We start from the raw sequence: 132,758 nt of genomic DNA on the forward strand, positions 1-132,758 counted from the left end.
TCTTGTTTTAACATGGATGCTGAATGGAATGCACTAAGTAATATAACCACAGTCTAAACTATGTAACATGTAACTATCTGCAACTATGCAACTTGTATTAGCCTCAAGAGTATCCAGTGATACAGGTTATAAATTGTTCTTCCTCACCCTCTGATATAATAAGATGGTTTGACAAAGTTCAATATAGTCTTGCATGATTCTTTAAGAACAAAGAAGAATTGTGTTATACTTTTAGAGATCAAAGCATAATTTGAGGGAGTATAGACTTTAAGGATGATTAGTTTAGAAGAACAGATATTTACTACATTATATATATGTAACCTGAAAACGTCCTTGGGTGCAGCCTCTGAAGAGCACCTTGATATGTCAATGAACTGCAGTAGCCTCACTCCCCATTGACCTCATTTCTTTCTAGTTTTAACTTCCACACTGTAAAGGACTGGGTCTACAAGTTGGAGTTTCTGCACTCACGTTTCCTGCTTGATAAGCAGGAAGAAGCTATAGTCAAAGGGGCTTTTGCCCGGCTTTGGATGGTATACCAATTGCAGCCATACCTGTTTTAACCTTTTATATATACTGTAAGCCGCTGAGAGTCATTTTGATTGTGGCAAGGTAAAGTATGATTAATAAATACAGTGTGAGGTTAAGTGTCAAGTGTACTTACAAAGTCACAACGTTCTCATGCCTAATCCCTTCATTCACTAGTTACTTTTGTTTCAGCAACTGAACTAAGTTGCATCTGTTTACATAGAGCTTTTGCAATTTTTGATTGTGAGAAATTCAGCTCCTGAAAAGAATCAGGGAAAAATTAACTGATTGCAAAAACATTTCTGCAAGGAATATTATCTACCTTTCATTCTCATTGTGCACACTATACACAGTGAAATCAATGCATGTGTTTGGCTGATGAGTGTTATGCTAGATTCTTAACTCACATAGGTATAAATATTTGCGTTCCCAATCTTTCTCTCAATAAAGTTGTGGGATGATGTGAACCTCACCTGAATCTTGAGTTTAGAGTGAAGCAGGCTCTCAGAATGTCTCAGATACACTTCTTTCCATTACTCAAACGCTCTTCTGTAGATGAAGGGAAGAACTGAGATTGCAGGACAACTCGAGATATCAGCATTCATTACCAGCAAAACTGACAGGAAAGACTTCTAAAGCTTAGTTCTCCAAGATGATTTGTTTTTAAAGAGTCTTGACAGAACCAGCATTTTATAAAATGCTTAGGATGTGGCTTTAAAAGCTTACAGTTAGTGTATTATACATAACTTCCATTCTCAAGCAAAATATTATATTGCCAAGGAACTATTCTCCACCTGATCTACAATAAACAGGTTCCCATAAACTGTTTTCAGATATGCTTCTAAAGGCCATGTGTTTTTCTAAGGAGACAATAAATCAACATTTTTGACCTGGTACTTTCCAGAGCTGCAGTTTTTAATATTTATAACCTTTGGCCAAGTTGGCTGGGAATTCTGGCTCCTACACATCTGAATGGTTCCAGAGTTGAAGAAAGGTATTTTATCCAGCCTTCTTCGCATGGACTCAAGCTACTGTATATTGTCACCTACTACCACTATCTTACTCTAGTACAATGTGTAATAAATGAGCTTGAGAGCCTGAGTTCTCACATAGTATTTTGTGGCTCAACTAACAGAACATGAGTTCTCCAATGTTTCCCACTTTGCCTCCATAAAATAGGGAGGAATCACCAAACTTCTGACAGCTAAAGCCCTTACCCCACTCTTGCTTCAGAACTGCTATGCTGACAGTGGCAAATACATGAAGCTCTGGTAACAAGTGGCAAAGAGATGCAAAAAATTGGAAAATCTTTAAAATCTGCAATTTTAAGCATCTCATAAATTTCAGGAGGGAGATCATTCCAGATTGAAGCTACTGCCACTAAGAAGCTCCACCTGCTGAGTAACCAAAGAGAATAACTCTGGTTTCTGGCTCATGCAATCTTAGCACTCAGTCCTGTAACAGTCAAAGCAAACTATCAGGTCTATTTATTACCTATAGACCTCCCCTTTTAAATTAAAAAAAAATATATCCTGGGAAGATTCATATAATTTTCCTTCAGCTTAAATAATATCCAACTAAATTGGCTTAAGAACATTTCTGTTCATAAATCAGAATGTTTAAACTCAACCAGTGAGACTTGGATTAAGCTCTTGATGCTAAACAGTATCTAGCAGCTGATGATTCCAGAAAACCTTTTCCAGACATAGAAGAGTAACTGGGTAAGAGTTAGGGATGTAGAAAACATTATGCACACAGAACAGCTGTTTTGGGATGGTCTGTGCTCATGCCTGTTTTGGATCCTTTGGGCTGTTAAACCATGATCAGTCCAATGTGACTGTCTACCCTGGTTCAAATCAAAAGAGTTTTCCATTTTACGCCTATTCTAGTAAGATTGGATGGAGGGAGACAGCAAAAACAGCAATAAAAATTCTACATGCTGTGCCATGCTCCATTGCAAGACCCATGTATTGTTTATTGGCCAAATATGACCAAGACCAAGCAGATTACCTTTTGTACAATTGAGTAAGATTCATAGTGTTCATTCTTTAATTAAAAATTATTTAGTTTACAGGAAATTAATCTGCAACAGACCAATTTTTTCACACTATAAAGTCACACTTAATTCAATAATAAAATAACACTTTATTTGCAAAATAAAAATAATTACATAGCAATATAAATAAACTGACAGGTCCAAATAATCTATGTAAATCCCATGAGATATATTCCAGCTCAAACACTTGAATGTCAAAGTAGGCTACCAAAATTAACTACTGAAGCCAGAGGTTTGGTCAAGCTTAGACATAAATTGTGAAATCTGTTCTAATATTTGAAGTTTTATTTCCCTCTTTTTTCTACAAACATACTGAGAAGAAAAATGATTGAGAGCTTTAAACTCTGGCCTTAATTTATCTTAAGAACACACCTCACATTAAAGGCATAACTTTTGGAGTTAACATTATATATTGTGCAAGGCCTATTTCAAACTCACTCCTTCAGCTCAGACATAAATTTATGTTGAAGGCTCCTATGGGTTTAGAATAACACTCTTAAAATGCAAGACACAGCCAAGCCTTGATTCTTAATGTGGATGTAAAGCTATACAACAGAGAATGCAAGAGAATATTAACACTTCTTCTGTTACACCAAAATGTAATTTCACACATAAGCTCCATTTATACAGGCACAACAACTTACTGAGCACCAATTCCCAGCTTTTTTTTTGTTTAATTTGAACACATTAATGCTCAATTATGGCCAAAACAAAAGTACTCTCAAAGTGTAAGTACCACAGTAGCAAAGCGATACAAAGCAGGGTTATCACTGGTAATGAAATGTTTTGTAGACCAGACTATCCAACACTTTTAATGAAACAAAACTACAATTCTGTTTTTAAAAAAAGTACAAACAACAAAACAACATTGTTAACGATTTCCCCCAAGTTCACTGCAAATGCCCTTCTCGCTGAATTCGAAGCCGCTCTTTCTCCACTTGCAAGCGTTCTTTTTCAATTTGCAGCTTTTCTGATTCAAACTTCAGGAATTGCAGCCTCTCCTTCTCAAGCTGCAAACGCTCTTTTTCAATTTTCAGTTTTTCTGTTTCTAAATCCAAAGGTTGTAGGACAGGCTTTTCTGCCTGGTTTGCATCATTCTCCAGGATAGGTTTTTCACCATGCTGAGCTTCAAGCCTCAGTTTCTCCCGCTCAATTTGTAACCGCTCTTTTTCCAGCTGAAGCCTCTCATGTTCCAGGTCAATATGCCGCAACCGCTCTTTTTCAATCTGCAGACGCTCCTTCTCAATTTGCAACCGTTCCGCTTCAATATCCAGCCGTTGTTTCTCCAGCTCTAGCTTCTGCTTCTCCAAGCTAATCAGTAAATGGGAATCTTCATAAGCCAGCCTAGCTTGAGCAGAGCTTAGATTTCCAAATTCTTCAATATGGGTGAAATCAGGAAGGTCACTTTCCTTTTTGGAATCTGGCAAAACTGAGGACAGAATTTCCTCTTCTTCCTCAATAGGAAACTAAGGAAATTAATCAGAAATTTTAACCTTGTTTGAAGCTAAATAGACATATCCCTCAACTGTAAATAAAGTAGATCCATAATTTCCCACTTACAACCACAAATGTTTTTTAGATTAACATGGAAAAAGGGTTGATATAATCAAGAGCAGAAAGTAGATATTAAAAGCTCTTGCTCTAAAAATGTTTGCTTCCAGTACCTCATAACATCTTGTAAACAAAAATACATAACCTGTTCAGCCCTGCCTCCTCTGGTAACATCACAAACATTGAAGTCATTTTTTAGCATAAGCCCAGCCACATATAAAAGACCCATCTCTATTAGAACACTGAGCCCAGCTCTAAAATTTGATGGATGAAATATCCAATTAAAAATTAAGGTAAATACATTCTGACAGTACAATCCTAGACATGTCTACATAAATTAGGCAACTTTAAGAAATTCGCAAAAGAGAAAGAAGTTTGGACCTTTATAAAAGAAAAGTCAAGAGAATCATATTTATTCGGCAAGTGTCAGTTATTCACTTGGAAGGCAGAAAAGTAACAGCTGCTGGGTAACAAGGAATTCCTCTATTTAAGAGATTACAGTTGTTTATACAGACTGACATTGCTCACATAAAGAAACACATGCTGAAATAGGTATATATATTGAGGACCAGATCATTCTCTAATTAATACCAAAAGACTTAACTGATAGCAAACAAAGCAAAGGGACAAAATGCAAGCAGATTATAAGGCAACAGAACAAAGAGTCAAAGTATCTGTGAAACTGGCAATCTATACCAACAACAAATTCACCATTAATGCTATGACAAGCTGGATTTCAAACTGAAAGAATAATGGTTGGAAAACCAAAGTAGAAAAAGAAGCAATAAACAAAAAATATTGGGAAAGAAGTGCTAAGCTGTCAGTAAGTCTGGACATCCAGAGAATCCATGTTCTAGGTCATGCTAGCTCTCCTGGAAATGAAGTACTTGATTGATTTGCAAAAGAAATCACTAGAAAACTGTGATTTTAGCATTTTGTGATCAAAATACCTCAGGGAGTCTGGGGGCAGGTTAATTAATTAATTTCAGGTTAATTCGGCTTCTGTTAAATCTCCAAATATTTTATAATAAAAGATACAAATATTTGGCTTAAACAATGAAGAATTTCAATACTGTCGAAAGTTCAAGATAATTCATATATTTATGTGTATATAACCAGATCATCTCCTCCATTTTTCAAATCTGTATCCAAGAGTATTTACAACCTACTGATTATGTACAACTAGCAAATTTTAAAATGTTAAAAGTATATATGGAAAATATGCACTGTTTGCTTGAACAACAGCATATTCTTTCCTATTGACTGATTTGGGTTTTTTTGCATTAAAAAAAAAGATTTAGATTCAATGAGACTTAAGGCCAGATAAGAATATAAAGAATTGGACTTACAGTAGTTTCTTCTAGTTAAAAATGTACCCCAGATGTTTAATCTTGCTTTTAACCAAATGTCCCTGGGCTAAGGATTAAATGAGTGTGTGAATAAAGGTTGATAACTGCATAATATGTATTAATAACCCCTTATATATCCAGTCAAACTATTAGTAGAAACAGAATAATTAAGACAGCTTTCACATTAAACAGATTACAGATAAATTATCACTTAGGTTGTATAAGACATGTAACAGTTAAGCTAGGCAGGTTTACAGAATACACCTACTGTACTATAGAATTACTTACTTCAAAACTCTGTGGATCTTCCTCCTCCTCTTCTACTTTCACTTCAGTTAACGATCCTCCTGCTTCTCTGAAATCTGTGATATTTTGCCATTCAAAATTAGATTCATTTGGAAATCCTATTTTCTCATCAATATCTTCATTGAGAGAGTCATCCAGATCAGATGAAGGGAGGTGAAAGCCAGCTCCCACTAACTTTATATTAGTATTCAGTCGCTTTCGTTTCATAAGGGCTCTCCAATCAAGGTATCGCCTTTTGACTTCTGTCCCGGTCCTTTGCTCTCCTTCACCTACAGCATTCACACATTCTGCAATTTCTTCCCAAGCCTTCCGCTTCATCTCATTAATAGTTGTATTTAGCTGCTTGGAAAAAAGCACCTCTCTCCTTTTTCGGATTTCTTTAAGTAGTGTTTGAGTCTCCTGAACACTGAAATTGCTTTTTCTTTTCCTTTTTAGTTGTTTCATCTTTTCCAGCTTTCAATGTACTTCTTTCTGCAGTAAACGGGATTAGTGCTCAATCATCCTGGAATTCAATTTGTTTATGCATAGTAACAAGTTCCCCTTTCAACTTTTTAAATTTTTAATAGCAGTAACCAAGTATGCAGATACAGCATTTACTCAAAAGGAACTTAATTCTAAAATCAGAACCATTAAATAATTGTTATGAATTAAGAGATCCTTAATTTATCTGACAAAATGTATTTTTAAAAAGGGTATATAATACCAATACTTAATTTTACATGCGATTTTGAGTTTTTTCCCCAGAAGACCACCCCACACAAAAAAACTGTTTTTAAAAGTATTATGCTTACTAACATTTGCTATCAAGCTAGCAATTTTTGAAACAAGAATATTTTACTGAGTATCAGATGCTTCCTTTAAACATTGTTAGCAAACATAATTAAGAGTTGAAAATTCTTTCTTTTTTTTTACTTAGCTTAATACAGACAATTTTTAAAAAGTGGACATATTACTAACTTCAGAACCACTCCAATAAAACTGGATTGACAAAATTTTGGAAATAATGTGACTATCTGCTCTTAAAGTTACAAAACAGAATTTGTTCATTTGCTTGTAATTTATGAAGGCAAATTTATTGGACCAGTTGTTATTGCTTACTGTATATGTTAATATGACTCCAATAATTTAGTTTTCAGAATCACTTAAGTAATCATAGGAAGATTATAACCATAAGAAATCAAGTCAGGAAAAAATTCCATCAGCAAATAGGTAAAGTCTAACTAAACTTTTGAAATAACATAATGTTTTTGTTTTTGTTCTTAAAAGAAACTATAATTCTTTAATTCAATGACAATTAACCATTTTAACCCAGAAGCCAGATTTATTTAGCCTGTGAATTTAACCTAAGTGCCATTGGTCCTGCATTGGATTTGAGGATTTTTTAAAATACAAAAGGGTGCAGACCAGCAGAGGCTAAATGACCATCCTGATTTTTTCCCCCCTTACAAAACCATCTGGAAAAGCTTCACTGGGTTTCATTATTTTGTTCTGATAAATTTCAGCATCATAATCTTGGGACCATAATATATGGGCCTGGAGGGCCAATTTTCAGGTGTTATACTACACTTGGCTGTAAATCTCAACTCTCTTGACACTTAACCACCTTATTTAGAAATCAGCTTATTTGGCAGAAGACTCTCAGACACAACTTGGCTAGAACTATCTCCTTATTGTAAACCAGAATGAAGCCATATGCTCTCAGCATGCAGAAAACAAAGCCTATATATAGAACTATGCTCCAGGGTTTAAACTCTACATTTTTTCCTAATCTTTCCAAGATAGTAGATACTTAGCTGTTCTTTCAATAGCTTTGAAAAGCACCTGTTCTATGTTAAAATATTGGTTGTCTCTAGTGTTGACACTGCGGGTTCTTCCCTCATCAGCTTCGTTTTTTACAACTAAGACTGTGCATCACTGCTTTAAATGTAACTGTTATATATAAGTCTTAAAATTTCAATTTTCATAGCAAACAACAAAAATACTAGATAGGGTAGTACATACATAGGTTATACCCCAGTTTCAGGGTTGAACACAAATCTTTAAGCAAAAGTGGTGCCATTCATTCTCACATTTGGGCACTATTTCTGACAATGCAAACTAGAATAATGTTAAATCACATCAGTAATTCACATGGTTTTCAATCTGCATTATTTTCTCACACATAACTGCTGCTATGTCCTCTGGTTTAGATTATTTGAAAAGGGGATTATGGAGATAAATCTTTTAATGTATAGTTTAAATTCAGATAATGGAGAGTATACCATTGCTTTTATTCTTGGAAATCTTTGAACTTCTGAGAAGCATTATGTTGAACATTACTCAGTAAAGGATCACTGTGGGAAACCGTTTGGTGACCCAAAACATTACATTATGTGTGGGATGGATTAACACAAAGTGAGCAAGCCATATTATACACATGGGATTTCCCTATTCTTCTAAATTTGGTAAAGTCCTTTTGTCTAAAATGAAGACTATACTGTCAATTTTTAGCATCTGGCAATGTGATCAGAGTCACCCAGGGAGCCAAAACAAAAAGGGGTTCCAGAACCACATGTAGTCCTTGGACCTAAAGCTATCCGCACCAGACTAGATGATTTATTGGTCTGATTCTGAAGCTATTTTCTAAAGCTCTTTCATTCCACTTCCAAATGGCATACGTGACAATAGACCGATCTAAAATATACATGCTTAACATTACATTTGGGTGGTACCATATCCAATGGCCTCCTAAATACATACTCATTCTGGAAGCACCTGGAGGGGAAAAAAAAAGAACTAGGCATATATCCATTTTCTTTTTTTACCCTCCAAGCTGATGATTTTTATAGAAGAGGTATCAATTAATATAAATGGAGACAGGTGCTATTTTTAAATACAGAAATAAAACGTTTTCCAGAGTTTATTGAAATTTTTGAGAATCCCTCTCTAAATATTAACTTTTGCATGTTTTTCACCAAACATTACTGATTGCAAGAATCAAAGCAATCAAGATCTTATGATTTATGGGAACACTATTCTGATGGAGTTATTGTTATATTACTATTACTTATATTATACGCTTATGATTAAAATTTCAAAAATTAAATTTCAATTCTTTCTACATAAGGGTGTAGCTTATCTTATTTTATTTTTTCTTGCTTTCTTTTTAAAGCATGGTCTTAAATTTTATGAAAGTTACATGTACATTTTACATTTATGAAAGTAAAATGTAAAATGTACATTTTACATTTATGAAAGTAAAATGTACAAACTACAGCAAGCTACACAATGGACTGTTTGTACTATACTGTTTGGAACAAATAGTTGGTAAGTTAAGTATTTCCTTTTGGGAAAAAAATCATAATTGACTTATTAATACAAAATATTAACTAAGTTTTCAGATGTCACAGGTTTATTCTATAACACTGTGCCTGATTCTGAGCCACTGAAAATACATCTTTCACATTTTTCTATTCTCTCAAAATTATTTTGAAAAAACAAAATAAGCTGCTCTAGGCAATTCACTAGTTCTTCCACTTTTCATCCCATGACTACATCTGGGATGGTATAGGGAAGCCTTTCTTCACCCAGTCCATAATGGTGCCAACTCAAATCAGGCCACAGATTTAAAAAAAAAAGAACCAAACAGGAGACAAAAAGCAGGAAAATACAGCCTCCTTTGCAATTGTTAGACTCCCTGCAAAGATGCTGCTCCCCACTTGATCAGTGCATCCTGTCATTTGCCATCACCTCAGAGTACCTGAATGAGACATTAGTGTGGCATGACATGAAAACCTTCTTCCAAGACTTATGATTCTGTGTAAAGACTTCCTATGGATGTGTGCCACAGTATCTAAATTTCATCAGATATCCTTTGAAATATTACATTAATTTCAATAGCCATTTTTTTCAATGTTTGTGTTATGTTTTTCTGTCAAGAGTAGATAAAAGGTAGAACTGCATTTGCTGCTAGAACTCAGGATGATCTGTAGATTGGCATATATAGGCTAAAAGTTACTTAAAAGCTTCTGCTTCTTTCTTAGCCAAAAATATCTAACTTAACATGAAAAAGACTGGAACTGATAGATTTTAATGTAGAACAGCAGTACACACTGTTCAGTTTTGGTCCATACAAATTCCTAAATTCAGAATCTTTTAATTCTAAGTGTATGGTTTACACTATGCTTTGGCTAATGGATTTTAGGATTCCAGTCAAGATGAATATGAAACTAAAAGCTTAAAGACTGCTTACCTCTGCTTCGTCCTATTATTGCAAAATATCTGTAGATTGATTGCTACTTTTGACAGAGCATTCATGTATTATCAAAATGAAGAATAAAAACTGTTGCTACTGCTAATCTTCAAAGAATCCTTTTTTTTAAAAAAAGCTCTTGGAATCCTTATTTTATCTTCCCCTTTGATACCCGCATCAGTGTTTAACAACTAGCCACTTCACTATCTATTTCTTGTACAGCAATGGCTAATTTGGAATTAAATATTCTGTAAATATATTCAAAGATCATTTTCTGGAACACATTTTTACATTAGTGAATGTTATCTATCGTTGTTGTTTGCTGTTTTTCTTCTATTGGAAGATCCAATCATAACCTCCAGTTTGCTTAGATATATTAATACTCTTGAGCACTGCAAATATACTAACAATTTTTCTTCTACCTTCAATACAGCTATGATATAACTCAGAATAAGAGATGCAAATAAAAACTACAAATCCCTCGAGGAATTTATGGCGAAAAATATCTGCAGATCAATCTTGGATTCAATCACAGATTGCCCTAATCATATCTGAAATTGATCCAAATGCCTACAGGAAAAATCTAGAATCTAGATTTTTGGGGGGTTTAGACTATTTGAGAATGTTCAAGAAATTGAAATCTTTAAGTATCAATTGAAATCTCAATCAGATTTATTTCTAGAGTGGAGAGTGGTAGTAGAGTGTTATCTATATTACAGATATTCCTTATAAGGAATGCAAAGATAAGCAAAGGCCATAACCCCACACTGCTGTGAAAAAACACTCTACAGATGAACAGCACAACTATTTTATGCTAGAAAATGAAGGGAATAGTAATGATTTTTAAAAGAGAAAGGAGATGCATTCTTGTTCAAATGACTTAACTGCCCATAAATACTAATATCTTCTCAAATCATGAATCGTTAAGTCATGTTCAGCACACCCTAAACAACTGTGTTTAGTGTGATCTACACTTACAATTTGAAATACACTGATTAAGAAGTGAACCCACTAAACTCAAAGGTTGGATGCACACAGTTATAGCTTGGTCTATTTAATTTTGGCTTAAACGAGTTTGGTGAACGAAGCCATTAAAATTCCCAAGCCATAATTTAAAACTGAGGGCAATGTGAGCAGCTTATTTAACAAGCCATGGCTTAGGAAGACAAAAAAGATCGAGGAGCTTCTGGCTGAGTTTATCTGCTACCTTATTAGCAAACAACAGACCTTCGCTCCTTTTTAAGGGACGCAATGGTTCTGTCGTAACAGCCCTGTATTTTTATAAATACCTAACAGCAGAATAGAGTTGGTCAGAAATAGATCTGTTCAGCATCCCCCACCTTAAATGGCACAGTCCAGTCTACCGCCTGAGGACTGTGCCTGTTCTTCCCGCCTTTAGGCAGTCTGAGGGGGAAGCAAAGAGAGAGGGAAGGCGTCCACCCTCTCTCTTGAAGAGCGGATGGAAGCACTTCAGATCGGCGGGAAGGGAGCATTATCGTCCTCAGTGCTGATCAGGGAAGGGGGCACGCACCGGCCTCCCTCCATCCGGCGGACGAACGAGCGACTCCCCGGCGGGAATGTCGGAGGCTGACCCGGGGGCGGGAGAGAAGGGGAGCCCACTCGAAAAACAACGGCGAGCGGGCGAAGGGGAAACGCGCCACATAAACACCGAGCCAACAGCCACCCCGCTCCCCACAGGCCGACGCGGCTCCTCCCCTTCCTCCCTTTCTACCCTCCCTCAGTAGCGCAAAAGCTCCTCACCTGCGCGCAACGCTCCCCCTCCGAACGCCGGCCTTTTGACCCACCCCCCTGCCGCTGACGAGCTCACCCGTCACTCACCGGTCCACGCGGCGCTCCGATTGGGCCGAGACGCGCGCTCGTCTGCTCGCGCGCTCCCAACGGCCCCAACCGCCTCCCACTGGCCCGCCTCTTTCCTCAACTCGCGCAACTTTGCTCAGCGCTTCCCCCGCCTCCTTCTCCTTCCTCTACGCCTCTCCCAGCTCCTGCTTATTGGACGCGGCAGCTGCTTGTCACCCAGTGCGGCCGCTCTCATTGGCTGGGAAAGCCAGGAATGGGAGTCGTCCTCAGTGCCGCCCGCCAAAGACAGAAGCTGGTGAGATGAAGCTGAGTTTGTGCTGTCATTTCTCTTTTGTCGCCGGCGCCCGCGTGCATTTCGACTTTGGAAGAAGTTTGAGAGACCTGCCCTGAGGAAACCACTTATTCGCGTACCCGTACGCTGGCCTCATACACTTCAGCCTCTAAACCGTGGTTCACAAACCTCAAGGGCTAAGCCCAAACCTACCAAAGAGCGTTATGGCTTAGAGCCTTCTATGAGCCAAGAGGCCGTGTGCTTAGTGCACCATGCAACCCAGTTGCTTGTGAAGTACACCGCAAAGCAGCTCACTCTGCCTCTGAAGATGCCAGTACAGCTGCTGGCAGAACCTCAGAACAAAAGAAAACTAGATCATGGCCATTCAGCCTGAAAGCCTGTCACTGCACCAGTGCTTTGTTTGGTTTAATACCTGTCCTGGGTGCAGACACGTGCACAGAGGCTGAAATGGCCCTAGACACGCTTAAGAAGCTAGTTGCTTTTGCCCTTCCCTTCCCTGCACAAAGACTGGATGGACAGTGGGACAAGAACATCCTCTTTGCTTCCAAACAGCAGACTACTCTAGGGATTGCAGGCAGACCGTATGAAACACACAAGAAAATCCTTCAGCAGAAAGGCCAGGGTGCAGGACTCTTGCTGTTGTTCCTGCACAGCACTCCTTATTCGCTCTACTTAGCCTAACCAAGACAAACTGGATGCTGAAAAGGTGGCAGGTGGCTGGAAAGTGCAAGATGCCACTCTGCCTGCTAATTAGGTGTTGCTCAGGACACCTGGACCATGATTGCATTTTCCAAAGGGGGAAAAAAAAACTCCAGGGAATAGACTGCTCACCTGCTGCACCCTTGGTCAATTCAGCGGTGAGAACCATTTAATAAACCCTATACTGTAGTCCCAGTTGCCACCCCAAAATGCACAAGTTGTTATGCAGGAAGCTGCAGGAGTCCCAGGTAAGGAGTGCAGGGGTGCCACAGAGGGTGGGGAAGGCTTGGGAGTCCCAGCGCAGGACACAAGTGCAGAAGGGCTGGGGGATGGAGGGTGCAAGCACAGGAAGGCCAGGGGAATTTACTAGAGAGACTTGCAACCTTCCCTGCTGGCTTCTCTGTTGATTTTGCTTATGGGAAGCCGGCAGGAAAGGTTGCAAATGTTGGTCACATGACTATGGGACACTGCAACTGTCATAAGCATGATCCGGTTGCCAAACCCCTGAATCGTGATTACATGACAGTGGGGGCACTGCAACAGCTGGAACATCAAGGACCAGTTGTAAGTACCATTCGTTCAATGCTGTTGCAACTTTGGTCGCTGAACGAGTGGTCGGTAAGCAAGGGCTACCTGTAATGGAGAACGCAGAAGTGAAAGTGCAAGTTGCAGTTATGTGATGTCTCACTTAACGACCACAGTGATTTGCTTAATGACACAAGCAGAAGTGATATAAGTCTGGAGTGGTCACGTGATTTTTCACGTAGGGACTGCAGTGTTTAACAATGGAGTTGCTGGTCCCAATTGTGGTTGCTAAGCAAGAACTACCTGTACAGCATAACCATGCTTATTCAGAAATCTGCCTTGATGCCTTCTTTCTTCACTTTACAGTGCTAACGTAAGGGGTATGGACATAATTTTTCATTATCACACAAGCTCAGTACAACATATTGGGTCAAATGCTTAGTGCTTTTATTATGCAAAAGAATGTACATTCCAGTACTCTTACTGCCACTGCTGATATTCTTATCAATGATAGATTTCATAAAACACCAACATATTGAACTAAGATATCAGTGATGCAGGTTTAGTTGTTTTAAGAAAGGTACATAATGCAATGTGCTAAAAACTTATGACATAAACATATTGCCTTATTTTTAGATACTATACTGATAAAAATGTTGGTCATTTTCACACAATTTATACAAGAATTCTGAAATTTATGTTCCCAAAGTATCTATTTTTGCCTTTGTTGGCAACTTTGGAAAAAACATCATAAACATCTGAAAATTTGGTTCAGCTTCTCCATTGTCGATCTCTTATATTTTGTGCTTACTACAAAAGTAAATCAGCTTTAGCCCCATCCCAGTCAGTGAAAACTATTATAGTTTGTGTAGGAATTAAAGATTTTTTTTTGTAAAACATTTAACTACAGTGCATTTGTCAGGATACTTTGATGGAAACCATGACGGTTAACCACCTTTGTTTAAAAAATTGTTGTCACATCTGTTTCGACAACAGACACTTGTTTTTTTAAATGTCAGCTATTCAGGAGTTTAAAAATAGTATAATCCATTTTTTCTGTCATTTTCCTTTAAAAGATATTATTTGCTCAGATACTAGAGCTGCACTACAGACCTTGGTTGAATATTTCCATTTCATTTCCTGTTTATACTTGCTGTATGTAAAATAATATAATCTATTACATTTTAACATTGATATTGCTAGTAGATCATTCAAGAAACTCATAACTGATCATATGAAGTTATATATGTTAATGTTCATTACATTATGCCATATCTTTATTGATCATACAAGAATTGAATAATTGAAATATCTTATGGTTATATTTTCTTAGTGCAAATAAGATATTGACATGCAATAAATTAAAATATATTATAGACCTGCAACACCAATTTCTCCTGCACAGTATAATGCACCCTTATGCTTTTCTTTTTTGAGCTTTAATTCCACCGCTTCATGGCTACTGCTTTAAAGCTGGTGAAATTTTCAAAAGTGTTTTTTTGATGTCACGGAAAAAGAACAAACAACCCATATAAACTGTCCAAATTCCTGGGACCTACCTAATGTAACGCTCCTTATTATCACAATCTTATGGTTTCTATCTTGGTCCCTTAATTATTTTGTTGTGCATGATTCCTTGAAAGATGTTTTCTCAGGATTGGCACTTACTCAAGAGCATATTTAAGAACAGAGACTCCAAGAACAGATAATATTTCTTGTTTATATAATGTACTGATATAAGCCTACTTTTTTTCAGCACATGGAATAAACTATACATGAGCAGCATGGAGAATTGACCATCACTGGTCCATGTTATACAGACTATATAATTTGAGGAAGAATGGCCTAGCCTTTAGTATGAAGAAAATTCCACTGATTTAATCACTTTCCCCTAAAGAAATGAACCTTAATTTATGCTAATAAATTTACAATAAATGGCAATGATTTAGTGGAACTTTAGTAGTATTTGATAGTAATGAAAGAGAAAATATGCTGAAATTCAGTAATTACAATTGCTTTTATGAAATAATCCTTTCTGTCTTGATTATATTGAAAGTACAACTTATCAGTTGTCTACAGAAAAAGGCTCATAATAAATCAGTGTCCCTATTGCACCACCACAACTGAATGTTCTTCCTTCTTTAGATTTAAGATGAAAAATCCTTCAAATCAAGTGCATGCTCACCTTAGAATCAACTCTGGGAGGTTTCAAATTATGACTGTTGCCTCAGTAGGAAATTGCTGCAGAAGTAATGAATGTAAACAAAAAATAGAAAAAACAGAGGAGGGTATGAAATACATTAATAATTGTGACTTTGTTTGAAAAAAAATGCAGTTTTATAGCCTATAGAAAGGAAAAGTTAGCGTAACAGCAACAGCAGGTTATGTGATATATGAAAGACAACTCCTACTCTTGAATTTGCATGTTATAAATTGTAAGTTTTTCTCCCACTACTATTAAAATTATCAATCATTCATGTATATATATTACACACACACACATGTGCACACTCATACTGTAATACTGATTTGGTCATTATTTTTCTTGAAACTAATAATCTGAAATGTATTCAGGTTATAGATGCCATTTTAAATAAACTTGTAAAAATTGGGGACAATTACAAGTTCCCCACTGTAGTTTTTAAATTAGTTCAAAATTGTTTTTGAAACTGCCCTTAATATCAAAAGTAGCTAGCCACTAAGCAGAGCTTATCTAGAAAAGGAAGGAAGGAAGGAAGGAAGGAAGGAAGGAAGGAAGGAAGGAAGGAAGGAAGGAAGGAAGGAAGGAAGGAAGGAAGGAAGGAAGGAAACCACCCAGAGTCGCTGTGAGTCAGCTGGCATGTAATTTTAATAAATTGTTACTTTACTATTATTAAAGACAGACCATCCAAATTCAAAAGATGGGTCTTAACACATCAACTATGGTGCAATTTACCAATCCCTGTTCTATGAAAATGAAGAGGAAATCATGGTTTGGTAGATTGGGCCTTAATTAGTTGCTTTCAAACTAAAAATAAATACTGTACATATGGGAAATTAGGTACTTATTTATAATTTTTTGTCACATGGCTTTTGCAACCATGGATCCCTATATTTGTTAAACTGAATCACCTGACAATGGAACTCAGTAAGGGCTCTTGGCATAGGTGCAACTTCTTCCCATTCAGATCTACTGCTATGGTAGACCTGTACTTCATCAGTTATTTCATCAGGAGCATAATCTCCACCAAGAATGTATATTTTATCTTCTATTCCAACTGCCCCTGCATTAAAACCAGCACACTCAAAAGAGCCTTCTCCTTTCCAGACACAGGTCTCTGGACAAAAGCTATAAACTTTGTAAGTAGAAAGATCACAAATGTACAAAGTGCAGTTCACTGGAACAGCTTTGATTAAGGTTGCATGAAAGAACTGCCCAAATTCTGCTACTAACTCTGACCACTGATCTGTTGCAGCATTATATTTAAAGAAGCAATCAAGAGATGGATTAAAGGCATCTGTAATTTCAACTTCAGAACCAAGCACATAAATTATATTGTGACAGGCACTTGCTTCTGGGTAGTAGATGCCCCTTGGTAATGGACTCACAGATTTCCATTCTCTAGACAGAGGATTATATGCCTCAACATCCAAAAGGCTTTTGATATCCTGAGATGCCCTTGTCTTCCCTCCTATTACAAACAAATGATTTAAGGTCACAACAGATGTATGCATTGTCCTTGGCTTCTTCATAGCAGATACTAATGAGAAGCTATCATTTGCTGGGGAGTAACACCAAGTTTGATCTGTGGCATCATGAAATGTTTCAGCAATATGAAGTCTAATAGTCCGGAAACAGTTACCTTCACATCCACCAGTTATAAATATTTTTTCACCATAACTAGATAAACTTGATCCAGGTAGATCAAATATATGTATATGTGTCAGTTCTTTCCACTGATCAGTTTTAATATTATAGCAAAATGTATGTTGATGAACTCTATTTTCTTCAGTTTTGTGAACCAGTATGTATTTTTCTGTTGTTGATGGGCGAGGATCTGGGAAGAGCCCACTGAAACTCTGCACATTTTTAATCGCTTCATTGATTATTACTAAGCAATTAGTGCTTTTAAGTAACTGTTCCTCAGAGTGCAAAATATCCTGTAATGTCTTTTCAGGTAATTGATGTAACCTGATCTTTTTCATCAAATGAAGAAGATATTTATGCCTTGTTTCTAAGTCATGTTTTGTCCACCAAAAGACAGCTTTCAACACAGATTCTTCATCTGGAATGTTCAACTCATCAGCTTCTATACATTTTTGCAGTATCTCAAAATTCATTTCCAAGAAATCATTTGACTGGAGAACCAAATAAAAATGGTGCTGTGCATACTCAAGTGTATGCTCAAACAACTTGGTGGAGCCATAACTTTCGGAAATGGATAATAGTTGCAAACAGTTAACAAGATCAATATTCTTAATTAGAAAGTCACTGCAAGCTTTTGAAAGAAGTGAAACTTGAAGAAAAGAGGACAGCTGAAAGAACATTTCCACATTATCATTTGTTATCTCAGTTTTTCCAGTATAAGCATAATCTAGAAAAGCTTTCACTGCCTTGGGTGTTAAATTACTTATCGTAACACTCCCATCATCTCTTTCTTTCATGTTAACTTCAAACATGGCTCTGTAATTAAAATATAGAAGATTAACATGTTTTGTCATCACCAATATCCATACAATTTCAATCAGGAAAAAATATCTCAGAACTCAAATAAGATAAACAGTACCATTCTCAGTATACATACTTGCTGATATTTTATGTAGTATAAGCACCATGTTATCTTAACAATGAAGGCACAATCCTCCACAGGCATATGCGGGAAGTCCATTTGAATTCAATGGGGCTTCTAAATAGCCTGGTATAAGATTGCAGAAAATGAACAGATCATTTTAAAATGCCTGCCATTTTTCAGCTAACTGACTGAATTCTTGATTTCTACATAATTATGCAACTTCATTTAATTTTTAAAAGTCAATGTCAAAGAATTCTACATTTTGAATTGCATGGGCTGATTCTGTGGTTTTTAGCAAATTTTAAAAACATTCATGTGCATAGGAGCCAAGTTGGAAATAGAAATAGATTTACCTGAAAAAGTCACTACATGCTGCTAGTACACAACGATGGCAGGGGATTGCTTCATCTTTTACAAGTATTTTAAAGTCAAAAAATATGTTTTGAGCTCTGAAGCTTTGCAGTACGGTTAAGATTCTCTGACCATGATCTTCAGCCACCAAAGAGCTGATTCTCTTCTCATGAGCTGAAATTCCATTGCAAATTGGGGTGCTAATGGAATTATATTGGTTGTCCATGGCTTCTTTAATCTTTTACTGTTGAGAGACATATTACACATTACAAACTAACAAAATAATATAACACATTACAAATAAAAATATTACTATTTTCATAACAAATTACTGAGAATAAAAAAAGATTATTTCATGATTCTGATGTATAGAGGAGTGGCTGTCTATATGAATTAGTGTATTCGTATAATTAGTGTATTCATATTTTAAATAATTTCAGTTAAAGATGGAAAATCTAATTTCACTAGTAACCAGGCTTTGTCTATATTGTTAATCCAGGGATAAAATTATAGATGCAAAGAAGGGATTCCGTGCTGAAATTAAAATGTTTTTAACTTGAATGCCATAGCGAATTGCACTGTACCTCACTGATACTGAAATATCTGCATTGCTTTATGAGTTGCATGATTTTAAGCAGCCCTTACACATATACCAACAAACACATTGCTGTAAGGACAATAGCTAAAAAACATAATCCTATTTACTACTATTAAGAAGTAAACTCCATTGAATTCAGTGGGGTTCCTTTCAGGTTAGGATGAACAGGAATAGAACTTCAGTGTTTCTCTGCAAACAGCTAAATATCCGGAAAATCATCTCTACGGTCTGATTTTAGCTTCTTCATATATTTTCAGAACCAATATTGAGTTCTAAATATTAGATCTTTATGGCCTTTTCCCACTTCTTTGTGGCAGCATTCAAGCCCTATCCAAATCTAACCCAAGAATGACTGCCTCAGTGTAATGGTTCAGACAGTATTCAACCAAAATTCTGAACTGCTGAATAAACATACATGTTGCATGATTTAGCCCTTCCTGCAATTAAACAAATGTCTGTGGTTTATTTAGTATTAAATAACATGAACTTATGTAACATCCAAACCAGGTCACTATATTCTTTTGTGTCTGGATTTAGAGAGAGTTGCTGCTGATTTTCTCCAGATGGTGGCAGTTAAATAACCAATAAATTATCTATATCTTAATCTCAATACACTGGGAGTCTGGGGGAAGCTAAAAACATTCCATGCTACAGGAATGAGTAAAAACTGCAAGATGAGAGACTTAGAAAAATGGAAATGCACTGGTTTCTGTGGTTTTGTACTAAGTTGAGAGGAAAAAAATGGGACATAGATGTTTTAAAAAAGTAGGTTTACAAGTAAAATATTGACCAGATGCTCACAAAAATGATATGTTAGAAATTTAGAGAATTATGACTTGGTGCTCATGTTATATGATTTGTTCCCATTTGACTCCTCAAATCAGTAAAATTTGGCTTCTCATCTAAACCACAGATCATAGCTTGTTGCTCTTAAATAAAACAGCAATTACAAAATCAATAACCTTGATCTTCAATTCTGGATCATTGAAGCAAAAAACCAAGACGCTACGTTCAAACACATATACATATTAAACTTTAAATTCCTGGTAGCTTAGCTGTACCTATTCATAGGAAGAACCAAGTAGAGACAAAAATGTGGCCCTGAGTAAGTAATAATAAAAGTAGTCCTTGAATATTTCAGTTGTTCACTGAACCTTTCTCTTTGTACTAGATCTACGATTTTCATCATTATAGCAGAGTAAATATATATTAATAATATATTTAATGAAAGCAAAACTCTTTTTAAGTCTCGTTTATCAGGCAAAAGTCTTTTCATTAGTGAGCTATGGAAGCTATGGAAATGTACCAGAATCTAGCAGGACATATTGATACCTTTTGAGCTTCTTATTGGGACGTGCAGCTAAACAAATAAAAGCTATACCTTCTGTGCTGATGACTCATAGTTATTGCAGTAAAGTACTCTCTTGTGTGTTAAAAGCAAATAGCATAGGACTAAAAGCTTCCTTCATAAATAACTCAACTACAGAGCTGTTGGTCACTTGTTTCCAGAGTCACAAAATTTTGTTGATATCCTAAGATATGAATTCACAAAAGCAGGATTAATGTACTAGGCATAAGCAAGACACAGTATTTTGCATTTGAGAATTACTTTAAGAAACAGCACGATCTTGAAATCAAGCTGGTTCTTGGAGGCATTCTAGAGACAGAGAACTTCTACTCTGCAAGAAATGCTGCTTAATTGCAGAAGCCCACAGGGGTATGGTAATCCAATGAAACAAAACAAGGTAGAATTTACTCCCAAAATATTTGTGAATGGTCAAACAAACAAACAAGACTATTAGCTCTAGTGTCATGGACTGAAAGAGTGTCAATTCTAATTACTTGGGTACCACATACACACACACACAAAATAATAAATTTAAGACTTCTGCTATCCATTTTCCTAACCAAAGAAATACAGTGAAAGTTTAATTTAGTAGACCTTAATGCAGTTGACTGAATGCAATGGATAAATTTTATGATAGAACATATCATAAATCTAACAGAGCAGTCCCCCAAATTCCAGAAAAATCCATTGCAGGCAAATTTGTCTGGATGAGACTTTTTTTTTTTAACCCAGTATGTTTATATTATTGAACTAATTTATGTCATTCTTGTAATGATGACATGCCAATGATAAAATAACACAATTATACACTTGCGGATTTATGAGGTATTTGGGAGAACTCCATTCCCTGAATGGTCTATTTAATTAAATGCTACTCAATCCTTTGGGAGACTGTAGTTAACACTTGGGGTGGGTGCTGAGGATTATTCTTTACTTCTTTAAAAAAAAATAGTTTTATCTTGGGGCTTACACCCAGAATTACCACCTTCACCTGGCCCGCAATCCTAGATTCAACCAAAAAAGTACCATCTAACAGAACATGTTCATATTTTTTTCCTGCAATGTACCTATTACATTGTTTTCATCTGATCCCCAGCCTATACCTCAGGCATCCTTAAGTGGTTATTAGAGTGCCAACGTGATTTTTGCCATGAAAACACTTCACCAATAATTCCATAAGTGGCAGTGTTAATGAACCTCTAGGAGGTAGCTGCTATATGCCAATTTAAGCTGGTGGCCTCCTCCACTCTGGTACCTGAGCTACTGCTTTGAACAACAAGAAAGTCTGGTTCTTTCCCCTTCTACCTGCTAGGCCTATTCCAATCCTTCCTGGAAATCTAGCTTTAAAAGAGGGATCAGCCTAGCAGATGAGGTGATGGGTGGAGAGGCTGCAGGAGGGTAATGCCCAAAGCAATCTTCCTAAATCTGCTACCTTCAGATTTCTCAGGACTAAAACTCCAAGAATCCCCTGCACGCTGGGAATTCCGGAAATTATAATTCCAACACTTCAGGAAGGCACCAGATGGCGGGGGGGGGGTGCTGCAAGACTTTCTAGTTGATTTCCTACTTAATTCCTCTGGAAATAAAGCTAGGTTTGCACAACTCACAATAGCAACTTGTGATGTGATTGGCTCTTTTTGTGCGTGTGCGCCTTCAAGCCAATGCTGACTCCTAGCGACTGCCTGGGCAAGACTCCGCAGCGTTCTTGGCAAAATTTCGAAAGCGGTTTCGAGTTCCGTCTCCCGGTTTCTCGCCTAATACTTGTGGCTCATTATGTTGGCATAGCACAATATAGGGTCCTATAAAATTTCGTCTAATTTTACGTGGATCAGCATCACCTATGAAGCAGGCCTAAGAAGTGAAAGAATTCTTTCACACTGTAATCGAATCCTAAAAACGCACTCAAATCTTCTCCCTCCCCGGGCTGCATTTTTTTAACCGATTCCACTCTCCAGGGCACGCCCAGGTGGCGTATGTGCTTAGTAGTTGTTCTGCGCATGCTCAAGGGCGCGCGCATGCTCGATATGGCCCCTGATGCTTTACCTACAGGGTCGTTCTTTTCTTCGATCGATCCTATTCGGAAGAGAAGCGGCTGCTAGGCCGATACGAGCTCCACAAGCGTAGCATCTTTTGCGAGAATGAATTCGCTATAAACCAGAGAAGCCCCTCCCCCAGTCCTTTGTTCTTTGCTGTATCGCGTCACTTTTACCTACCTGCGCCCACCCCAGGAGCTGCAAGAACATCTGCTACATCCGCTGCATAAAACCCACCGTCGTTCGTCCATTGGCTTCCCTCCTGCCAGTCAAACAACTCTTGCATTGTGATTCGTGCCCGTACACGTCAATCCCTCCTTAAATCCCGCCTTCTCCCAAATCCGCAAAGAAAGCAATGCTATTGAGCGCAAGGTTGCATTTCCCTTTAGAGTTTATCCTCAGCAACCCCGTTAACTCTTCTGTGTCCTTCTTGCTAAAGCCTATCTTTCCCTGTTACAGGACGGTAGCACAATGCTGATCAGGAGTTCGCCATGGAAGCAGTTATCTTTCTATTTCTAACTCTATGCATGCAGATATCTTGGCTTGCGGCCAAGCGCTGGTTGGCTAGTTCCGTTCTCCAGGCGGCGGTACCCTACGCCCGATTGGTCGTCGCATTTTGCGTCTCCGCCCTCCCTCTCCGGCATCAGATTCAACAGTAGAGAAGGGGCTCGTGGTAAGTGGGAGCTCGCGCGTGGCACCTCCTCCCTTTCTTTTCCGCCCCCCGCGGCCCCCCCGCACGTTTCCGTGCAAGTAAGCCTGGTTGCGATTGGGGGGACCTCCTATGCGTCATTCTGAGCAGCCCGATGATTGGCTGCCTTAGTGTCCTGGGAAGAAGACTCCTTTACCTGCTCAGGTGTGGAGGACCTGTTATCCCCTCCCTCATCCAGCGCCTCTCATCCTTGTGCCACCAAATTGGCCAGGCCCCTTTTCTAAGCAACGCTAAGAGCAAATTAGAAGAGATCCTGTAGGACCCGGACTACCCCTGACATCTTGTTCTTCGAAGGGCCAACTTCGTAGGCACATTTCCCGCCTCGCATTATCTATCTGCTTACCTGTTTCTTTATACCAACATGGGTGTATTATTCCCCCATGTACGGTGACCATGCGTCCTAAATAAATAAAGGACACTTATTTATTTCAGACAGCTTTCCCTTAGATTTATTTAATTAATTATTTTCTTGGCGTTGCTCTTGAGTTTTACTTTGTAAAGCAAAGTTGTAAACAAAGCCATTATTTTTTTAATCCTTATGAACTTCTTTCAGATTTGCCCCTTTTCAGGTTTGTCCTTTATTTTTTCCAAGAAGATATGGTCCCTGTACCCCTATGACTCTTTTTCATTGCATTTGTATCCTTCTGGATACAAGTATTAAAGTATTTATTGCATTTGTATCCTTCTGGGATACAAATTCATGCGGTAATAATTTGTTTGCCTTTAAGCTTCTAAAACACTCACTGTGCAGTCTAATAAATAAGTAAATTTACTGTTGCAAGCACAGGTTTGCATTTGTGATAACCCTGTGAGGGAGGCTAGAATAAATCAAAGTAATAGCTGTACTCTCTGCGTTTAAGTCTTTGAATCCAGACCCAGACACTTCGAGAATTTGGTCAACTTTGCTTTTCTTTTTCAGGTGATTTGAACATGTATGTTTGACAGCATCACTTTTTACGGGATGTCCTTGGAGCGCCTCACCATGGAGAGTGTACGCTGGGCATTTTCATACCGTGCCTGGACCCCTTGCTGTGAGGAATGGTTGTTAGCCATGCGCCTTGTGCAGCCTGAAGAGAAAAAGCGCATTGAACAGTTTGCCTTTGGTCGGGATGCCAAAGCTGCTATGGTACACTATCTGTTTACTTACCCTTTTAAACATTCCCTTGCTTTGGAAATAGATTTTATAGGTGATAGGTGCATTGAGCATGTATGGTTTAAGATCCCTAATGTCCATAATCCAGTACTACAGTGGATGCCAAGCCACATGTCAATAGCCATTGCTCTTGCTGCATGAGAGGGAAACCTAGAAATTAAAGGCTTTCCCCATCAGCTTTTGTATGGCATCACCAACCATCTGGTACGTCTCCCCTGATTTCCCCTGGCCAGTACATAACATAGAAATTTTGACTGAAAGCTGCACTTCATATTTTTAGCAGTCAGAATCACACAATAAGAGAGGTTTGATAGTAGAGGAGTTGTTTGAAGTGGTATAGTATTCATTTAAGATTTAAGTGACTTACTTTGTAACATCTAATCTTCACTACAGCAAGCTGAGTCTCTATAAAAGCCTGAAATTATGCCATACAGATGGCGTTGAAGCTCTGGAGATAATATACGAGCTCGTTATGTATCAATATATTTTATTTCATAAAAGCAGGAAATGTAGAAGCCAATCATTCATTAGATAAATAAATCTGATTTAAAAATCCACTTTGATGTTATAGAGAAGTATGCATCTGGGCACATATCATAAATAGATTTTTCAACATAGTAAAAGTCAACCATTTGCTGACAAAGTAAGCATTTTATATTTCTCTTGCTCACATAAACTTCATCATTATGAACATAAGTTGATTTTAGTCAGTTAAACTGAAAAAAGCCAAATGCTTTCAAGTTCCATTGAAGTCCTAGTTCCTGCTTCTACTATTTCACTTTTTAAAATTAGTGTTCTGATAGTATCTGATTCCTACCAAAAAACAGTGGTTTCTTGCAGGGACAATCTTTTCTCTGTAAGGGTTTTTATCTCTAAAAACATTCTACAAGGGAATTAAACCTGCTTTCTGTGCCTCACAATCTTTCTCCACACTGAATCTGAAATGCAGAAAGATAGATAGTAATAGCAAGAAACACAGGAAAAATTTACATTGTCGTTTATGCCATGTCTAAACTAGAGCATCTGTATACTTATTATCAATTTCCTTTATTTTTCCTAAAAATATGGTACCCATCTGTTTGTTATTTATCACTACAGGTAGTCCTCGTTTAGCAACCAAAATTGGGACTGGCAACTCAGTTGTTCAGCGAAGTGGTTGCTAAATGAAACCACAACTGTATTTATGACCTTACTTCAGCTTTCCTTTGCTTTACAGACTTGCAAAGGTCGTAAATACAAGGATTGGTCATAAAGTTACTTTTTCATCACTGTCGTAACTTGAATTATCATTAAACAAGGCAGTCTCTAAATGAGGACTACTTGTATCTCACCCATCTGAACCCTTCTTACAAAAGAAATTAAAAGTTGAAACTGGTAGGCCAGTGATGTATATAAGAACCAAATGGTTTTAATATCAATAATTTATAAAATATTGCTCAATATTGAAATGAAGAACTTGAATACCAATAAGAAATATGGAAAACAGATTTAGGAATACATTTAGGAATGGAATAGCAGAACCGACTGTGGCTAAAAATTCTTTATAAAACTATTTGTCACAAACCAAAGGATTATCACTGGAAATCATTCTAAATAATATAGATTATCACATATTAGTAAAACTGTCTCTTCACATTGTTGGAGGGGATTCAGAATTAAACATATTTTCACTTATAATTTTGGGAAATATTGGGAAAAATGACTTAAGTTTCTGGTAATCAGGAATCAGGCAAAATTAGATTCATCTGTAGATAAGTAAAGTATATTTGTCAATTTCATAAATAAATATATTCCCAATGGATATAAAAATATGGGAAATGTATGAAAAGATCTACCAAAATGTTTAATTCAGTATATTGAGCCAGTACATATTATGAATTCATACCTTTCAAAATTTTAAAAAAAAATTAAGTCTCTAGTATTGTTTAAAGAGTAAAGTTCAAGTCTCTATTTTGCCATGAAACTTTCTGTATGATCTTGCTCTCTCAACCTAGCCTACTTCACAAGATTATTGTGGCAATAAGAGTAGAACAACCTCTTCTTAAGTTCCTTGGAAGAAGTGCAGAAATTGTAAAAATATATTGCAGTTGCAATATTTATCCATTGGTTTTGCTTTCTTTTAGAAGGGTAACTAAATTGTCATTTACTCCATAAGGGGTAGTCAGAATGTTCTTCAAGCAAATTTTAATGCATTTCTTTTACTTACATGGAACAGTTACATATTGTGAATTGTTTTGTTCATTTTAATTTGCAGGCTGGCCGTCTGATGATAAGAAAATTGATTGCGGAAAAGCTGAAGATTCCTTGGAACAAAATACAGTTACAAAGGACCTCAAAAGGCAAACCTGTCCTCGTAAATGCATTAAGCAGCACCCAGTCCAGTTTCAGCTTTAATGTTTCTCATCAAGGAAATTACACCGTACTTGCTGCTGAACCTGATTGTCAGGTTGGCATTGATATCATGAAGACTACCATGCCAGGTAATGGGTCATGATACACCTATGTCATACCTTAGGATGGAAATGAGAAGGTCTTTTGCCCGCTTAATAATTCTAAATTACACCATTCCAAAAAAAAAAAAAAATGATGATGCTAGTTATTGGTTCTGTTTTCACTTGACTGCATATTATTAGAACTGCTTAAATCTTAGGGTTAGAGCAGACAAATGGTCCCAAAAAATATGTAAACAAATCCATGGAAGCATGAAGAGGTGAGTAGTCCTTTAGGCAGGAAGAATAAGTGGTAGAAATAACCCTCACCTTCCTATACCATGGTGGTGGGGAAGCTTGCAAGGAGCATGCAGTTAACATATTTTTATTTATGTCATGTTTTTGTCATCCCAGTCCAGGCATACTCTAGTTGTCTTCCTCTTCCTAGCATTGTCCTGCAGATGCAAGGTCCGCTTTTCAGATCGATGCCATTTCACGCAGTCAAACACAGCAACTTGGTCCAACTGGGTGATCTTTATGTCGTCATCAGTTGTGTCCTGCCACCTTTGCTTTGGTCTTCTGCGTGGGCATTTGCCATTGGTGTTAAAGTGATAGGCAGTGCAGGCAACAGTGTGGGGTGCTATTCGTAGGACATGGCCATACCACTGTAGGCGTTTTCCCTGTATTTTCTCTGTTATTGGTGCAATGCCCATCTGCTGCCAGACTATATCATTGCTGATGTGGTCAAGAAGGGAGACACATAATGACCCATGGCATGTAGAGGGCATTCAGCACTTTTGGTGGTTGGCCAACATTCAGCGCTGTATAGTGCTACTGGGTGAATCATCATTCTATATACTTTTGATTTTAAGTGAATTGGCAGAGCACTCCATTTATCTCCTTCCACCACAGCCGTGTTGCATTCACCCTCACACACACTTCCCCATTAATGCCACCGTCAGTTTGCAGATGAGATCCTAAGTAACGGAAGGAGTTTGTCTTCACTAGATCTTCACCACTGACTAGATGGTGGAGGTGCTCAGGCTGGTCTCTAGATACTCAGTCTTCTTAATATTGAAGCACAAACCCAATTGGTTAAGATGATCGTTCCATGTCTGAACACAGCACTACAATTCTTCTCTGGTGGTAGCTGCGAGCAGGACATCTTCAGTATAGAGCAAGGCCCATGGGACACCGTGATGCTGATCTTGCACGATGGTATCCATGACAATGAACAGCAATGGCGATAATGCTGAACCTTGGTGCATGCCAACTTTCACAGGGAAGCTGTCAGAAAGGCCGGCAGCACATCTCACTCAGCTGCTGGACTCATTTTATGAGTAGCTTGGGTCTACCATGCTCATGTAGTGTGTACCATATCAGCTGATGCAGAATGCAGTCAAAAGCTTTTTCTAGGTCAAGGAAGGCCAGGTGTCATGACTTCTCTATGCTTTTCCATGAGCATGCGAGCCACAAAGATAGTGTTGGTGGTACTCAAGCCTTTGGCAAAACTGCACTGGTTGACACTGATTTCAACAGAGGTGCTGATGTCATGGAGGTGCTGATTGAGAATCCGCTCAAAAATTTTCACTATGTGCGACAGGAGGCAGATTGGTCAGTAGTTGGAACAGTCTGCCAGGTCGCCTTTATACTTGAAGAAGGGAACTGTAATGCTTGTAGCCCAGTCAGCAGGTGTGTGGCCAGAGGCCACAATAGCATTGAAGAAGTTAGTCAGCTAGTCAGCTGCTGTGCCACAAAGTTCTTTCAGCTTCTAGATGTCTACTGGTAGATTGTCCGGGCCAGGTACTTTCAGATTCTTCATGCCACTGATAGCTTTGGTAACTTCTTCAGGTGTAATGCACAGGACTGGGCCAGTGTTAGCCGAGCCATCGGAATTGGCGGGTATGGAAATTCAACATTAGAGATTTTGTCGAAGTGCTGCTGCCAGTGTTTCAGGATTTTAAGCTCATCCTACAGTTGCCATCCATTTTTATCCTTAATGCACATGTAGCATTCAATGTCTTTTGCCACCTTAGCACACATTTTCTCTAGTCAATAGATGCTTTTCTCACCTTCCTTTGTGTCCAGTTGTTCATATAAATCCTGGTAATGATTGGCTTTGGCCTTTGCGACAGCTTTCTTTGCCGCTCTTCTTGCAGTGATGTACTTTTAACAGTTTTCATTGGCCTTCTGCACATACCAGTTCTTGTAGGCCATCTCCTTTTCCCGTGCTTTCTGCTGCACTTGCTCTGTCCATAGCCACACTTGCTTGTCGATTCGATGACAACCTGGTCTCATAGTGCCTAGAGTTGTTCTCATAGTAGTGGTAACGGACTTGCAGAGAGCAGTCCATGTGGCATCAGTCGGGCCTGTGGTGATGATTGGAGGAAATATGATGCGGTTGATGATAGCCGCCTTGTGGTATCATAGCTTCCACCACTTGATTTTCTTGGACTCATTGTACTGCCTCCACTCTTTGCATGTTACTGATCTTCATATCAGCAATGATCATCTTGTGTTGCGGGGTGAGGCAATCAGATGGAATGACCTTTACGTCCATAATAGTGGGAAAGTCACATCAATCTGGTTACTGCAGTTGCCAGTGGCATAGGTGACCAAATGGCTGATGCGCTTTTTGAAAAACATGTTGGTGATGACGAGGTCATTTCCTTCGGAAAAGCCCAGGACTCACTGTCCATCATCATTTTGTGTACCATATCCATTGCTGCTGTGGCAATTGTAGCCTTCTTGCACACATCCATTGTGGTTGGATGGCTATGTTCAAGTATTTCTCACTACTATTCCTTGCCCTGCCTTAAGGAAGCAGCAATTGAAACAGTAGTTGATGGAATAGGTATGCTGCAATTAAATTTGATTTGGAGTCACAAGTATTTGAAAATAATTAAAACATACAAAAACCAAGTAGGTAAGCCATGGGCTTGGGTTTATTCATTTTAATTTGTGCTTTAATGTATTAAAATACACACACGCACATAAACATTCAGAATGCAGTGGCACGGGTAGTTATGTGTGTTCCTAGAAGAGCACATATTGCTCTTCTGCTTCACGAGTTGCATTGGCTGCCGGTTTGCTTCCGGGTCCAATTCAAGGTGCTGGTTTTGACCTTTAAAACCCTTCATGGCATGGCACCGGGTTATCTGAGGGACCGCCTCTCCCCGATCACATCAGCCCGTCCCGTTAGATCCGGCAGGAAAGGTATGCTACGCATTCCAGCAGCCAGGGACTTGCATTTGGTGGGTCCCAGGAGGTGGGCCTTCTCTGCCATGGCTCCTTCCTTGTGGAACATTCTCCTCCCTGAAGTTAGACTCGCCCCTTCCCTGGTGTCATTTAGGAAGTCCCTCAAGACCTGGTTGTGTCATCAGGCCTGCGGGTCTTTGGGAGCCGGAGACATTCTTAAATGGCTCCACTGTAATTGATATTCTGCTCTCTCCATGGGGTTTGTATATTTAAAATATAATTTTTAAAAAACATTGTGATAATGTTTATATTTTAATAATACTTTTTATCTTTTTATAATGCTTGTTTTTATCTTATCCACTTGTTATTTTATTTAATTGTTGTAAGCTGCCCAGAGTTGCTTTGCGTGAGATGGGCAGCTATATAAATGTGACCTATAAATAAATAAAAATAAGTAAACATTCTGCAAGGAGAAACAACATTATACTGTATATTGCATATAAGAAATCATTCAGCCTAATTTTTAGACAAAATAATATTCATTAGTCTTTCTATTACATCAATAAAGAGCCGTCTCATTAACTGAAAGCAAGCACATATCTTTCATTCAGAATTGTAACCTTAGAATAGTTATATCTATGTTTGATAAATCTATAATTTTTCATATAGTGGTATGTTCCAAGTTTTGGGTATATAATTCAAAAGTACATTCAAATTTTTAAACTGTATTGATCATTGTAATATGATTTTAACAAACTTACAGATATCAAATCAAAATAGGACACATGTCCCTTCATCCATTTCACCTGTCCAACATACTGAAGTTAATAGTCCTTTTAAACATTCTTAGGGGAATCCAGTAAACATAAAAAAAAATTCGTTGAATTAATTTCACTATAAGAATTTAGTGAAATATACTTTAAAGACCTCTAGCCATTTATTAATTAATACAAGGTATTATTATTATTATTCCTTATTCCAGAGTTTTTGAAAATAGTTAATATCTACCTTAGTGATTGTCCCAAGGCTTTGGAGTCTTGAGAAATGGCCAGACATTTAGCACACAGAAAACTCCTTGTGATTTTTTTTTCCTTTTATTTGTAACATAAGCAAGGTAAGAAACATTTTTTCAGCAATGGAGTTTCTATAAGCAAAGCAGCATTTAAACTAAGATGTTTAAAAAACTGTGTTGGCTGATTTGTCCCTCTATTCCATCTCCCTGCAGTTTTTATAATTAGCTGGCAATAAAACAGTAATTTATGTGTGTCTTTTCAAGCATTTCAGAGTTAACTATTTCTCTACTGGTGAAATACAGCTTCTGTCCTTTGTAGCTATTTCTGCAACCCTCCTCCCTTCTTAGAGTTAAGTAATGACATTATTTACCATTGGCTGGCCATCTCTTAGGCTGGCAAAAGAACTGCAGAAAGAAGACATGTCCCTCACTCCCTTCCTCTTTTTTTTTTTAATGTTTTTTTTTTATTTTTACAACAAACACAAAACAAACATAAACAAACAAAAACATAAAAAGGCATAAAAAAAGTATCTTCCATTTTATACCGTGTGTCAACCAGTTAAACTCGTTGGTGCCCCTTTCATAATCTTAAATTCTCATATCATCTATTCAAAATATACTTGTATACTTATCAATTAACAATTATTAATCATTCATAGCTAATCTATAAAATCATATATTACAAAAAATTTTAACTTTCAATAGGATTAGTAATACATTTCCATCTATCTATTATATGTGTATATATATAATAATTAATATCAAATTTCTATTATAAAATTTCCTATTCTATTACATTACTATAGTTGCTCATCTAATCATTAATAAAAGCAAATCCCGTGTCATATAAAATTACTTATCTTCTTACTCTAGTTTCAAATCTCAGTTTAACTCATCTCTGCACATTCCATAATTTTCAATAACTTCCTCCTGCATAAGTACTTTTTAATTTTTCCAATTCTTAAGAGTTACAGTTCTAACCAATATCAATTACAGTATCAATTACAGTTCTAACCAAGTTACAGTTCTAACCAAATTCTTCACTACATGTTATACAATTTTTAACTATATATCTCAGATTTATACTTTATTCCAGCGCTTGCATAATTTTGAGTTCACCCTTTTCATTCAATATCCCAAGATATCTAACTGTTCATCCCTTTTTCTATATTATTGGATAAGAGAAAGCAATAATAAATGTCCTTTTGAACATTCTGCTTTTGAAAGCTTCTGTCAGTTCCATCATTGTTGTATTCCCCTGATTTTTTTCTTTAAACATCTCCAGTAGTTTCTTTCAATATTGTTTTACTTCTTCTTTTGTGCATTCTCTTAGTACAATTTTCCATTATGATCTTGTATAATCTTTTCTCACCCTCAGTGCCAAGAACAAATCTGTCTCTCTTCATTTATCAGTTGATTAACCCTTTTAATTCTCAGTTTATAGGCCTCACAATAATTCTGTTTGATGTTTCTGATTTCTTGTACTATTTCTTCCTTTTCCAATGATCCCGGTTTATATTTAATTAAGTCCATTTTAGCTTTAATATCTTTTTTTCTTTTTTTTTTTTTTTTTGAGAATTTCTGCAGCTCTTCTTCCAATTTTTTATAGTCATCCTCAATAGTTTAAAGATCTTTTTCTGCATTGTGTTTCTCGTATAGTCTATTATCTTGATAAACCTTCATTGAATCAAAGGATTCTTTATCTTTGTTGTTGCCAAAAATAAGAGAAAAAAAGAAGCAAAAGGAGAAAAAAAGAAAAAAAAGGAAAAATAAAAAGAAAAGGAAAAGAAGGAAAAGGCTAAGCCTCTTTAAAAAAAAAATCCATCTGGGGGGGGAATAGAGAGCAAAGCAGAGCTTCTAGCAGAAAAAAGAGCTACTGCCACTAATCAAGACTCTTGTGACTAGCTCAAACTTTCCATCTTAATATTTTCATAATCGCTTTCAACTCCACTTTCTTGTTTATAGTTACGGATGGCACCTATATAAACATGCACATCCCACTATCTTTTTAGAAAGCACAGAGTCCTTGAGCGTGTCACAATAAAAAAAGAAAGCACTAAGTCGAGCCTCTAGATGGCAGTGCAACTTTCTTTCATTTACTTTCTCTTAACTCCACTTTCCCCATTTCAAAGTCAAAAAAATATAAATTTCTTATAACAATAAAGAAATCTTAGTAAAAAAAAAGGCTTAAAATAAAGAGTTATTGAATATTAAAAAGAGAAAGCCAATCCAGTTAAAAATATATTTTTTTAAAAGAAAAACATCTTATCAATTCCACTAAAAAGGGAAAGTTGAAAAGAAAAATTTTCTCCCCCTTCTTTTTTTTTTAATAGGGTTCAATCTCGCCGCTTAATCCACTTTTCTTCACTTTTAAAAATCTCTTTAAGTTACTTAAGGTGTTCTCTAAGAATAGTTGAATAGTAAAAGTCCATCTCACCCAGTTGACACCCCTCTCTTCCATCTTCCTTTGGAGCTGTCCCGGCTTTCGCAGCCATTTTTGGCTGCCTCTCCTCCGCCGGCTTCAAGAGCTTCTCCTGGGATCGATCTGGGACTTGCGGCGTCCCTGAGATCCGCGGGACGCGCCCTTTGCGTTCGCCATCTCTACGGGACGGCTTAGGTCCATCGGGACCGTCCGGGGGAGGAGATATCAGCTGCGATCCTGGGAGCCCAGGATCGCCCGCCGTATCGCCGCGACGCCAGCTCCGCCCCCCACTCCCTTCCTCTTTATGATCTTTGGGCCACTCTACATTTTAGTAATTTTAGGTCCACTCTGGAACAAACAAACCTTCAGCAGCTCCAAAGTTGCCTTGTCCAACATGGTTCATCAGCCATCTCTTCAAAGCTCCCACTCAAAATCTTAACAAACTCTTCTCATCCTGCAAGTTCCTCAGCCCCCTTTTATTTCCTCTCCCACTGTCCTGTGTGAAAGTTTCTGTCTATGTTAAAAACTTGTTCTTTGCTATTCTCCCAGTCTGCACTTATCAGAATAGAAGAACAAAATCTGGGTGATCACGTGAGATGGCAGACATTACTCATCTGCTTCATTCTATCTTTAATTGTTTATTAAACTTATTGTAGAGTTAGAATTAACCAAAGCATCTTCCAAGCAATATGTTTGTTAGTTCTTTTGAAAACTGAACAAATTAGGTGCAATTCTTGCAGAAGAAAGTTCCATAGCCATAAATTATGAACAAGAAGAATCTGTTTCTACTACACAGTATCAGATACATGAATAAATGTAAAGACTCACATCACCAGCATTAGACAGAAGGAAAATGGAAGGCAACTAAAAGAGTGGGAAAGCAAAAGGAATTGTCTAGGCATAATATAAGAAGAATAAGAGTTAAATTTAGATAGATCCAAGGACACCTGCATTAAAATTCTTCCACAGCCTTCAAACCTATTGAGTAATCTTGGGCCAGTTGCTTTCCTATACATAATTAAACTTGCAGGATTGTTGTGAGGGTAGTGTGTGGAAAGGAAGAATTGCATATGCTACTCTTTGAAGAAAAATAATAGATGTATTTGTATATGGCAAGACAGATGTTTTATAACACTGTTTCCAAATGACTTGGGAGTATAGCTCTAGTCATGCCAGGTGTTGAGAATCATAGCTGACACATCTGGAAAACAAAAGCCTGCCTTATAAAAACAGTATTTGGGGTAGCTGGTATCATCACAAGGAAAACCACATGGTGGTGCAATTGTTCTACCAAACACTTCTAATCTGGCAAAGAGAATAAGATTTCAAAATGCTAGTGCATATGCGTGATCCTGATTTTGGTACCAGACTCCTCAATACTTATGGCATAGACTCAAGCAAATGTGTTCAATTTCATTAAGTAGAATTGTTGTTCTATAAGGAGGAATGAGTAGTGATCTTTAATGCACAATTCCCAGGGATCCAAAGGGATCCAAATCTGCAGTTCCCAGATTCTCAGAATCTAGCCCTGCCAATCAAACTAGTATATAGTTTGATATGCCTATTCTATAGATTTTTCTTTAGAAATGAAGCCACTTGATTACATGCCCTTTTGGGTTATTGTTTTGTCTTCCCATGATTCCCCCTAATCCTGTTGTCAAAGGTTTCTATTTACTTACTTATTTTTTGCAAATCCTGCTTATTGTCAACAATCCTCAGTGTAATATGCTATACATACCATTAAATCATCTTTTGGATAGAAGGCAAGTGGATTGCATGTGTAGGGTGAGATCTGCAAAATGAGATATGAGTTCCGCCAAAATGTTTTCCCATACTGCAAAGCTTCCATTGGTTAAAAGCTAATTCATGAATAAGAAACCAGTAGCAATTTAAACACAAACAGCATTAATTTTAAAAACAAACAAAAAATTGTTCAGGCATCCATTTGTGACTGCAGGTTAATGCAGGAGGGAGAAGCAGCGCTTAAAGAAATCCACTATAATGGAATATTTTCATTAATCAATGGAGACCCTGTTCTACTTGTTTTTACAATCTCTGTGCCACAATGGAAAATCTTTGTATTTGTTTGCTTTTGATAGTAGTGCATCTGGAAAAGAGATCAACTTTAATGCTTAAACAGGTTTCTTTGTTATCCCAATAAGAATCCAAGAGGAACAGATGGCTTTCCATAGTGAGAAAGATCTTGTCCTAAGGCTTAAAATTCAAAAGATGCAGCACACAAGGAAATGGATCAGAAAGAACGAGGAAAAAAGTCTTCTTAATTTCAGGTAGCATGGTAGAATGGCCCTTTCTCAGCTAAACAAATAGTTTCACATAGGAAGACTTGGAATATTCTGATCTAGACTGTTTAGTGCTTTAAAAGTCATAAGAATAGTCATGTTCAATAACAGCAAAGACCTTTTTAATCCAACAGTCTATTTTCTACTATGGTCCATGAGATGCCTCTGAGAAGCACACCAAAGGGTTCTCCTTTCCAGTTATTCCCTAGTACTTGGTAATTCCAAGAGTTAGCAGTCAACATAAATTGAAATTTGGAACAAATAGATAATATTAATGAAGATGACAGAATATTGAAATTGCATGGCTGAATGAATATCCTCACAATACTATTTTGGACCAGTGAAAGACAACTGGAAACTTTAAGATATGCATCTGATTTGTCTTGATCTGTGAAGGTATCTCTAAAATATCAGATGACTTTAAGGGATACCCTCAGATGGTCTGTCTCTCCCTCTATCTACCTATTTCCACAAACTGGTTTTATACTTGTCAATTCTGCTTATGCAAATGTTTGCAATCTGGTTTAGCATATTCAGTAGTTTCTGTTCTTGTTTTTCTTCCAATAGAGTGTTGGGGATCATAAACTAATCTACTCACAGCTTGTACTGTAACATTGGGTTGTTTGAACCCAGCTAATAGCATTTACTCAATAAACAATAGTTAAACAATCCATTTCTCAGAATGATGTGTGAACTAGTCCCAGGGGGAAACAAATAACCATGCCATCGGACCATATTTGCATAGCTGATGGAAGTTGAAACCAATATACTTGGAGGCTATAAGGTTGCCTGTCACTGAGCAATGATTAAGCATTATTTAAGTCTCCATAATTTCATGAAAGTAAAGTTCATGCCTTACCCCTTTCCATCCTGTTGACATCAGTGGGAGTTAAAGTAGGGATATGAAAAATGGCCTGTTTTGAAGTTGGACTACTCTGAATGTTCCAGAAATAGTCTGACCTCAAAATGGGCCCATTTTCAAAGTGATGTGACCTTGGAATGGGATCAAGTACTTTGAACAGTCCATTTCAAGGGCAAAATATTTTGCCCACTCAGAATTTAAAGTATAGGTGGGATGTCTGATGTTCAGTATCACATTGTTTTATGCTTAAATAATAATTATTCAAGAAGACTTATTTGCATCTGCGTCTACATAATATATATTGCTGTCCTGATTAATAAGCTATAAAATGATGTCTGGGAAAAACTGATAACATGGAAAATCTTTCTGAATGAAGGAGGAGGGGTTTGTATAGCTTTTTTTTTTTGGCATACTGGTCTCTTATCTATCATGGACTAATAGGTTTGTTTTGTCCATGTTGATAGAATTAAAATATTTAACTTACTAAAAGTAAATTATTCTATTTCAGGTTTTTTTGGTTTCGTTTCATTTCGTTTCGTTTCGTTTCATTTCATTTCGTTTCATTTCTTTTCTTTTTTCCTTTCCTTTTGCAGTATTTTCCCAGCAATATATTTCACAGAGATGCAAGTCAAGTATGGTGAACACTTCTGTCTGGTGAAAAGTGGGAGGGGGGGGGAGATCTTTATATTGGTTTATGGAAATAGTTGCATTTGAATTATTTTCCATGAGTGGGAGTGCATACAATTTTTTTTTTTTTTTGAACTGTGAAGTGTGGCATGATTGAAGGCTTTGAACCAGTGCTCATTATTCTGATAGCACTGAATTGTGCTCCAGGTTTTATGTCTGCCATTGTAACTTAAAAGTGATGAACTCTTATCACAGCAAAGTCAAAATAATGTTTTTGAGATACTGTGTTTGTGGCTCTTGGAAAATACAGTGACGATCATATTGGATGTGATGTTGATTGCATATTTTTGTTACCTAAATTATTGTTGTGAGGATGCCTGTAAAACTATAGGGTTGTAGAATGGGTAATCTTAACCCAATTTCAAAAGCATTCAGCAAACAATTTACACCACTGTGATTTCCAGGCGTTACTCATGTAAAAAATAAAAGCCTTCATTTTCACATCCTTGATCCAAAGGTCATTGAGCAAGTGGGATTATAGCTCTCATTTCTAAATTCCTAGCCCTCTAACCGTTATTCCATGGGGTAGTTGAGAACCTTATTAATAATAAACAGGATTATTATTGGCAGGGTTTTTACATTTGAAGTAGTTGTGGGCTTTCTTGCCCATAGAGTAATACATTTTCAGCAGCATGGATCAAAGATCAGCTGAGCTAGTATTATTCAGGATGGGAATGCAGTTCAGGAAAGGAGATCTTGAGTTCTGGCTTGATATGTAAACAATAATGTTGCAGAGGGAAAAACAGCTAACCCTGAATTCCAGTGATAATAAATTGGATCAGAGAACCATCAGGATGCGTATTAATTGGATCTGCTGTGACTTATGGGAAGCATGGCTGTATATTGGTACATTAAAAGGTATGCAAATGCAAAACTGAAATGTTTTCTAAGTGCTTAAAAAAGAAGATAATATCAACATTTTTGGTTTTTAGATTTATTTCTAAAATTTGTCTCTAGAACCTACTTATACATACATTTATAATGTTACTGAAAGAATTCATGTTATTTTCCCTGTTCCTTACATATTTGTCTACCTTTTCTTTTCACTAATATTGTCATCTGTCCTGGGCTTATTCTATCCTTTGTCAGGGGAAATAAATTAAAATAAGTTAAATCTAATTTTACAGTTGCTGACACAAAGCAGAACTGTCTGCTTTCTGAAATTAACACTCTAGAAAGAAAGTGGGGTTTGAATATGATTCATTCAATAGGAACTGAGGATGAAGATTTCAGTAACCAATTAGAACTCTTCCAGCCACATCTTATATAGATCTTATTGCAATGTCATGTTTCTAAGCAAGCATTAAAAAAAAAAAGTGCATTAAAGCATTGGTCAGCCATCCCCAACCATTTGCCTTCCAGTTTATTGATACTGATTACGAATGATAGTATTTACAGTCCAACATTACTATAATGCCCCAGTTTGGGGAAGTCTGATTTATGAAATATCTTGAATGATTTTGGGAAATAATGTATTTCACTTATTACTTACCTTAATCAATTAAAAGCCCAGAAAAACAACCCCCATTGCTGTTCTCCTTGAGGAAGAATTACAAATTGTCACTTTCAAGTACAAACTTAGGTTTTATGACCCAGTAGCTTTTCTTAATTTAAAAATCTATTTCTAATGGAGCAATATAATTAATGAGTTTTTCATTTCTAATAAGAGATTTTGCAACATGAACACTGAAAAATAGAAGGTAATGTTTCCAAATGCCATTTTATTAATAAGGGCTTTACATCTTTATTTTCTTGACCCAAAGGTATCTCTTAGGTTTCAAAACCTAAGAAATTAAAATGTCAATAGAAGAGAATATATGTAGCTCAAGGTTGACTTGTGAAGTCCGTGGGGTTCTCTGAGCTTGGTTGTTTTCTTGCAGACGTTTTGTTACCCGGCTAGGTAATGTCTTCACTCCCTTCTAGCACTAACCCCAAGGACTCCACAAATTAAAATATGAATTTTATGCTATCTTTAGTAATATGTTACTTGTTCTAGGCTTAATTTTGTGCATTCAGTTATCCAGATGCTTCAGGACTGAATGCCTTTCATTCTAAATGTTCTTTCTGGAAATCACTGGTTTGGTTTAGAGCAGGCTGGGGCAAGGGGTAGGGGGTAGATAGAACTGGGGTAAATAGAGAAAGAGTCATGACATTCTACAGACTCTACCCACCAATTGATTGCACTAATCATCTTTGTCTTTCTGCACATTAACTCCTCCAACTGGTCTAGAATCAAAGAGGTAATGATTTTCTCTATTTAAACCTCTTTTTAAAAAATAATTTATATTTTAGTTTAAATACAGTTAAAAATAGTTTAAACAAACTAAAAATATCTGCCTTGACTGTCCTGTGGGCAGAAAGGCTAGATAGCAATAGAGGAAGTAAATGATTTCTGGAAGTTATTAAATAGATTATTAAGTAGAAGGAGTAAAGGTCTTTGCCCCATTAATCCACAAATGCTGGCATAGGTTTCTCACTTGGCACTCTGCAGTTGGATTGAGACTGCAACCTCAGAAATCCCTGGGACCATGCATCTGGCTCATGCAGAATTGGGGAAAGCTGTGCTAGAAAATTGTAAGATGTTGATGCCTGCTTCTCTTTGCCAATAAGAAAAGAAGAAAAAAGAAGTAGTAGTGGTAGCAATCATGATAGTAGTAGTTGTTTCAACTAGCCAAGAGGCTGAAAAACTGACTATCTGAAGCAAAACTTGTTTCATTAGAAATTGCCATATTTTATCCTCCCTCCATCCTTTTAATAATAATTATGTGGTATTGGAATAACAATAAAATAAACAAACAGGAGGTTTTTAGAGTAGTTGTTTAGATAACAAGTCTGCTATTAATTTCACAATATTTTCATCCTTGTAAATTGCAGCCTCAAATCTACAAGACCTAAACTTATGTATTTTGGTGATTTATCCAGTGAACTGATAATCTACTTTCATTTAATTCTTCCCTGCCCCACCAACCACCACCTTTTGCCATTTGCCTCAACTGTGAAAGACTTTATGTTTCTTTAAATTGATTCTGCTATTACGCTGAGAATTCTCTGATGTATTTCTATAGAGTTGTATTACCGTTGGCTTTTCTGTTAACTTCATTTTAGACCTTTTTCTTCAAAATATTTTTCCCCTGCTGGCCACAAGAAAGTCTAAAGATTCAACCTGGAAATACTGAGATAAAAAAGAAAATAATTCTGTTTTCTGTTAGTATTGTATTTGCCTAGCAACTAATTATATACATTTATTTTTAATTCATAAAAATAAAAAGTATTAATTTATACAGATCCATCTCATGACTTTGCCTTACTACTCTAAAAAAAAAATTCTCATTTTCTTCATTCTTCTTGGCAGTGATGACCTCTTATTTGGATGTTTTCTTGCTTGTGGAGATCTTCATTTCCCCTTTGAGTGGCATGCTGGAGAGGAGACTCCAAAAAATTGATAGTACCAGAACATTTTTTTCCCAAAAAAATGTCACCTGCCAAGAAATTCCTAAATTGACCTTAAATTTAATGATCTGTTAAAAAAAAAAAAGTTCAATCTTGTAAAAAACAAACAAAACATAATATCTGATAAAACTGTGATTTTGGCAACAGCTGTGAACAGTACCCATAAAACGCTTTGGACGAGCTACATGTGGGCTATTGGCTTTGGATCATCATTCCCAATAAAAAGATTCAGACCTCCAAGCCAGGGTGAATTCAGATATAACACTGGCTCCTTGCTATGATTGACAAGTAATGGCCATCCTCCAAAATGTATGTTGCCTCACTTCCCTAAAGAAAATTCCTTGTTTTCCTTGCTCTGTTTTCTCTCTCTCAACAATAAAAAGAAAGAACTTTGGATCTTCTTGGATCAGAGAATCAGTCCATCTGGTTTCGCATTCTGCTTACATATTGAGCAGCTCCAGTGTTTTCAAGAATCTCATCAGTGGGAAAGCAAAGACATCTCTTTTTGTTAGTGGCACATATAAATTGCCAGTTGTCAAGTTTGACTCAAAAGTGTTTATAGTTTATTTTACTAGATTTTATCTAATCATCTTTTAAATCCAGTCAAGCTATTGTGGGATCTTTTAGAAATGAATTTCAGGAATTAATTAAGCATTGTGCAAAAAAATTCTTCTTTTTTTCTCTGCTGAATATAATTAAGGGTTCATTGATACTAACTTTAACCAGAAATTATTCAAACCCAGCCCTCAAAAAGAAAGATTTTGATTGAAGGTAATCCTGTTTAAGTTGGCAAATTAAAGAGTGAAAAGAAAACAACTGTTAAGCCATTAACCCAAAACTTGGATGGTGTTAATTTCCTAATTTTTCTTTTAATAAGGCCACACGGTTATTCAATTACAAGCCTAACTACTGATTTGAAATACCAAAAAAAGCTTTTATCAATGGATGAGCATGTGTTCTGAATGCCAAATATCCCTGTTTCCATCACTGGCATGGGCTGGTGTGACTGAGAAAGACTTTTGTCTGAAACCCTAAAGAGTCAGTCAATATGCATACTATTGAAGATAAACAAATTGATCTGATTCAGTGGCTTGGATCACAACATGTGCTAAACTATAGTTTCTTTGCCTTGCTTTGTGGAATAAACCTCAACTATTTGGGCAAACGCAACAAGTTATGCCATAAAGTAAGGTTTATTAATCTCAGTGTCCAAGTGCACATGTTAATTAAAGCATAATATGCTTCATGTAGGCCTGACTTAATGCAGCAAGTGACCCCAGCTAGTGTTAATTTCAACTGTCTCTTACCTGTTCCCCACTATCATCTTTTGTTGTTTTTTAATTGCAGGAAGTGGTTCAATTCCTGAATTTTTCCAGCTTATGAAACGACAGTTTACTGAGGAGGAGTGGCGAGTTATCAAGTCCATGAAGAATGAATGGCTTCAGTTGGATATGTTTCATAGGCACTGGGTAATAAAATTTGTTATTTATAGTCAGCTAATATAGTCCCTGTTCAAACGCGTAAGCATTTTTTATTTTGAGAACACTTTTAGGAATGTGGTATGTCTTATTTTGAAAACATTCTGGAAGAATTCCGATGAATCCAAAATCTTGATTCAGTAATTCAATCATAAGGTAATTCTGGCTGTCCCAGTTGTATCTTGGCCTTTCTTTAAGGAGTTTAGGTGTAAGTATACAAGATTATTTTTCTATTTGATTGTTCCAACAATCTTGTTTGACGGTTTACTTAAATTGAGGAAGTATGATTCACCCAGTGACCTCAAATTTAATCCGGGTCTTACAAACTTAATTTCCAAATGTTTGACCTGTGAAACTAACAATAGATTAAATCCCACTATCTAGGAATAAATACTATATTAATTATATTATATTATATTATTGGTTTGTTCATTATGTCAATGGAACCTGAATTTCCAGGAGATTTTGGTAACTTTCTGAAAACGATTTTGGCTAGCTCAGCTGAAGATAAATCAGGTAGAACCTTTTTGCTTATATCAAGGGTTATGATGAGTCTGAAGAGCTGAATGTGCTTTAGCAGACCAAGGGCTGCTGGGAGACTACATCTCCTACCTCTTAAGAAATATATATTTGCAAAGGATAAATGAACCTGTCCCTCCTCCATTGATAAAAAAATAATAGCTGCTTCAGATCTTCCTTTCCTTTTCCATCCTCGTTTTTTAAAATTTTGTCTCTTTTCTACTAGACTGTGAATGTGTTCACAGGAGTTACCTTACCTTTCAATAGAAAATATTAGGCATTTATGTGTGCGAAATTTTAAAAAGCGCTTCTTTGATGCTATTGAAATTTTTAAAAAGTTGTATTGCAACTGGAGAGGGCAGTTTAGCAGAGGCAGCCTTAGGGAAAGAAGGGCTAATCCCTTTTATTCCTTTTGCGCCCCATCCTTAGAATGTTGCCCATGCACGTGGGAATTAAGCTTCTTAAAAGCTTCCATTGGCCTAATTTATAATGGGGGCTGGCTGCATCCCCAAAGAGGTACTTAGTTAATTAAGGGTTTTTAAAAGTCAAACTTTTGAATGGAGAGAGGGTACAGAAAAAATGCGGGGAGGGGGGCAATAAAGAACATGAGAAGCTAGAAAATGAGATCTAGTTCAAGACTTGAAGAGACCATAGAATTATAGTCCAGCACATTAAAAGAGGGTCAGGTTCAGGGCAGCAACATTAGATTCACAGGTGAAAAGTATCAGAAGTAGTAGTAGTTCTGATCTAATAATTAAAGCTGTCCTTCAACTAATTTCAAAATTATGTATATATAATTACTAAAACAATAAATGTGTGAAGAGAAGGAATAGTGTCTCTCATGACTGGTTTAGAAGGCTAATTAATGTATAGAAATGACTCAGAATGATTTACAAACCTATATTATATACAGAACAACCACTTGTGTTTGAATGTTGAATTTTAGGCATTAAAAGAGAGCTTCATAAAAGCCATTGGCGTTGGAATAGGATTTGACCTTCAAAGGATTGAATTTAATGTGTCCCCAGTGGAGCTGGAAGTGGGGAAAACATACAATGAAACTATTATATTCTTGGATGGTGAAGAAGAAAAGGAGTGGACATTTGAGGTATGATTTCAATTTACAAACTGTTCCCTAGATCCATCATACGTATTGAACTGAAACATAATAGGTTTGTATTGATATAAATGATACTTTCTCTAGCATTATTAGCATCTCCCTCCTCATTAGCTAAAATCTTTCCTTCTCTCTTGCTTTATGCAGTATCTTTAGCAACAGCATATTTTTAGCATCAGCTATAAATTTCTGAGTCTGAAATATCAAGTTACTGTCTGACTTCTGTCCAATAACTTTTGGCATGCTGATGTAATGATTGGGTTGAAGAATGAGCTTTCCTAATGAAATGTAGCCATGTTTCTAAAGCAAAAGAAAAATAAATTGCTGCCAGAATTCCTATTACTCATCTCCAACTGAAGCATCTTTAAACTTTTAATATCTGTAATCTACATGACGTTATGACAATATCTTCCAGTAACTTCAGATTCATTAGCTTTTTTAAAAAATGAAGTAATATGGAAGTCACTGAAAAATGCCATTTTAACTCCTAGATTACGGAAACTCAGTTCTTGTTTTGAAACATGAAATGGAAAAAAAATGAAACAAATGTTCTCTTATATCTTAAATAATAGTCAAGAAAGAAGTCAGATTACATCTTTTACCATCCACACTGTTCTTTGACTGGTGGACTGCGTCCTAGCAATCATTAGCATCACCAGGTTTTGTTGTTTTACTTTTTTGAATGACAAAACAGGGCAAGTGAAAATAAATGAATCAGGGATGCCAAGGAGAGTTGGGCAACCTTTTTTCTTCAACCAAGCTCCTTTAGGAGTAGTGTGGGGCGGGAGCAAACAATGGGGGCCCAGAACCAAAAGTGGATGGGGGTACCTCTTTTCTCTCTCTCTCCCTCCCTCCCTCTCCTCCTCTCTCCTTTTTGGGACACTTTGTGAAGCAATAGGCTATAGGAAAGAGCAAATGGTCTCAGAGCTTGGAAGTGTTGTTTTGCATAGTATGTGTTTTAATATCAGTTGGAGGGTTACATAAAATTAACCGAATTTGATCCTTCCTGGCATAGGAGAAAGTGAGGTAGCAGTTGAAATATAGAACTGGACTCTAGGCAGAATTTTTAGAAAGGAAAGGAAAAGATAAACAGGGAATGAGTGAATGAGTTTTAGAGAAACATTTTAACTGAGAACAAAGGAAGAGAATTAAATAGAAGGGCATTCTAGTGATCTGAAGCTGTCTGGAAAATGAACTATAGTTGAAGAGTAGAGATTGTAATTTTAGGTTAAAATAGAAGATAGGCAATTCAGAATGAAGGAATTAAGGAACAACCTGCTTAGAAATGATAGCATTGATTGCAGGTTTAAGGAGGCCCTGGCACTCACAGGCTGTTTTGTGGAACCCCTTCTTCTATCAGTGGTCCATATTATTAGGCCTTATAGCTTAACTAACCACAGAAATAAGCAGTGCTAGGCATTTAGCCATTGAATACGGGTAGTCCTCGTTTAGTGACCAATAACAGTTAACAATGGTGATAAGTAACTTGACGACCAATCCTTGCATTTACAACCTTTGCAGGTCTGTAAAGCAAAGGAAAGCTGAAGTAAAATCGTAAGCACGGTGGTGGTTTCACTTAGAGACCACTTCACTTAACCGGCCCAATTGTTGTCACCAAACAAGGACTACCTGTATCCCACAGTAATCTGCACTGGGGATTGTGGAAAATAAAAATGATGACTATATTCAGCTATATACATGTCTGGGTCAGGCATATTTGGACCCAGTAAATGTTAGCTATATGCCCTGCCAAGTCTTTAAAATTATGGAGCAAATGCCAGCTTTGAAAAAGAACGTTCACCAAATATGCTTTTCTTGTTTCTACTGTTTTGTTCATTTTTTAAGATAGAAGAATGATACTTCAGCATAGCTAAGTCTTCCCCAGTTGATGCCTTCAAAAGGAGTTAAGTCATGATTCTTTAATCCTCAACCTTGGGTCAGGTTGATAAGCATCTAGTTGAGAAAGGCTAGCTTAGGCTGTAATGTCACCGAGCACATAAGTCATACCAATTCTTACTTCTGTTTTATTTGTCATCCAGGAGACCCGATTAGATGATTTCCACTATATTGCAGTTGCTCTTGGAAAATCAGGAGAGTTTGGCAAGAACCATTCTGGGGTAAATTATTCTGCAAATTTTTCCTTAAATGTTCATAGTATATCTTCTGAAGTAAATACTGGTTGAAATTTGGCATTTTCTGCCATTTTTTTTTAATTTATTTATATTTCAAATTTGTCACTACTCATCTCACTGCAGAGCGACTCTGGACTCCACCATATGATGGAGTAGGGTTTTTTCCCAGTTTTTATTGTCAGCTGTTTGAAATTTTGTTCCAGTTAAGTCATGTTGGGCTTGGGCATGTTTTATTCCAAGGCAGCAGATGCCATACCACAAGCGACTAACATATATTTCACTTTATTTATTTATACCCCAAGACCAATATTTAAAAGAAAACAATGCTACAACTTATAAAATATAAAAAAATAAAAATTATACAGAAATGCCTAAAACAATTAGCAGTGTAAAAAAGGCATCGGATGATTCTGCAAGGCATGGCTATTGAAACAATTAGCAACCTTATTCAAAGTAGCTGAAATTTGATCACCCAGGAGAAAAATGATAACCTGCTGCTCAGAGAAGCAATTAAGATTTCTAATAATTGGTGTTATGAGTTCTGTCCTCCATTTATTGTACAGAGGCATGCTAGCAGTACACGTGAAACAGATTCGACTTCTCTATCTCTATATGTGTGATTTTCATAAGGGATACTGATATATCTACCAGTCATTGCCTTTATAGGCAATTCACCAGTTTGAGCCAAGGTGAAGAGTCTCCTATGTGAAATATGTGAAATGTTATAAAAATATCTGAGAAAAGAGCAGGGGAGGGTGATTAAAGAGCTGTATTGGAGGTGGGAAATCCTGGTTATAGCTGTTTGGAGATCTGGGTCCCGGATCTTCTGCTGAAGGTTGCTAGAGTTTTATCAAGGGTGAGACCGGCTAATGCTGGAAAAGAAAAGCTGCAATAAGTCAGATTGAGATAGATTTCTCTTCTTAGGGAAGATTCAAAGTTATCTAATAAGGTGAGGTGAACCAAAGATGCTCCCCAAAAGATTTGCTTCAACCAGTATTGGAGGTGACAGAGCCTCAGACAGGTCCTAAGCCTAATTCCAGCTGGATAAGGGAGTTAAGGCTGGAATAAAGAACCCAAGTTATGGCCTTTAAAAATATGGATTGGATAGCTTCTAACCTAGGAGCATCCTTATAAATTCATAGCTGGGTGGAGCTTATACTGTATTTAATCAGCAAAATATTTCACTGAATAGGGACTTAAGAAATAATTAATCATATACTAATGCTGTTTAATGTGTTTATTATACATTGGTTTCACCTCTCCAAAGGATCCCTATAGGAATCTTCCTCCCACCACATAATCCTCATAACAATCCAGAGAGGTAGGCCAGCTTGAGAAATTTTTTTTTTCTATATAAAATCAGGCTGAGTATAGTCTTCTCTGCTAATCACATAGCATAAAAACAAACTGCTTGGCAGTTTTATTTCCAGTTCATTTCCCAATAAACTACTTGCAGAATTTGCTTGTTTCCTAATAGCCAAACAGTGTATTGACCTTTTCATCAACCTGTCCTTATAACCTCAAAATCCTTTTTTTGGATAGTCACTGCTAGCTCAAAACCCATTGTTATATTTGTGATAGTATTATTGTCTTCCCCTTGTGCTCATCACTAGCTTACACATTTGCCATTTTAATGTCAATTTCCCTAGTTTCACAAAAGTCCTTTGGAACTCCTTTTTTTTTTTTTTTGGTTGCTTGAATAAATTTAATAAGTAAAGAGGTAAGATTGCTTTGCTAATCTTTCACAAATTCACATACTTTATGAACAAAAAACACTGGTCCCAATAAGAGACTTGGAGGGGGTCACTATTTACATCTCTCCAATGTGAGAGGTAAAAAGGTAACTTCCTTGAGTAGAGTTCAACTTCTGCTGCCTTTCTGGACATGTTTAGGTAGATTTTATGCCTAATTTCTTTCTGTCCTTAACCAGTCGCTCCTCATTAATATGTCTTTTTTATTCCATGACTGTTATTTTTGCACAGGGATCTTTGATAAAGGACTTGTCAAAAGATTTTTGAAACTCCAAATAAACAATATTAGCAAATCACTCTCAAGCGATTTATTTGTCTAAAAAAAATCTACAATATTAAAATGAAATGACCAGTGAAAAGTCATGCCAAATTCTTCTTTGGCAATATTTTTCCTCACATATACTCGATGATTCTATCTTGAATAATGTTTTCACACAAACATTCCTGGAACACGTCCATCATCTATACTTTCCTGAATCTTTACTAAATCCCTTGTTGAAAAAAGTGTTACATTGACAGCTTTCATCCGCTGATACAGAGCTAAAGTTTAAGGACAAATTAAGTATTTTGTCAGCAATTTCATATGTTGGGTTCTTTAAAACAAGAATAAACTAGTTCCGGCTATGTTTCCTTTTCTACTATTAATCCCATGAATTTAATTTCTTTGGCTTGTTATTTTTTACTTATTTTCTGTGCTCTGAATAATATTATTTATCTTGCAAGGGAATAATATGGTGAGTACATATGTGAGCATGATTTTATGCTCTTGTTATTTTAAAAGCTTTTTTGCATCCTTTATTACGGAAATAGTCAAGCCATGGGCTTAATGCATCCCGTAGCTCCTCATTTGCAGCCCCCTCCCAGCACACAGAGTTTGTGCAATTGAAACTTTCAGCAGTGCAGTTTTTCTTCTTTTTCACATAAAAGTGGAAATTGGAACCAACAGTCTCTTTGAGGCAAACCAATTCCACTACCTCCTTTAAAACCCCCAAACTGACTGAAAATCTGCCAATTTGGTGGCACAACTCAGCTGATTGTTTGGGTTTGGAGGAGTTATAGGTGGGAAATAGGAACTTTTAAAAAAACTTCCACTACCATTCCTACCCTTTACAAAAAAAAAAAAAAACAAGGGGAGGAAAGGCTGAATTTTTATCCCACTCCTTCTGCTGTTATTTCATTGCTTTAAACAACCATAGTGACATTATATACATGGACATCACCAGATGGAGTATGCAGAAATCAAATTGACTATATTATTGGTAGAAGGAGGTAGAAGAACTCTGGGATAACAGCAAAGACATGGCCAGAAGCCAACTGTGGAAAATCATCAACTGCTCATATGCAAGTTCCAAGTTAAGCTAAGGAGAAAAAGAAAGTCAACCAGTTTCCACAATATGATCCTGTGCATATACCCACCAATTTGAAGGAGTACATCAGGAATTGCTTTGAAGTCCTGAACTGCTGTGATAGGGAACCAGAGGAATGATGAAGTGAAATTAAAGAAATTGTTATGGATGAATGTGGAAAGAGACTGCCAAAGACCAAGAAACAAAAGAAACCAAATTAGATGTCAGAACAAACAGTGGAAATTGTCAAGAAGAGAGGAGAAGTCAAAGCCAAGAAAGACAAAGATCTCAGGAACAAACCTGACAAAGTATTTCAAAGAGCTGTAAAAGAGACAAGAAGCAATATTACAACAAATCTGTAAAGATATCAAAGATGGAAACAGATAGAAAAACAAGGAAAGTTTTCCAAAAGACCTCTGAGCTCAGAAGGAGGTTCCAATCTCAAACTGGTATGCTGAAGGATGCCAATGGATAGATAATAACTGATTCAAAGATCAAAGAAAGGTTGAAGGAGTGTGCTGAAATTCTATACAGTAAGGATATAGTATCAACATCAAAGACACCATAGAAGATACTCCCTACTTACAAGAACCTTTAGTACTAGAAGATGAAGTTAGATAAGCCCGCTAGTCATTACCAAGTTGGGAGCTACAGAAATTGATGGAATATCTACAGAACTATGGCAAGCAACAGAAGAAAAACCATTAAAGGTTCTAATCTAACTACAGTATACCAGCAAACTTGGAGAACGACACAATGGCCAATCGATTGGAAGATCTACGGTCAATCTACGTTCCAGTACCAAAACGATAGTTAATGGAGTATGCAAATTATCATACAATATCCTTAGTTTCTCATGCTAGCAAAATAATGCTTTAGAAAAGGCTGAGGAACATGAAACATTATTGCTGATATACACTGGATAATTCAGAAAGCCAAAGAATAACAAAAACAGTATGTGCTTCATTGATTATAGAAAAGACTTTGATTGTGTTGATTATGTTGAGCTGAGGAGTGTACTTAGAAAATGGGAATCCCAGACCATCTCTTTGTTCTCATGCAAAAACTATATGCATGACAGGAAGTCACAGTATGGACAAAAAATGGAGAAACAGACTGTATCTAGGTTGGCAAAGGAGTGAGACACGAGTGTATACTCTCCTCTTATTTATTCAAACTACATGCAGAATCTATATTGATGAGAGCTGGATTGGAAGAAGATTAATGTAATTTTAAAGCTGGAGAAAGAAATGTCAATAACTGTGCTATGCTGATGACACTACTCTGAAGCCAAAAATGCAAATCAGTAAGCTCTAGTAATAAAAATCAAGGACCACAATGAACAACTGGGACTAAAATATAAAGAAAACCAAACTAACAGATACAACCAGACTTAGAACTGACAATTATGATATTAAAGAGATAGATAGCTGCTACCTTTTAGGATCAACAACCAACAGTAAAGAAAAAGCAGTCAATATATATGCCACAGGCTAGTACACAGTAGAGCAGCCATGAAGGTCTTGGAAAAGATATTCAGATCTACAAAGATCAGAATTGTGCAAACCATGGTATTCCCTTTGACCCTCTATGGAAGTGAAAGTTGGATTTTGAAGGACCAGGATAGAAAGAGTATTGGCACTTTTGAACTTTGGGGTCTGAGAAGACTCTAAGAATACCATGGATAGCCAACAGAACAAATGGATCATTGAACATATCAACCCAGAGTTCTCACTCAAGGTACAAATTACCAGGTTCAAATGATCATACTTCAGACATGTAATGGAAAGACCTAGCTCTTTGGGGAAGTCTATAATACTGGGAAAGGTGAAAAGAAGGAGAAGAAGAGGAAGACCAGCAGCAAAGTGGATGGATTTAGTTACCGCAATTATGGGTGCACTGTTGGAAAACCTGAAAGACCAGGCTGGGGACAGATCCTCCTGGGAAAAAAATCCATGTGGTCACTAAGAGTTGAAATCAACTTGATGTTATTACCACCTTCCAATAATATCATCTGCAAGCTTCTAACCACTGCAGGGAATGAATTGCAGCCCCTGACTTAAAAAAAAAGTTGCCAACCCTATTTATTTGTCTCTTGGCATTTATTTTGTACAGTGGAACCTCGGGTTATGAACGCTTCTGTTCATGAACTTTTTGGGTGACAACCAGCTCCGGCCGCAAAATTTTGCTTCGGTTCGCGAACTCCGCCTCGGGTTACGAACAGGATCTGCGGCCATTTTCCCTCTCGTGACCCAGTCCGCGGCCATTTTCCGCCCCGACACGTGGTCCGCGGCCATTTTCCACCCCTGACACGTGGTCCACGGCCATTTTTCTGCCCCGACATGTGATCCGTGGCCATTTTCCACCCCTGACACATGGTCGTAGGGAGGGGGACTCTCCCTCCAAGCAATAGCCGCCTTCCTGTCCTCCACGCCAGAACGGATTAACGGTAATTACATTGAACTTTATGGGAAAATTTGCTTCGGGTCGCGACCAATTTGGGTCGCGACCAGAGTTACAGAACAAATTAAGTTCGTAAACCGAGGTTCCACTGTATATGCTTTATTCCTTTTTTCTCATATGGAGGATATTTCCATTTCCTTAAAAACGAACTATTTTTTCTAATAGTTTTCTTGGCAGTATTCATTAATCATAGTAACTTCTTGGATTTGGGTAGTGCCTTTCTTGACCTATGATGCACATTCTAGCTCAATTACTGTGTTGATGACTAATCTCCAAGTAAACTAGAGACATTTGACTTCTTGATTTTCTGTTTAACTTCTTTTTTAACAGTTTTTTTACAACATTGTCAAATGCGACTGTTTTGGATTTCTTGAGCAAGTTTCAGTCTACCTATAAATTAAATTTGGTAGTACTATCTCCGCTATTTCTAGTGAGATGTGAGCATTCACATCTCAGATTTTTTAGGATCTGTATCAAATTTGAACGCACTGATTGACTTGAAAACTATTTATTTTCTTTCTATTTAATTTCACATCTGCAAAATAACTTATTTTTTTAAACATGGCAAACAAAGAGAAATAATCCCAGCCTTCCTTTTCAATCAGGGAAATCTTAATCCATTTTTTCCGTCTCTTAGGTCATTCCCACCAATAAGACTGCATTTACAATATTGACTTTCAATGATTTAGTCACCTCTGCTATTCCTCTTGCACCCGAAGACCCTGCCTGCTGGGAAAGCTTTTGTTCGAGACAGGAAATGCCAGCAAGACAGAGCTGTAATCCAAGATGAGAGAGGCTGGATTTACTGAAAAAGAAATTGAAAGCCTTCAGAGTCTGCAAATTGTTATTTTACCAACAGCTAATTGGTAAAGGGGGGGAGGGAGAGAGTATTTGGGGGAAAGAAACTTTTTTTTATTGTTTTGCTTGCTGTGTATACTTTGTAAATAATTCTCCTATTTCATACCCCCTCAGATTTGATTTAACTGTTCTTTGGCTTAGTTTGTATAAGTGGCTGGTTCTTCGTTCTCTGCAATGCAAGAATTGGTATATTCCTATTTTCTCCTAGGCATGTATCAGTTTTCTCTGTGGAATGACCTGTGTAATTGCATGAGATGTAGAGGATAAGGGTATATGTCCACTTCTTCATCAAAGAAATATGCTGATATGGTATTACATGATGAATTTTCTTGCTGTTCCTACATTAATTCATATATATTCAGATGCACCACCCCACCAAATAATGGACATGAATGGAAAAAGAAAAGTACAAGGTCACATTAATGACTTCCACCCAAAAATAAGTGGTCTCTGGTGGCCGTACCGTGCTGAAAAGGGATAATGATGGTGTTCTGTAATATTAAGGGAAAGACTTTATGCAAGCCTGTCTATATAAATTACAGAGTTGCCAAGATTGACATATCTAATAAATGTGGATGTGAGAAAGGAAATAGAAACAGCTGCTTTTGGGCTTTGTACTTCCAGGCAATGACCAGAAGTAATGAAAAGAAACTCCTGCATAACAGGTGTGGTTTAATATACCTCCTAGTCGTAACAGCAGATGGTTGTCGTGAGTTTTATACCCTCTACTTCCTGGAGTATTTATTTTTAAAAACTGAATGTGCATCTGTATGTGAAAGCTATGGTCTAAATCTAGGAAATGATCTTGTTCCCTGGATTGCAGTGGAGTCATAGAAATGTTCAAGACTGTGCCCAGAATGGGTGGGAGTTCATCCAGGAAAAGAATCTAGAGTTTCTTGTAAAGGTAGTCTAAGTACATGGAGTGTCCAGACCTGAGCCAAGTTTAGTCTCCAAAAAAGAATTAAAGGACAAGGGGTATGAAAAATCTGTTATTGAGAATTTGAAAAGCGATTGCCAGTCAGAGTAGGCATTATGGGAGTAGATCCTGTGTCCCCAGTGTGGCACTTCTAGACATCAATGTATTCCATGATACATCTTTTGGTGTTTGTCAGGTTCAATACCCCCCCCTTTTTTTTTAAGATTCTTCTAGTTAGAAATAGATGCTGCACAGTACCATCCTCCACCATAATTTCTATTTTCAAAAGTGTCCCTTGGCCTTATGTAGAGCCAGAGGCATTTGCCCGGTAAAACCTAAACTTGGAGAGCAGCCTCACCAGTTTGTCTTCTGTTAAATGGATGTTTTGTTATTTGTTTCACTCGCTATGGCATCCTTTTTGAAAGGCCCCATAATATTTTCTCAAAATTCTAAATGTAGTCATAGGCCCAAAAAGATTGTGGGTCCCTGGACTAGATGGACAATGGAAGAAAGCAAGCAAGTTTCAGTGTTCTTCAGTACCATGGAGAGATCCTGGAGAATAGATGAACTTTCTAGAACATTCTCAGGCCCTATGAGAAACATATTAGGAGTCAAGCTTTTCTGGCATCAAGTGCCATCACCTTCAAAAGTCTGAATCTCACAAATTCACACAGTGTTTATCCAAAATTGGAGAGGAGGGATTGGGTGCCAGTAAGGATTGTAACCCATCAGGAGTGGGTGCCTATAGGATATCATATTTATCCTGTCCTACTGTATCTTTCATCAGGTTCTGTCTTCTCCTTTTTCCTTAGTTAGAGAGGATACTGGGGTAGTGTTCTAGTTTACTGTGGCTACCTTAGAGTTTCAGTGGTACCTGAAAATTATAAATGTGTTTCCATACTGGTTTTATCTCTGTTTTCAGATTATCAAGGGATGTACTGGTCAGCAATAAATCAGTCTTTTTCATACAGAAATCCAGCTGGTACAGTTTTAGAGATGCAAGTCATTAACGCCATCAAATCCAATACCCTGCTCAATGCAGAAATTCAAATGCATCCCTAAGAGCTCGCTCTCCAGCCTCGGCTTGGACACCTCCAGCAAAGGGGATCCCACCGCCGCTTTGAGTCATTGATTCCACTGCTCCTAAATGTAGGAGGTTTCTCCTTATATTTAATCAGGAACTTCCTTCTTGTAATTTAAATCCATTATTCTGTAACCAGGCCTGTGAGATGATAGAGAACATATCGTGAGCTTTCACGTGCCAACCACTTGGGCATCTGAAGATGCTATATCGTCTCTCCTTCAGTATGCCGAGTTCCTTCAGTCTCTCTTCATATGGCTTAGTTCCTAGTCCCCTGATCATTCTTACTGCCTTTCTCTGAATCTGGTCCATTATGTTTGAATCCTTCTTAAAATGTGGTACACAGAATAGCACACAATGCTCAGGATAAAATCTGGCCAAAGCAGAATAGAATGGCACTCTTGCTTCCCATAATTTGGAAACTAATTCTGCAGCCTAAAATTATATTGTGAGCCTTAAATTTCCTAATGCTTTTTCTACAGTTCTGGCCATTTTTCCTTAATGTCCATTAACATCTTTGGCAGGTGGCAGGAAGCGAAAAGGCTTCTGCATAAGGTGTTGTAAATCTTCCAGGCAGAGAGACAATGTTGAACTATATGGGCTGGTGCTGTGATACGGTATTAAATCCTTTTTTCTGCAATGTACCATTCTCAATAATTTGTCTGGATTTTCAGTGCAGATCTTAACTGTGCATTTCAACAGAATTTTCTTTCACAGGAAACCTCTGGAGGTTGAGTCATGGCAACTGGACTTCTTTTCTTTTTGGTTAGAGACGTTTCACTACTTGTCCAAGCAGCTTCTTCAGTCTAAAAAAGTTGGTTAGGGGGACCCCATAAAAGTCTTCCAGGGTGGCTGTGTTTCTTACTAGCATGATAGGCTCCTTGAAGGGACAATAGGAGATGTGATTAGTAGAGTCTTTGAGATGTAGATGTCTTACTCCTAATCCCTCACTCATCCCCAGGGGGATGTTAAGTGTTGCCTTCCTCGTGAATTTTTGAACTGTTCTTAATCTTCCTGGGGACTGTTGAAAGGGCAGTCTGGAAAATGGGAGACAAGTTGTGTCTGAGGCCTCCACCTCTACTGAGGGAAGGATTTTCCACTTTGGCATAAATGGATTCCTTCCTAATAAATAAATGGATTACAGCCTTTACACAAGAGGATGGCCCAGCACAGGAGGAACAACAACACAGGGCCAGAATCAGCAGTTCACCTTCACCTAAAAGAAAAAGGACACTCATTTGAGGACAATAATGTTCACATTTTGGACAGAGAAGATAGGTGGTTTGAGAGAGGAGTGAAAGAAAAGAAGTCCAGTTGCTATGACTCAACCTCCAGACAATTCCACCTGGATGACTGAGAATCTTCATAAACATAGGAAACCTTCTCTTTTACCAGATTTTTCTGATTAGCTGGCACTGTTGCATTAGTTCTTTAGGCACTCATGTTTTCCTACTGCACATATAAATTATTAAAAGCACAAGTTTCTAAAGCTATGCATCTTTATAAATAGTATGATTCAGTGTCTCTGAATTTTAAATTCAAAGCATAACAGTAAAATAGCCCCTGTGAAATGTCTTAGTTTACAATTCAGCCCTGCCTCAATTCTTCAGAAAGTTACCTTTTAGTATATGTTGCTAATTGTCAGTACTATTAATCATGCACTCTAGATTGCTCAGTGTGAATGTGTAAAAATGTTAAATTGTCTTTGAAAGAGATCTGAACATTTGGAATAAACGTACATAAAACAAAATTATTTTTCTTCTTCTAATTGAACAGCAGAAATGGTTTAGTCTGAATCCCAAATGCATTTCTATTGCCTACACTCTTAAAACTCCCCTTTCTCACACATACACCCGAACACCCACATTTAATTAGGGATATAAGGGATGTGAAGCAGAAGTCCCATTTCTAAATATGTTCAAACCAAGAAACATAATTCAAGAGAGCTCTGCTTCTATTTAATCTTCAATAATTACAAAAATATTAGCATGGACGCATTCTTTCTATCTACACTGATTTGTGTCTCATGCATGGGTGGAGGTACCCTTTTTCCTCCATTGAGCCACCTTTACTTGGGTGAACTAGGATTGCTGGCAGATGAACGGAGACAAAGCCAGTGGTTGCTGGGTCTCTCTCTTCCTGCCAGCCTCTTCTCAGCTCAGCAGGCTAGTTACCTTTCTCCTACCTCATATATCTCTTATTTGTTTCAATCAAACCTAAGAGAACTTTATGTAATATTGTGGCTTGTTGGGTTGCTTAAGCAGACCACTGGCCTATAATATAAATTCTTATGATCTGAAATGTCTGTTGGGTGAAGGAGAAATCAAGGCAGGATAGAATCTACCCTGGCTTATGTGATTCATTACACAGATATAGAGAGACGTAAACTTTATTTTGGTCATTGACCAATAAAAATACATCCAGTAAAACAAAGAAAGTTAACTCATAACATCAGTAAGTACTAGCAACCATTTGGGGGTGAAGCTTACACATATTGTAGCAAAATTTTGCTACTTTTAGAATATGAATGGATAAAAGTCTTGTTATGAGGAGCATATGACACTTAGTAGTAGACATCCTACCTCGTGATAAGGTAAGAATGGGAAATATTGAAAGGGCCAAGGGTCTTAAGTCAGTTTCCTGACCGTGGAGACAGTAGGAGGCCTTCTAGTGTCATCCTGTCACCTAGAATGTGCTAAAAATTTGCCAGCCTATTTGTGAATGAATGAGTGAATTTTTCAGAGTATAAAGGATGAGAATGAAAGTGGTTTGTCTCAGGAAGGTATCTTCCCATGTTCATTCCATTTCTATCCTTAAATCGTCCCAAATTTTATAAAAGGGCAAATCTGATCCGTTTAATATCAAGTGAACTCTCAACAAAGAATCATAGTACCAAGAGAAATGCTCTTGAGTGGCATGTGCATTATAGACAATCTAGAAGTGTACCCAGTTTACACCCCCCCCCAAAAAATAAAAATGGCTAGAATAGCCAAAAGATATCTACCAGAGAGGTTATGAATCATCCGAAAGTAAACTTAGACATCATCTTTAAAAATTAATATTATAGCAAACTGTGCTGAGAAATTGAGTATATTTGTGAACATTTGCCTCCCAACATCGAATGTACTATGCTGTTCTCATTAGCACTGCAATAAACATTATAAATTCTGTTTAGATAATTCTCAAGATTATTAAATGGATACCGATAATAAAATTCATTTCTCCTTACCCGAAATGAACTGTTTATACATGATTAACTGGCTGATGGATATATTGTCATTTCCATACAAACCGCCCTTGGACACAGCCAAGTACCACTCCTATAGGATTTAAGTCAGACAGCAGTTATCACATTTCTAAAATTTTACTTTACATCATAGTAAAGAGTTTTATATTTGGTGTATGTGCTTGGAAATGGGGTAGGGCAGTTGGCAGAAGTACCGGCTGCCTAGTAATGAGAAAGGTAATGGTTGCAATTCTAAGGAGATAAGAGTTGCTTTAAAAGCTTGTTCTGAAGTCATCACCTGATGAACCGGTAGAGCCTCTGAGTACTGATTGACTGCATTGAGCATTTTCAAATCACTTCTGGCTCTTTGCATGCCTTTCTAGTTTCATGCATGCCTGCTGATGTCTTGGGGACAGAGGATATGTAATAAAGTTTGGCTGTGTTATCTTAGATTGTCTGTATAGTTTCTCTGTCTTGGAATACTTCATTTTGTTATCCAGAGGATAATCATTCTTATCCCCTTGCAAAAGTAAGCAAGGGTATAGAGCTTATACATAAATATACATCCTAAGAATATAACTCCCTGCTTTCAAAGCATTTGGGGGGGGAGGGGGGGAGGGACAGCATAAAAACCCTAAAACATCTGGGATTTAAAAGTCCTCTCAAGCTGTGATAAAGAGAAGGCTTGCTTCATCTGCAGTGGCTGGTTCGAACACAATGAAAGATTAGTTCATAGGACTATAAAGATTACTGTATGTAAGTATTGCTATTGTTTTTATTGTATACATTATATATTGTGTATATAAGGAGTATTAGGTATGTTTGCCACCTCGAGTTATTTATTTAAAAAATTAAAAAGGCAGGATAAAAAATGGAAAGGAAAGGAAAGGAAAGGAAAGGAAAGGAAAGGAAAGGAAAGGAAAGGAAAGGAAAGGAAAGGAAGTCATGTTAGTTAGCCATCTTACCCAGTATTGGGTATTTCTATTGGCAATACAGGTAATTGGGACTAGAGTTTCGGTTGCTAAGCAATGCAGTTGTAAAGCATGACATCACTTAGCAATGACTTGCAACTTCCTGCTGGCTTCCAATAAGCAAAGTCAATGAGGAACCCAGCAGGAAGTCACAAGTCGTGGTCACAACAAGCCTTTCCTTCTTAGGTGGCTCACAAGCAGGCTAGCAGGCAAGAGCTACAGGATGGCAGGTGAGCACAAGTGCAAATGGGTGGGCAGGTGAGTCCCACAGCAGGCACTAGTGCAGACGGGTGGGCGCTACAGGCAGGTGAGGGTGGGTGGGTGTTACGGACAGGTGTGAGGGTGGGTGGGTGATATGGTGGATGGGCGAGTGGGTGTTACAGGCAGGCGCAAGTGCAGGTGGGGTGTGGCTGGATGCTACAAGCAGGCACAAGTGCAGGTGGGTGTTACAGGCAAGTGAGGGCAGGTGGGTGCTACAGGCAGGCACGAGTGCAAGTGGATGGGCAGGTGCAAGTGCAGGTGGGTATATGGGTGGGTGCTGTTGGCAGGCATGACTACAAGCGGGCAGGTGGGTGCTATAGGTGGGTGCAAGTGCAGGTGGGCCTGTGAGTGGGTGCTATGGGCAACTGCAGGTGTGGGTGGGCAGGTGGGTACTATGGGCAGGCACAAGTGCAGATGGGCACAAGTGCAAATGTGCGTGCATGTGGGTGCTACAGGTAGGCCCGAGTGCAGGTGGATGCAAGTGTGGGCAGGCATCACAGAGTGCAGCCACGAGTACAGGATGGCACTACAAAGTACAAGGTCCTCCTACCACCCAGGGGCTCCTCGGGAGAAAAAGCATTGGGAGAAAAAGCCATTTGCAACCTCCTGCTGGCTTCCCCATTGACTTGGCTTGTGGGAAGCCAGAAGGGAAGGTTGCAAATGGCAATCACATGACCACAGGATGCTGCAACCATTGTAACTGCAAGCTGGTTGCCAAGTGCCCAAATCAGAATGATGTGTCCATGGGGACACTGCAACAACTGCAACTTTGAGGACCAGTCATAAGTCCCGAGGGTTTAGCGCTGTCTTAACTTTGAATGGTCACTGAACAAATGGACATAACCCGAAGACTACCTGTAGTTCTCCATAGTTTTAGATAGGAGGTCTTTCTAAAACTCAACTTGCTTTGGTAAATGGTGATCCTACTTTAGGATTTGGGCATGTAAGCCACTGCTGGCTTAAATCCCCAGGCTGTTCATGTAGGGATTATCATGAATAATTTTCATTCAATGAATTGATCATAGAGGTGCCAACATTTATTATTTACAGTGTTAGTTTTAACCTTTGAACCCTTAAACAGTTTTAAGACCTGAGTATCAGAGGACTAAAGTATCAGTCTGGATATTATAGTAAAGTCGAGAGTAGTCCATCTATAAAACTGTACTACTTTCTGAAAAGACGCTTGCTCCTTGGGAGGAAAGCTATGGCAAACCTAGATAGCATATTAAAAAGCAGAGACGTCACCTTGCCGACAAAGATCTGCATAGTCAAAGCTATGGTTTTTCCAGTAATAATGTATGGCTGTGAGAGCTGGACCATAAAGAAGGCTGAGTGCCGAAGAATTGATGCCTTTGAACTGTGGTGCTGGAGAAGACTCTTAAGAGTCCCCTGGGTTGCTAGGAGGTCAAACCAGTCAATTAAAGGAAATCAACCCTGACTGCTCATTGGAAGGATTGATAATGAAGCTCAAGCTCAGATACTTTGGCCATCTAATGCGAAGAGAGGACTCTTTGGAAAAGACCCTGATGCTGGGAAAGATTGAAGGCAAAAGGAGAAGAGGACGGCAGAAGATGAGATGGTTAGATAGCATCACTGAAGCAATGAGCATGAAACTGAGCAAACTCAGGGAGGCAGTGAAGGACAGGAAGGCCTGGCGCGAGATGGTTCATGGGGTCACGAAGTCGGACACGACTTAACGACTGAACAACAACAACTTTCTGAAATCTGTTTATTGGGCTCATGAGAGAGAGAGACTTCTATGTTGTTCTCAGCCTATGGAATGCATTCCTTCAGGAGCTGCATTTAACCCCCACTCTTTCCACATTCAGAAAAAGAACCAATATATCATCTATATATAATCACAGAATGTATGAGTTGGAAGGTATTTTATAGGTCAGGTTATGTAATCTGCTCAGTGCAGGCCATCTCTGGCAGGTGACCATTTAGTCCCAGTTTGAAATCCACCAGCAAGGAAGAGTCTACCACTGTTCTTGGCAGACTGTTCCACTGCTTAACAGTCTTTATGGTCAGGAAATGCTTTCTAATTCAGCCTGAATCCCCTGGTGTTTCGATTCAAGCCATCAATCCGAATCTTTTAACCTCATTTCAACAGAACCCAGGTCTAACTTGTCTTTCACACAGCGTTTTAGATATTCCTGGATCATTCTCTTTCACCCCTTAGTCCTCCCTTTTACAAACTAAACATGCCCAGCTCCTTTAACTTTCTTTATAGGCTTAATTTCCAGATCCCATATCATCTGGAAGCTCTCTAATGAACCCACTCCAACCTCTCCATCTCCCTTTCAAAATATGGTGCCCAGAACTGAACACGGTACTCTAAATGCAGAGTAAGTGCAGAGTACAATGGATTTATTACATCCTGTGGTTTGGAGATGCTGCTTTTCAGATGCTGCACAAAAGAGCCAAGAAAGCAAACAAATGCAAACAATTCAACCCAGAGTTCTTACTTGAGGAACAAATGACTAGGCTCAAATTAACTTACTTCAGGCATATTATGCAAAGACCTACCTCTCTGGAGAAGGCTTTAATGCTGCGAAAGGTGAAAGACGAAAAGATGACTAGCAGCAAGGTGGATGAACTCAGATACAGTGGTGATGAGTTCACCATTGGAAGAAAGACCAGGTTAGGGACAGATGGAGAAGAATCTATCTACATGGTCACTAAGAGATGACAATGACTTGATGGCACATAATCAATAACACTACTTGGTTCTGTTCAGATCGTGGTCCCCTAGGACCTCTAGATCTTTCTTACATAAGTCACCAAGCCAGATATCTGCAGTCTTGTACCTATGGACTTGATGCAAGACCTTATGTCACAGCTGGCCATCATCCTATTGGATTTGGCCCAATTTTTAAGCCCATCAAGATCCTTTTGGTAGTATTCCTACTACTCCATTCTCTACTGAATGTATAAAGATGTTGAATAGTACTAGGCCAAAGACAGACCCCTGAGAGATCCCACTCAATACTTCCTTCCAGGACAATGCAAAGCCATTTATGAGTATACTTTGAGAGAACTGTGTGTCCAACTGCAATTCCACTAGACTGCAAAACTGTCTAGCTCATGTGGATATACATATAGTAGATGGTGGACTTTAGCAGTGGGGTAAAGAATCTTATGATTAAAAAAGAGACCTCAGAACATTGTATATTTCTTCTCAAGGAGGAAAAAAATAACACAGTAGATTGAAAACACACTGTTCCTTGAAGAAAAGAGGAAACAGCCATTTTCATGGTAAGCTTTTCTCTACAGTGATAATCATTAATGTTGGCAACTCACTATCGAGAAAAAGACCACAAGTGGTTGTCATGGAGATTGCTAGTTCATGAAACTTTGGCCTTACATTTCTTTGTGGGTGTCTAATATGTGACATGTGGCAAATAATTTATTATTGGTCTGCCATAAAAGAATTACTTGGCTTGTAAGGATTTTTTTTTTTTACCATGAAGTATTGGGTTTTTCAAACTATCCTAACTTTATTTCTCTGAAACATTGGAAGCAAGTCTCTTCATCAAATCCCTACGTTTCTAGAGATCAATCCTATCAGGGTCCCAAGGGCCTTAGAATGTATTAGGTTTTTTTTTTCCCCTCTAAGGTTTTACAGTCTTACAGAAAAGAATATGATGTCTAGTTCTGCCTCCCACCTCGCTGCCAATTTCAAAGCTGATTTTTTTTTTTTAATGTAAAGAACTTCACGAAGTTGAATGGGGTCAAGACCAAGATCAAAGTTAGTTCCAATTCTCTATAGAACCGGGTCCCACCATCAGTTCTTCCCCCTGCCAATTATGCCATTTCTTTCTCAAGGGCATTTACTAGGAAACCAAAACAAGCAAACAAACCCCCTTTAACACGATAGCAATGGGATCAATGTCATAAATGAGCATGCTAGATTACATCAGGGCCCACGTTAGTCCAACGTTTAAATGGTTGGAAACTACCATATGTAGGTTCCAGGACTGCTTGGGTACAAATTAATTAAATACATTCTTCCCACCATGGTTTCTTTGTAAGTGATACTTGGAGGCATGCTGACCCCAACTGAGAGGTAACACTGAGTCTTCAAGATAGGCCTATCCTCCATGATTTTATCCAATCCCTTTCAAAGCCATCCAAGTGAGGGTCCCTTACCACATCTTGTGATGAAGATTTCACAAGTTAATTATACACTGGATGAAGAAGTGATTTCTTTTACATTGCTTTCAGCCAGCTTCATTGGATTATACTTTGTCCTAATATTTTGTGTGTGAGCGAGAATCCCTTTCTACTTTGTCTGTGCCATGCATGATTTTACACACCTCATTTGTGTACCCTTCCCTCCATCACTTTTTCCCCAGGATAATGATTCCCAAATCCACTAGCCTTTTCTTGAGAGAAGGAATTTCAGCCCCGTGCTAATTTTGGTTGTCATCTTCTGTACTTTTTCCAGCTTTATTAGATATTTTTTTCAAGGGTGTCTACCAGAACTGTATAGTGTTCCAGATGCAGACCAATTTGTATAACAGCCTTACTATGTTGACAGTTTTATATTCAGTTCCTTTACTAATGCTCTCTGTTGTGGAATTTGTCTTTTTCATAATTGCCACACTTTAAGTTTGCAACTTCATTGAGTTATTCACTATGATCGCAAGATCTTTTCCTCAATTAGTTACAGAGAACTGAGATCCAACCAGTAGATATGTTAAAATGGGGTTTGCCCCAATGTGCATCACTTTACTCTTACTATAATTGAACAGCATTTGCCATTTGATTGCCATTTGGTTGACCAAATTTAAAGAGATCTTTTTAGATGTCTTCAACTTGCTTCCAATGAGATAATCAAGGTGGCTCCAAGTAGTACAACCTGGCTTTATTCAGTCAGAGAAGCAAGAGATGCCTCCAGAGAAACTAGAGAATTTGAACAAATTATATTCTCAGTATGGCTACCCACTGTTTTGCAGCAGACACATTATCCCTCCTAGAGCAATCCTACAAACTAATCATCTCTCAAAGATGGATGGTTGTCAGCAACATTGTCTTGAGATAACTTTGTCTTCCAATCAAACAGGCTACTTCTAGGAAGTTAATGTAATGATGGGTGTGAAAAGGGCAGCTGAAAACAAATTGTAGAATGTGATTAAAAGTAATGCCTAATTTACCCAGCCAAATTGAATTTGCTGACTTGTAAACAGGATTTGCATAATCCAATATAGGAAAAAAAAATAAAACTATGAGGTTAAAACACTTCCTGGATTTCTAGTATCATCAGTTTGTAAGAAACAATTTTCAAGTCTTAAAATAAAATATTTTACTTTTTGCAAAGATTCAAAAATATATAGATTAAAAAATATACTAAGCAGGGATAAGAAAGGAAAACCAGATGTAGTGGTATAATGTTTGAAGGTCACAACAAAAGGAAAACATGTACACTGTTATAATGAATGTATATGTGTCTGGTTTGCTATATGTGTATGTTCTTAGAAAGGCATTATTAGTGATAGCATGTAAACATTTTATGTGTACCTGTGGCTCATGTTTGCATTTATTATATGCACTGGTTTATTTTCATTCCATTCATTTACTTGATACCCAGAAAGTATCTTGATATCAGCAGGCTATTTATCCCACCCAGGGCTCCCCTCCCTCCCTCCCTCCCTCTCTCCCTTCCTCCCTCCCTCTCTCCCTCCCTCTTCCTTTCTTCCTGTCTTCCTGTCTTCCTGTCTTTCTTTTTGATTTAGTAGCTGTCAGAATTACTGGGCAGCTTATACTTCTTGGTGCCTCTAAAGATAGTTTATCCCAACGTCACCTTTTCCCCACCATTTCTTCTGTCATTTTTCTGCTACAGAGAAAATATGTTAAGGAGGAAAAGATGGAATAGCTGTACCATGTCATTTGATTGTTAGAGCAAAGGGCCTTCCATCTGGAAGCTCCCCAAAATGTATTCTGCTTCGTAAAATACATTCAGCTCATTTAGATTTCATGGGTATTTCATTTTCAAATAAGAATTGCAGCATGAGATTTCTGCGGTTGAAGTGAGTGAAAATCAGTGCCAGGCAGAGAATCTCTTCTGCATTTTTTCTTACCAGTTCTCATTGAACTGGATAAAACAGAATTTAATTTAGAAATTCTTTTGTAGGAGGACTGGGTGTGGTATGTCAGGGTTCCTTAAACTCAGCAACTTTAAGATGGGTGGACTTCAGCTCCCAGAATTCCCCAGCCAGCCATGCTGGCTGGGGAATTCTGGAAGTTGAAGTCCACCCATCTTAAAGTTGCTGAGGTTGAGGAACCCTGTGGTATGTGGTGTTTTTGAACTTCTTTAGTTATCAAGTGGCCAAGGGGTCTGTGTAAATGCCCTTTCATTGTACAGTTTCCCACCCCCCACCCAACAGTTTGCAGCCTGCCTGACTTCCCAAGCTTACATGACATCCAAGAGAAGACATCAGGGGAGAAATCTTCCCCTTAGGCTTTCGTTGTTAGGAAGTGAGAACAGGCAGGGAGACTTCAGCATGATGGAAGACAAATAACAGGGAAAGACCACAGCAGCAATAGCATCTCCAAAAGTCCAGCAAGCTATCTCTGTGACTCCCACTCTGATGATCTTCCAAAAGACATCGAAAAGCTGGCTATTTTCTCAAGCTTTGGAGTAGGACGGCTGGTGAGTCACTGCACGATTTTGTATGGTGTTATATGGTGTTTCTGTTTCTGGATGCACATCATTTATTCTCTTCTTTTGCATTTTATAATGTAAATTGCCCAGAATTGTTAAGGAGCTGACATGCAGTTAGGTCCATGGGATGTGAGAGAGAAGCTTTGAGAGAAGCAGGTTTCTGCCACCCTAGAAGGAGGCGATTCCAGAAGTATTTCATTTCCCTGCGATAAGTATCGCAGTACAAGATTGCTGCAGTTGAAGTGAGTGAACGCTAAGCACATTTAAGATAAATTTGAAAGAAATTCTGAAGCTCTTAAAAATAAGATAGGGAGACAAATATGTACTTTGCAGGGAAATAATGCTTTTGGAAAACTGCAAGATAGATGAGCACTGCATTAATCCACTGTTTTGGGTTTGTTTCTGTTTGACAGTATAGAATGGAAGACTGTAAATAATAATAATAATAATAGAAGCTGAATGCTGTACAGTCTCAGATCTCCTACCTTAGGGGGTTGCCAATGTACGTATTACCGTTCCCAGATTCTAACAAATTGGCCACATTGGCTGAAGAGTCCTGGAAATAGAAGGCCATTTGTTAAAGTGGGCATGATATAAATGATGTAAAATAAAACAAATCCATCTGGAGGGCCTACAGGCTCTAGTATCATCTTTATTGACAAAAAATGCCATTGATCACCATTGGCATTCTTAGCATATAAAAACGATGAGAGAATAACACCCATTTTTTGTTTGGAAATGCATCTTTTACTTGGAAATACACCAGGCTGATAACATAAATCATTCCTTGATATTGGGGTGTGGGGTGGTGGTAATAGGGAACATTTTATCCTTCTGGAATATAGGAGATCTTGACACCCATTTTGGTTGTGTGCACATTATACACAGAAGCCAACTTATGTCTACATAATACAAAGAGCCAATCGGATGTGAGGGCAATCTGGCTGCGACATCTGTCACCCCATTGATCGCCAGGGTTGATTCAGTTGATCTGGCTGGCTAGGCGGATGTCCCCTTCCTCCCTCACCGCTTCATGTTCGTCCCTCCCGAAGCTGCGCACTCGGTGGAAGAGGATGACCATCCCAGATAGAACGAGTGTACTGATCTTCGGTCAAGGGTATACAAAGAGCCAATCATGTTTTAGCTTTGCATATTGTATGAACCCAGCCTGTATATTTTGTTTAGGTCAGTGAGCCACATGCTCCCAGAAAAAGGGATTTACATGATGCTTACCTTAGGTAGATAAACATATCCTGCGAACACAGCCTATTTTCCCACAGCTTGCTCTTAATATTTCAGATGTTTCCTACAAGCCCCCAATCCTTTGTTTTAAAGTTAAAATATGAATGTATCGTTTAATATTGTGTGGGTCACCTTGAAGATCGCTATACCAAAAGGAGAGATAAAAATATATGAACCTATCCTACAAGGAGCCATTGAAAGAGCTGGGTATGTTTAGCCTGGAGGAGAGAAGACATATGTCTTCAAATATCTGAAGTGTTGTTGCACAGATGGGGCAGATTTCTATTCTGGAATGCAGGAATAGAAGTGGCGCATAGCAATGGTAGGGATGAGCATTTTGCAAAACATTAGGAGAATCTTAACAATAATAGTTGTTCAGTGGAACAGATTGCTTTGCGAGCAGGTGGGTTGACACAGCTTTGATGGAATTCAAGCAAAGTCTGGAAGGACAGTTTTTAATTTTAAATCGAAGGATATTTAAGGACCATGACTAATCTATATAAAGTCCACTTTGAAGCTAACCTTTCCTTTGAAGGTATCGTTTCCTTGTACATCCTTTTGCTTTCTCTGGTGATACTGGTTCAGAACCTTTCTGTTCAGGAACTCAGGGAATATTCTTTTGGTTAGTTGCCCCTTTTTTCTCAAATTGCATTTTGCAGCCACACAGCAAAAGCCCACTGTATTTATTTTACTGGCTTAGAGGATTATTTGTAACATCTTTGCACATCTAATTCATTAGGTAACCTAGACAGTAATGGGGGGAGCGGGGGCAGACATAGCTTTCGTAGCATCGTACAGCTTCAATAGCCAGATTAATTTCATTAAACAGATATTTGCAAAAGAAATAAATGCAGTCACTGTTGGAATAAACTCAGCAAACAAGTTCATGTTTTATCAGACCTAACCAAGGCCATTAGATAAATCTCTCTAATAAATTCCAGAAAAATAACCCTGTTAAGTCAGTGATTATAAAAGGACAAAAGAGTTGCGGCATTTTAGAAAGCTCCCTTTTATTATTTTAAATGGCATGAACTTACAGTAGGTGAAAGCTAGCTGAAAGGTGCTTTGGAAGGATCGTTTTGTTTGCGTGTGTTAATATTAATACATTTTCATATCTATTTAGCATGAAATATGCAGTGAAGCCCTTTCAATACATTGCGAAAGCCTCATAGAATTACCTTGTTACGATTAAATTGCTAGCTCACTCTTATGTCCACAAATGGATATCTATCCTCCAGAAAGCTTACATGGGGAGATTTTCTCATGGCAGACCTCCCCCACCCATTTGTAGAATAGTTAGTTGCATGGCTTCCCTCTCAGAAATCAAGCAGTGTTTTCATATTATTCACTTATGAATGTGGCACAGTCTTGCTTGATTAGCACCTGCTGAAGTGGACAGGATCCTTGGGACTGCTAACCCAGCCACCTATTTGTTAGACCCTTATCCCTCCCAGCTAGCGCAGGATGCTTGGGAGGTGCGATGTGGTTGGGTCCATGGCCTCTTTGAGAGAAGGGGTACTTCTCTCACCCTTAGGGCCCCTTCCCTAAGAGGTGATTGCTGGACCCAATCATTCTGGGTTTCCTCTCCCACATCCTCTTTTCAGGGAATGTGGTGGAGATGGTGGTTGGACTGCAGCTGGAGAATGCCCTAGAGGAAATGGACTGTCTGGATCCTTTTCAGTCATGTTTCAGGCCGTGACATAATACTGAGTTAGCATTGGTTGCACTTGTTGATGACTGATGAAGGAGCCAGGATAGGGAAGTACCCTTGTCACAGCATATTTCAATACTGTTGACCATAATGCCCTTCTGGACTGGCTGGGGGAAATACATTTGGGAAATGTAATATTGTAGTGGTTCTCCTTCCATCTCTGTGGCCAGTTCCAGTTAGTGCTGGGAAAGGAGGAATGGTCAAGTCCATGGCCTCGCTTTGTGGGGTGCCATAGGGCTTGACATTTTCATGAGGCTGCTGGAGGAAGTCATATGTGGTTTGGGTCAGGTATCATCAGTGTGTGGATGATACTCAGTTGTATATCTCAATCCTTGATCAGTCAAGCAACGCTGTCAGGATCTTGTCTCCCTGCCTGGAGACTGTGGGAGTCTTGATGGGAAGGAACAGGAGCAAGCTCAACCCTAGAAAGACCAAGGGGCTGTGGATACTTCAACCTCCTAGTGCTGGAAACTTTCCACCCTTGGTTCTGACTGGGGTTGCAGCCAACCATTTGAGATTAGTACACAATTGGGGGTTTTATCTGGATTTGAGGAGTAGGCAGTAACTATGCCAAGGAAGGCCTTTACACAAATCTAACTTGTGTACCAGTTACACCCACTCCTGGACCAAGAAGCCCTCCTTGCCTTGATCACTTCAAGGGTGGACTATTACAATGGAATCTGAATGGGACTGTCCTTGAAGACCACTTCTAAGCTGCAGATGGCAGGAGCAGTGATAGGCAAGCCTCACTGCCCATATAACACATCTGCTCTGTGAGCTGCACAGTTACCAGTATGCTTCTGGGTGCAATTCAACATGCATGTTGTCACCTATAAAGCCCAGCATGATATAGCACCTAGCTTTCTGAGGGACCATCTATCTTCCATAATATCTGCCTGCCTGGTATGATCAGACACAGTTGGCTTGCCGTGATCATGCTGGTTAAGCAATATCATCTAACAGGACCCAGGAAGTGGATATTCTGTGTTGCAGTTCCTGCCATTTGGAACAGCATCCCCTGGAGATTCATTCAGCCCCCACCCTACTCATCTTCACACAAGCTCTTAAAACGTGGTTCTTCCCTTAGGCTCAGGTTAGGGTGTCTGGTGGGATTCTTTAAGTTAGAGGTGTGGGGAAATTTGCTTTTAATTTGTGTTTGTGAATTACTGTGGGGGGTTTTTCCCTATAATGTTCTTTTTTTCTGTTCTTGATGTTGTGAAACTGCCCAGAAAAGTTTTTGGAGTTAGTTTTTCCACCATATTTTCAGAGTATTTGAGAATTTCTTTTAAATTTCTCTAACTGTATGGTTGGAGGGGGCAGAGGATGCTACTGTTGATGTTGTTTTTCTGTTACACATCTTTCCATCTATCTGAAGCCTCCCAGGCTGCCTCAACTCCCCAGTCAATCCAATGGGACCAAGTGTGGTGTTGTGTTTAAGGTGTTAGACTAGGACCAGGCAGGGCCAGGTTCAAGTTCACTGTCAACCATGGAAGCTGAATGGTGACTTTGGGTCAGTCATTTTTTTCTTAGTCCAACTTACTCCATTGGGTCATTGTGTAGAAAAGGGGGGGGGGGAACTAGAGAAAAGAGTGCTACATATGCTACCTTGCATAACTGTAAAGAAGATTATTCAATGAAAAAACATACCCAAATCCTTCATGGTCACCTCATAACTAAGAAAATACATCCATAAGAATTCAACTTAAATTCTCTTCTCCTTTCAAAGAATTTACAAAGCAATTTCATCAAATTCTATTAGAACTGGTAGGAAAAAATGCAGGAGAAATTTTATCCCAAGAGCTACCTTATATTCCTGGCACCAGTCTTAGAAAGAGGAAAGCTTGGATAATCTCTTGCCAATATGAGTGGAGCATTCTAAGCCACATGGCGCGTGAACCACCTTGGTATAAGGTCTATTACCTTGGTTGTTGGATCATAGGAGAGTATAGGCATGAGAGGTCTATAACCCCAACGTAAGCCAGAATCTGGCAGCTAAAAGCAGGTTTGAGATCTAGTGGGAATGACTTTGCTCAGCACTCCCAATCAAGAGTATTTCCCATGTATTCAGCCAGTACAAAGAAGCCTCTGTACACAAGGGATAGCTTTGCTTAGCTGACCTTGAAATTCTTGTAGGGGGTGTTGAAGGGGGAAATTACTGACAGAAAATGAAATGGTTTTGAAATAATGTTGTCTCTAGAGAAAGATGGAATCCATCAGTAATCTTCAGAAGGTGGTGTTCGGTTTACTCTGGAAAATAGCCAGGGAGAGGGGCCCAACTCTTTCAGCCAGTCTCTTGGCTGCAAGACAACTAAGTGGGATGGGAGATTACAGAATGTGGGAGCGTGGGACCAGTAAGTGATGGGAAAACATGAAAAAGAGTAGGGGAAGAGGGTTGGTTTCTCTTGCAAACATTAACTAGTAAAACTAAGATCAGTCAGATAGAAATGTAATTCCAGTTCCAAAGTAAAAGTTTCCTTTCCAGTCGCCCCAGAAACAAGAATCCTAAACCTATTGCTGAATGGTAAATAGCAGGAAGGTGTACTGGATCAGTCAAATCTTATATGCCAGAACTTGACATGCCAAAATAACTCCTTTCCAGCCCTGCTACCCGTGTATACAACTGCATGCTTCTTATCTGCAACAACTTCAGTGTATGCAGTTGCAGGTTGGTGCAAAAGGTCACCCAGAAGATCTTCTTTTTTTAAAAAAAAAAAAAAAGTGTGGTATCATTTACATCCAGTGTCAAAATTCCATACTGTTATATTCTGGGGTTGTGGATGAAATGAAAAGTATGCTTTGTTTCAAAGCCCAAACAAATCATCGCATTCCAGAAGTCCTGCTAAACTGGCCAGTGGCACTTCTGCAAAAACAAAACCCAGAAATGTTGATTGTTCCAGTCTGAGCCAAATAAAAACTGCAGGGATCCTGGAGAGATCCTTGAGTGATTTTATGGGGTGAGGATGATGGCAAGGCTGGTATGCATTGCCTCCTCTTTTCCTTCTTTGCCTACATGGCCTGCAGCTTTTCTGCTTCCATTGTTCCATGGCCTTCTCTTCCCCTTCTCTTTTCAATAAAATTTTATATTAATTTTTAATTGCAATTTTATAAATCCTGCTCTTATACCCCCTATACACACTTCCGCATATTTCTGCAAAGAAGAAACATTTTCTGGCTGAATCTAGAACAAAATTTCATTCTGTATATCATTGCAAACATGTGTATTTATTGTTTATTTATCAACCAGTTCTTATAACTCACCCTAATTCCTAAGGTCTCTGGGAGTGTGCCACAATACCAAAACAAGCTGTAACAAAACCAACATGACAAAAACAAATCCCCTAATCAAAAACATACAATCGCCAACTGGAACTACCCAGTCAGATAGAGCAGAACCAACATAAAAATCCCAATTATTGTAAATAGTCCAGAAAGATACCATTGTTGATGGCATTAGATGCCACTGAGAGGGTTAATAGGGACACAAGAACTCTCCCATCTAGGCCCCAACAAAGGTCATTCCCCAGAGCAACCAATGCCATTTCTGTCCCACAAATACAGTAGGTCTGAATCCTGACTAAGAAGGATAATCCATTTCCTTTAGGATCTTTAGGATCAAGCCCCACAAGGCTGGCAGACTTAGGAAACAAGAACCACTTTGCTTTATAGAAAGATCTTTATTGCTACTAGGGTAAACTAACAGAAGCTTGAAAGCCTGTCAAAACAATTATCCAGATCATCTTTTACCTAACATAATCAAAGTGGAGATTATCTGAATCTCTTTCTCATGTTTCTCCTTTCCCCTGGACTAAGGCTTGACAATTACCCCTCCTTCAAAGAAGAGTTTTGTTGTTGTTGTTTAGTCGTTAAGTCGTGTCCGACTCTCCGTGACCCCATGAACCATACTGCGCCAGGCCTTCCGGTCCTTCACTGCCTCCCTGAGTTTGCTCAGTTTCATGCTCATTGCTTCAGTGATGCTATCTAACCATCTCATCCTCTGCCGTCCTCTTCTCCTTTTGCCTTCAATCTTTCCCAGCATCAGGGTCTTTTCCAAAGAGTCCTCTCTTCGCATTAGGTGACCAAAGTATCTGAGCTTACCTCCTAGATCTAGCCACTCATCCCTTGCCTTGTCACCTAAAGAAGACAAGAGGAGCATGGGTCAAATACCACAAGTGACAGAGTTCTCTATAGTTTTCTTGGGTTCCAGATGCTCAAAAGAATCCCAGATTATTCCAGAAGATGCCATCTCACTCACCATCATGGACTCTGCTCAACTGGCTTCCAGCCCAGAGTGGATAAGAGCTATTTTATCTACCAAGAAACTCATAATCTATGTAACATCCCTGCAGATGCTTTGTCCTACCATCTATCCCAAACAAATATTTTTGATTCAGGCATTAACCACCCAAAACCACTGCTCTGTGCAGGAAACACTTAGCACATCCCTGTTGTACTCCATCTTAGCTGAACAGGAAGGAAGCAAGAACCTTCTCCTGATCTGATCTTCTGTAATAAATGGCTTCTGAACTGGTATTTTGTTGCCATGTCTCCCTCATCCCCACCAGATCATTGTCATTCAGGATGCAAACTCAGCATTTTAGGGATTTTGGAAAGCATTCTCTGAAGTGCAATTGTGGGCATCAGTAGTATCTCCTATCGCCTTCTGAAAAACAGTGTTATCTTTACTTACAAATAACAAACGCAGCCAGCAGTCCCACAAAAGCACATGAGAGCTTTTAATCTGACTTCTTGTAACACTTTCCTTTCTGCTGGTTTATAGCAAAGACAGAGGAAGATCCTGTACTTGGAATGGATATGCCTTGTGAGGCTAGGCAATAGAATCTACTGGACATGTTCTTCTTCAATGTTCATTTTTCAGAAACATTCTGTGGGCTCTTATTTCCCTAATACTCGCAAGATTGTGTAGGACAAGTTATATCCATTTATTACTCTCAGATTACAATCTGTCCCTAACATAAAATTGCCACGTTTCACGCAGCAGTGTGAAAAATCCATTAGGAGATGAATGGCTAGATGAGAACCATATCTGCATTTTTACATACACTTTTTACTGTTGTTTAGTTTTATTTTGTTATTTAATTTGACATTCTATATTATATTCTTACTTCATCATTTTTATAAAAATGATGAAGTAATACAATATAGAATTATTGTATTGTATTGTACAATGTAAGACTATTGTATTAGTCTTAGTATTAATATTAATCATATTTTAATGTAGATCCTAATGTTTTAAGGAATATTAGTTTTTAGGAGTCTTTTATATTTTATATCTCATAGGTTTGTCAGTTATTATCAAAATGGCTATAGTTCTTATTGCTTTTATGTTTTTTTATGCTGGTTTTTGACCAAAATGAAGATTGGACTCAATTTATTCCCTTTCTTCCTCCTTTACCACCACCATCACCCCAAAACCAATCACTCAAATGTTATCCATAGCCTGAAAACACCTGTCACATGCAGATAAGCTTGCCTATGTCTGGGTATTCTCACAACAAGAGCTCCCGCACCTATATTTTCATTTTGCAGATTTCCTATAAAGGAATGACTCTAAAGTGCCTGTTATTTTTATAGAACTTTACATAAATCCATTGGAGCGAAGATTAAAAGGTTTCACAATATTCCGTTATATCTGTTTCATGAGATTGGTTCAGGTTATCCCAACTCAGAGGACATTTGTGATTAGAAATTTTATGTAGTTCTGCCGACCTTTAAATACTAGTTCCACTTTTTGAAAAATATGAGAAAAAAAGGCACAAATCCCTACAAGGGCCAACTTTTCCTGAAATTTCATCTAATTTATATACACACACACAAAGAGAAAGAGATTTCCCATGACTGTCAGTGGAAGATATGAAGTTTCAGGTCTTCAAATCTCACTTTGGATTTAATCCTAATTGGATGCTCTTTGAACTGGTTCAAAGAGCATCATGAATTTTATTTTATTTTATTTTTTTTATTTCTTATATTTACATCCTACCTTTCTTCAAGGCAACCTACATGGTATCACCCTTTATTTTAACCCCACAACAATGATCTTGTAAGATAGATTGGACTAACCAGTCCAGCACTCTAGCCACTACTCTATGCTTTTGAATTTAAAAATCAGAGTTATAATCAAATCTGTGATTAAAATCCAAAGAAGATGATTTCTAATGCCAGAAATGGAATTTGTATAGGGCTAGAAGGAGACAGATAATGCTATCACAGCATCACATCTCCCTTTCTTTTTCCTCTAGTAGAGAAAGATATAAAAAGGCTGAATTTGTTTTCATTCCAAGATCAGACTTTGGAAGCAGCCATCCTAGTTACAGATGCTGGGCTGAAGACGAAAGTTGTCTGTTCAGAATAATCCACTCTACTCAGCAGTGCTCTGTTTACATTTTTTCTCTTCTCCCCTCCTGCCACATCCCTTTCCTCACTTTCCCATTTAACTCACCACACGTATCACACTGACCCAATCTTTTTTCCCTCCTGCCCCCATCTTTCTCTACTCCCCTAATTTACTCACTGTGCACACTTCTTATTGGCTTCTCCCTACTACTCCTTAATTTCTCTTGCTTGTCCTCACATCATAGTCAATGCTTTTTAAAACGTCAGCCCTAGTGGTTTCTGAGGACCAAGGATTAGGGAGAATTAATCATATGTATTCCAGAGATAAAATCTTAAACAGAGCTATGGATGCCTCTGAAATGCTAACACTCTGGATGGGAGAAGGGATGATTGGGTAACACTGAGGTACCTCTGCCTGGCCCCAACCCCTGCATCTGGACAATGAAATGATACCGGCCAGCTCAAAAGCGTTTTCTGCAGAGCTGAGATCCCACCATGGAATATCCAAAGTTCTCACTTCTTTCAGACACAACAAAATAGTTTGTTGCAAAAAAAAATGGGGGCATGATTTCACATGTGCTCTTAGACTGACAGTCAGTCTACTAGACAGAGGTTGGGAAGAGGGATTGCATGGATTTTCAGAGATCAGCCAGAAATAAAGATGTTATTCTGTGAAGATAATGCTTGGAAGAAAAAAAAGGCCTTGAACTGCACCAAGATTCCAAAAATCTGAATAACAGAAAACAAGAAACATCTGTCTCAGTTCATTAGAAGTTGCAAGTTGGGGGGAATTAAATTCTAATGTATGCACAATTTATTTATGTCACAAAAGACAAGTTGAAAGTTCATGTCTTCTAAATTATTTGCCTCCCTTTAATCATGAGTAGCATGAGCTTGTCACTCAAAAGGCATATTACTTCATTGCACAAAGCATCCTTTGTTTTTAACATTTTCTTTAAAAATTCTTTGTTGCTATATCTCTATTGTTCCAAGCATGTGTTTATTAGGAAGTGTGACATTGTTTTATTTACAGTGTTTAAACTGGGTTTCACTGTTAAAACAAGGATGGACATATAACACTTTCTATAAAAGGGCCTGAATTTGCGTATGCTAATGAACATAGGTTTATATGCAAATATAGAAGGCATTGTTGTAATTTGCATGGAAATACCATGCAGTTCATCCTAGCAGATGTGCCCAAGGATTTAAAACTTGCATCCAGTAGTTTTAAAGATGTATCCAATATTTAAAACTATTCTTTACTTAATGACTATGGCCACATTTCAATATCCTTCACTAACAGGCTTGCACCTTTTCACACATCTTGGAGACTTCTTCCTTACTTATTGCACACTTCCTTATTTTACACTTTGATAGCCTGCCATCTCTTATTCTCCTTCATATACCTCCTATGGTCATTCAGTAGGACAGCTGATTCTTGTATTTAGGTGGAAAGAGTAGCATTGTCACCATGGGAATAATATTGTACCTTGGGGTTGTGGCGTTAACTCTTTGGTCCATGTTTCTACCATTCCTTTAGGGATGCTGTTCCCTGTCTCAGTTATTTGTAAATTCCTTCAGAGGACAGGTCATAAGTAGTGATTAGACTGTACAGAGGCCAGTCCAGAATTTCGATAGTAAATTCTGTGAACCATTTAAGTCTGGTTTAGTTGCAGTTTCTGGCAAGAGTCTGATCTGCAAACTTTCATTCTTTGGTTTAATAAGTTTTGAAGGTTTGCTTCTTTGGGAATGACCCCTAGAACCTTTTTATTTTATTACTGTATAAATAATATCCAGACCAAACATGTTAAAGGCAGCAGTATGTGTTGATTTGCAGAGAAAGAGGGGAGAAAAAAAATCCCCCCCCAGCTGAGATAAAGTTCTGTCGCACACAAAGCAGATAAAAGTTGGGCACCTGAGAGAAATGTGTGATAAACTATAGTACTGTGGGGTACTACTATTTCTATTAAATATCATGGTTTATTGCCGCCCTGGGCTTTCATAACATATAATTGAAGCTGAAGAGAGCATAGTCGGAGCTCGATTACCTTTTAGCGCTTCTGTGCCAAAAGTGACAAGTGAATCCACATTTATATAGGAAGGAGAAGTGGCGAGGGTACGTTTGCTCAGCAGTGCCCAATCAGTCATTTTGTGTGTGATCTCAGAAAAATTTAACAAGTCAGGTCTGTTTGCAGCAAGGTTCATTGAACTGGGCAATCCCTGTACTGGATGTGAACTCGCACAACAATTCTGTCTTCTTCTGAGATGAATGGACAGATGGAGGATGGACAGGCAGACAGATAGATTTTGCTTCCCCATCTAGCCTACAGAACTTGAATTTCTTGGGGATTTCATCTAAATACAAACCATGTCCACAACCCTCTCTAGTTTTTACATGATCAGCCAAGCCAGGTGTTTTCCCATGTTGAGGGCATATCTGGTGAACTAAGCTGAACAATTAGCATGGAGCTACATCTTAGATTTATTTTTTATTCATTACAGGAGTGGAGAGGAGGTTGAAGGGATGGGTTCTTCTTGGACTGCAGTGCAGAGAGATTTATATTTTATCCACAGTTTATATTTTCCTCCACAGTCATGATCCAGTGAAAAAACTCTCCCTTTAATAACTATGAGAGTTGGGAGGGTTGTCCACATATAACCATGGAGAAAGGAGACATTTTTTGTCTGGACCTAAATCTTTCTTCTCCATACACTGTGAGAACTGAATACTCTGCACTGAACATAATACATAAGTTGATTCTTAGCAACCTTCTTGGGAATGGAAGAAAAGGAACCACACCACAGCTCCATATAATGGCAGGCAGGATAGACCTGCTGAATAGGTGCAGATCTGCCCTGCCCTATCTCATAAACCTGGGATGCCCTTCGGATAGGTTAGATTTCAGTTCCCATTCTATGTTAGCTGAGGATTATAAGAGTCCAACACACCTGGAAGCCTACAGATTGGGCAAGGCTGGTTCAATTACTATGAATTTGGGAAGGGCCAATTCTAGGCTTCAATTAACAATGTGTCATTTAATGGAAACTCTCCCTATGTCTGTAGGGCCCTTAAGCCCTGGCCCTAGCTGAAGAATTGTGAAAACTTCTTTATTTAATCAATTTAGTGGATTTATATGGCTGCCACATACATGACTGTGGGTGGCTAACAATATTAAAAATGATAAAAAATATATACAACAAATATAAAACCTATAGCAGCCAGGAAAAAAAATTACAAAGCCACAATCAAACACCCCAAAAAACAGGCCCCATCCCTCACCCAGGGCCCCAGGCTGGAGCCCAGAGCCATATCTTCAAGGCCTTATGGAAGGCCAACAGGAACAGGGCCAATCTGATCTCTGAAAGGATGATATTCCAGAGGGTGGGTGCCATGACAGAAAAGGCTCTCCTCCCTGCCAGGCAACTCTCCTTAGCTGATGGGACCAAGAACATGCCCTTCCTGCTGGACCAGATGGGATGGGTAGAAACCACTAAGGAGGGACAATCCCATAAGTAACCCAGCCTGGTATGGGGATAATTCCAGGTAGTTTGGCAATAGCATTTAATGGCTCAGAGGTCAGACTGATGTTACAGTGGGGAATTAAAATGGCACTGCCACGAACACTTTGGGTTCACAATTATAAACAAATACTTCAGCATATACAAAACCATTTGATGATTTCTCCCCCTCTTTATTCATACAAGGGGTTGTGTTGGAAGCATAAAAGACTAATGGTGCACTTTTCAGCTGGTCTAGATAAACAAGCAGAGTGACAAATCTCTTCTCCCACTTCCTTTTATAGCAGTGGAATGTGGCTTTGATTTATGATCTACCTGCTGAGAAGTTTATCTAAATAAGCTATTGCCCTGCTTGGAAAGGAAAACTTCTACTTCTAACCCGTGTGTACCTCCCCCCTGCCTTCTTAGGGTTAGAGTTAAGCAAGGGTATTAATTAGGCTTAGCTGGCAATTCCTCAAGCTGATAGCCCATAGTCACTCCCTGTCTCCCCCATTCTGGAAATCGACTGTGAGATAGTGTACAGACTCTTTTCTCTTTCCCAGCAAGTTTATCACTGTAAAGGAACAACTTTTTTGTCTGCAAAGATTATGTAACAGGATGGCAGACAGTGCTTGGCTGTAAGATACAATCACAGGCACTTGAAACTTCCATCTGTATGGTAAAGAATAAGCTTGAGGAGACACTGAGGCCCAGAAGTGATCTGAGGATGCTGCAACTCGTACCTGGACTGAACTAAGGAGGCATTGGCTGGAGTGGGCAACCTATAGCCATTCAGATATTGCTGAACTATAACACTCAGCATCCTTCTCCATTGGTCTTTCTAGTTAGATCTAGGCCAGTGTTTCTCAACCTTGGGAACTTTAAGATGTGTGGATTTCAACTCCCAAAATTCCCTAGTCAGCATGCTGGCTGGGGAATTCTTGGAGTTGAAGTCCACACATCTTAAAGTTCCCAACATTGAGAAACACTGATATAGACACTACTCACTGAAGCTCAACTCTGCTGACTGAGTTGTACATGGAGATAAGACGTAGTTGTTTTTTCTAAAGTAGAAAAATATTAGAATCTTCTGGCACCAAGAAAAACAAAAATGGGAAAAAACACTCAACTCAGGAAGCTGGCTGACTCCCCAAAGGTCAGAGTTTGGAATCTGAGAACAAAATGAATTATGATTAAAGTTTAATAAGACAGTGAGTGTGTACATATATACCCTTCATATCCTCTTCATATTTTATTGGTAACTTTCAGCAGTTTTCCCACAATGGATTGTTCAGATGCTCACATTCCAAGAAATCTGAGAAGCATTAATAATACATCAAAACTCACTGAGTGGGAAGAGACAAGCACACAATTGCTTCATATACAACAAACCATAACATCCGTTAGCAGAGATGGAAGACATTTCATCATAAACTCACCGTGCTGTCCTTGCCTCTGAAAACAAAGCATCGTCCTTCTATTGGGCTATAATGCAGATTATCTGAAGGCTAAGGTAATAAAAATAGTATCAGACATAATTTATTGTTATTGTCACTAAGACTGGAACATAAACTGAAACATTATTGAACATTGCAGTTGACTGGATTAGAATACATACTTGCTCGGATGTATTGAAAATCAATCAGCAGTTTCTCCCAAATGTTTTTATCCGTTTCAGAATAAAAAAACAGCTGCTTCATTTTTAGAAGCTTCAGTTTACCAATGAAACTCACTGAAATGTCTACTATATTACATACAACCTTGCTACTGGGTTCGATATACAGTTTCACATATTTCAGCCACATCCCATCTCCAATTTAAAAGAAAAAAAAATCCAATAGCAAGTAATTAGGACATCCAGATATTTCACTTTACAGTCCATTCTTTGATATATAGTTTTTGTGTCAACAGTACAGAGGCAAATTGTTCTTTCCTTATTCTGGGATACATATCTGCCTAGTTTAACCTACAGTCTTGCAATGTGGTGTACCTTCCAATTATTAACCACATCCAACCTTGTTCAGCTTTTCAAGATCAGCCAAGGTGAGCCAGATGCTATCTGAAGGCATTCCTTATTTAAAAGATTTTTCAGGCTTTGGAATTGCCCATCAACAATCAGCATTGTGTTGGCAGATTTTCCCCATTATGGTGAGAGCATTTATGTTACAGGAAAGCAGATTGCAATTAAGCATTAGGAGAAACTTTCTAACAGTAAGAGCAGTTTGACAGTAGAGGCAATTATCCAGAGAGGTGATAAACTATTGTTCACTGAATGTAATCAAGCAGGGGCTAGACAGCCTTCTGCTATCAGGAGGCTGGACTTGAGGCCTAAATGGCTGCTTCCAGTTTATGATCCATGATCAGATATTTCTATTCTACTTGAACTTTAGTAATTAAATAATTTCTCGTGAGAAACCCATAATGTTGTGAAAGGTGGACAACCAGCAGCAAGGTGAATGGACTTGATTATGGTGGTGATGGGTGGAACATTGGGAGACCTGAAGGGCCATGTTGTGGAGAGCTCATCCTGGTGAAGGTCTATCAGTGGGGTTGGTAAGGGTCAACACCTACCTCATGGTGCATAATCAATCAATAATCCATCAAATAATTACAATATAATAATTACAATTATTTCTGAATTTGCATCCATTCATCCATAAAATATATGCATTTTAATTGCAAATCTGCATCTATATTTATCCTTTGGGGAGGGAGGGAAGCATTGCCTGGTGTTTTGTTTTCTTTTCATTTTTGGCAATATCCAAGTTGCAACCCTACAGGTAGGGCTACTAGTTCTGGACTGCAAACTCCAGTACACCACTAGATGGCAGCCAAGAGTTTCTAAATCTCTTTGCTCCATCTGATACAGTAACTGTCTGGATTTTGGTAGCCCAGATCTCATAGTTGTACTCTTAGCCCTTTGAGCTAGTCCATACAAGAAGCACCACATGAATACTAGCTCTATCTTTATTGTAAGGTTATATTAACAGAATCTTTCAAGTCTGAAAGTATTCCTCCCTTCCTTTCCTTTTACTCTCTGGAAAACTAGGGAGGGTTTCTTCTGAGATGCTTCCCATACCTCTTCTGCTTCTGTGAACTGAGATAACTTTGTCTAGTTGTCTAGTCTGAGACTCTTCCTCCTGTCTCCCAAGGTCTTTCCCACATACCATTACATCTACAAGTTGCAACAGGGACTATTGAGAGCTTTTGCCAACCAATACGGACAGTCTTCTCCAACTTGGTGCCTTCCAAGTAGCAACTTCCAGAATTTCAACAGCTGGCAACGCTGGAAGTTGTAATCTCAACAGTTCAGAAGAGAACCAGGTTAGGGATACTGATGTAGGCAATACAGGATTAGATAGATCAATGATTTGATCCACTCTGTCTTATTTATTCTCTGTTCAGTGAGATATAAGATAAAATAACAAGGGTAGAGATTTGGCAGGAAAAGAATGTAGTCCATGTTAATAAAATCCACACATGCTTTTTTAAAATTCATTCATTAGATTTATAACTAGTCTTTCCTGCAAGTACACTGCAGTCACTTCTCCAATTTTTTTCCCCAACAACAATCCAGTTAGGAAGAATGGATTCAGAGAAAGTGACTGACTGGCTCACTTTCCCGTGAATTCACTTCACAAATTCCCCAAGTGAGCTTCCACGACTTAGGATGAACTTGTTTATGGACTGACCTTGCCAATTCTTTAGCAAAAGAGATAGCAACTAGCACTGAGTTTGCACAGTAGTCATGTTTGTATGACTCAGATGATGTAGGCAGTTTCTCTTCCAGTCAATTGACTCATTTTTGCATCTAGGTATCACACAATTGCAGACGGCTCAGTCATCCAATGGACATGTTTTCCCATCCTCTCCAGTGCCACAAAGAAAGTTGGTAGGCTGTTGATTCTATCTCTACTTTCTGCCATTCCTCCCTACTTTCCAGAAGAAAAAAAAGAATCTGAGGTGCCACAGTTGGAATAGGCAGCACCACCAATACACTCTCACCCATTTTTGCCTCCTTTTCCTGTTCCCATTTGCTTGTGGGGCTGAAAATCAAAAGAACTACAAAGGCAAAACACCTAGAGAAAGCCCATTTTTATGGAATTTATATCCAGTCAGGGTGTCCACAGAGTATGGGAAACAAAGTCAAGGTGGTGGCTGCAACAGTATGATCAAAGCTGTGCCTGTGCAATGGACATAAAAATCCCTCCAAAAGGTCTTCACATAATTCAAGGGGAGTTAGTTAACTGTTTAGACCTAAACACACCAGATTGGCAATTTAGAATGAAATTTACCGACTCTGGATTAACTGGAGCATGCCTTCTATGACTCAGTCAAAGTGAGCAATGTTGACAGGATGATGATACTTGTCCATTGGTTTCCTTTTGTATGGATTTCCTGCCATTTGGGAATAAACATCAGAGGTTCCAGTTCATTTAATCCTTTGTTCACTCCTTATTTATCAGAGATTTCCAGCACTTGACAAACTTTTGGCATCTGAGATAGATTCCTCCTGATTGAATCATCAATTGTCTTTTCTTCTGCAGATATATCAGGCAGCTCACTCCATACCTGAGAGTAGCAGACTAAGCGATAGAATATGGTGACACATTTCATGAGCCCTGTTCCTTTACAGGGAGAGAAGGGGAGCTGATATTGCTCTACAGCAGTATGTATATTCCCTTGAAACAACTGCTTTGTTCTGTTTAATGGTAGGAGTAGCCCTATATTTTACTTCAAGGCCTCTTATAACTTCCATATGCCTTAAATAATAGCATTACCAGTGCCTTGGTATCAGTCTACATAGCAAGTATATTGATGAGGAGCATGTCAAGGCCTCTGATTACTCAAACAATATTTCACAATAGTTCAGAGGCACTCCTGTTCTTCTATAAAGTTATACAAAATTATGGCAATGTATTAAGCAAATGTTGACTGAGTAACTGGTACTCAGGGTCGGTGATTTATTTTCATGGGTCTCTCTTCACAGTAATGCTATTTCACGTATCCATTTCTGTGATCAGTATCTGTCAGAAAAGTATTCCATAATGACCTCTCTCACTTTATTTATTTGATGTCACTGCACACAGAACAGTTGAGGATTTCCTCCGCTTCACTGAAAGGAAAATGGATTGCAGCTTCAAGGGAATTCAGACCAGGAATATCAAAATGTAACTAATGAAAAATTAAGCAGAGAAACTAGAATTAAGGATAGTTTGTATTCATGGCTTTGGGGAGACTGGATTAATTTATTTTTTTTCCAAATGCTTTGAAATGGAAATGTTTTGGTTAGAAAAATGTATTATCCAAATGCTAATGTGTAAATATATTTCTTAAAATTCTGTCTCCTACAGGTGCATATATTTAGTTAGATTTATTTAACTTAACCCCTCTTCAGGATGACAAGCCTCAGTTTATTGGACAAAAAACATTCAACAAAGCCTTCTGGCCGTGCGGTTGTTTGAAGTTGCAATCCAGTAGTGCGTGTTTGACATAGGTCTCCAGGTAGAGCAGGGTGAATTGCTTCATCAAGATTGGCAGTGTAGAAATAGGAAACCACACCAGCCAACTACCAATTTAATATCACCTGCCCAACACATTGCAGAGCCTTTTCTTTAGCTTGTTTTAACATCTTACCCTCTGCAATTTTGGAGGGAAGATATAATGGTGCTCCCTTTGCAGAGTGAACCTGCCCTTTTGACCTGGAGGAACCTGAAACTCTAGCCCACGTATTCCGATGTTTTTTTCTGCAGCAATTCGTGCCTAATCTTCATAACTCCATGTGATAATAGATGTTTCACTTATTCTGAAAATGACTTCATTTACTTCCTACTGTTGAACGAGAGCTCCAAAATTTCTAGGAGAGTCACAAAATTTCTTTCAGCCAATTTTATCCTTTAATCCTTAGGATACTACCATATATAATTTAATTTATACCTTATCAGTGACTGACCCTCAAGAAGGAAGGAAGGAAGGAAGGAAGGAAGGAAGGAAGGAAGGAAGGAAGGAAGGAAGGAAGGAAGGAAGGAAGGAAGGAAGGAAGGAAGGAAGGAAGGAAGACACATATATATATACATATTTGGTTAGCAGCTTAATGTTTAGTAAGCAAGCCTTTTGGTGCCTATTAGTTTTTAATATTTGGCTTTTTTTGTAATAGTTTTTAAAATTAGTTTTCTGTTGCTTGCATTTATAGAGTTAAAATGAATTATTTCCTTTGCTTGTATTGCTTTTTAATTTGAACCTTGTAACTTTTTATAATTGTACAAAATACTGGTCAGTGACCATAACAATAAGGATTAAAGAAAATTCAACAAGTTCATAGGAATTTGACTTTGAAAATCAGCAGTTCATATCCTCTTATCAATATTTCCTTCTGTTGTCACTCAGTTTTGTTTCCAGAAAACAATCAGCTTTCCAAGTCTTTTGATAGCTCGTGGCTGTTCAGAAATTATTTCCTAAATTCTGTTAATAGTCCATCGTCTTCATCTAAAGGTCATTTCCCTTTAAGTGACTTATAGTCACTTCATAGCATCACCAAGCCATCCTGCTTACTGTTATTTTGGTACAATTATGGTTGGATGACTCTAGAACAGTGTTTTTCCAACTTGGCAACTAAGATGTGTGGATTTCACCTCCCAGAATTCCCCAGTCAGCCTGCTGGCTGGGGAATTCAGGGAGTTGAAGTCCACACATCTTAAAGTTCCCAAAGTTCAGAAACACTGCTCTAGAAGATAATATAACTCATTCTAGGGGGACCTCCATAAGCGAGGCATGGGGAACTTTTAGCTTGTGGACTTAATCTGTCTTGCAAGGCATTCCCATTCAGTCCACAATGACCTCATTTAAAGCCTCATTTTTTCTGAAAAGTCCAACATCTCCACTGTCACCTCTGACCTTTTACTAAGAGAATTTCCTCAAAGGTTGCCACTAAGCATTCCCCTAGGTTTAGTCCTCTCACTGCTACAATGTTGCACATCAATTTTACTTCAATTTTATTTCAAGGCTAACAATTCTAACAGCTTAGAATGAAGTCAGTAATGGAAACACTAAAAATAACTTAAACCCCCCCCCCTTTCATTTTGTAACACATACATAAGAGGTAAATTCTGTCCTACCAAAACAAATTACTTTTTTCAAAGGGAAGTTGGTTAAAACCATGAATTAAAATTATTGAATACCTCCTTAGAAAGGGTTTCCACCAGCTGCCAGATGATAAATGAGGTGGTGAGGTAAGGTTCCCATGAAATGAGTTTTAGAGCACAAGCAAAATCACCACCACAAAGGTCATGTCCATAACCAATTAAACATATCTTAGGGATTGGTGAGACATACAGAACTGCCTTCAAAGAAGATTTTGACTGATGAGACCATGTGTGTGAGAAGAAGAGCCTGTCAATTAATTTCAAGATGAAACAAACTTCCCTGTCTTGGATATCTTTGTGAACTGAAACTAAGAATCCCATTGGATCATAATAAGAACGTATGGTTAGCACTTCAGAACCGCATCTCCAATATCAGATCAGTTAAAAGAGAAACATTAATGAGGCACAAGAGGCTGTTTCTTTTCAATGTCAGCCACCTGCTGTAAGACATTCTGCTTTTCCAAGTTCTTTCCTTAACAATATCTTAATTTTGATAGCACTATGAATTTGGAATACTCTTCCAAAAGAAGTACATTATAATCTTTTCTAAGATTTTTTTTTTAATTAGCCAAGGCATTGCAAAAGGCAAGATAATCTCTGAGCTGTGTTTTTAAGTGTTTTATCTGCTTCCCCTTTTTTATAATTGTTGCAGTTGCACTCTATATATGTTGGCATCATTCTTTATATATCACCCTCAAATTCCCCTAAAGGAAAGATGGTTTCAAAGTTTTTAAAAATTGTAAGATTCAGCATTTACTTGCCCTTGCGGTTGATTAGTAAGTGATATGTGTAGGGGAAAGGATGTTCTGAATGCAGTGAGATTCCTTCTTTTTGGTAGAAACATCCAAGCAAATTATCTTGGTCGTGGAGAAGATGGAATTAAGACAATTGTAGCAAAGAAATTGAGCAAGGCAAAAGTACTTGCAACAAAAACATTAATTCATTCACTAAAAAATCTTCAAAAGAGAAGAATTGTAGCTCAGCAGAGTATACTCTGCAGAATTCTCATCTGGCTTGTTATTGTTAGGTAATATTATTATGCACAAAATTTCAATTTCTGCTATCCTTAACAGATAATTTCAGCAGTGGCTTATTGTTGAACAATGACACCCTAACCCTAACCTTTTAGTATTGTCTAGAAGTTCAGTGGAATGGTAACATTATCCAATATAAAGCTTCTGAGTATTATAGGATTAATTCTTTAGATTCTCTGCAAAGAACTGTGAAGATGAAGTTTTCTTCATAAGAACCGAATGTCATCCTACTTCACTCTTTTGTTTTATTGTCTGTGTTTCATTCCGAAGACTGAAAAACACAGTTGTCACAATTCATAGTTAATAAATTGGAAGCAATATTGAAACAGGTTGTGAAAAATCTCCAAGATCCATTTTGTTTTACTGTCAGTTTTAGCAGTGTAGTTTTCGACTTGGTACTTATATTTTTAATATAAAAGCCATTAGACTGAGTGTGGATTTCATATACTTTTTAAAAATGTATAATATGGTTGAGATATCAGTTTCAGCTTTTGTTAAGCTTTTTTTTTTTAAAAAAAAAAAACAGCAACAGTAACAGCACCACATTAATAACAGTATCAGGTTTATTGTAGACAGCCTCCTTGGTTTTTCTCCAGAACTTCCTGGAATGACCATATGACATGTAACATTATTTGTGCTTCCATTTGTAAAGCCAGGATAATAAATCATGTTTCTTGCCTTTTAAAGCTAGGTTTATTTGGAAACTAGACCTGATTGCACATTTGGATGATCTACTCAAGAAATTATTTTTAGTTTAGTTAGCCCCCTCGCCCAGTGGGAAGAGCCAGACAGGAGTGAATAGTTGTCTCTAATGCCAAGGATTAACAGCAAATAATGAACCCCTGTTCATAATTCTGTATGAAAATAATACGTCATAAGTGACTGAATAGATTTAATAATTTTACTGAAAAGGTACTTAAATGCTATAGACCGAAAGGCAAAGTAAGTTGGATTTTCAAACTTCTTTACATTCTTTCATGGTTTGCTTGAACATAATTTGATTCAGTTACTCATTTATTCCATTAGCAATGCTTTTAACTTTTCGAGCAACTTCTCTGATCTGTGATTTTGCCTGCAAATGTCTTTTCATTCTATTGTCAGTTTTGGAGCTTACGCACCAGAAATCTTTCTATGAAATATCTTGTTTAGACTTATTTTTGAAATACTGAATTTCAAAAAAGAGGTCCACATATATTACCAGTCTGCAAAAAAACCTGCTAGCCAAGAAACTAGGAGCCTGGCTATATTGAGGTTTATGGCTAGGTTAGCCTCCTCCTCTACAGACAAGTATTTAATTTTTATTTATTTATATTTCTAATTTGTCACTGCCCATCTCACTGCAGAGTGGCTCTGGGCGGTTGACAGCAAAAACAGAATAAACATTAATTAAAATAGATAATTATTAATTAATTAATTAATTGATTGATTAATTAATTAAAATATGTATGGGAACAAAGACTTAGATGCTAGGGGGGAAAAGGAACAAAAAGAACTACAAACATCCAAGTCCCACAATACTTTTTTAAAGAAGATCAGTTGGAATCCATACGTGACGTGAACTGTGGGATCACTAGGCAAGCTGAAGAAGATGTGCAGAGCAAAGAATCCTACCAACTCTTTCCAGGATGCCAAATTTTGAAAGTTATCAATGTTGCTGCAAAAATCCTAATGCTTCTCAAAATGTGAGAAGCCATCATTTCAGAATCTGCAGGTGGTCCTGCTGATGTGAGGCTGAGTGTCTTGATAAATTGTGAACCTCACACTGTTCTCTTTAAAAGACCCAGACAAAGGTTTCTGAAAACTCAGATTTACCCTGTTCTATTTTTGACATTTCAAAAGTCTAAGGGAGTTTTGCCCTTAACAGGGAAGAAGGTAAGAATTGCCTGGCTGGATTAGACTAAACATCTATCAAGTGCAGAATTTTATGGCCAACCAGCTTAATCCTGAAATTTCATTGGAAGGGCAAGATGGTTATATCTCACTTCCATTGCTGCTCCTTAGTAACTGGTATTTAAAGTCTGTGGCCTCAAATTTAGACAGTCAAATACAGTCCTTACAAGTAGCCATTGATGGCAGGAGAGAAAAATGTCTCGCCGCTAACCATATGTTCACAATATTCCTTGAAAATCCCCCCTTTCATAACAAGGAAATGTTCAAATAGTCTCCACTGATATAAATTGCAAGGTAATTTTTCACTGGGGGTAGGATGTCATAGCAAATCTCACCTGCGTGTATTCCTTATGAGGGTAGAAGTTGAGGGTAGGACTTGGGGGTGGGAATCAAATTTGAAAATCTGAGAGGAGCCCATTTTTCTCAAAATCAATGTTTATCCATTGCAGATTGAAAATTTTTTGGGGGGGTGAAGATTTGGAGTTCTGTTTTAGGCAAGCAACACAATAATTTAAAGAGAAAGCAGAAGAATTTCAGTGAAAGTGAAATCTTCTGGTTCACGCTCTGATGAAAACAAACCCTAGTTAGGATTCAAGTCCTCATAAAATTCAAATCAGATGAATTAATTTAAAAGAAGACATGTCTTGCAAAGGGTAGCACAGAGTGGATAGGTCATTTCTTATGTCATAAGCCAGATTTCAAAGAAACCTCAACACTTTGCTTAAGAACTGGCACATTAAAAAATACAATTAGCAAATGTAACTTTTCAGCGCTTGAGACAATCATGACAATTAAATCCTTAATTGCATCTTAAAAATATATCAACAGACACAAAAGTGAACATGATTTACACACTGTCAGCCATGATAAGAAACAGCCATTTGAATGTTCCTCAGTGAGTCGGGAATATTGTGTTTTTTCTGCAGTAAGAATGGATTTCGCATATTAAACAAATCTACAGCAGCAGATCATCTGAGGATTAGGTGCTGCTTCTGAAGCCCCCCATTCACTAGGGTGCTGAATAGTACAATTATGGTCCAATATTGCCATTTTCAATTCCCTCCTCCATGTGTTTCAGTGTTTTTAAAACCTGTTTTTGTTTTTAAAGGGTACAATGCTTTTTTTTATTATTTATTTATTCATTTGGAAGGGTGGTGGTTGAGGATTAATGTTACTATTAATATACTTTAGCCCTGCTAAGAAAGTACAAATAAAATAAAGTCCAATTTTAAAATATAAAAAGGAGAGATGTGGGTCTTGGGTACTAGAATGTCACTGAGTTTGTTTATACTTATTGTGATGAAGATCAGAAGCCACTGCTTTAAATATTTCTCTTGGTTTTTTTCTTTCTTTCTTTTTCTTTCTTTTTCTTTCTTTTCCTTTCTTTGCACCTTTTATTCTTTTTTCTATTTCTCTTTTTCTCTCTGAGTTCAGTTTGCATTTGGTTTTACTATTGTAATTAAATTTTTCAATAAAAATATTTTAAAAAATAGAAGAAATGTCAATGACAAATGGTGAAGTGGGTAAAGCAAGGCTAGGCATTTATTTATCTATGTTACTGTTGGGCATTGTAGTCCCTGAGGGATACGCTGGTGATAGTAATCTACTGGCAAACATGATAATAAAGCATGAAGCCAAAATTCTTTCTCTCCCTCTCTTCCAACCCAAGGAGAGAAATATATGTATTGCTCTTGCTAGAAATCGGAATGGATCATGAACAGAATGCTTTGGAAATTAGGCCAAGGACTGAATTAAATATGGCCAAGGGCTAGTGGACTGTGGTGGTAAAAAGTTCGTAGTTAGAGGTGGGATTCATTTTTCTTGCTGGATGTCCCAGAAGGAAGGGAAATTGCCCTTAGTGCCACTGCTGGTGGAAGGTTTGATACCTGGGCTGAGAATAAATTCTATATGAGCTAAAAAAGACCCAGCTTGGGAGAGTCTTTGGGGGAATGTAAACTCTTGTTTATAGTTTAGAGCAATGTGTATCTATCTATTCTCTTCTCAGCATCAAGATATTTCTTCTTGATGTTTCTCTGGGCCTTTCTTTAGGAAAGAGTTACTTTCCCCAAAGGTAAAAGTACTTTTTCATCTATTTCTCATTCCATTTATGGTGTCCTTCATCTTTTCTCAGGACCCCTGTTATTCTGTGGTCTTCTAACATTCATTCTCAAAAGTAAAATTATCTCCGTCCCTGTGGTCCCTGTAAGGTATTAATGCTAGCCAAAGTAATGATTTATTCTTCCCTTATCTAAAGTGGATTGCAAGCATCCCAACAATCTTGCTCCCTCTCTGTGCTCAAATCATGAATATCTGCCATCCCATCACATTGGGTGTCCTCTGTTGGAAACAACTCTCTGAATTTAGTTGGAGCCAGAGGCTTCAGCCCCATAAGCACAGTATGGTACAAGAGTGATTTACTTGGCAAATAAAATAGAGACTGCCCTTCAGGATATGCGCACTCAATACTATTGATCTGATCTTCCGTCTTTCATCCTACATATCAAAAAGAAATGTTGAGAGGAGCCATCGAATTCCAATTTTGAGATACTTCAAGTTCTAAGAATTGGAAACTCTACAATGATTACAAATAACTCTGAAATGTAAAGGATTAGAATAAGAAAAGGAGCTTGCTACTCCTAGGATAATCAAAGAGGAAGAGAAAGGTCTTGAAAATATAAGTATGTTTTTCAGCTTCATTAATTAATGATTTTGAAATGATATAACAAGCCTAAAAGCCCAGTAACACTTTGAATGTTGAAACATTGAAGGACAATAATTGGAATACAGAACTGTGGACAGAAGTCCCCACATAAAAGGGCAGCTTTTGAAAGAATGAAATTGTCTTTGGATAGACAGATAAATAAGATGATGACAGATGATCTGAATCAGCCAGACCTTTTCAAATCAAAAGCAAGAAAGGACAATCAAAGGTGCTTCATGATTGTTTCTGTTGCGAGTTAACTAGTAAGAGTTGAAAAGATGTGAAAAGTTTATATCTTTGGAATTCCTTTATTAACCCGAATAGACCCTATTCCAAGGCATAATTAAACCATGGTTTATTGGGTTTTGTTGACCATGGTTTCCTGTGTCATCCATACAAAGAACTGAGGTTAATCCTGAGATTGTTTGTACATTGCCTGATTTGCATCAGGGATTAGATTGGTAATAGCTTACCCTACATTGGTTTGTGGGAATTGTTCTCCTCTTGGCCTTCTACAGCACGATTCATCCTACCCAAACACAATGGATGTAACTTCCAGTTCCTCATGCCTCACACTAGCCAAGCTACCCCCAGATTCTTTACATTCTGGGCCTTCTTCTCTCTACCTCTTGCTTATGAGGAGTTTTCCAGCAAAAGGGGGCTCTATCCATGCTGGATCTAAACACTCTTCCTTTCTTCTTTCCCTCTTACTCTTTGCTTCCTTGAAACATTTAAATCTGGAGTTAAATAATTTTAGAGCTTGTTCTCTACTATTCATAAAACTCCTTTACTGTCCATTGTGTCCCCCATCCCGCTATCTGATCTTTATTGGTTAGGAGTGGAGCCAGAGCCAACAGGTCTTCAAAGAAGGATAATCCAGCCAATTTCTGCATTCTGTAATTTAGCTATTCAGCTTAACAAGGGTAACTTTTCCTGGTCTTCATCAACAGGGTTATAGACAATTAGTCAAGATACAAAGTGGTTAAAAGGAATAGGATGCTATAGGCAATAGTGACCACTGTGGCTGAGAAAGAATGGCCTCAAGAAATATCATGGCTAAGCGAAGATGATGGAACTCATTGAGATGGCCAAACTGACTCCTTTGATTAGAGAAAAGACAATATTTTACTGCTGACTGGACACCCCTTAAGGACTTTTTGTGGAAAACAGAAAAAAATGAACTTATGATTTATGGTTTTGATGATTAGATAGGATAGATTATAGAAAGAAGAAAGTCATTTTGTAACTTTAGAGAAAGAGGTAAATTTATAATTGTACTTATAACTACTGTAAAGAAGATCAGAAACTACTTCTTTGTATCTTTTTTCTTTCTTTTCTATTTCTCTTTTACTTTTTTTCCTTTCTTGAACTTTTAGCTTTCTCTTTGATTTCTTCCTTTTTCTTTTTTCTTTCTTACTTTATATTAGTTTGTGTGTGTGTGTGTGTGTATGTGTGTAATGGCTAAGTAAGGATTTGAAACTTGGTCTCTTGGATCTAAGTACAACAAGATGCCCAAATTATTGCCATAGCTTCCAAAATCTGTAGGAATTCAGCTTTGCAAAGAAGCTGGGTTTCCTGTCAGAAAGGCAAGCAAGTGAATTGTTCTCATCATTCCTCATGTTGAGGAATTACTCAAGTTTTGGTTAGATGTCACCATGCATGTGCATTTCCCCATTCTCACAATCAGCAGCCAATGAATTTGAATGGAGGCAGGAATAGTTAAAGCATTATGACATAACATGTTACATAGATCACCTTAGATCAGTGTTTTTCAACCTCAGCAATTTTAAGTTGTGTGGATTTCAACTCCCAGAATTCCCCAGCCAGTTGTTTGGGGAATTCTGGGAGTTGAAGTCCACACGTCTCAAAGTTGCTGAAGTTAAGAAACACTGCCCTAGATGTTACAGGGGAAAGAACAGAGAAAGGATTTGGGACTACGTCTGCCAAAATGAGTAACTCAGAAACATTTTTGCATTCATCTATGTAAGAGAATAAGGGAACAATAGTCTGGATTTCAAGAAATGCTTTGTTGGAAGAATTGATCTATAGCTTAATGGTTAATTAAAAAGTCATTTGAATATTATCTGAATTAGAAGGTATAATTTCCTTCTTTTTACCCTTGCAAATCAGACTACTTATACAGGTACTGAAATTAAATCAATACCTTTATAATCAAATTAAATGTGTATAGCCTTTTTAAAAAATCTCTTTGTCCAAGTGTTGAATGCAATTTCTAAACGAATTGTATTTGTGAATAGTATCAAATGCTCAGGAGAAAGGGCTGAAAAGCTGGGAGGTTGTGACAGAATCTATGAAGGCTTAAATTTGTAATCCCTGAGGAGTTTTTTTATAATTAATTTTATTTTGCAAAAACTACAAATCAATGCAACCCACGTCTGTATTTGGTGCTGAGGCTTAGAACCAAAGCAAGATGGATCAAAATTGCAAATGTTCAAATGAACATTAGTGAAGCTAATGCAGGGATTACACGTTCAAGAACTTTCCATTCAAAGAGATCCAGTTGGTTGAGGTATTTCATTTATAGTTTGTTTTAATTATTGTTAAGCCAAGGGAGCATTTCATTAAGAGCCACCGATTAATACTTGCAATTGACTATGCCTTAATCTTCATAATATGAACTAATTGACTTCAGTAACATCTGTCAATTGGGTATTCTCATGGCATTTGCATCTGAAGGGGGCCTATTGGAGAGAAGTTGCCCAACTTGGTCTATACCATCATCTGCATTATTATAATATCCAATTCATTTTCTGTTTCCATCTGCTTTAGGGAGGGCGAGCTCCTGTTTCCTCCCCAGTTCCTGTCAACCCAACAGGTCGAAAACTCACGTGAGTAGATAAATGGGGACTCTCACTCTGGTGGAAGGAAAAATGCTGGTGGCGCCTTGGAAAGGAGTCGGGAGCAGTTGCCGGTAAAACATGAAAACCGCGCTCGCCCGAAAAGGGCGCGAAACAACGGAAACCCCGGCTCCTGCGCGCGCCAGCTGGGCTCTGCTCTAGGAAGGAGGCAAACCACTTCCGAAACACTTGCCTTGAAAACTGCAAGGACTCGTCCAAGCAGTCACTGCAGAGTCAGTAATGACTGAGCACAGATAAAAAGAAAAAGAAAAAAAGAAGCCATGAGCCATTGTCTGAAACAGCTACAAGCTTGATATGAGCTAACAGAATAATACCTAAGCAAACATATTTTCCTGATAGTAAAAACTGTCTGGGACTAAATAATGGATTGATACTTTGAGAATTACCCCAAATACTTCAGCCATTGTTAGCAATGTTTTTGAAAGATTCTGCTGGTGTGCCTTTGTATACTGGACAATTTGTAAGGTACAGTAAAGCTCTGGCAAAAAAAAGGGTTCACACATCATACTAAGCCATAACTTGTTGAACCATGATTTATTAGATCAGCATTTCTCACTCCTGGCCATTTTAAGATGTGTAGACTTCAACTCCCAGAATTCTGGGAATTGAAGTCCACACATCTTAAAATGGCTAAGGTTGAGAAACACTGTATTAAATAAATGACAACTATCTGGGTTTGTATCATGAATTAAGCCACAAAAAACATGAGAAGAGAGCATTCCTTAGCAACAAAAATGTGAACCAGGCCAAAACTATGGATGTCAGCTTTGGTTGGCAAAGTCCCCATGATCCCTTGCTGATAAAGCCTTTGTTAGCCATGGAAAACATCAAGGGACCATTTTGGCTGGATTCATGTATTTTAGTTATGTGTAAAATATTTAACACATTTTTCATACTGAAAAACCAATCCTAACCAGGGAACAATTAAAAATCATAAAACAGTTTAAAAATTCAATTAAAAAACCATCTAAATATAATGTATTTAGAAACATAAACACTTAAAAATTAACATAAGTCAACCTTCTGAACCAGGTAAGGCCCAGGACATCTGTTTAACTGAATAACTGAGTCTTACTGATGGCAAAATATTACAAGGCTTGGTACCTGCTGTATCCTCTGGATATGGGCATATGAGCAGTTTTAATCAAACTGTGAAAGGAATATTGTTGTTGTTGCTTAAAAAAAACAGCTCTTCTTTCAAACCAGATTTTATGAAACCTAGCAATTCTTTTCTAATCTTAGCTTGGGAGAACTTCTTTAGAACCTTTCACTTGAACTGTCATGTCTATTATTGACCTGTCATGTTCTCTATGTTGCAAGGTCAGGCCAATCTTTTTCCAAAGTGACATTGCATTGGAGGTAATCTTTTGGGAGCTACAGGTTAATGGGTCTGAAGAAAGCAATGGGTGGGTCTATCCATTCTTTCTCACTTTCTCTTTTCTTTCTTCCTGATACCCCTTTATTTTTCTTTCTCTTCTGCCCTATCTTTCTCCCAGTACAACACGTTGCCAGGAATGACATAGACTGCTTCTACCTTGGTTGCATGAATAATTCTTTTGAAACTAGATTGAGGGTTTCCCATTTCCCATAAAATATAGAATGTTCAGTTTTTCTTGTTCTTCTGCTTGAACATTTCATGCCATTTGGCACCTATTCAAGACACGAAGCCTCAGCCAGGGAGAAGGTTTTGGATTCTTCTCACAGCTCACTTGCTTTATACAATAATATATACCACCTATTGATTTTAAAGAATTCCAAATGTTATAAAAACAAATAGCACGGACCAGGAATCCCATATTTCTCTTCCAGAGTTTGGTTAGTGTGGTTTCAGCAGCTCTTCTACATGCTGTGCTAGTTTAGGGATCCTAATTATCTGCAACTGCTATTAAAGAATTCCATGAATGGTATTAAGAATTCAGTCTTCCATCGAGCTGTTCTTGCTGCACTGATAGCCCAGAAATTACTGCTGATAATTTATAGGCTTTTAATAAACAAACAATTGAAAATAAATTGAAAAAGAAAAGTCAATCTGGCTTAGAAATATGTTATAACTATGAAACAAACACACTTAAGAGTTTGCTGCATTGCTGATGAGAAACACGCACACACACACACACACACACACACACCCCTATTCCTTTTGCAATGAACAATAATATTCCAAGAAATTGGTGGTTACAGGAAGGAGAAGAAAGTGACTGAAATTATGACTAAATCACCTGGATTCAAAAAGTCTGTTTGTCACAATGTGCCTGGGATGGGTTGACATCTAACGTTTATATTCTATATTGTTCTAAACACTGGAGAAATATTGTTTAGCTCAAGATATTTTGGGAATGTTTTTGCTGAATTGTTTGTTTGTTTGTTTGATTGGTTACTCTAAGAGCATCTGCTGATGAATAACACTGAAAATAAGACCTGGCAGAATCTTGTCATCTCCCAAAAAACAAAGCTCACTTTATATATGAGAAATGCCAGAAGGCAGCATCCTTTAGTTTTCTTTCTTTCTTTCTTTAAAATGAAAGAAGACAGAAGTAATTTCACATGACTGTAAAATACCAATGATAGTACATGATGGGCATATAGGTTACTTCAAGATGCCCCCTCCAATCATCTTTTAAATAAAAAAGGGGAAGAATGAAATATGCCCAGAAAAGGAATTCTGAACCTTATTCATTCCAAAATATTACAAGAACTTTTATTGGTATTCATAATCTATCACTAGAAGGCACACTTCTCCATTTTATCCTTCTGCAACCTTCAACCAATGAACTCAGGAGCGGGGTACCTGCTGGCCCTCCAGATACTGCAGAACTACTGCTCCCAACATCCCTCACCATTCCCCAAGCTGTCTGACATTGCTGAAAGTTGTAGTTCAAAACAGCTGGAGGTCTAAATATTTCCCAGTCTGCATGTACTCACGGAATATGCAAGTATATAGTAGAAGAGGTTAAAGTTCACTTTAATAGTCTACATATCTTTGCTGATGCATGTTATAATTGCTAATAAACATTCATAACTTGTTTAGTAATCAGTATGACTCATCAAGATACCAAATCTAGTGTATGGTATAATACATTAGGAATCAAAATGTAGCTGTAAGTACAATGCATCAGGATTCAACATTTAACCATCAGTAAACAGCCACCTATTCTGCCCTGGAAACTAAATGGACATTGTCAACACGATACTGGAAGATGAGCTCTTCAGGTCAGAGCTACTGGGAAATAGCTTCTAGAAGGCAAATACTAGTCCAATGGTGCTTATGATGTGGCAAGGGACATCTGGTTGCTAATCTGCCCAGAGGTAAATGGTAGGTTGAAATCTTGACAGCTGAAGCAGCATATAAATTGGAATGATAGGTCAATAAATACCTATACATACTGATAAGGGAACCATCAAGTCATGAGTGTCATAAGCAAGTAAACAACAACAACAATGAACATTTTAGTCTTAGCTTACCATAGGTTAATTCTAATTCAAAACATAATTGTATTCTAGGACACACAAATGTGATGCAGCTATAAGTAATCCAGTAGCAACTATTCCATTCAGTCCTTTTCCTATAAAGTCTTTGGCTTAAGTCAATAACACTTTTTGGTCCTTCATAAGTCAGCCAAGGCAGTGGTAATTGTAAACATCTATCTGAATGCCAGTGATACTACTCCATGGTGCTTGAGACTGGGTGGGGAAATCATCTCAATTGACACATTTTAATGACCTCCCTGCTGCCTTTTCTTCAACATTTGCTGAATTACATGGGAATTTTTGCCATGAATCTGGAAGCATGGCTACCAGGTGCTTAGGAAAGATAGGATAAACTATCCCTGAAGTGTACAGTTCACAGTGTGGAGATGCTAGTAGATCTGGCTTTGCTGATAGATGTCTGTTAGTCAAGACATCTTGACAAATACCAAGAGTTTTCTGCCAGTTCAAACTTATGCACCTACTTCAATATCTGGCCAATGTTAACCATTTAACCTCTGCAGATCCTTTGACAAACAAAATAACCCTCTGCATCCACTCCTTGAAGCAATGAAACAGTTGCTGAAAGGCTGCAGCTGCTTTGGGGGCAGATCCAGAAGGATGTATCTCCCGCAAGTCCAATGCCTTATTGAATGATTGACATGGGCCTGTTATTCATGTTCTAGCAACATCTTGATTAGACAACAGCAAGGATGGAGACGCCATAATCCTTCCAATATAGCTTCAATGACAGCTCCCACAATTTTTATCAGCTGGCTATTCTAGTTGATTCTGTTAGGAAAAATAGTTTAACAATGTCAGGAGAGTCTCAGATCCCCCAGCCCTTGAACTACATCAATGAATTGTAGATAGGGGTATTCCGAAAGATTACATTGAAGACAATTGATCTTACCACTTTGGTTTTACCTATGAAATTTTATGAAGTGATGCTCTGGTGATATTACAATCTCAGCAATAGATGTGATTGTCAGTATCAAAGGTTTGGTCTCTGGATTAACTTTAGTGCATGGACAACATGAAATATTGTATGTATATGTGTATAGACAACATGAAATATTATATGGAATCATAAACATGTAATGTACTGCTGCAGCTTTCCAACAGCAGCCTCATTGAGAAGAAGAGATCATGCTATTCATGTGGCTCTATCACGTATTCACTTGAACTGCTGCTCTCGATCCCTCCGTTTGGCTCCTATATTGGCCAAGGATTGTCTTCAAAACTATCCTTTCACAAAGCTTGCATTTATGCCCATCTCTGCACTTCAGTGCCTGCCATATCATCACCTGAGATGAAAATTGTCACCTCTTTAATATCTGAGAGATTTTTATGCACATTTAATAATTGATTTGTTTTAATATTTGCCTCCCTTTGAGGTCTGTGCAGTAGGGACTTACATTAATGAAATAATCTGTCTTCAAGGATGCAGAAAGAGAGAACTGGAAAATTGTACAAATGAAAGCTATAAATACTTCCTAAGCTTCTGGTAAAGTAATTCTTCCTTTCTTTCCCCCCACTCCCACACCCCACCAGCTGTGGAAGGCCCATCATTGGTTTTGATTGAAGTTGTGGAAAATATTTTTGTGTTGGTGGCTTTTCTGGGAAAACAGGAATGTGTGAAAAAAAGGCATGTTCAACAGTGATTTTATTTTGTTAGCCCAATGTAGAGTGTGAGTGGAATGTAGTCACAGGATCAGGTTCTTCACTATTGTATCTAAGTGGATCTCTCTCTCTCTCTCCCTCTCTCTCTCTCCAGCTTTTTAGATGAGAGACTCAAGTCATGCTCAGGATCTGAAGCACAAATAAAAGAACAGGCAGCCGTTATCACATCATCTCCATCCCAACATATTGGTGAGAAGAGACAGAAATTGAAAGCTGCAGGGTGAGGAAGGAAGGAAGGAAGGAAGGAAGGAAGGAAGGAAGGAAGGAAGGAAGGAAGGAAGGAAGGAAGGCAGGCAGGCAGGCAGGCAGGCAGGCAGGCCAGCCGGCCTCATCTTTTGCAAAGGGAAAGCATTTGTACTGATCATGAAGGGAAAACATATAATGAAAGCCCAGTGAAGGTCAACTGAATGTCAACAGAAGCTTTGCAAACTGTATGAAATCCTTGGCTTTTGGGCCACATGCAGCCTCCAAAACAGTTCCATGGCTCCTGGAATCTCTTTAGATTAAGCTCAAAAGTGGTTTTGGGGCTGTGGCCTCAAGCAGTGTCCCGGTGTATTTGTTGATAGCCCAACTTTTTTACTGTAATCCATTCACTTACTATCACATTTGTAGCTCATCTTCTGTTCAAGACATTTAAGGCAGCATACAGAATTCTTCCTTTCCCCCCATTTTGTACTGAAGCAATCCAGCGGGACAGCTTAATCCAAAAGCACATCAGAGACCATTATATGAGTTTCATGCCCAAGTGAGGATTTGAACGGAGCCTCCTTCTTCCTGATTGTAATTACCGGGGATGGCCCAGGATGTTATGTCTGGTCCTTGGTTTACCCTGGCATTTTGCAGATAAAATCTTCCCAGAGTTCCTGCCCCCAAATGCTTTGACATTCCCCATTCCCAGTTCCAAATGGGCTGCCTTTAAGCTTTGAAAGTGTAGCTGATTTCATGCAAGGCATCCTTCATTACCCATGCAGAAAGAACAAGGACTATCACTTTCAGTCAAGCAAATCTACTGATCTGTAATTAGACCTGTAATTTTTCAAAAACAGTGAATGTATCAGCTGGAAGTTCCAGTTTGGCTAGCAGCCAAATCTGGTGTTTTCAGTTTGGATCAGAGTCTCGGCACTGCAGGAAGGTTTTTAAAAACCTTTTCTCAAGTCTTGGTTCCCAAATCAAATTGCCCCTAGATCTGCTAAAATTTTCATAGAGAGAAAAAAAATGTTTCTTAATTTTTCCTACCTGGCAGACAGTGGCCCTTGGAGCTAGAGAACAGTTTACATGTTTGCTAACCTTAAAAAGTAACATCACATGAGGCTTAACCTTAAATACATACTCCATTTCTCAATCTTACAAAGTTTTGAGTTAGCTGAACTAAAGAACTTTCTCCTTATGTATCCAGTGCAAAATTATATATTTATTGTTATACATGTTGGTGTATAGGATGGATGAATGAGGAATGCTTCTTTTCATACCTAAGATTATCATAGAAACTATAATCCTTTAGGAAAAGCAGATTACACTTTACAGACAATAACAGAATTTATTTTGCATCACAAGACCTTGTAAATACTCTATTTAAATGCAGACCTTTCCCCCATATATTTTCCAGCCACTAACAGAAAATATCATATATATTTTTTCCCTTGCCACCTTGGTAGAAATCTTGTTAATGAAGAACTCTCTGGTCAATCTATCTCACAGATTGCCAACTCATAATGCACAAAATAATACACATGTGAAATCTTTTTCAGGGTAACTATGGCTCTGTTCAGACTTTGATTTGTATATTTCAAAAATTGCATATCAACATAGCTGCTTCAGTGGTTCCATCAGAAGGCACCAGAAATGAGAGTCAACTAAAATAGGGATCTTTGGGCTTTGATACTTCTTTAAATCAAATTCAGAGATGGCTTCCCACCACCCATTCCCCATGCTCCATCTAATGGGTTCCAGTTCTGGGAACTTCAGTTCCAGGTTTTGGATGTTAGAACCACATCCAAGTGTCCATTGTTATCTGCAGAACCTTAGGATTTGTGACTATATTGGAGCTGTACTGACATTTAAAAAGAGTGTCCACATGTTCCACTTTACAGGTGATGGTCTTCTCTTTGAAGAACTGTCAAAGGATGGAATCCTCTTTTTGAAAGCATTCTTTAACTAAAGGACAGGCTCATTCAACCACATTTTAAAGGCAAAGCATACAAGGAGGGAGAACAAGGTCCTGAAAGCTGCCCTGTGTTGGTACATGGACAGCTAATTCCTAACTGCTCTCTCTATCTGCATAAAAATTAGCCTCAGACCAAATCAGTTATTCTGCCCTCTAGTTTACAACTGTGTGCTAGCACATTGAAGGCCATATATCGTATTGTCTTTCTGGTTCTGGTTAATGATTGAATACAAGAGAGAAATACATATTTATTGTTGCTGGCAATTGACTAAACCACAAGAACTGACAGAAATGAGTCTAGCCAGCCATATCACCAGAAAGTTAGTTAACTTTATCCGTGATCAAAATTATCGCAGGTTTTGTTCTCACTTCATTGACTTGTTGCTCCTCAAGCTACTGACAATTTGCAACTGCTTTTGTCAATAAATTTGCTATGTTTTGCAGCTCTAGAGAGCTGTTGTATAATCACAATCACTAATATAATTCAACTATATACTGTGAATACTGCCTTGTCAAGCACCCACAGCTGTGTTTACTGTCCAATACCCACTACCCAAAAATAGCACAGCCACTTGGGTGCAGGTGGGTGGCCAGTATCTTCAGCAGCAAAGGTAATAGCTCAAAATAGGTATTTTGCCATTGCAATCACCATCTCAAAGAGAGTAGAGTATGGATGCCTAGGGTGTAAATGCCATAGAAAAAAAGCTTGGACTGAACCTGGCAGTGGAATTAGGAGATTAGTGGAATAGTCAGGCTGGAATTATGAATTTGCTTAATATTTTTATATAATGGATTTAATAGCTTTCAGGCATCTCTCCTTGGACAGCTGTATATATTACAGGGGAACAAGCAACACTTCAGTGTAGAAAAGAATAATCTATTTTTAGGTTAAATGATAAATTAAGCTTCAAAAGCTGTATATGTGACCAGCCAACTTTATCTTGATTTATTATTCTTTTCAAAAAGAAAGAATGCTGTTATAAAGAGCTTTGGGATGACCATGTTGGTCCAGCAATCAATGTTGCTGCTGTTCTCATCAGTTGCCACTGCTCTTGGTCTAGACTTTGGCCCTGAGATCCAGCGCTACTTGGGCTAGTGCCTGGAATCTTATAGACTATAACCAGAGGCAGGTCAGCTTAAGGACATTTGAAGTCAACTTGGAAAATGGCTGTCAGTGTGAGTTTAAATTTAAAACCAATTAATTAAAAGAATTATGGGCTTTCCCTCTATAGTGTCTTTTACTGCAGTCTTTGAATCTGGAGAATGTGCAATTTTTTTTTTAAAAAAAGGATGCATCCTTTCTTGGAGGCTAGTTGCTGCAAATTTCAAATGCCTTGCCAATTGGGAAAAACAGGTAAAGCCACTTATGGATTTCCAGGGATAATAAGGCATAAGGATTCAGATTTCCAAAGCCTGGAATTCAAGACCTAAGTTGAACTAGGCTCCATTTCAAATCAACACCCAAATTTAATCTTGTGCTATATGGCAGTGGCTCCCGCCCTCTGGAATATCATACCCCCTGAAATGAGGTTGGCCCCATCCCTGTTTGCCTTTTGGAGAGCCCTTAAAATGTGGTTTTTCCAGCAACCTTGGGGATCCCATGGGGACCCTGAAAGATGGTTGTATTGTGCCTAGATGGTTGTTATTCTCCCACAATCTTGCTTTTTATTTATTTTTATTACGTTTATTGTTTTAAGTGTCTTAATGGTTGTGGTATTGTTTTCATTGTTACTAGCTGTACACTCCTCAGTGTCATGTTCAGTAAGTTGGGTGACCATATGAATTTGCTAAATAAATAAATAAATGCTAAAAGAATTGATCTGATTTAAAAATAATCCACCCTATTCCATATACAATCTTCAAATTTTGTTTTTTAATTGAAAAGCAACCAACAGAGATTGCCTGAATGAGAAAACCAATGTTGGGAGGGTCTGCTTAATTATGTTTTTGTCTGGAAAAAAACCTCTCTCTCTCCCCCAACCTACATGTTTAGGAAAACTGCTGGGGAGAGTATTTTAACTAGACAAATGACAGCTAAGGGAATGATTAAACAGTAATGTTCAGCATTCTCCCTAGTTCCACACCATTATTTTTCCTCCATTCCATTATGTTTTGATACTATTCTTCAGGAATTGGGAAATTTAAGAAAAGCTTTTGTACATATTGGGGGGGGGGGCAGGAGAGGAGGAAAAAGTATGTTATCTAGTGAGATTTTATTTAATGTTGTCTTTACTTAAGAGAGCATATAATCACAAATGAGAGATAGAAGTAGAGATGGCAGACAAAGAAAAATACAATGTATTTACTTAAGGAATACAATATAAAAATATACTTTTCAGGTAAATAGCTCTTTAAAGAGAGGAAAGGTTTGTGTGTTTGGGTATACTCATATACAAATAAGCAAACTCATATAAATTTAAAAAATAAGTTTTTTTGTGTTTAAAAGTTTGCTCTATTAAAAGTTGCAGCTTCATTAACGACTTGTGGAAGTCTTGGAGGGAGATATCTGAGGCTTTGGGGAGCTGAATCCAGCCTTAATGCCTCAAGTTGTGCATCACTGGTTTAATGACACTTACAAAAGACAACTTTAGCAGAAAAAACAACAAACTCGTGCTTCTTACACACACTTGTAGACTTTCAGAGCTCTAAGGGGAATACATATATTTCCAGTTACATGTGAGGTTTTATGTCATCATTGCAGACCCATTGTGCCTTTGGAAGATAAGTCTTCCATAACCTAGATGTCCAAGGATGTCTAGGTTAAACTGTCAGCATGAGGCTTGCTCATCTGACAAATACTGTCAGCCTGTGGTCAAGGGATTCATAGGTTGCAGCTGACAAATCACTTCCTCTGGAATGGGCCAAGCATGAATTCCACTGATTTCATAACAACTTTGCCCCTTGTGCAACACTTATATGTCATATTCAAGCACAGCCCAAGACAAAGTGTCTCCATTATTATGCATCCCAGTCCAGATATAGGCACAGTTGGTTGTCTACATGAAATTGTGCAAATTACATAAGGAGCTGGCATTCAATACCAGCAACTGGCACCCAGACCACCAAAGATCTGATAACCTGGCCTCAGGGATGAATTCTAAGAGCCGGAGAGTGGGATGGGTATCTGTCACTGATGCCACCTTCTCTCTTTGCTGCCACCCTCAGCTTTCCACTGCCCATCACTACCCTGATGGAACTACTTCTCTTCCCCTCCCCCACCAGCTCCCCCATACTCACATCATCTCATTCCCAGGTCTCTGCTGCTCGCAAAAGCTCCACTTCAGGAACTTCCCCAGAGCCAATGAGACCAGCAGTGTTCCTCCACCAGACTGGATTCACTCACCAAGATGGATCGGGGGAAAAGAGTGGAAGAAACTCTGGATGAACCTCCTCTGCACAGCTGCTAGCACACAGGTCAGACCCTTACCTCACTCCAGAGGTCATCCACAAAGCTAGTCAAATCAGTAAAGCTAGCAAGTCAGAAGAAACCACTGGTGAAGTTGACCCCACAGCCTGATGTTGTAATTCTCAGGCTGTGCTGCGATGCCTTCTATCCTCAGTTGACACTCAACTGGTGCAAGCTGCCACACCGCCCCCAGGATTAGCTTTGGGTGACGAAGAGGTAAGCCTTTTACAAAGTCCCATTTGATGGGCCCACAATCACCCACTACTTCCACCACATCCTCACCCACCAGGCAAAAACCAACCAAAAAGTCATGCCAACTCAGTTTAGTTCCAGACCTTTGCAAATGCAGCTTTTCCAGCCACTATCTCATGTGAAGTATTGATTAATGAATCTCAGCGGAAACTGAGGTAGAAGCTCCTGGCTGATCTTCTCCAGGCTCTAAAATAGCCAGCAAGTGGGACTGGTTAGCCCTTGGATAGGAGACAAGGCAAGGGCTGTAGTAAGAAAACACCCCAGAAGAAGGTATAGCAAATATTATGTACTGTATATGTATATAAAAAATCCTATATGGACATGTCCATGAAATCACCAGGAGATGTTTTTGACTCAAAGGAAACTAGCTTAATTTATATTAATCTGCCAATATATGAATGTGATGTCAAGAAGGAGAACCAAGGAACTCAACAAAATGTTTCACCCTGTCAAGCATAGATATTTTTTATGGTTCTTTTCATCTTTTCTCAAGACTATAATTATACTCTGTAAATGGACTAGCTTAGACAGTACAGTGCAGCCCCTATAGTGAAGAGTGAAGAGCTCTCATTGTTTTTCCCAATATTTTGCTGCCATTTCCATTACCAGCTTCAGCCTGCCAAATGGTAGGACCAGACCTGCTGATACAATGTAGAATTGATGTTCCTGAAGGCGCTATATCCCAACAACTAGCCAAAATTGATCACAAAGGACAGGAAGAGCTCTTTTCATAAAACTTGGCTAGAGGCTCCCATGAAATACTGATCCAAATCCATCCTCTTTCTGATCCCCTGAGAAAGAATATTGAACTGTGAGATCACAATGCAAACAAAAGGGGAAGCCTTTATTTTGGGGTATTTGGTCATATTTTCCTGTGCTAAGTGGAACAAGATTCCCACCAGAAGAGAATTCAGTGATAAAGGGCATGTCATGACCTTATCAGCCTTTCAAATAAATCTCATAAAAATCCCCCAACAACATATTTCTCAACTCTTTAACAGTTAGAGAATGGAAGTTTGCTAAGGATCCAGCTTTAAAAAAACATATAAAAGCCTGGGAATGTTGTGGAATGCGGATTATATCAAAAGGATAGGACAAGCAACTCCCCCAAGATCACTGTTCAGGCATAAATACATTTCCAGATGACTGGAGCTGATGGTGCTTTTTTGCTTATCTACTCAGGGTAAAGCAATGTTATCTAAGCCAACATGAGTGTCACTTACTTCTTGTCTGCAGCAGTATGTTAAGAGCAAGATTCTTATAAGTGTTGAGAAGTGATAGTTTTCAGTGTAGACCAGCCATTGTCAGACTGGGAAGAAACTCTTGGAAGATCATAAGGGGTTCCCCAAGAAGAAAACTATTGTTAGATGTAGTTCTTTAATTCTCAACATTATATATCCTTTGGCTGTAACAGTGAACACTTACACAGGAGCACTGGTTGAGGTCTAGAATCATAGAACCATAGGCTTGGAAGGGACCTTTGAAGTCTTCTAGTCCAACCCCCTGCATGAATCCTCCCATCATCCTGGATAAATAGCTGTCCAGTCTTTTCTTGAAAACCTCCCACAACTTCAGGAGGCAGGCTGGTCCATTACTTAATAGTGCTCGCAGTCAGGAAATTCCTCCTTAGTTCAAGTTTGGACTCTCACCGTAAAGCTTCCACCCACTGATTCTTGTCTTATCCTCAGTTGCTAGGGAGAATAAATCTACTCCTCTTCCCCAGGACATTCTTTCATGTGTCAGAAGATTGCTATTACATCTCTCCTTAGCCTTCTCTTCTTAGGGTAAACATAGTTCCTTTAACCACTCTTCAGAAGATTTAGCCTCCAAGTCCCTTACCATCTTTGTTGCTATTCTCTACACTCTTTCCAGTTCCTCAGCATCCATTTTGTATTGTGCTGAGCAGAACTGGATACAACATTCCAGGTGTGATCTGACCAGTGCAGCTTAGAACAGTACTAACACTCCCCAGGGTAATTTCCACTTTCACCCACAGACTACATCCAACATGCTAATTGTCCGTGGTGATGAAATAGTATATCCAAGACTGGAAATATTGTGATCATACTCCAAGTGAGCATGTCCTTACTAGGTGATGCCTAAAACAAAATGTGAAGCCTTCTGCAGTGTTAGAGTCCTTGGTAGGTATCAGTGTACATATTAGGCAAAGTCTAATATTTACAAATACTTACAAAATCTGAAAACCTCCTTTTTCATCTTCCTGCCCCTCATGGGATGGATAGACCTTTGTCTCTATGTGAAAGAAGAAATGGTGGATACAAGCTTAGTCAAAAGGCAAGTCTTGTGTTTATTCCTAGCTATGGAGGTTTGTTTGTCTCCCTTTCCTGATGTTTTTAATTATTGATTATTTATCTTTTATCTTTTTTCCCTTAGCTTTCAAGTTGCTGACCATTAATTATTTATTTATAACAAATAATCATTTAATTATTCATGATTCACCATTGTTTGTTGCTGTGAGCATTGTAAGGGCAAATAAAAAGTTTGGAAATAAATAGTTAGCAAACAATGTACCTATTGGAGTACCATTTGGAGCTAGTGTCAGCCCTTCCAGGTAGACCAGACTTGGACACAAAAGTTAACACTATTAAAACTACTTTTATTATAGGGCTACATTAACAGAATCTGCCAGTCTGAATGTGCCTTCCCCTGTCCTTGCCTTTATCCTAAAAAGAACTAGGGAGGGTCAAGTCTGAGACGTTTTCACATATGACCTTCCAGCCTTGGACTCGGATTTCTCATATCTGACTGTTGTCTAGGTGGCAGCTTCTCCTCCTCCTTTCTTCCAGTGTTATCTGCACAGCCCATTACACATAATGACCATAATATTCCTATGCTATGCAGTTTCTTTCTTGGCACAGTCCAAAGAGTTTTGACTTTTACAGCTCTTCAAAACATAAGGCCACAATGGTGGAATGCTTGTCTCTGTATGTGTGTTCTTCTGCATTTTAAATGAAGTAGATGGTTACCAGAGGGGTCATCTTCTTAGTAGACACCTCAGTTATGGAATCCAAATTCCAGGAAAGTTCTTTTCACTGTCAAGCAAAGAGTATTTTTATTTGCCTCCAAATTTTACAACCCATTTTAGAGTTGCTGCATGTCAGTTTAGGTGACATTTTAAGTGTTTGTTTCATTGTGGTTAAAAGTTACAAATATAAACACATTAAGAAAAATAACACACCTACTTTAGCAGTGCAGGATTCTACCATACATACTGTAGACTAGGTTTTAAGGAGTGTGATTGAAAGGAAAAAATGGCTGAGACAAATAAGAGAGCTGGCTTTCCCATATCTTCTACAATTGACTGGTAGCCAGAAATGTAATAAATCAAGCTTTTCCCATGAGTAAAGCTGCCTCTGCCAATTTACCGCAAACATACTATTGGATCAACGAGGTGCAGTTATGCTTTAGAAAAGACTCAAAGAAATAAATTACTACCTTAAGTCCCACCAATTTCAATGGATCTACTCCAAGAATGGGCACATTTTTGATGCTTAGGGCTCACATTTAATTCTTTTGAGAAGATCAAGAGCTGAGATGAGTGGGACTGCATTATATATCTGGCCAGGACATGTTTTTGAGGGGTGATGGTGGTTGGAACAAGGTTCTTTGCATTTTAAATTGTGATAAACCTGTTTCAGGATTATAATACAATTTTTGTGTTTTATAATTCTGTGTATCTCTCTATATTCTGAATCACAGGTCATTTTCACACTCAGCCAATTGCAAATTTGGTACTATAGAATCCAAAGTATTTGTCTAAACTAGAACAAAGTGAGCTCAAAATGACTGGAACAGATACAAAACATAGTGATTTAGAAGGTAAGGTTTGTTGCCTATTCTCAAACAGGTTTGAAAAAGATTGAATTTTAATAAGTGCATACATTATGGTATACATGTATAATATTATTCATTATGGAGCTTAATTTGGCATCCAAAATTTCCTCTTTTTTCAATGCTGTGTTGTCAATATAACATATTTTCAGCATTACTGAGTCATATTTTACGTTTTAACAAACCTACGTTTTAGATGCTGTTTTGCCAGATTTAAACACAGTCCTCATTCAGGCGTCTGTTGCAACCATCTGCTGCCGACAAGCAATTTTGGAATCTTAATCTTTGTAACTTTACAAAGGGCTGTAGTGTGCTAACTTGAGTTCTATGGGCCCATGAGACAATTTGGCTGAAATTATTGCCCAGAAGACAATTTAGTATAAAATGGGAAATTCATCAGTTGTGACATTCCATTCTTCAAAAGGAACAAAAGCAAAAGGTTTTGCTTAAGGTTGTTTCTTCCATGCCACTTGATAAAATTTGCAATTTGGCACCCTGAAGTGTTGAAATGAAGGCTGCAATCAGCAAATGAGACTGTGGAATTAGGAGATAGAGGTATTTTTTCAACTTTTCTACTGTAATTTATCATAGAGCTACAGTCATTTCTCTTTCTCTTTCCCTTTCTCTGTCTGCCACTGGCTGAATAAAAATAAAATGCATTCTAACTGCCTGAGAAGAGTCAGCATCCAAAATTCTGCTTCCCTGGGGACCGAGAAGCTAAAATCTTCTCAAGAGGATCAGAGCAATTAAATACAGCTATTCAAAGTATCTGAACACTGAGAAGCAGAGAGACCAAGGTGGATGGATACTAATATGAGGATCTTCACTTTGGACCCATAACTCTAGTTAGTACCAAGATCACCCAATTGTCAATTACGTGATTGATTGATTGATTGATTGATTGATTTTGCCTTCAAGTCACTGTTGACTCCTAGTGACTGTCTAGACTAGTCCTTGCAGTTTTCTGGGCAAGATTTCACAGGTGGCTTGCCATTGCCTCCTTCTTCCTGGAGTTGACTGGCCCAAGGTCACCCAGCTGGCTTCGTGCCTAAGGCAGATCTAGAACTCACAGTCTCATGGTTTCTAGCCTGATGCCCTGACCACTACACCAAACTGGCTCTCTTAGGTTATTTATGGAAAAAGTTTAAAAAGTTAGTGATGGAGAATGCCACAAGATATACGCAAGGATTTGAAGAATTTGATTGAAATGAACATTACAAAACAGCATTCCGGCTTTTTCCCTTTTTGACTCAAATTACTCATAAAATATAGCAAAAGCCGTTACATTTTTTCAGCCCTAAGCTTTGCAGGTATGATTTATAAGGAGGAGGATGGCATTTGGATCTGTAACTAAACATAAATCTAATATTAGAAATATAATAACAATAATTAAAACAACCCAAAGGTATAAACATGGGATATGTTCCTATTTCATTCAAAGCTCTACAGCTTCATAGACAGTAGTGAGTAAATTATATACTACATTGTAACACCATATTTACATAGGTGTTAATGAAACAAACTGTTAAGAAGAGAAGTGGAAATATTTGGCTGATATAACACCCAAAGGGCAGTGCAATTTAATCCTTGTTAAAAGCAAAAAACAAAAGTGTAGTTTTTTTTATTTATTGCATCTAATGACTGTACCTTCTCTTTTAATTACAAGAGTCAGAAGCAATTTATCAATAGGAAAGTTATTAATTGCTGCATTAAGAAGAACTACTGCTTATGACACAAAGTGGAATGTTAATTCCCTGCTGCTTTAGGAAATTTAAAATGAGATTAACCAAGGAGCACATTCTGTTACATGATGTGCAATCACTGAGATTGTTCCTGATTTAGTCTTGATAAGACTAGTCCTATTTAAAACAATAATATTTAATATGCACTAAATTACATCTCACTGATTTTCTTTACTCATAACTAAGGTCATATTCACACTGCACCCTTAAACTGGTCCTGTCTTGTGCTCATACCATCTTGCCTCTAAATCAGCCTGAGAAAATCCTGTCCAGATTGAGATAATTTGCTAGGAATTTGCAAAGTATTTAGTCCAGATTGCAAACTATTGTGTCCTTCCATTGGACAATTGCCCTGTTGTGGTGCCCTCCTGAAGCAATTGTAATTGCCAATCACTTTCCTTCCTATGGATGGGTCTTACGGGACACACACACACACACACACACACACACACACTCCTGAACTAACTACATATCTGTTTTTTGTTGATCATCTCTCAAGTTATTTGAAATAAAAGAGTTTCGCACACAGCTCCTCTGAGCATTTAAGAACACTCTGTAACATTCTAAGTGTTATAATTATATTATTTCTTGACCTGACTTACCTTGAAGGCTGACACAGGGATGGTAGGTATTCCAGGAATGTTCTTTATTGAACTAAGGCAGAATAACAGAATCTTGAAAGTCTGTTCAAGATTCTTTCCACCCCGTCTTATATTAAATAGAATTAAGGCGAAGTTATTTTGAATTTCTTTCTGATATTTTCCTCTTAGGACTGTGTAATCTTTTCTGAAAGTACCCCCTTAACAGCTTGTTTATTCTTTCTGAATCCCTAAAGTCAGCTCTGAATCCTGTTACAACTCTATAAGGCCAGGATTGGGCACTGTAGAAATTATATTGGTTTTTAATTTTCAAATGTTTTATTACCAGATAAGCAGCACAGGGATTGGTTGAGAATCTGTTGAACTCACCAGGATTAGGGGGAGAGTACCAGGCGAGGCACCACCAAGAAGAAAGATGGCATTAGCAGGTTCTTGCTAAGTTGCTATCCCAAAGAGGTGAGACAAAGCTGTGAAGACCATAGAGGTTCTGGGAGAGGAGTTGAGTCCTTCAGTCTTCCATCCTATGGACTGAGCTCAAGTTTGTTACATTTATGAACAATATTTTTTAAAAAAATTCAAACACAATTAACAAAAAGTTCAGTAAAACAGGCTCATGTCCCCAATAAATACCTAGCTCACCACCCAGCCTAGTTTAGCTGTAAATGAAAGAGGTACATATGTGATTTAAATAAAACGCTTTCTGAGCCTTAGTTCAAAATATTTCAGTCAAAGGCAAATACAATTGAAATGAAAGGAATCAACTAAATGTCTCCTTCATAGGGAACCCTATAGCAGTTATCTGACAAATTTATATTATTTAAACTCTCTTCTAAAGTGAATGCAAGAGCCAGGCTAATGGTCTAATCCAGTAGAGCTCTTAAATAAATTATTCCAGAAGCATCTTCAAATGTGGATAATATCTGGCACACTACTTGGTGGAAATTCAGTGTGGGGTGTAGAATTTATACTATTTATAGAAAGACCATGTTAGTGTGATAGTGAATCAGTAGAGTTTATTGTATCTCTTCCTTCTCTATATGGTCTTCAACCTTCTAGAAGATCCTCTTAATTTGCAAAAAAGGGTCTTTCAATTCATCAAGCCTTGACTAAAAAATGCATGTTTTGTAATTCAAGTTGAGGACAGATGCCATGAAGTAGAATAAACAACTGTGAAAAAGCATTTAACGACAGCTGCTGAAATCTAGTTAATAAGCCCGCAAGGAACATAAGGCCATATCTAGATGCTTAACTTGGAAGATTTCCATGTCCTACAAATTCAGTGGCATTAACAAGGTAGATGGAGAGAAGTAATTACAAAAAAGCATATTCAACTTCTCCACAAGAAAGTAAATTTCTGCAGGAAGAAAAACAGAACACCAGTGGCAATAAACAAAGGTTGCATATTAAACATAATGTCATATATAAGTAAAAATGTGTCATGTCTAGCTTGGTGTTAAATCACAGGCTTTACACACAGAAAATTCCAAATTCAGGTCCTTCAGATAATGTGGAAACCCTAGGCATAATACACAGACAGAGTATCTAATGTACTAAGTGTTAGTTTCTTAAAGAAAAGAAAATTGTTAAAATTGAGAGTGTATAGTGTTCAATAACTAGTCACTTCTGATACAGGCTAGGTCAATGGCTAGACAACAAAAGAGTTAAAAGTCAAATACAGCTGGAGGGCAATCCTTCCATATATGGGGCTTTTTGCTGAAAAGCATTGGAAGTTACAAATGATGCCAAAATTAGTGGCCCATTCAGGGTGTCCACAGGGCATATTCAAACAAGTCAAGATGGCAACTGTGACAATGTGATTCATCATGTAAAAAACAGACAGAGCTTTGAGCACACCAGCATGGTTCCCATCTTGACTTGCTTGATCATACCCTTTGGATACCCCTGGGCCCATTGATATCTGGGATTGGATTTCATTAGCATATCACATTAATAAAAAGAGCTCTGCTGAATATCAATTAATTTCCAAGATCAGTTGAAAAGGATGGTCTTATTTGTAAAGCATTAAAAACCTGTGGGCCCAAGAAACAGGTGTAGTTTCTCTGAAAATTCTCAGTTTTGAAGTTTCAGTAACTAGATATAAGACTGAGTCTTTTTTAAGGCCGACTCACTAATTATGGAACTCCCTCTTTAGCCTCTGCTGCCTTTCAAGTGCATATAAGGGCCATCTTATTTCCACATGCCTTTATTATTTTAAGGACATCTGAGCCATTGGAATGATTCATTCATTGATCACAATATTTCTATACCACCTCATTTCTCACGGCTGAACACACTTTACTCTTCTGAAACTACAATTACAAAATATTCCTTATTACCTTAAAAAAAAAAACCACCTCCTTCAAACAGAGAAGAGCAGAAGGTATTTTTGGGGACAGCAGTGGTATTTATTTGAGAAGAGCTCTTTGCAAACAGAGCCCTTGGCAGAGTTACAGGTGCTGGCTGGGTGGCAGAAAGAGCAGCTTGGTTGTGTATAAAGCACACTGCAGTTTTTGCAGCTGTAGAATCCACACAGGAACAAGAGCCCCTAGCAGTACAGGTGCAATGCTGAGGAACCACCACCCTTGAAGGCTGTGGCTTCTGGGGTAGCTTTGACAGCTAGAGATGAGCAATATGAACTGTCCTTTTTCTCTTCTCATCTCCCTTTCCCCACTACTGGCTACGTTTATTTTTAAAGCTGTTTTATTTTGACAGGCTTCAAAAAAAATCTTGATGTTTGTCATCTAGCATTTGGTTCTATTACATTTTGCGTTTGCAACAAGGAAGGTAAAATGCCATTTGCTAAATACATGTTTCCTAAGATTCCTCAGAGTAACCAATTCCTTCCTTGCTCTGAAGTCTCCTAGCCATTAACAAAGTTAAGCCAAGAGAGGCAAATTAGATCTGCAGTGCCCTATTATATCTTGGAAGGGATTTCTTCCCTGAAAATAATGAGGTAACCAAGGGATGACAAACTCTCTTTAGGTGTAGCCTGGTAGCTTTTAGAGAAGTTTTCTCAGTGGCAGAACCCTAGTTATGAAATATCTCCAGAAAGAAAAATAAATACTCATTTATTTTTTTTAAACTTTTTGAAAACACCACTTTCATTTGTTGATCATCCTTTGCATAATTTCTTGTTCCAGATCTGATTTGTTTCACTTTTCTTTATTAAAGTACCTGTAACATGGTCTACTTTAATAGATCTCTGAGGTATAATACCATTAATAAAAACAATAAAATAATAAAGCAAAATAACAATCTAGATAAAATTCAGACAGACCTAACAGCACAAGAAGCTTGGATGAATAACCAGCTATTTAGAGGGTTCTGAAACAAACCAGCACCAAAGTGGGGGTGGGGGGTCCACTAAATGTTAAGCTCCCAAACAGTTCAGCAGCACCTTGGACCAGCAACATATTAACAGTCTTTTAAAAGCAATGAAATCCCAGATTATGTTCCCAGCAGCAATCTATCTGCTTCATTCTGCACTATTTGCAGTTCCATATCGTCTTCAAGGACAGCCCTGCACCAGTGAATTACAATAATCTAAGGAGACAGCAACCTCTTAATTATGATGCTGTATGTACTGTATGTAGGGGGGGGGGTGTATGTGTTGTGTGTGTGTGTGTGTGTATATAGAGAGAAAAAAATATATACACACATATATAAAACACACACACATATAATACACATACACATATGTGTATAATACACACACACACACATCTATAATAAAATTATACTGTATGTGTGTGTGTGTGTGTGTTTATAATGATCTGGGCATTATAACAATTGCAGTGTGCAGCTCAGATTTTTTTTTCTTTTTCTTTTTTGTTGTGTTTTGCCTATTTGAGTCAGGAAGCATTAACAGAATACATTTCTATTTCCACTAGCTTCGCTTGTTTTTATCATTTTCTGCTTTGCTTGTTGAGATGCTTGGAGATTAATCTCTGGATTCATTTTCTTTCATTTAATTACATCCCTCCCTGCATCCCTCTTTTTTTTTTTTGCTCCCTCCCTCCCTTTTTTTAGCATGACAAATATTCATAGGATGGCATATTTGACAGATAATTTCTGCCGGGTAAATGATGTAATTGGCATACTAACAAAGAGCAAAACTCAATGCAGTGACATCTACGGTACGTTTGAAGCAAATTGCCAAAGGTATAATCTAGCAACAGGAAACACACTCTTGCGTGCATTAACCAGGTTGCTGCATTTTTCAAGGAAAGAAGACTTCCTTCTACTTTTGATGGCTGGTCTTTTCTGATGTACGGATATCCTGAGTTTATGAGTTCTTTGGTGGATCAGTCAAGAAATGGGGAGGGAGGAGATTTGGAACTGGAAAAACCAACGTTCTCTCTGCCTTCCTCCATTCCATGTATATGGTTGTTTGCTTTTATTCTGTGAGCCACCCAGAGGCAATTGGAGTTGGGGGCCATCCAAATCAAGCAAGCAAGCAAGCAAGCAAGCAAGCAAGCAAGCAAGCAAGCAAGCAAGCAAGCAAATAAATAAATAAATAAATAAATAAATAAATAAAGTTTCTTATCTGGCAGAAAACGTTAAACCATCTCTAGAGCTAATCTACTTTTTTCCCCCTCCTTATTGCTAGTAGTGGAAGAAGCAGCTTTAAAAAATAAAAAAAATTAAAATGAAGCAAAGACATGGATTTCTCTCTGTGCTTACATCTACATGTTGGAATTTAAGCAACTGGGTGTGGAAAAGTTAGAATGCTTCAATATCATAGTTGGACTTCACCAGAGAATTGCTCTCTCCAGGGACTATAGTTTAATTCTAACCTACCCATGGGCAGCTTGTGAGGGAAGGAGAGGTAAATGATGAAATAGGCACCATAACATCATAACACAAACTCCAACCCTTGTGTACTTGCCTTGGGACACATGCATATATGTAAGGGACAGGACTTGTGTTGTGACACTGCAAGAACTTTCTACACAATTTCAGCTCGCTGCAGATGCCCCTGAGCATATCCTTCAGATATGAATTTAATAAAGAGAGCATTAATCAAAGCTAGTTTAATAACATTATTTTGAAAGATGTAATGCAAAGGTGGGGGAACAGATATATTTCCCAGCAGTAGAACTTCTAGAACTTACCAGAAATTGTTCTCTACTAGAGTAGTCAACTTTTAATCTGAGAAAGTTTTTGTACATGTTCAGGATTTGCATTAATGACATATCAGAATGCAAATTATTTGCTTACCTACATCCATAGTGACGCACAATGAAATAGTATGCATAGCTACTCTAAGAAATACTGGACACCAATTTTCATGGGCTTTACTCACAGATAAATATGTACCACATTTGAGTTTCAATAAAGTGTCTTTCATATGATGTTTAGATTGTCGTTGTTTTTATAATACGCAGATTCTTTATGGTGAAATGTAATCAAAATAGTTATTTGCAGGCGATCCATAAAACAATTTTATAATAATAATAATAATTTTATAATAATACAATTTGATAATTTGATAATAATGTGCCATTATTCATGAGCATGATTGTAGTGACCTATCTGTTGGACCATTCTGACCTCTGCCTCTTGCTGGCTGCTGACTGGAATGACACGGCTGAAGTTAGAGAGTTGTTGATGAGATGTTTGCACCTTTCTGTTTCCTTTCTGGCAGCATTTTAAATATTATTTTCATTCCCGTTGCTCTCAATAGGTGAGAATGTATTTATATATTTATTTCATGGCATTCCTAGTGGACTCTGGGTGATGAACAATAAAACAGGGTACAATTAAAGCAAGCAACTAATACAAAAAATATACATATATCCAAAAACATTATGGCATCCCCATTCAGTTTGGGACAAAAGCATGTGGAAATAAAATCACTTTTAATGTGTTTGTGAAAGGCCAAGATGGTGGGAAGTCTCATGTCTCTGGGAGGAGAGAATTCAATAAAGTGAGGAAAACTGTGGAGTCCTTGGGGTTCTCGGAGCTTGGTTGTTTTCTTGCAAAGGCTTCTTTACCCAGCTAGGTAACATCTTCAGTGCTGAAGCACTGGGTAACGAAACCTTTGCAAGAAAACAACCAAGCTCAGAGAGCCCCAAGGACGCCACAGTTCAACCCTGAGCTACATCTATCCTCTTCTAATGAGGAAAACTACTGAGAACACTTGATATTTTGTCCATAGTCCAGGTATCTGAGAAAGGGGGAAGTGGGGACTCGCAGTAGGCTCCCCATTTAATCACTGAGCTGCAGAAGCCAATTCTGTTCTGAATGTACATTGGTGCGGGGCCATGTAAGACTTAATGGAGATTGATTGATTGATTGATTGATTGATTGATTGATTATGTACCATCCAGTCAGTATTGACTCTTAGCAACCACACAGATAGATCTCCTCCAGGATGATCTGTCCCCAACTTGGTCCTTCAAGTCTTCCAATGGTATATCCATCACTACTGTAACTGAGTCTATCCCCCTTGCTGCTGGTCATCCTCTTCTCTTTCCTTCCACCTTTCCTAGCTTTATAGACTTCTCCAGAGAGCTAGGTCTTTGCATAACGTGTCTGAAGTAGGATAATTTGAGCCTGAAGTAGGATAATTTGAGCCTGGTCAAAAGAGAACGACCACAACTGAAATTGGGCCCAGAACAATACTGGTAACCATTACAGTGACTTCAGAATAAAGGTTATTCTGCACTGGCAGGGTTGACCTACCAATTCTCAGCCAGTGTGTTTTGTATCAGCTGTAGCTTTCAGGTTATCTCCAAAGCTGCCCCACACAGAGTGGGGCATCTTATAGCATCTTAATGGCCTATCTAAATATTCAGCATATTTGGGGATATGGTACTGGGTTTGCAGCCCAATCGCTTTTGGGCCTTGCTGGAAGGAAGGCAAAAGGGTAAATGTGACATCAGATTCCTGCTCAAAGGATGATTCAACCAATCCTCTGGCTTTTGGAAAGTTGCCCTAAATCAATGTGTAACTTCATAATTGTTTTATATGCTGACTCATTTTCCTACTTGTTATTGGATTTCACATCTATTTATTTTATGGCATATTGCCCATTGTATCTATTGATGCAATGCTAGTATGATTTTTGCCATTATTCTGACCTATTTCAATTACATAGTACTTTTGCACATTTGCAATTGGTCTTTGTGTTTGTGGATTTTGTCCTACTTCCATCTCATTATTTCTCAGAAGCATTCTGATCTGTGACCAGCTCACTAGTTATTAACCTTAGCAAGGTGGCTGTGAAGCACTCAGATGAGACCAATAACAGGAAATTCTCACAAAGCTTTCAGAAAAGACTGGAGCTCATGGGTAGCCCACCAGATTTAAATGAAAGAAGGCTCACTGGCCTTACTCTGGAGCCAATGGATGTCAGCAATGCCAAGCTAGCTGGACCAGAATCTGATTCAGCTTCCTATGACCTTCTCAACCCAGCTTGCTTCCTACAGTTTTTGTTTCTATAGGTTCAATGGAGCCAGCATTATCCTCTGTTGTTTCCCAAATTTGTAAATTCTACAGTGTCAAACTTGTAAAAAACCATTTGTTGTTATCTCTGATTGCTTTCTTTTTCCTTTTGAACTAGTTCTATCTATTTACACAAGAATATAAAAAAGACTATCTTACTTTTTTCAGTATCTATTTTTGTTCCTCCATTCACTATCCTATCTCTTCGTTGTACAAAATTAAACTGCAAAAAGGCCAGAACAAAAAGATGGGTTTTATCTACCACCTTGTCTCTCTTTCCCTGAACAAAAGTGGATGGTTTCTGGTACAGAGAGTTTCAAAAGATCACATATCCATCCATTGTTTTGCACAGGATCCAGTCAAGCTGGAAACATGGGGTTCCTGGCTAAGATGCACTGTGGAAAAAAAGTCATAAAGGTTTCTGGATATAGGTTATCTGGGTACAAATTTAAAGCAATCTGTCTGATTAGGTTTTATTCAGCTCTCAATAGAAAGCCTGTCATTTACCACTGAATCTATCTGGCACAAACTAACTGCAATGATGTTGAATCTAAAGACCAGAGAGCTCCAGTGCTGATATTTCAGATTAGTGTGAGCAAAGAAAATGGGTGAAGAAACTAAACTATGACAAGTGAACTGCACACATTTATAAATGGGGACAACTAGAAAAAATATCCATAGATAGATGATGGTGATGATAACTGAAATATAAATATTTATCTTGCACACCTTAATGTTCACTAAATCAAAAGTAGTCAGCTCTCCAGATATTGTCCTATTTCAGCTATAGCAATTTTGAGCATGCTGGCTGGGACTTGTATTTCTGCAGTATCTGGTTTGCTAAAGATTGCCCAGTCCTGCTCTAAAAGTGGGAAAGGCCATTTTCACAAGTCAAAAAGTTTTCCCCTTCAAAGTTCTCACCTTCCTGGGTCTTTTGAATGGGTTTATACACATTGTAAGTAGAGAAAGAATCCCACCCTTAACCATCTGTAGGTATAACTGGTTGTTTCCAGTGATTTATTTACACCTAAAGGTGCAGATTACAAAATTATTTTTAATCTTCTATATAAACTCCTATATATTTGTTCACTTGTCTAGCTAGAGACCATCTGAGAAGTTTTAAGAAGACTCTGGAAGTGGGATGATTGACTTTTGGTTTTGAAGATACCTTAAGTACTAACTATTGGGAAGTAATAGTGGAAGCAGGCAATCAATTTCTGGTCTGTAAATGTGAGATTCCCAATATTGGCTACTGTATAAAATAGAATGCTGGACTATGGCATGATCCAGTCGGGTTCTTATGCTTTTTTGCTCAATGGTCTGAATCAATGGGATTTGGTCTGAGTCAATGGAAGTGAAAATCAAAATTTTAATTTTTTTTTCTTTTCTTGAACCTGAAAGTAATATTCTATAATATGTTGATGAAGATTCTCAGTCATCCAGGTGGAATTATCTGGAGGTTGAGTCATGGGAACTGGACTTCTTTTCTTTTGGTTTGATATGTTTCACTGCTTCTTCAGTCTAAAAAGTTGGTCGGGAGGGTCCCCATAAATGTCTTCCAGGGTGGCTGTGTTTCTCACTAACATGATGGACTCATTGTTTCATCAGTTCCCAGGAAGATTAAGACCATTTCACAAGTTCAACAGGGAGGCAGCACCTAATGACCCACTTGGGGATGAGTGAGGGATTAGGAGCAAGACATCCACATCCCAAAGACTCTACTAATCATATCTCCTATTGTCCCTTCAATGAGTCCAAATATTCTACAGTGTTACATGGCTTATAAAAATAGTTTGTGCAGGTGTCTCTACCCCATCCTACAACTGGTTTAAATACTTTCTATACTTTTCTATGTTTTCTATATGTCTTACAGAGTTCCTTGCATAATAATCACATACGCTGTTCAGAATTACAGGTAGTCCTCATTTAGTGACCATAAGTGGGACCAGCAACTCAGTCTTTAAGCAAAGCAGTCACTAAGTGAAACTGTGACTGTGCTTATGATGGTACTTCAGCTTTTGTTTGCTTTACAGACCTGTGAAGGTTGTAAATGCAAGGACTGGTCACAAAGTTACTTTTTCATCACTGTCATAACTGCGAACAGTCGCTAAGCAAGGCAGTCATTAAACAAGGACTACCTGTAATTTTGTGGTGAATCACAGAGCATGTGAATTTTTCCTGCCTTCCTGCCTTCCTGCCTGCCTGGCTTCTTTTGATTTTGTGTGCCCACACGCATATTCCCTCCTCCACGTTCCAACAACTCCCCTTCACGTCCTTTTTAATTGCTAGTGAGAACCACTACGTTGCAATCCAGTTCAAAAGCAATTTCCGAAAAAGGCATCAGGAAAGACAGTATGGCAGTTTAGAAACAACACCATACTGCTTTGCCCCAGATTACAGGAGCAGATTCTCCTTGTCCTTCTTCCAAACAATTAAAATATCTAGTTCTCAAAGAGAAAAGAAAGGATTGCACTGACCACCTGTCTGGAATGATTGCATTGCTAACAGATCAGGATGATCTCTCTTTTGAGCGGTACAGGGTTTGTGAATGATGGTAAATTGCTACTGTTGGAATCAATAAGCTTTCTGTTCAGGGAGCCAGAAAGTGAGATAAACTGTCATTGATTGGAGCAGAAGAAACTGGGTCAGTTAGGGTGAAGAAACAAAGGACTAGAAATGGTTGAGCTTAGTGCTATTTTGAACATCTTTATCTTATTTATGTATTTAAATAACTTATGTGGCTGCCCATCTCACAGCAACGACTCTGGGTGGCTTCAAGGATGAAAACAACAGCTACGAGCAATGATGCCTGAAGGAAACAATACAAATGCTCTAATGAAAGTTCTCCCTGCTACTAAAGGTTGCAGATTCTTGGACAGGGAGCATTATTTTTGTGCTCTTCTGGTGAGAGGTTCCAGTGCTTCCAGTAAGCTGCTTTTCACTATGCTACTGAAAGCTCAGGAAGATGCTTCTGCATATCACAGAGCATACACAGAATCCTCCTCCAATTATTGGAAGTGCTGAAGGATTCCCCTGAAGTGGTGGAAAGCACGTCGTTGAAGTCTATCATCCGTGTATCTCAGGCTGTCTCACCCAAGTCAGCTGTCACTGTAGGGCTGATTTGATAAACTGGTTCAAAAAATGCATTAAGCTATTGTGGGATTGGGTTGGCAGTGATATGCAAACCCAGCCCCAAATATTGGTAAACTATGGTTATGGCATAATTATAGGTGAAACATGCTACTATGATGCATTCAGCAAGCCACAGTGAAAAGGTCCCCACCTCACTTCTTGATTCTTCATAATCTTTTACCCCCAACCAATTACACTCAACAACCATTTATTTTCATTCTTCTAATTATGCACTTCTATGTATCTGGATCAGTGTTTCTCAACCTTGGTAATCGGGAATTCTGGGATTTGAAGTCTACACATCTTAAAGTTGTCAAGGTTGACAAACACTGATCTAGAAGCTCCCTCAAATAAGGATGAGAGGATAAAAAAAGAGCTATTTTCTTTTCACATTAGCTGATCAGGTACCATTGGGAAGCAGGATATAAGTATCATAACACCACCCCACCCATGTTTCCCAGCAAATGGGTCCTCCTTATTTTGCTTCCTTTACATCACTGCTGCACCCTTTACAATCTTTGTTCTTTCCGTAAATATCAAGTACTCACCTGTCCACCACTGAAACCAAGGATGGTATTTTTTTTTTTTTTATCCACACTCAATCATGACCGATTTTGCGGCGACTGCCTGGACAAGTCCCTGCAGTTTTCAAGGCAAGGTGTTTTGGAAGTGGTTTGCCATTGCCTCCTTCCTAGAGCAGAGCCCAGCTGGCGAGCGCAGGAGGCGGGGTTTCCATTGCTTCACGCCTTTTCCGGGCATGCGCGGTTTTCCGCGCTACCGGCAACTACTCCCATCTCCTTTTGCAAGGCGCCGCCAGCATTTTTCCTCCCACTGGAGTTAGAGTACCCATTTATCTACTCACGTAAGTTTTTGAGCTGCTGGGTTGACAGGAGCTGGGGAGGAAGCAGGAGCTCACTCTGCTGCGCGGAGCTGGGCTCGAACCGCTGAAGTGTTGACCGTTTCTGGCCAGCAACTTTCAGCGTCATTAAGCCGCTGCGCCACCCCATCCACCTTAGTAAAAAAAATTTTTTCAGTGCCAGCAGAACTCAGACAAAAAAAGAGAAACGTGTTTAAATAAAAGAAATATATTAAATCTAGTTTAATTTTAAGTAGGTACTATTTTGTTTTGACTAAGCAGATTTGCTCAAATGTTGACTATAATCAGAACTTAATTCTGAAAGTAGTGCTCATTGGCTTCAAAGGGGTAAGGCTTCATATTTAAAAATTCCTTTTGTGTATCCCTGTTTTAGTTAAGCCATTATCTTACCAGTTATCCGGCACACTGAGAGTCTTTGAAGTATACTGTCAAATTTCCCTGGGGACATACATCTTCCTGACATTTTAAATATGCTTTTTTTTAAAAAAAACTTTAAATCAACCTCTAAGGCAAAAAGTGTATTTTGTCCTTTCAGTAAAACACAAATCTACCATAAGTTAAAACAAGCAAAACATTTGGATTAAAAGATTACAGTGTGATTTTATCAAGGTACAACATTCACATAATCAATTCACTCTCTCATTTTCACATCCAGGCTTACGTAATTGCTTAATAGATCTATCTGAACCATTCACAAATAAGGAGTTGAACTCTTTCTTTCAGACAACTGAAGATGCTTTTTTCCCATTCTTAACTTTATTTATTTAACCAATTTATATGGCTGCCCATCTTGGACTAGTAATTCTGGATGACTAGCATAGGATTAAAAGCCCCAACAAGAAACAATGAGAAAAACAACAATTAATAACAGAACAACAGTGCCCGAAGACAAACTGAACTCAACCCCTTAAAAGAGATACAGAATCCATGTTGATAAGGTCACCACTCTTCATACCCCTGCTTGAAAGTTTTATAAAATACTTTCAGGGTCAGGCTAAATGAAGCTCAGGAGGGGTGGGGTATGGTGTTTCAAAGGTCAGACATTGCACAGAGAAGGCTCACTTCCTGGGTCCCACCAGATGGCACTGATTCATAAGTGGAACTCAGAGCATGACCTCCCTGCTGGATCTGGTGGGATGGGCAAAAACAATCAGAGACAGTTGGCTCCACAAATGACTTAACCTCATGTAGGAATGTATACATGACAACTTTGAATTGCACCTGGAAGTCTGCTGGGAGCCAGTGAGACTCACAGAGCAGTGGTGTAACATGGGCATCCTAGATGTGCCCATAACTGCCCATGCCACTGCACTAGACCAGTTGCAGGTTCCAAGTGATCTTCAAGGGCAGCCCCTTGTAGAGCACATTGCAGTAATCCACTCAGGAAGCGACCAAGGCATGATATGAATGAAATAAATATTAAGTTAAGAAGGAAACATTAATGGATAATCTAAGATAGCATCATCTGTCCCAAATCATAAAAATATTCTTGTATTAACCATCTTTATCAAAGCACATATTTCAGGGTACTGTATAAAATAGGGAACAACCAATATAACCCAGTGAGTGATTGGGCTAAGCCCCCTACTGTATACTTGCCTTGAGCCCTATCCTGGCCCTTCCCACCATTATCTATTCTGGCTTTGGTGGATGGGATGGGCCATTTCCAGAATGGGTCATTATCCAGGTCCTCTAAGCACAGAAATGTGGGGAAATGTCCCAGAGAAATGGGTCAGATGCTAGTGCTGCTGAGGGTGACTCCTCCAGCTGGAATGATAAGGAAATTACTGTCCGTAGGAGCAACAGTGGGGCATGAAGAAAGCTTCATAGGCTGGAGGTGGGGCCCTCTGTTTCACAAGGGAAAGTTGGGGTGGCCATTCAGCCATGCAGCTAAAGGCAAATCTTTCATATGGTCTGCATCAGCATATTTCTTTCATGCCCCTCCTGATCTGTCCTCCTGGTTGCTGGTGGGCTGCCAACAAGCCCCTTTGGTAGAAACCCTGTTGCCGCCCAATTTTCTTGCTCTGAAGATACTTCTTCTAAGGGCAGGGGGCTCCTTTCAGGCCAACTTTGCAAAATTCTAGAACACATGTGGGGACAATGAGAAAGAAAACATTGAACAACCAGCTTGCTCAAACCACAGTAGATTGATTGGACCAGCTAGTTAATGCTCCTGCCTGTCTTCCTGACGTAGACTTACCTAGGTAAAATCATATTCTCAGTTTCTGAAATATCTATACAAAATCTTTTTTAACAGTTGGTTCAATCCTTCCTAGAGATCCACCTATCTAAAACTCCCATAAGAAACACATGACTTTATCATACTAATTTTATAGTCTGCCTAGTTTGATAACTGGGTCACCAGATACCATCATCAGAGTTGGAGTAAGGAATGGAGGTCGCTTCTCAATTTCATCCCAAGAACCCTTTTCATTTCTTTGGTCCTTATGACCAAACACTCCTTCTTAGGGAGTTTTTGTCTTTGATTTGTTAATATTCTCATCCAAATTAAATTGTGCAGGGAGTTCTTCTGTCACAATACAACGTTACTGTTTCTTTCTTCAGAAAATCTTCAGCATAGTGGTGTTGCTTCTAATATTCAGCTATTCCAGTCAGATAACAACTATTACACCAACAATCTTTTTGAAGTGTTAATGGCTTGCACTCAATGAATTGCACACTGTCAGAAATTGATTCTGCTCCACTGCCAGTCAAGTGCTTTGCAGAACTCATTCATATCTAATCTGTCACAAGATCTAAGCAGTGTGTGTGTGTGTGCACACATGCGCATGTGTGGGCACACACTTGGGAGGAGGGAACTGTTCATTTTGGAAAGAAGTGGCAACTTTCTGGCAGCTGGGGGGCATGTATAGTATTTTTTTTTTTTTGTCAGCCAGGAAAAGGGCCCAAAGTATTACCTTAATATATTACACTCATGGCCAAAGCTGAAATTTTCTGCCTTTGGGTTGGACTGGAGAGTTCTTTGCATTTTTAGGCATCTTAAATCTATTCACACACGCTCTATGTGTTTCCCACTTCAAAAGGGAAGGAAAGGATTGCTGCTGACTGTCAGCAATGCCACCATTAAGATTTGGTGGCACAAAAGGGAGTTTTCAGGACCAGAAAAAAAGATTCTGCAGATTGTCCATCCCTGAGCAATACTTGTTTTTATTACGGTTATTATATGGTTGGCTTTGTAGATGAGTTTTCTCAGAACGCAAACATTCCAGATGTGTTTGGTGCAGGAACTGAACGTAATCCTCTTCCCACTCCATTGGTTTTTATGGATGTATTTGTCTGAGCAAAAGAACCAGGAAGACCAACCTACTTTCACTGTTGTCCAACTCAGTATTTCACTGCTATTTAGTATGACATCTGTATGGAAAGAATACATTCCCAAGTAAACATTTTATTTTAAGGCAATATCTTAGACTTGCTAAAAACTTGCTCTCCTTTACCTTGTCCTTGATTTCATTTCTTCCCCTTCAGCAACCTACATCACAGAGAGTGTTTTTCCCATTCACTGCAATCAATCTTAGACATTTTATCCTTTATTTTTTCTTTTAATATCCTTCTTCAGGCATGCAACTCTGCAGCAGTCCCAGTCTCTCCATGCTTCATGGGTTTTATTCTCAATCTCCATGCTTCTTTCATTCCAGATACTGTCAGCTCTAAATCTCACTCTGTTTTGCCTGTTGTCAGATACATCTCAGCTATTTGATTTCCTCCGCTTTACAGCCAGTCTAATCTGATGTCAGGTTCTTTAAGTGGAAAATTGATTCCGTATGATTGCTTTGCATCTTTTAAAATGCCTTGATGGAAAATATGAACTTGAGAATGCCATCCTGCAAAAACTATGCTAAATCCAGTGGGGCTTGGGCTTTTCCTTTTCTCAAGTTAGCTACTGCAGAAAAATGCTATGCTTATGAGATGTGACTTCACAGAAAGTACTGGGTGTCTACTAGAGGACCTCATCATCCCCCAAGCATAAAGGGAATGAAACAGCAAAAAACCCTCCTGAAGTTACAAGCGGTTGAACAAAATGGTAAGAAGGGAAGAAGCCATTTTAAGGAAAAATGTGCCTTTTATTTCTAATAATCTTACAGTAAGGGTGCCAAAACTATAAGCTGTACCATACTCAGAATATATGATTGGTGTGTCAGAATGGTAGACTCAAGAAGTAAGCCAAGAAGAAGGTGGGCTAGGACAAAAAGTTGATTTAGTTTAATATAACTTTGACTTAAAACTTAAATGGAATTAAACTGGATAAATAGAATTACTATTAATATTATTATCATCACCTATATTTTTAGGAATTTGTTCCTTCTCTCATGTAGGCAATTACATTTCAGCAACTACTTCTGGAATTGTTCTGGTGCTACATCCAAAGTTCTGATGGAGCTGCAGGAAGCCCTGGGAACTCAGTTGTACAACCCCATCATAGAGGATTTTGTAGAATATTTCTGAAACCCACATTTCTGTCTCCTGGAATGTGGCTCAGATAAAGCAACAATGCATAAATATATATTAATTGCACAATTCCCTTTGGAGTAAACAATGTTATAGCATAGAAAAGAGGCAAAAAAATACTGCAAGTTAAAGAGATTTAGGCATCAGTTAAGAAAAAGAAAAGGAAATATAGCTAAATCTAGTTTACATCAACACCATTCACTATATCTCTCCACACTTTTCTTTTCTTGCAAACCATCTTTGTTTCCATCATGTCCATACAGTAGTTTGTAGTTTAAGCTTCTCAACTCCCTTTTTTGGAGGATCTCACTAATATCTTCCAATCCCTTCTTTCTGGGTCTTCACGTTTTTTTGACCCATTCAATCTCCTTTCATATATTTACTATGTGATTCTGTCCTCATTCATTCTGTCTGTATGACCAAATCACCTCAGTATACTCCTTTCATAGTGGTCATTCTTACATTCAATTCCTATTAATTCAGCATCCATTCCTTCTTGACCCTATTTGTTCTTGTTTTACCTCAGATGCTTCTTAAATATCTCAGTCCCACCTTATGTTTCTTGCCACAGACCCTTTTCACTTTTACTTCTTTAATAAACATTAATTCCTCAAAGCAGATCACATATTGCCCTCTGCCTTTGTTCCAGCATTGACACATCTTACCATTTCTCCATCCTTTTCTTCATCTTTAGTAAATGATCTTCTGAGATACACCAAGTCACCTACGTGCTTCATTTTTTTACCATGTATATATAACATATAGTTATTCAATCTATATTTCCTATCGCTTGGTCTTTGATGCATGAATGTTCAGATCCATGGTCCTCAGTGCATCATAACATCTATATAACATTCACTACTGTGAGGAAAGTAAGTTTTTAGAGGCTTCAGATGAATGGGAGTGCCTTAATAAGACTGAAATATAAAGGAATGTGCAGCATCTTTGAAGCTGACTGGTTGTAAAGAATTTATCCAACTGGTGTGAACTGGGCTGGTTGTAAAAAGACTCATCACAAACCCTTATCACAAACATCCCCATAGCAACCAAGGCATCTGTCTTGAAGGAGGATGTGTTCATCCTGGCATTTGGCACCTTGGACTGATTTGTTTCTTCTCAGTAAGGCTGTTTTTTCCTCCTAGATAGTAGATAAGCAGAGGGGCAGAAAGTAACTCGAGATCTATTGCTTACTTATGTATGCCTGCATCATCATATGAATATGCATTTGTATGCATCCTTTTCCCTTCCCCTTTTTTGAAATGTATAAATATTAGAGTATCTCTTTTGCCTGTAGGGGAGTGTCTCCCGCTGACCTTAGTGGGGTCCCCTCCAGTCTGCACTGTCTAATAAGCACTGCAGTAAAACCTTAGATTATTTTGCATTTGAGTCCTGCGTTTTGATTCCACATTACAAATCATTTAGGCTGTCAGGCAATCACATGGCATTGCCTGCATACAAAAAGCACACACATATGCATTTCTCCAGCCAAGGGCATCTGCAATGACAGTTGCTAGCTTCAAAATGGCAGCTTCAACTGGATGATCAAAGCTGTGGTCCTTTCTAACATGTGTCAAGCCACTGGACATCACTGCAGATGCTCCTGTCTCCAGCGAACACTCCTTTAACAGCACAAGTATTCCATTTATTTACACACACGTTATACAGTACTTCTATCATATACCACTCATATCTTCAAGAGGTATGAGCAATGATAGCTTGGTTTTCAAGGCAGATTTGCAACTCAAGACTGGAGTTGAAATGCCTATTTATCTGTATCTGTTCTGGTTAGCCTTCTGAATGTTTATGGGATCAGATAATTGTACATTTGTATGTATGTCAGCCTGTTCAAACAATGATACACATGTAGGCTTCCATGGAAGCAGGCCTCTGCATGATTAGGGTTCTTATTCACATAGAAGGCAATGGGCATATCTGTAAAGCTATTTCTCCTGCAGCCAGTTGTTGGGATTGCATTCAGTGGCATCCGTGAGTTGGAGCTTCTGCTTAAATCAGATTTAGCTATCAGGTGTATACTGTATTTATTAGTAAAACATGGAACCTTACATTTTCTTCCCACCTCCTCTTTCTGAAATTTCAATTACTGGCTTTAATTAAGTAATTAATTATAATGCTCATGATTTACAAACAGACACCACTGTGTACTTAGGCTGTCCTACACCTGAACTTATACATTATGTTCTGTAATCTAAGTTTTCCCCTAGACACCTTTTTAAAAAATGGGCGTGTATTTGTGCCTGAATCTTTGAGAAATTTTCAAATGGGAAGTATACATATGTCTTAGTGCCTGTTTCATGATTTTCTTTTCCTATCCTTAAATATTGACTTATTTATTATTTCAGCTTTTTAAAATTCCATATATCTCCCTTTCCCATTCTGGGAGCCTCTGCTGAGTATTGAATTATATTAATACAATATATCAATGTGATAAAGGAATAATCCATTTTCTAAAGAGTATTTCAGGCACAACGCCCACTATCCATTGTTATATTTTAATATGAACTTCTTTATTCAATATGTATGAACATTATGCCAAAGAATTTGCTTGCTTCAAAATGAATATAGTTCCTCTACTAACACCAGTCCAGAGAAAAATCATGCAATCTGCGTCAATGCAAATAGGAGTGCTCAAGAGTTGCATCCAGGGTTTAGGTTGTGAATAATTCATACTACAACTGACTCCTTTCCTAACATTATAGGAAAGAAGCACCCAAACATTACAGACCAAGAAGTCCTTCCTGTCCATCATCCAACCAGCCAGATGCCTCAAGAAGTCCACAGTCAAGTGAAACAACCTGGAAATACCTCTGATTCCGGATAAGATTTAATACAGTGCTATGTTCTCATACAGTATGTCTCTTATAAAGCTAATGCTAATGCTAATAATAATAATAATAATAATAATAATAATAATAATAATATAGCATAGTCCTCACATGGTATGCAGTGGAAGAAATATTTATTTCTCCATGTGATTTGTATCCCCTCTTACTCATTTTAATATTAAAATTCCCATCAGTAGGAAGGTGTTCCAAACCTAGGATTAGCTGGCCTTTTTTTATAGTTGTCCAGCCCTGATGAGATTCTTCTGGAGAGGAATGATGTATCAAAGCATGATGTACTCATTGCCTTGTACTCCTTTCAATCCCTTTTCTCATCTGTTCTAACATGGATTTTGCTTTCCATCACTGCCAATAGATACTATGGTAAACATTTTATTGAGGTTTCCATCAAGGAGATCTGGTTTCCAGGACAGACATTTACAAAGCTTTTCCCATAAATATGTATGTGGTAGGGATTTTCGTTTTATTCTATTTTGTTTCTTGTTTGGGTTGGATTTCAGTCTATGTTTAATTATACTCTAAGATGGTAATGCTGTTTTTGCTAGCCATTTGCTTGGAAAGAATCCATTAGAGGTTTTCACAGTCTGTTTTTTTGTTTTTGTTTTAATCCTACATCATTTGATGTTGTATACATCTTAACTATTCAGGGCTCATTATTGTCTCCATGACCTGGGAAAACAAATTTAATCACACCAATCCCATCAGGAACTCTAGCTGACCCCATTAAAGAAAGTGTTTGCTCATTCCTATCTTTTAAATTAACCAGTTATGATTCATTAGCACATTTTTCTTCTTACCTGATTATTCATTTCACTGCAGAATATTTTCCCTTAAACATTCCCCAGAACTACAATAATTGAGAATAGTCCTTACACCCATATCTGTTGATACTGAAAAACTCAAAAAGTTTTATGAAAGTAAGGATAGGGAGAGGAAGAGGGAGAGAGAGAGAAACTTTCTGACCTTCAACCAGTGCTTCAGATGAGGCCGAGCACCAACCATCTTTCCTGGCAGATTACTGTCAAAGAGTGGAAAATCAATTCATGCTGGAGATTGGAATTCCATTTTGATTAGTCCGTGGGCAGGAAGCTAGGTCATTTCAGACGTCGGAGAAAATGCACACGTCTGCCATTGACAATACAAGGTTGAACTAGCTTAAGATAATATAATTATCAGATGATTCAGATGGCATCCATGCAAACACATCAGTTGCATCATTATAAATCTAGCCAATGCAATAATTTGACGTGTTCCATCACTTCCTGATGTACCTCAATGGTACAGATACCACAATAATATGAGTAAACTGACAAAAGTCTCTGTCACTTAGAAGGCAAAGCATGTTCTTTTCTTTCCATCTGAAATTAAAACCAGTCTCATAAGTCATGAATTCAGCAGGAGTAATGTATTGATCGATGGAATCAATTTATATCTTGTCTTTTGGCCCAGCTGTGCCCTCTAGATGGCCTACAGTCTTATTTCATAAAACCCAAATTAAAATCCATTTTAAAGAGACAATGTAAGCTAACAAAATCAAATCATTAGACTCGAGCACAGCAGGGGCAATAATACTGTTTTGCCCTATCCATTCATTACTCCAGACTCCTTCCACATTTTCTTAAAAAAACTTTTCATCAGATCTTGAATGTCAAAACATGTGAAAAATGCATTTTCCTTATCTCCATGATTTAGAAATGCTACAGGCTGTTTCTGAACAGTGCATTATTTCTATGTTTCTCTATAAGATTACAAATTATCTCTATAGCTTAGATGGGTATATGTCCAAGGTTACCACGGGCATGGCTCTATTTAAGGATTTGACTCAGGCTAGACGCCTGGCCATGTGTGTCCCAGCACACCATTTGTAGATACATTTCCAAGGTTGCATTGCTGAAATTAGACAACAAAATAGCTGAAATTTGACTGTGCAATTCGTCTGTTCAAGCTAGGAAAATAAAAGTGGAAATGGGCATGAAAGGTTTCTGGAATGTGAAATATTCCTATTCCCACTCTTAAATCCCTGCAAATGACAAAAACATAATTTTTCATGTCAGCTGAAGAGCTATTGCCACTCACCATCTGGTGGGAAGGTTGAGTTGTCCAAGGCCACTCTCCTGGAAATGTGTTTCTCTATTTGAAGGACCGACCAGTCAATGTTTCATTTAAAGAGAGAGGAAGGAAACAGTTAACACCTGGGTAAGTACATAGCTAGACCCTCACAGCCAGTGTTTTTCAACTTTAGCAACTTTAAGATATGTGGACTTCAACTCCCAGAATTCCCCAGCCAGCATGCTGACTGGGGAATTCAGGGAGCTGAAGTCCACGCATCTTAAAGTTGCCAAGGTTGAGAAACACTGATCATGGCCTTCCCTGTAAGGTATTTCTATTTCTATTTCTATTTCTATTTCTATTTCTATTTCTATTTCTATTTCTATTTCTATTTCTATTTCTATTTCTATTTCTATTTCTATTTCTATTTCTATTTCTATTTCTGTTATTTATTTATTGCACATGCAAGTTTTATGACCAACTGCTCTCTCTGGCATATATTTCCTCTTTGAGAGCAAAGGATATGGCCATCATATTATAATAAAGTGATTTCCATACTTGTAAGCTGACACCTCTGTCTTGTTCTGACATATTTGCTCAAATGCAAGCCCAGCTGAGTTACATATCACTTTTTCTCAGATGAGTGGCTTCAGAACTGCCACTCAAGAGAGATGGATGTCTTCTGGTAAAAGGAAAACATTCTTTATTTCAATCCCTCTTTCCCCCCTTCCTCAATTAATTGCTTTCCCCACCTTTTTGCCTTTGTTTGACTTGGTACAATCTCTCCCTTTCCTGTTGTTTTGATTACTCAGGCATGAATTGAAGCACATTCGGAAAAAGAATG

General features: G+C 38.1%; 3 protein-coding genes and 1 long non-coding RNA gene across 12 annotated transcripts; 2 read left to right on the forward strand and 2 right to left on the reverse strand.

Moving 5' to 3' along the window:
• Positions 1-2,633: 2,633 nt before the first annotated feature.
• On the reverse strand, positions 2,634-16,352 carry MSANTD4 (Myb/SANT DNA binding domain containing 4 with coiled-coils). Of its 5 annotated transcripts, none has more exons than XM_088140628.1 (3): positions 15,541-16,352; positions 5,773-6,261; positions 2,634-4,050 (listed from the first exon to the last, which is right to left on the reverse strand). In XM_088140628.1, exons 2-3 carry the CDS (start codon positions 6,232-6,234, stop codon positions 3,475-3,477), a joined length of 1,038 nt encoding a protein of 345 aa, XP_087996754.1. In that variant the 5' UTR covers positions 6,235-6,261; positions 15,541-16,352; the 3' UTR covers positions 2,634-3,474. The 5 variants fall into 5 exon arrangements, with proteins under 5 accessions (XP_087996754.1, XP_087996756.1, XP_087996753.1 ...); XM_088140630.1 differs by lacking the exon at positions 15,541-16,352 and adding an exon at positions 11,861-11,958; XM_088140627.1 differs by lacking the exon at positions 15,541-16,352 and adding an exon at positions 11,783-11,844.
• A 51-nt stretch (positions 16,353-16,403) lies between these two features.
• Positions 16,404-22,772, reverse strand: KBTBD3 (kelch repeat and BTB domain containing 3). Of its 4 annotated transcripts, none has more exons than XM_007444313.3 (3): positions 22,638-22,772; positions 18,481-18,722; positions 16,404-18,018 (listed from the first exon to the last, which is right to left on the reverse strand). In XM_007444313.3, the coding sequence occupies exons 2-3, from the start codon at positions 18,702-18,704 to the stop codon at positions 16,404-16,406; spliced, it is 1,839 nt and encodes a 612-aa protein (XP_007444375.1). In that variant the 5' UTR covers positions 18,705-18,722; positions 22,638-22,772. The 4 variants fall into 4 exon arrangements, with proteins under 4 accessions (XP_007444375.1, XP_025032757.1, XP_087996752.1 ...); XM_025176989.2 differs by lacking the exon at positions 22,638-22,772 and adding an exon at positions 22,032-22,579; XM_088140626.1 differs by lacking the exon at positions 22,638-22,772 and adding an exon at positions 18,140-18,250 and having other exon boundaries at positions 18,481-18,616.
• An 85-nt stretch (positions 22,773-22,857) lies between these two features.
• AASDHPPT (aminoadipate-semialdehyde dehydrogenase-phosphopantetheinyl transferase) lies at positions 22,858-58,000 on the forward strand. 2 transcript variants are annotated; one of them, XM_088140632.1, is made up of 7 exons: positions 22,858-23,130; positions 24,086-24,292; positions 26,574-26,799; positions 42,027-42,148; positions 43,623-43,784; positions 45,833-45,910; positions 52,123-58,000. In XM_088140632.1, exons 2-7 carry the CDS (start codon positions 24,101-24,103, stop codon positions 52,273-52,275), a joined length of 933 nt encoding a protein of 310 aa, XP_087996758.1. In that variant the 5' UTR covers positions 22,858-23,130; positions 24,086-24,100; the 3' UTR covers positions 52,276-58,000. The 2 variants fall into 2 exon arrangements, with proteins under 2 accessions (XP_087996758.1, XP_087996759.1); XM_088140633.1 differs by lacking the exon at positions 22,858-23,130 and adding an exon at positions 23,293-23,310.
• A 7,288-nt stretch (positions 58,001-65,288) lies between these two features.
• LOC148216050 (uncharacterized) lies at positions 65,289-104,906 on the forward strand. The gene is made up of 3 exons (XR_015796136.1): positions 65,289-65,453; positions 93,825-93,883; positions 104,479-104,906. It is a non-coding gene; the product is annotated as an uncharacterized LOC148216050 (long non-coding RNA).
• The last annotated feature ends 27,852 nt before the right edge of the window (positions 104,907-132,758 follow it).

The sequence above is a fragment of the Python bivittatus genome, unplaced genomic scaffold (genome assembly GCF_059951505.1).
Source record: "Python bivittatus isolate LINGU-HERP-01145 unplaced genomic scaffold, Pbiv_v1 ctg000340_np1212, whole genome shotgun sequence".
NCBI lineage: Eukaryota > Metazoa > Chordata > Lepidosauria > Squamata > Pythonidae > Python > Python bivittatus.

Bases quoted from the DNA above. Each gene is read 5' to 3' on its own strand.
- AASDHPPT (XM_088140632.1), top strand. From the start codon at position 24,101: ATGTTTGACAGCATCACTTTTTACGGGATGTCCTTGGAGCGCCTCACC. The intron at 26,800-42,026 runs GTAATGGGTCAT...TTTTAATTGCAG, and splicing joins CATGAAGACTACCATGCCAG to GAAGTGGTTCAATTCCTGAA. The intron at 45,911-52,122 runs GTAAATTATTCT...TCCGTCTCTTAG, and splicing joins TTGGCAAGAACCATTCTGGG to GTCATTCCCACCAATAAGAC.
- KBTBD3 (XM_007444313.3), bottom strand. From the start codon at position 18,704: ATGGACAACCAATATAATTCCATTAGCACCCCAATTTGCAATGGAATT. The intron at 18,019-18,480 runs GTAAATCTATTT...TTTTAATTACAG, and splicing joins GCATGTAGTGACTTTTTCAG to AGCCATGTTTGAAGTTAACA.
- MSANTD4 (XM_088140628.1), bottom strand. From the start codon at position 6,234: ATGAAACAACTAAAAAGGAAAAGAAAAAGCAATTTCAGTGTTCAGGAG. The intron at 4,051-5,772 runs GTAAGTAATTCT...TAATTTCCTTAG, and splicing joins AAGATCCACAGAGTTTTGAA to TTTCCTATTGAGGAAGAAGA.